The sequence below is a fragment of the Amia ocellicauda genome, chromosome 8 (genome assembly GCF_036373705.1).
Source record: "Amia ocellicauda isolate fAmiCal2 chromosome 8, fAmiCal2.hap1, whole genome shotgun sequence".
In the NCBI taxonomy this organism is placed as follows: domain Eukaryota; kingdom Metazoa; phylum Chordata; class Actinopteri; order Amiiformes; family Amiidae; genus Amia; species Amia ocellicauda.
This window is the reverse complement of record NC_089857.1, coordinates 39358790-39502968: the sequence shown is the minus strand read 5'-3', so window position 1 is coordinate 39502968 and position 144179 is coordinate 39358790. Positions and strand designations below refer to the sequence as shown.

General features: G+C 39.0%; 5 protein-coding genes and 1 long non-coding RNA gene across 6 annotated transcripts; 2 read left to right on the top strand and 4 right to left on the bottom strand.

Annotated features, from left to right (window-relative positions):
- Positions 1-7921: 7921 nt before the first annotated feature.
- Positions 7922-12374, bottom strand: isoc1 (isochorismatase domain containing 1). The gene is made up of 5 exons (XM_066711366.1): positions 12069-12374; positions 10895-11014; positions 10324-10527; positions 9507-9623; positions 7922-8984 (listed from the first exon to the last, which is right to left on the bottom strand). Exons 1-5 carry the CDS (start codon positions 12333-12335, stop codon positions 8838-8840), a joined length of 855 nt encoding a protein of 284 aa, XP_066567463.1. The 5' UTR covers positions 12336-12374; the 3' UTR covers positions 7922-8837.
- Positions 12375-16811: 4437 nt separating this feature from the next.
- LOC136755016 (long-chain fatty acid transport protein 6) lies at positions 16812-34844 on the bottom strand. The gene is made up of 10 exons (XM_066711365.1): positions 34190-34844; positions 33036-33245; positions 30411-30569; positions 28904-29028; positions 25112-25306; positions 20281-20371; positions 19752-19950; positions 19411-19508; positions 18510-18640; positions 16812-18232 (listed from the first exon to the last, which is right to left on the bottom strand). Exons 1-10 carry the CDS (start codon positions 34668-34670, stop codon positions 18056-18058), a joined length of 1866 nt encoding a protein of 621 aa, XP_066567462.1. The 5' UTR covers positions 34671-34844; the 3' UTR covers positions 16812-18055.
- Positions 34845-36890: 2046 nt separating this feature from the next.
- On the bottom strand, positions 36891-38874 carry LOC136755015 (uncharacterized). The gene is made up of 2 exons (XR_010817617.1): positions 38125-38874; positions 36891-37583 (listed from the first exon to the last, which is right to left on the bottom strand). It is a non-coding gene; the product is annotated as an uncharacterized LOC136755015 (long non-coding RNA).
- A 784-nt stretch (positions 38875-39658) lies between these two features.
- Positions 39659-49543, top strand: LOC136755014 (long-chain fatty acid transport protein 6). Its single transcript, XM_066711364.1, has 10 exons — positions 39659-40995; positions 41508-41717; positions 42520-42678; positions 43356-43480; positions 43705-43899; positions 44473-44563; positions 44694-44892; positions 47342-47439; positions 47946-48076; positions 48397-49543. The coding sequence occupies exons 1-10, from the start codon at positions 40518-40520 to the stop codon at positions 48571-48573; spliced, it is 1863 nt and encodes a 620-aa protein (XP_066567461.1). The 5' UTR covers positions 39659-40517; the 3' UTR covers positions 48574-49543.
- A 179-nt stretch (positions 49544-49722) lies between these two features.
- Positions 49723-55320, bottom strand: LOC136755290 (long-chain fatty acid transport protein 2-like). The gene is made up of 10 exons (XM_066711759.1): positions 54843-55320; positions 53106-53315; positions 52508-52663; positions 52102-52226; positions 51688-51783; positions 51387-51480; positions 50906-51101; positions 50546-50643; positions 50231-50358; positions 49723-49899 (listed from the first exon to the last, which is right to left on the bottom strand). Exons 1-10 carry the CDS (start codon positions 55318-55320, stop codon positions 49723-49725), a joined length of 1758 nt encoding a protein of 585 aa, XP_066567856.1.
- Positions 55321-73937: 18617 nt separating this feature from the next.
- fbn2 (fibrillin 2) lies at positions 73938-143805 on the top strand. Its single transcript, XM_066711363.1, has 65 exons — positions 73938-74501; positions 74847-74929; positions 77764-77862; positions 78146-78241; positions 79478-79573; positions 87434-87631; positions 90403-90528; positions 94783-94908; positions 99034-99186; positions 99798-99950; positions 100791-100928; positions 101367-101486; positions 101885-102010; positions 102685-102807; positions 103105-103227; positions 103597-103749; positions 104448-104501; positions 104671-104796; positions 109049-109174; positions 112093-112212; positions 112353-112490; positions 113511-113561; positions 113760-113885; positions 114209-114439; positions 115456-115581; positions 115874-116002; positions 117831-117956; positions 118499-118624; positions 119023-119145; positions 119266-119391; positions 120266-120391; positions 120712-120834; positions 121065-121187; positions 121326-121451; positions 122350-122472; positions 123302-123424; positions 123767-123928; positions 124123-124191; positions 124297-124422; positions 124832-124957; positions 126693-126845; positions 127074-127145; positions 127729-127854; positions 129250-129375; positions 130131-130256; positions 130839-130955; positions 131183-131311; positions 131458-131577; positions 132153-132278; positions 132493-132645; positions 132967-133032; positions 133167-133292; positions 133431-133550; positions 134295-134417; positions 134897-135028; positions 135416-135541; positions 136292-136498; positions 137221-137346; positions 137462-137584; positions 138229-138345; positions 138653-138781; positions 139749-139868; positions 140228-140459; positions 140858-141029; positions 141214-143805. Exons 1-65 carry the CDS (start codon positions 74329-74331, stop codon positions 141586-141588), a joined length of 8583 nt encoding a protein of 2860 aa, XP_066567460.1. The 5' UTR covers positions 73938-74328; the 3' UTR covers positions 141589-143805.
- Positions 143806-144179: the final 374 nt, after the last annotated feature.

Here is a 144179-nt window from a genome sequence, read left to right as displayed (position 1 = left end):
TTTAGCAATATAACAGATCTAGTATTAAAGCAGTGTCAAAATTGTTAAAAATCTAAATTAACAACACAATGTAAAGAACAGGAGTGTAATAACATTTTTTAAAGTATTGCTTGGTCATGGATTCTTCTCAGCCCTTGCAACCGCAAATACTGAAATGAAATATTTTAAAAGATACATGTCTGATTTATTAAGACAGTTACTAGGAATAATTCGCAACCACGGTCTGTTATTTTAATTATTCTGTCTTCTTTCAGGTCCAGAACTGAAATGATTATTTCTCGATTCAGTAATGATCCATTATCCCAGGTTATTAAGATTTAGGAGTTGAATGCTCTGCTGCTGTGTGAATGGCCTTTACCGCAGAGTCGATATATTTTATGCTGTCTTTGAACTTCTTCACAAGGCAGCTGAATCGGTTATAAAGAATTTGTGAGATGGCTCAACAGTCCATGAGCCGGGTTAAATATTTTTTCATATGATACAAAGATTATCTAAAAACTCCTCCACTAAGGACAAATAACATTTCAATTACTCTATCTTCATTAGTTCTGAATGGAGGGAAAGACAACATACACACAGAAGAAACTTTATTGGGCATTAAAGCATTGAAACAAGGGCACATTTATGAGCAACTACTGAAATATGTATTGAAAACACAGTCAGTACTGATAACATGATTGGCTACATACGGAAAGTTCACCTGCAGGAAGGGATGACAGAAAAGTAGTGAAATCTTCTCCAATGAGTTAATAATACGGTCACGGTACAGTGAATATGTGTCTTCCAACCATTTGTCCTTACCTTAATTAACAACCAAGTAGTTTGCTGATTGAGATAAATTCAAAGGATGTTGACAGTACATTAGTTAAAAGTGATTTTGGATCATGTTCTCTAACAGGGCATTACATTTTGGATGCACAGCACATGCAACAACCTCCTATGCAGATGAATGCATTAACGTGTTGTACTTTTGTAATGCTGTGTAAACTGTAAGTCACCCTGTAAGTGTGTCTGCCAAGAAAATAATTAATCAATTAATTGTCGTAGCCTATGTGAAATAGAGTATATAATATAACCTGTTTCTTTGGCATTATGTCAAAAAGCATGAGTATTTTGAGAAAGCATTAAGAAGCAGACTTGTCTTGCCTGCTGCCTTCTGGTTTTGAAGTCTCATCTGCTTTTGGAGCTCATGAGCTGCATAGCTGGGGCTGTGAGTGGGAATTGACTATGGAATACACAGCTGTACCTCAGATGAAAGAGAGGAAATCAGTCTTCCTGTATTCTTTATTTTGGAGGGATATGTTGCATAAAATATGAGCTCCACCTAGTTAATGATCCATATCTGCAGACTGTTCAGTGCCCTATTGCTGTTAAGCGTTATTTCTATAGGAAGAGGAATACCAAAAATGCCATTTTAAATGGTTGTAAATTCAGTGTTTTCTAAATCATGATTTCCACAAAGTAAAGTACAAGAGACGAGGTTTAAACTAAATAAGACACACTTTTACAAGGCTGAATGTATTTAACCAGAAGTATCATTAGGATTTGACTTTGGTGTGGTTTAGTTTGATATCGAGGTTAGCAGCTTTGGAAGGACTATTTTTGGTTTTCAACACTTCAGCCACCCTTTGGAAGAAAAATCAGTGCTGGAAACATATCCCTTGAAACTCTGAAAATAAAAACAGACCATTTCAAATTAAATGGAGCAAATAAAATAGAGATCCACACAATTTCAGAAGATCAGCAAAAAGTACTAATAAAATTAAAATGTTTTCACATTTGGGTGCCGAAAGGAACTTCTAGGAACTAGTCTATTGAGACAATAGCATTTTTAATCTTGTGTTCCTTGTATGCAGAGCAAATATCCTTTATTGCCTAATACATTGAAACATCCCATGGATCCCAGACAGAAACCTACAAAATGGGGCTTAAATATTATTCCAGATTATTTTTCTAAAGATTACTGTGGGTAAATTATCATGATTATGTTTTATTATAAGCTTATTATAGTTATGCCGACCATTACATCCTTCATTTGGAAACCCCCTGCAGCACACTTTTATGTTCCCAAATCTAAACCGTTTGGAATAAAATGAAAAAGTACTGTATATGCAACAGCATTAAGTTATATAATTGATGGGATAGAAGTAAAATTTTATTTAGTAGGAAACTGCACGTGTATGTTCTTTATATTTTGATACAAATAGTTTTTAAACAGTAGAGAATTCTATAAGAATCACTGTTGTGTGCATCAAGGGCATATCTGTCAAAGACCCCATGTTCTAGTGATTCATACCCTGGCAATCAGGGCTTTCATAGCGTGGAGGAAGTGCTCCTGTAACATTTTCATATATTCTTCAACTTCTCAGGAAGGATATTCGAACAAGCCCTCCAGCACCTCCAGGTTAAATGGATATTTTCAGTTCATTGTGATGGCTGATTTTATGTTCCTTGACCATTTGGTCACAGACGTGGATGTGTCATTATTGTACTGGAAGTCCATCTGCAAGCAAAATGTAGCTTCTTGACAGAGGACACAAAATTGTATGGTTAAATATCAGGTATGCTATTGATAAATATAGTTACAGTCATACTATTCTACATTTATTTGCATTCATTTGAATAGACCTCCATAAATATTCACCTACATTACACCTCATTAAGATTAAACATAAATATGGAGGCCACTGTAAATCAAGACTACCAAAAAAAGTCGACATTTCAATATCTACCTGATATTTAAATCATTTCATGTCTGATTCCAGACTTCTTCCTTGTTATTGTGCATACCCATACAAAAAGACGACGTGCCAAGTATTTTCCCTTAACTTTGTTAAGTCACAATTGACAGAACGTAGAAAAACTGGAATACCTTACATGATCAGAAAGTTTATATTTAAAAGAATGTCGACGGTTAGATTGGAAGAATTTCCAGACTCAACTGAGACAATTCAGCATATGGTTTATATAAACTGAATGTTTTTCACAATGGTTTTCTGAAGCTTTCAAATGACTCTGCATTTCGTATCATGTCTCAAGAAAGTGTTAGCTAGAATATACTGCTTGGATCTTCACAGAAGTATTCCCTGCAGACAGCACAGGTATTATCCATTTAATAAAATTAGTTGGTAAGTAATTTATTCACAATATATAATATACTGGACAGGTACTAAAAATTAGATATGTATGTAAAACTATGTTCTTTAAGTATGTACCTCCAAGAATGAATAAACAAGATGTGCACACATCTCACATTCACTGCTGCTTGGGTTGTGTTTTAAAAACCTGAAAAACAACACCTCTAAAGCTGGCAACACTCAAGGGAACATGACCTGTTGCATAAACAGAGGTTTCATTTTGTGTTTTTTCAATGCACAAACATATGGACAATTGTAAGCAAAAGCACTCCTTGAAAAAGTGGTCAAGGTGTTTGTCAAAGTGTCGCAATATTGTAACAAATTGCATGTGATCTGGATATTTTGATCTGAGCAAATAAACGGAGATAAAAAATTCTGCACTCTGCCAACTTCAGGGATGGCTCTCTGTGGTTTGTGTGGTTACGTTTGGCGGGCATGTTTACACGCAGTTTCCATTTCACCACCGCAGCCATCCTGTTACAGCGACTAACACTGCTGAGCACATGATTGATGTACTATTAAGAAAATCCTGGTACTCTCCTTCTTTATCCTTAATTTGCTGAACTGTGGTATTTTAAAGGCTACAATATTGCTGCCATCTGTTGCTTACAAGTAAAAATTGCAATTAGAGGAAAAGGAAATATTTAATGCATTATATTATTTTACTTCAGATATTGATACACATATTTTTGAAGAGTGTCTTTTAGAATTCTAACCGTTTTTCCTCTTTTCTGCCAGGCATGTTGTATAGTATTAATCACCAACAATGTGTTTGTGAACGTAATGCAGAAAATCAAATAAATATACTTAACATTTTAAATACCTGGGTAACAGAAAATGGAATATTGCAAAACACTCACAAGGAAACAAAAAACTTATACCATAAAAAACATATTTAATTTTGATATAACTACTATTGGAGTGTACTGAAGCCACACTAATTTATTTCATATGGCTTTCATATGTTCCTTTTCATGGCCACACAATATTGGCCTTGTGCTGCAGTGGGCTTCACACCATATGTTTCAAATGTTGCACAGGAATCCCAAGTACCGACCAAACTCGACTCTGCATAACCATTCCTCTCCCTCTGGAAATACTAAAATTGGCTTCTGTAAAGAATTATCTTTGATAATAAATAATGATTCATTGAAATTTCCTTCATTTCCACCTGCTATGTCTAATTTCTACACACTGCATGAGTTGAGGAGACAACATAAAACATCACTGCACCTGATTTCCTAAGTAGTCTGAAGTTAAGGTCTGATCTATTTACTGTGGAGTGAGCAGTTTGCACATAGTTTGCTCACTGGGGAAATACTGTACAGGACATTTAATTCATGGCATAAACCATAATAGAGTAATACTAGCCATTAAAGACAATTATCCTTTAACCGTGTGATGCTTAGGCAAAAAATAATAGTTATTATGCTCCTAATCACATGGGCTAATGAGAGTTTCCAAAGGTCTGAGCTATTCTTTGCACAGTTTTCATGTCCAATACTTTGGGGGAATTGAAACGAACATCTGAAATTCCTTAGGATTTCCTGCAGGCACAGCTCCATGGAGTAAAGTCTGCTCCTGTCTGAGGGCATCATCTTGACTTTCAAAAGAGACCACATAGGAAGAGAAGGTGCAATGCAGGATTGCTGACCCAGTTGAGATTAGGCTAAAGATGTCTGAGAAAGAAAGACCAATGCTTCACCAGAGACATCTCATGAATGCCATTTTTAAAACATATTAATGGTTGATCATGGTTCCTGACGTATGCTTACAGCTGTAAAACCCACAGGAGAACTGTGCACTACATGAAATATAGACTATGATATCTCAAAAACACTATATTCAAGTATTTTTTTATCCAAGTAAATTGTATTCACCCATTACATATGAATACAAATAAAGATTGATAACACTTTGTAGGACAAGATTAAAAACGTTTCTCTGCCATGGATTAAAATAGATGTTTATCTGCATCCACAGCACAAGTAATTGCAGCTCACCACAATTACTGGTACTTAATTTATATGCACAACTTGTACTTATTATTATGTGTGTAAAATTCCACAGATCATTAAATTAGATTTTTTTTTTTTTTTAATAAGTTCAGGCTATGTTCTGCAGAAAGACATGAAGAACTACAAGTTCAATTATCTGTGTGAGAAACGAAGCATAAGGTATATTTAAGTCTCATTTGGCACTAAATGTTTTCATAGACAAATCACTATTTCCTGATAAAATACCATAGATAATTTCCAGCCCGTAGCCCCTTAGCAAACTCTATTGATTTTATTATTGCTGTGGAGTTGTGTATATTTGTTTTGCTTTCCTTATTTATAAGTCATCGGTCAGGTCAAGGAAAATGCCGTAAACAAGAGAAACAAAAACATACATCCAATGCAAATCATTTTAATGCTCATGAGGCAGAAGCTGATCCCATTTTCTGTAGCATTTTAATCAAGCTGAAAGATCTCAGGTACATCTGGATGGAATACTAATCCATCGAGTGTTAATCGCACTTTAATGCTGGTATCCATATATTATACAGCTGGGTTGATCGTGTCATTTGGAGGGAAACGGAAATGTCCACTGTGAATGCTTGAGTCTGGACCTCTGGATCACTAATCTAAGAACTAGAGCAAATCAAAACTTTGATCAACATGTGTATAGCAAATCTGCACCCTATCACAGTTTAATCTATTGTCGGAAGCCACTTTCTAATAGTTATAAATCAAAATGTGATGGGGTATAAGTTTGTTATTTGCGATTCGCAGGTAGCTGGCCTACTACTCCACCATGACAAAATTGATCAAATATAACAATTCTGAGTCATGAAACCTTTCAGGAATTGACTGTTTTATCCTTTTCTCCCTCTGTACCACTAATATACATGTATATGTTGATGCCACTCAAACATACCCATCAAAGACAGTAAAAATATAGTACAGAAGTTGAACAAAAAGAAGAAGTCATGGTATTCTACTGCCCCCTTCAGGATCACACAAATAAGAGCAATCATGCAGTGGTGAATCAACTGTCTTTTGAGGAATAATTAGCTACAGCAAAGATACAAAGAAAAAAATTAGAAAACTGCTAAGAACTATGTTGTTGAAAAGATCAGTTATGGATGCCTTTGCAAATTAATTTTCCATTTTTGAAGTTTAAGCAATTGTCCGTTTGGAAGTGTGAGGCTCTCGGTAAGCCTTGGCTCTGAATAAGGAAAAATCGCAGCACAATCCCAGCTTCCAGCCCATCTGTACACATTATTTTCCAGCTCCGTCTGACAGCAATACCACTCAGTGATGCAATGCGGCTCAAGTCTGGACGGAGACGATTCCATCTCTTTCTGCAGCTAAAAGGCCGGACAGCTAAATCATTTTCACATTCAGATAATTCCTTTTGGACTGGCAGACCGGATTCAAATCAACTACAAGAAAGCACTGAAAGGTACTTTGTGAATTTGAACAAGGAATCGAAAAAGCTTATCCTTAAGGAATGATGACACTAATCTGAAATAAAATACACTTTCTTATACACGTAATTATTTAAATACGAAATTAGAATAATAGAAGAATGAAGTAGACTGAAGCATGACATTATTTTAGAAAAACGTTCTCAGAGGTCAAGCTTTGAGAGTTAGATTTTTTAATGCACTTTTTCAAGGTTTATTTCCAATAAAAGCTGCTTCCAACAGTTTCTACGTCACTGCCCAATCTCCCTGTGTATTAGAAGAGACAATGATGCTCAATCACAGTTAAGATACCAGTTTCAGGGAAATCAGGAGGTAGTGACGGTCATCAATTCTGAAACCAATTATCCTTGAGAGATTTTATGCCATTTAGAACACATGATATTAGGGCACAGCAAAAATATGTGTCTTATTAGACTGCATTTATTCCTAAGCAACAAGATGTCAATGCAATGTGTTTTTCCTTACTCTGAATTACATTGAGAAAGCTGATCCTGGATTCTCTAGAACCGAAACTAACGTGAACTACTGGTAGATATTGCCTTGTAGCGTACGTTGCTAAACATATATTATTTTAATTTCACAATACAAGGAAGAGGTTATTTGTTAGATTACAGAAGGGTCATAAATCACAGGAAATACACTGCACACGGCCAGACAACCATTGACAACAGTTTCCAAGAACAGTATTTGACTTGGCTTTTCCTACCCTCCTGAGATTACTTAGAATTCCATTATAGATGGGACTGAAATCTTTTCACCTCACACGTACACTGATACACAACAGGTTCCTGCATCTTTGGAAACTCATTTATAAAACTGCGATCAAGGTGCTTACCTGTTGCAGCAAAGGAAGAGTTACCTTACAGTAGGTTAGCAGTAGTAGGGTCTCTAGGTATGCAGTATTAGAGAAAGCAGCAATATGGGATAGTTCCACTTTGCTAATGTGTTTTCATTCAATATATTTATAATTATTATAAATGATGATATCTGGAACAAAAACATGAGCAACCTATTGTTTATACGAGGCAAAATCACTGTACAAAGTTTCTTATCCCTAATGCAAAACCTGTGGAAGAAGTATCAGAATATAACTAGAATTGAAAGTACCTGCATCAGAAGATACTTTGTCTGCATGTGACTTTTTGCATGATATATTATTGGATTAGTATTATTGTAAAGTAGTTTGTAGGTTAATATCAGTCCAGGTGCAATCATTGATAGCCAATCAGGAAGCTTATGTTCTACAAACCAGTTAAAAACAATTAAGCAATGAAACCTATAATTATTTTAGAAATAAAGATATACACATAGATTAACATTTCGAATGAAATATAGATTTATTTATTTTTACAATACATTAATATGTTGGAAAGTCTTTTGACAAATGAGCTTGGCATTTTCCCATACCAAAAATATATATTAAAAAACTATTATAACTGTCTGTAACGTGTACAGACATTTCCCTTTTTTTTTTTTGTAAAGGTTTTAAAGGTGTAGTTTTTAGGTACAATCTTGTATTTTCAATATTCCAGGATATGTCTTCGGTAATATTATTAATTGTGGACTGAATCATTTAATATTATTAAATGTTACCAAGAGAAATTAAGAATGGACTTATGTCATAGGAAAAGGTGGATGACTTCTTAAACCAACCCTTATTTGGTTAACATCCTACACACTATAGATTTGAAAACCACATGAACAGAAAGCAAAAATGTGGTTTCAGAACACACAAAAAGTACGTACATGGCTGGTTTCACATACTAGCCCTAGTCTAGGTCTACCCTACCTAAAATAAAACTGGGTAGGCCAGGACTAGTGCTTATTTGGGTCTGTGAAACCAGCCCATTAACATTTATTTTAGCCTGCTGATACAAAAAAGATTTACATTACAGTGTTTACAAAGTGCACTATATTACACCACAGAAAACGTACCTTCAAGAGCTGTTTTACAATCATTTTGGACTGTGAATATTTAGGCACCTCTTAAAATATTTCACGACACTTAAACTCAACAGTACTGGAGGCTGGATTGTAGCAACACTGATGTGATTTCACAAAACACACTGGCGTTACCAGAACTTTTCCTAAACACACGACACATTTCTACAGTATGTTTTGTATCTGCATTTGAAGCCTCTACTTGCCTATAGTTTTAGTGTTTTTCCCCCACACTTTGTAAACAACTTAACAGTAATACCAGTTTCTTTTCACCCGTCGATATGCAGTTAGACCTTCGAAAGCAGCCCAGACTCTGGAGCGCTGGCCTTGATGATATTTTGAATCTCTTTGAATTTTGGGTGGTCTTTATCAGAAACCAGCTGTAGCAGCACAGATTCACTGGTAGTCACTATAATACCAGTTCGAGACAGACGCTGGAATACAAAAATGTCAATAGTTACATATATACACATTTTTGTTTTATATTAAAACATAAAATCTTCTATTCAATTTGTATTTATGAGTCTTTCATTCCTGTCACCAACCATCACATCTGCACCATATTTCCATTCGCTTCAAGTTTTTGAAAAATCAAAATACTACATTTTGAAAGATTACATCAAAAGAAGAGAATGACATTTCAAATAGTTGTGTTCATATTTCAAGCAAAATAGCATGCATCAGCTAATTGGTAAAATGATTAATAGCTTAACATGATACTTTAAGAACCATTAACTTCTGAGACTAAAGAAATCCATTTGGCTTAATATTTACAAATGCTAATACATATTGCTAATTTACATTTTTATATTTTAAAGTAATCACGACTCATAACCCATCATATAAATTATTTCCAAATGAGATTTAAACAAGAAAATTATCGTTTCAGTTAGTGCACGCCTTCATTTCATCATTAACATTTCCACGGCTTCAATGGTGAGCTCCGGATCTCTTACCTCGAGGGCGAACATTCGGTCCATCATGCTCCTGGAGGAGGTCGAATCAGCCACGATATGAACTTCTAAACCTCTGCCAATCAAGTCCAGAGCAGTCTGCTGAATGCACACGTGGGTCTACAAAACAACACCGCAATCACCCTGCCATCCCTTAACATCCTATCGTGAACAACTGTCAGAATACAATAATAATCTAGATTTGTTTTTAAATGACAGGAATAAGGACGGAGGAGTCCTCACATTGATACCACCTGTAAGCACATGATGGCAGTGCCAGCTACCGTTTTACACTTTACCATTTTTATAATGTCCTGACTTTCAAAAGCCTTCATCTGCAGCATGTCAGTCTTCAACTGCTTTTAGAAAGATCTGTTAACATAAACACTGGACCTTTCTTTCATGTGGAAATTCTTATCCCCTATTTAATGGAATATTTTTTACAAAGAATAATATCAGTATGAAAAAACATCAAAAATCAGTCACAGTCCTGCTCACAGTAATGGGCAGGAAATAACCGAGTGGAGTAAAAACAGCTTGTGCCAGACTCAAATGCCAGTGACATTAACAGACCTGTTACAAAGTACAGAGCAGGAGCTTTGTGATGCCTTTATCTAACAATGGACTCGGCTCCCAAAAGGACCTGCACTATCTCACTGTGGAATGTCCCGGCACTGTCGAAGCGTCATCCGCAGTGTTACAGCAGTGGCAGTTAAGAAGTCCAAACAGGAAATGTTTTAATGGCTTTTACAGACCTTCAACTTGTTTTGCAAAAAAAAAAAGATCAAAAACCAAGTAAAAATACAAAATCTCAACATACTTCAACTCCAAACAGGACCACGCTGCGAAGTCCTGGGATTTCTGCAAGGGCTGCTTCCACTTCGGGTAGAACCATCGAAAACTTGGTTTTAGGAAACACCAGTTTCACCCCTGTGAGGTCCATCTCTGGCACTGTGCTTCCCAGGCCTTTGGGATATTGTTCCGAAACTATGACAGGAATCCCCAAGATGCGGGCACCTTGAAGCTAGAAAACAGACAGAAAAGAGTTCAGTCTTCATTACCCCACACACAAAAGATCACAACCTCATCAGCATCTTAAATCCATAACGGGTAAGTGTATGTATAAAAATCCATCTGCTTAGTGTCAGTCAGTCATGCCGTTATCTATAAAGTAGCAGTCCAATGTTTCTCCCACCATAAATATCCACACACTGTTTCTCAAACACATCTTCTCAAAAGATGCCCAGATCAACAGGTTACCATCAGACTTTTCTTATTTCCCTGAAAATGTCCTTTCAATGACAGAAACTGGATTCCCATGGATGCACTGACTGATTTGAGTACAATGTTTTATGTGTGAAAACTTCAGCCATAGGTTTTATCAGGCTTACCAGTCTTTGGCCAACACTTATTATATCCCCGAAGTACTTGATGGCAGGTCTGAACCTTTCTTGCATATCACAGCAAAAGAAAACCGTGCTTGCTGGAGTGAGGTTCCCCAGAGATGTGATCTAAACACAGAAAGGGAAAGGAGAGCAACATGTTGAACACTGACACAATGACACCATTCAATTAAAGAAAAAAGGAGAAAATGCAGTAAAATGTTGAGGTTTAGGAATCGATACATTTAAAAACAAGCATTTTCATATTTCCATGTTGCTTTACATATGGATATATAAATGGTATCATAACATAAACTCACACATCTTCCTAACTTGCAGACAGATGGTTCTCTAATGTTATGGGAAAAGTCAAGGGAATGTATTTAGACGTCTATAAAGATTATTAGAGTAATGTATTTACTGCTTGTCACAGAAACACAGATCACTTCATATATTTCGGGATGTACATATTATTATTAATAATGTCGGTCTGATAGGGAAATATGCTGTAATCTCTAAATTTCCATTGCTTTGTGAGGCTAAAACCTTGGGCAGAGCTCAGACAGTATTCCTGGTATAAACCCAATCATGGAGGAGATTAAGGGGTCTCAGTCTCACATCAAAGCAAAATAGAAAATAATAATAATAATAATAATAATAATAATAATAATAATAATAAAAACAGCGATCGTGGTATTAACAGACATGACGCAGTGGTGCTAACTGTTGAATGCTGTAGCAATGACAAAAGGCCAGGCTGTCCAGTTTGAGATGCCAGTGAAGTGAATATCACCCTGTCCTGCGATAAGAGCGTCTATTTCCTAGCACAGCCATCACTCACTGTCACTGTCGCACTTCAGACCCATCGGACATTGTTGTAGTAACAAGTGTAATAGCAGCTTGTCTGACGTCTGATCCACAGTTAACAGGCAACAAGACCTGTCTTCTGTGGTATGCTTTGTAATGACGCACACTACATTGCTAGCAGAGAGATGTACAGCACAGTGGGAAGCGTTGCTGTCGCAGGTGCCTCAGTGCAAACCAAAGCCCAGAGGGATGCAGGAAGTGCAGTGCATGGACTCAGTGCTCAGAGGTGCCGACGGGTCACAATGTTGCAACAGCTGCCATCAAAGCGATGCACACAACGCACTACAGGTGAACCCACACAAACGCTCAGACTCACCTCCATCTGCAGGGGCACCAGTCGCAGTTTGCATTTATCGGCGATTACAAAGCCCTTGGGCAGATCGATGTATTGCCCCCATTCGTCTGAAAATAACTGGATCACAAACTTCCGATGCACGTCGATCTGATCCCCGTAGATCGACAGAAACTTCTGGATCAGCACCTCGTAGCCCGATCCCAGCGGAACCGAGGAGGGCCGGGAGAAGACGGAGAAGGAGAGCAGGATCGGGACGTGGCTGGCGCTGCCCTGCTGCGCGTCCGCCATGATGCTCGGAGTGCCGACGGGGAGGCGGAGACACGGCGGGCTGCTCCTCCTGACCTCTGAACCCTGACCCCTGACCTGCTACAGTCACGCCTTTCAGAGAAACGGTGTCTGCTGCAACGTCACAGTCCTGCGCAGAGCCCCTCAGCTGCCGCAAAATCACACTATTGCTTCTGCATCTATATCGCCCTTTTTAAGTGACTAACGACACTTGTTTTTATAGCCAAATAAGTCCATCGTACATAACCTAATTATTTGAAGGAACATTTTCAAATATTATAAATAAGGGGGGATTTTTGGATGTGTATCAAAAATGGATTTCACATGCTCACTAGATTGCTTTGGACAGCAAGGATCTCTGCCTGGTGTTTAAAGTTTAGTATTTTAAAATAAGAAACTTTCCTTTCAGTGTATGTTAAATTGTTAGTGGTTTGCCATATTTAATAGAACATAATTATCTTTCACAGGCCCATGTTTTTTTAATTATTATTTTCTTTAAAGCTCGTGTTTTGTCTGTTTTTCACATTTGTCCCCTTGCACCATCTTCTATTTCAGTGTGAATTGCTTAATGAATATTGCAGATTGTCACTGAATGTTCTGCTTTCCATAATTTAATAGACATTTTCTTTAATTCAACCTTCACATTTTCTTGAAATCTGTATCTCAATGTTTTATGGAGGCAGTTTAAAAATTAAATCAAAATCATGTCCAAGTCTAAACTGAAAACACATTAATCTATCTTTTGCAGCTGTGACTTTACTTTATAGGAATGTTACCCTTCACATGAATGTATATTTTCTATAAATGATCAGTTATGTCCCAGATCTATACACTGCAAGCCTCCATCTTTTATTCAAATTATTTTATTTGTATTACCTTCTCCGTGGCTTGCATATGTAGAAGATAAAAGGCACAAATAACAGGAATATGCATAGCATGCAGAATTATGATATATGGTTAACGTCCATATTTCACGAAACCAGCTTTTTCCATTTGAGAATTATGCTGCATTCAGATACCCTTCAGCAGAGAAAAGCCCAGAGAACACAATCTCTGAAATAAAGCCCAGGGAGATTGTGATATTGTGCTGTAATTGTGCCGGTTTTGTGGGATTAAATACTTATTCCAGACTTAAATCAGATGTGGCCCATAAAATTAAAATTTATATCATCGCTACACACCACCTGCTGTTATATTTTTTCCCATAGGTACCTGGTTTCAATTAATTGTGTATGTGTGTGTGTGTCTAATAGAAGTTTACACAGATACAGATTAAAGATTTAAGATTATGATTACATTGATTATTTTCAGGTGTAGGATACTGTTGTTGAAAGAGGTACTGTAATTCTATTTTTTGAAAAATGTACTACTTATCATTATCAACTTATGGGTATATGAGCTGCTGTCCAGTACACAGAGACACACATACACAAATGCTACACACAAACACGAAATAGCAAATGCTGTAATTGGAGATTTTGCATGTTTCTATTAGAATAGAAAACCAAACATACCATCATTAGGGGATTATATATATATATATATATATATATATATATATATAAAGATGATGGGTGAATCTGAAGTACCATAAAAATCTTGTTTTTAATTTCAATAACAAAATATCACAATCATTTGTATTAATCTTTACCTGAACTATTATCCAGTATTCAAACATATTAATACATCCACAAATACTTCCACACCAAAGACTGATCCTCAAATTGGAAGCTGTAGGCATTCAGGGTAATGTAAGTCGATGGATTATGAACTGGTTGGTGTATAGGAAACAGAGGGTGTCGATTAGAGGAGTTGCTTCTAACTGGAGTGAGGTTGTTAGTGGAGTTCCACAGGGATCAGTATTAGGGCCTGTGCTTTTTCTAATCTATATTAATGATCTGGACTCTGGGATAGTTAGCAAACTTGTCAAACAGGCAAACACAATGCTAGGGTATATTGTCAAAAGTGTAGAATTGAGAACAAGGGCAGTAATGTTCAGACTGTACAATGGACTAGTTAGAGCTCATCTGGATACTGTGGACAGTTCTGGGCTCCTCACTTCAAGAAAGATATCGCTGCTCTAGAGGCAGTTCAGAGGAGAGCAACCAGACTTATTCCAGGTCTGAAGGGAATGTCCTACTGAGAGACTGAGGACCTGAACCTTTTCACCCTGGAACAGAGACTACGTGGGGACTTGATCCAAGTCTTTAAAATCATGAAAGACATCGACCACATCAAACCAGAGGAGCTTTTCCAGATCAGCAGGGACACACGCACCCGGGGACACAAATGGAAATTGGGCTTCAAGGCATTCAAGATGGAAAACAGCTACCCCTGGGGGTGACACCCTGTTTCCTGTACATCAACCAGTTCATTATCCATCTACTTACATTACCCTGAATGCCTACAGCTTCCAATTTGAGGATCAGTCTTTGGTGTGGAACCTTATCAAAAGCTTTTTGACAATCTAAGTGTATCATATCATATGCTTTCACAAGATCTACAGCCGCAGTTGCATGTTCAAATAATTCCAATAAATTAGTAAGACATGATCTGCCTCGTCTAAACCCATGTTGACTATCACCAAGGATATGGTTTTCATTAAGATGCTCCTCTATTTTCTGTCTAATCATTTTTTCCAACATTTTACAGGTGATGCAGGTGAGACTGATTGGTCTGTAATTTCCTGGCTCAGTTTTGTCCCCTTTCTTGTGGATTGGTTTGACATTTGCTGTCTTGCAGTCAGTTGGCACATCCCCTGTTCTAAGTGTCATTTGGAATATTTGAGTTAGCGGCCTGTAAATAATTCCCCTCATTTCTTCAAGCACTGTTGGAAATATCCCATCTGACCCGGGTGATTTGGTTGTTTTTAATTGTGCAGTCCCTTTAGTACCTCCTCCTCATTTATCCTGATCTCTAACACTACGTGCACAGTGCCCGCTCGCTGGGGGCGGGTCTTATGTTTAAACTAGCCAGTAGAAAGAGAAGGCACTTCAATATGCAGAGCACATCTGCCTCCCATTGGTTGTCGCCGAACTCCGTCACTGCGCGCTCGCTGCTAATTTGCATAACGTTGAACTTTGCTCGGCTCTGCGCTGTCGCGGCTCTCATTGGAAATGAATGGCAGCGAGTCGCTCTGTCGCGCTACGGGCAGTGAGACGCAGCTTTAGCCCGTGTGTCCACCAAAGCGTTTTTTCCTGAGGTCGGCGTCTTTTTTCAATTGTTTGCAATGGGAGCCGCGTTTTTAAAGCGCCGGCAGCGGGACGCGGCGCTGCGCGTTTTTTTCTGGTCGCCGAAAGTTGAAAAATGTTCAACTTCGGGTAAAACGCAGCGCTCGTCACTGTCACTTTTTACCCAGCCGTCCAATCACAGTGGAGGAGGGGCGGGACAAACGCGCTTCAGTCTTCCTCTGCCTTGTGCCACATTGTAGTCAGTATTTGTTAGCAACACCAACAGCCTCCGCCATTAGCGATTCAACACATGACTTCCGCAGACATTCCGTATCAAAGCACCGAAACCGCGCTGTGAAGCCTCGCAGGCGGCGTTTTCAGCTGCGGAAAACGCTTTGGTGGACACAGGCGCTATAGGGTTTGACTGGACTGGTTGTTAACCTGTGGCATGTCATCTGTTTTTTCTTCTGTAAAAACCTCTGTCAAATACTCTTTTAGAACATTTACCACATCTTGTTTGTTTTCCAAGACACTTACATTGTTTGCCCTTTATCTGTTTCACTTCCTCCTTTATTGACCTCTTGCTGTTGTATTGAAAAAAGTTTTAGCTCCAAGAGCTATCTTTCTTTCTATTTCCCTCTCTGCTTTCCTGATCCCTTTCTTAAGATCTCTTTGCAGTTCAACATATTCTTGGTATTTAGTCTCATCTCCATCCCTTTTGTATGCGCTATACAACATTTTCTTTCTCTTGATATTTTTTTGCATACCTCTATTAAACCATTTTGGCCAATGTTTTTTGGTCCTCAATTTGCTATGTTTTGTTACAAATTTCCCCTGAGCCTCAAGTAGTATATTCTTAAAATATAACCATCCATTTTCGACTGAATCTGTATCCAGTGTGCTCCAGTCTAACTCTTCTAAGTGCCGCCTCATACCTGCAAGGTTTGCTTTTCTAAAATTGTAGACCATTGTTTTAGACTTGGTTCTTGTATTTTGAAATTATGTCTCAAGGCTAACCATATTGTGATCACAGTTTGCCATTGATTCTCTAATTATCTAATAATAAATGTCCCTCTGACTCTATCTTGGTCATTTGAAAAGATCAAATCAATGCATGCACTCTCCCTGGTTGGTTCCCTGACAAATTGAGTTAGAAAGCAGTCATTTACCATCTCAACCATTTCTATTTCTGCTTCTGTAGTCCTGACTGAGCTTTCCCAGTCTATGGGCCAGATTAAATCAAAACTTTGACACACCCTCTAATAGAAAACTACAGAATTATACTTCGATGCACAGAAAATTAAATGGATGTAATTAAGAATATTTTTATTAACCTTGTGTAGTGATCATATTAGGAAACCTTAAAATACTTTTTACAGATACTCCAGAAATATTTAACTTGAAAACCAGCTTTAGTCAGAATACAACTACATTTATTTTGTAACTTTTAGTCCATTACCCGTAATTGTTAACAGTAACAATGTTCTGCCATGTGAAAACCTCAAGGAAACACATGATTGTACTCCCTCAGCTGGAGATGCACAGTTTAGCTAAAACACAGAGCATGAGGTGTAAAAATCAGCTTAACAATTTTGTACACTTTGTAATACTTTAAAAATTCATAAAAATCTGCAATGCAAAAAGATTTAGGAGCAGCATTGATACTTTTTAAATATTCAACATATGTAGCAGACCCACTGCTTAGCTTTCCAGGTAAGATCCATTGTCAATAACTATGAAGGTTAAAATTGTATGATTATAGTCATTATTATAGTTATTTATTTGTTGGTTTGCTTATTTATTCATTTTTTTTATTTTGTAGTAAGGGAAAAAACACAATCATTTTTGTGTAAAAACAATAGTACAGGGTAATAGATGCGATTACATCACAGAGCCTTCCCAAAATTAAAAATGTAATCATAATATGACATTTTGAGCTGTGTTCAATTTCAAATGTAATTAAATGAAACCTATACACTACAACTTTTACCTGAAATTACACATTTTGGCAATCTTTAATGGAACTCTACTGAGCTCTTTTTAATGTCTGATTGGTCTAAATTAAACAACAATTAACTTAGTTCAGAACTGAATGATGAAGTAGTTAGTAACTGAGGGCGCTTTTCTGTTTAGGTTTCATTACTTGCTTGAAATGTTCTGGGTTTATACTGTACTGGGGACTGAATCTGGAATTTCTGAAAACCAATACCAAGATTAATCTAATAACTTAAATTTAAAAATATGATCAGAATTGCTCAACCTATCTAGTCTCTAGCTGAAACTGCAAGTGGAAATGTAAACTCCTCCATTGTTTTGCCATCTTAAGATCACCGATGTTAGCATGACCTTTACTATGTCAAAGTTATGTATTATTAACCTGCACTGTCTCTGTAAATTGCTCACAACTAAGGAAATCATCAATTATTTAATGATTATTTGACCGGGAGCACTTTGCTTTGCCCACCAGGTATAACATTACATAGTGCATTAAATTGCCATTCCTACACTGTTGTGCCAGTAGAACAATAATTAGGAGCCTGAAAACACAGACTGCTACAGCTTCTGTTGCCCAGAGACAATGTCTTCATAGATGGCCTTCGTTAGAGGGATGTAACATTTCTCTGAATAATCTAAGAAATACAAGGGGTCTGTCACATGTGAAGGGTTGAATCCATCTCGCACTAATCGAAACTTTTGCTGCTTGTAGGTTCCAGTCATGTCCATTGATTCCTGCAAGAACAGTAAATCTACATCAGACAAATATCAGACTTCCAGAAAACAGTATTTTCTGTGCACGTATCATAAAAACATTACTTCTCTAAATGGAATATGTTCCCATTTTTTTTTCCTCTAAACTGGGGTTGTGATATTATGGATCATGCTGTATTTAAAGGTCTTAAACTGTGAAAAGCAAGCATACAGAACTATATATAGCTATATATACACACACTCACACACATACATATACACAATTAAGAAAGACTTTTTTTAAAAACACTTAAATGACCTGAATTCTAATGAACCGTGGCTGTGCGTAGCTCGGCAGGTGTTCGGCTACGTGCTCATACAGCTTCTTCCCATCGAATTCACAGCCAGGTTTGAGAATAACTGCTGCCATGCCTGTTTTGCCTTCATTAGCTGGAGAAGAACAACACATTGGACACGACTGATTTGAACTATTCCTCATTTCAACTGAAACTGCTCTCCTGGCAGTCACGGACTCCCTCAGCTGTGCTTGGGCTAACCTCTTTCCTCATTCCTCATCCTCCTTGATCTCTCTGCAGTGTTTGACACCGTTGATCACTCCATCCTCCTCTCCTGCCTTGCTGACCTTGGAATCTATGAGACTGCTGTCGTTTGGTTCTCCTCCTACCTCATCTTCCTGTATTTTCCCTATTCTGACCCTCTCAACCTCTCCAAATCTGATGATCTCTTCTTTCCCCCCCTCCTCCTCACCTTCTATTGATCTCTCCATCTCAATCCCCTTAGAATCTACGACACTCTCTCCCTCTTCTTCAGCTAAGAACCTAGGAGTCACCCTCGATCCTGCGCTCTCCTACACTCAGCACATCACCACCATTTGTGGTTTCCCCTCTGCCCCTTCCCTTAGCTCTTATCTATGACTTGAGTGCATCTTGTCTGCACCTGTTAGCCATTAGAACTAGGATGTAGAACTGTATATTTTACCTGTGCACTTATGTAATCTTGAAACTGTAATTGTATTATGTTTGATTTGTAACTTTGTACTGTTTTACTGCACTTAACCTGTAAGTCGCCCTGGATAAGAGCATCGGCCGATAAATAAATAGCAATAATAATAATCTATTTTGCTGTGCTCCATCTGCCTTTTCCTAACCCATGCCAAAGCACATTGAATTGACTGGTAGATTATCCATTCCCGTCCTTACCTGGAACTTCAACCCCATATACATTTGCCTCTTGCAAAAAGTCCATCAGTCCAATCATGTCAGTTACCTCCGTTGTGGCAACATTTTCCCCTTTCCACCTACAAACAATATTCAAAAAGCATGGAGTGATCAATTCATCTCTGTACATTACATATATGATACAGTCAATTCTAGCATGTTGAATTGTAAAAATATACTTCTAATCAGAAAACCTACCCTCTAAAAATTCAGAGACACAATTACATGAATCAAAATATATATTTTGTTTTTACCTCATAAGACGCATACTATCAGATTCACAGCTGAACAAACTTTTTTCGCAGATTTCTTTAAACTATTACCTGAACGTATCTCCAATTCTGTCCTTGAAATGAACAAAGTTGTCATGGTCTTCACACATTAAATCCCCAGTGTTAAAATAGGCATCTCCTTTCCTGAAGACGTCCCGTAGCAGTTTCTTCTCCGTGAGCATTTTGCTTCCGGCGTAGCCAAAAAACGGGTTCTTCGAATTTACCTGCGATAACATCAGTCCCGTCTCACCTGCAACCAAGCACAGAAATGGCCAGTCAGACAACCCGACCCCTGCCTGTCACCAAGACCCAGGGCCGTGACTAATGCAGGGTGTGTTTATGGATCTGCTGGGAACTGTGGGTGGCAGAGCTTTCTCAACGCTGTGCCTCAATTTGTACATTCTTTATACATTTCAGGTTTCATTTGATTCTTTGGTTAATTGATTTACTGATGAACTGGCTGAACATACATTGGCATGACTAACAGAAATTCAAACAGAATACATTATTCAATACAATTCTAATAATTATATCACATAATAACCCTTTACGCACCTTTTTAAAAAGTGTATTTTCTTACCTTTCTGCACCAGCTCACAAAAGCCTTGTTTGTTTCGCACAGGTTCGTCCTTCTCCAGATCATATTTCACCATTTGGTACTTAAAAAATAACTGAAATGGGCAAGAAACTGAGTCAGAATATGAAGTAGTGCTGTGAATATAATTTGATTATTTGGTAACACTTTACAATAATAGACACCAATTCTTAATTAATTGCTGTATGAATACCAGAAGAATAACACATAAATAGTTTAATCCGACCTCTGCTCTTAATCATGTATATAACAAGGTTAGGGTCAGGGTTAGGGATAGGGTTACAGAACTTCATAATTAATTTGAATTACATCATTTTGAGACACAAGAGAAAACTCAAATGACTCCCTTTTAGGCCACCAGAGGGCTTACCATCCCCACAGATTGCCTCAGTGTACTAGTTCATAGATATCATTTATTTGGCTATACGTGCAGACAGAGCTTCAAAAAATCTTTTAAAATGATGCACAAAACAAGCCTTTAGTTTTGACCCAGAGCTTTAAATTTACTTTATGCAATATTTGTATTTGTAATCTGTGTAGTATTTGGAGCGGATGTCTCTTATTTTGCTTAATATTAATTTAAACGGTGCATGTATTTAAGCTTGGAACACAGTGCCATTTTCAGTGTAGAAGATTAAAACTTTATATAATTTATACAAATATTATAGAGTGGCTGATTGTTTTAAATAAATAATCGTTACGTTGAGTGTGTCTACATTCTATGACAAATGCTGGTCAGAAACATTCACCCTCCCTAAAAGAAGGTTTTAAGATCTACTCTGTGTAGTATTTCCCCCTTCACTGCCACAGCCTAGATAGAGCCCTCAGAGAAGACATTTCTTACAACCAGGTAACAAATAAATACAAATCAGAACTTTTGAATTACCAACCCATTATTTTTATATTTATGTGTTTACATCACAGATAAGTACAATGAAAAACAAGGAAATGTGGGTCAATGTTTGTTTTACTGTGATTGAAGGGAGAAGTGTTAAAAAAAAATGTATTTTTCTTTCATTCTTAACAGATTGGAAAGTAGCAATGTTCCAACTTGAGTAACCAGTCAAAGTGCATTGAACTGTTTACCTAATTTATTTTTAAATTGCCACCGGGCTTAATCTCTTATGCAAGCCGAGATTGTTTATGGCACGTTTTCTGACTAAGAAAAGCTGGAGCAAATAAAGGCTTCCTTCACATACTTTGCATGGAGGTAGCCGAGACTCTTTTCCGAGTTCTCTTTGATCTTCTACTGACAAAAGAGTTAGAAATTGTAATCCACTCTGAAATGGAAGTTCAAACCCATTCATCTCCAGCTGAGCATCCAGACCAGGAAATATTATATATCACACTGACTTTTCACCCAGTTCCTATTCAGTTCTCATGTGCACACAGAAACTCAGTCTGTGCCACTTAATTGCTTTCATCTGTGCACACAACTCAGCCAATGAAATGTAGGAAAGGCCTCCCCATTAAGAAGTGCTACTTTTCCAAAACATACTGCACTAAAAACTGTTAGTCAGCGAACTCATTCCTCACAATGGTTTTGGAAGAACTAGAAATGCTTTGTAAGCGGGGTGTTCATAAAGAACACACTGACAAACACTGAACGCACCTCATCCTGTATAACTAAAATGTTGCCAATTGTGAATTTAATTTAATGTATTAAGTTCTACATTGAACGGTTTAGAGGCTAAATCCTTAAAGCCTAATCTGACTAATTCTGTTCTGGTTGGCTGCCTGGGGATAGACATATAGTGATATAATGTAATATGCTAGTAATGTTTTGTTAAACTGTATTTGTTAAACTAGCCATTTGCTCAAATTCTCCTCATCAGGTATTGTGCTGAAAGATAGATTTGGTGTCGGCAGTTCTAATCAGAATTTATTACGTGCACAGGAAAAAACTGCAGATCACAGCAACAGAAAGTATTAAACAAGTATAATGCTGTTTTTCCAAACTTTTCAAGGAAGTACACAGCTTATATATCCATTTTGGGACATACACTCAAGTTGCCTGACATTTTACAAACAGTGTCTGATTGGTCATCTAAATAAGTAGACCAGTGATTTAATTGGCATTCTAAAATAAGCCTACCCATCACATCTATATTATTACAATTATTACTCATGAATAATAATTATTATCCTCTAAATTGCCAGCTGCATTGGAAGATCATTTGCCGATAGCAAAGATAGGTTTGAAACTCAACTCAACAATAATTCAACAATAATATTGTTCTTATGTTTTGTACGTCGCCCTGGACAAGGGCGTCTGCTAATAAATAAATAATAATAATAATAATGAGGCAAGTAAGAAATGTAAGTTGCTGATAAACTAAAAAGGAGTAACTGAGAAGATAAAAAAAGCAAGTTCCCATAATTCATTTTAAAAGAATGCAGGCAAATGAATAGTTACTTGTTAGAAAACTCCAGGGTCACAGCACACAAAGCACAGAAGCACAAAATGATTTCTATTTTCCTCCACAGTATGTAATATAAGTATGCATATTTTTTTTAAACACAGGTACAAACTGGTGCTTGCCACGGTATTAAAGATAAAAATACAGAGACCATAATCAAGTAATAAAACTGCCCGTCTAAATGATCTGCTCGCTCTACTGCCAAACAAGAGCAGATTTATCATGCCAATACCTAATCATACTAGACTCTGTCTTGGGAACACCCAACCTGGAGTGTTATTATAAATATACAGTGAGGGAAAAAAGTATTTGATCCCCTGCTGATTTTGTAAGTTTGCCCACTGACAAAGAAACAACAATAAAATCCAGAAAAACGCATTTCAAAAAAGTTATAAATTGATTTGCATGTTAATGAGGGAAATAAGTATTTGATCCCCTATCAATCAGCAAGATTTCTGGCTTCCAGGTGTCTTTTATACAGGTAACGAGCTGAGATTAGGAGCACTCTCTTAAAGGGACTGCTCCTAATCTCAGCTCGTTACCTGTATAAAAGACACCTGTCCACAGAAGCAATCAATCAATCAGATTCCAAACTCTCCACCATGGCCAAGACCAAAGAGCTGTCCAAGGATGTCAGGGACAAGATTGTAGACCTACACAAGGCTGGAATGGGCTACAAGACCATCGCCGAGCAGCTTGGTGAGAAGGTGACAACAGTTGGTGCGATTATTCGCAAATGAAAGAAACACAAAATAACTGTGTCTCCCTCGGTCTGGGGCTCCATGCAAGATCTCACCTCGTGGAGTTTCAATGATCATGAGAACGGTGAGGAATCAACCCAGAACTACACGGGAGGATCTTGTTAATGATCTCAAGGCAGCTGGGACCATATTCACCAAGAAAACAATTGGTAACACACTACGCCGTGAAGGACTGAAATCCTGCAGCGCCCGCAAGGTCCCCCTGCTCAAGAAAGCACATGTACAGACCCGTCTGAAGTTTGCCAATGAACATCTGAATGATTCAGAGGAGAACTGGGTGAAAGTGTTGTGGTCAGATAAGACCAAAATCGAGCTCTTTGGCATCAACTCAACTCGCCATGTTTGGAGGAGGAGGAATGACCCCAAGAACACCATCCCCACCGTCAAACATGGAGGTGGAAACATTATGCTTTGGGGGTGTTTTTCTGCTAAGGGGACAGGACAACTGCACCGCATCAAAGGGACGATGGACGGGGCCATGTACCGTCAAATCTTGGGTGAGAACCTCCTTCCCTCAGCCAGGGCATTGAAAATGGGTCGTGGATGGGTATTCCAGCATGACAATGACCCAAAACACACAGCCAAGGCAACAAAGGAGTGGCTCAAGAAGAAGCACATTAAGGTCCTGGAGTGGCCTAGCCAGTCTCCAGACCTTAATCCCATAGAAAATCTGTGGAGGGAGCTGAAGGTTCGAGTTGCCAAACGTCAGCCTCGAAACCTTAATGACTTGGGAGAGGATCTGCAAAGAGGAGTGGGACAAAATCCCTCCTGAGATGAGTGCAAACCTGGTGGCCAACTACAGGAAACGTCTGACCTCTGTGATTGCCAACAAGGGTTTTGCCACCAAGTACTAAGTCGAAGGGGTAAAATACTTATTTCCCTCATTAACATGCAAATCAATTTTTTAACTTTTTTGAAATGTGTTTTTCTGGATTGTTTTGTTGTTATTCTGTCTCTCACTGTTAAAATACACCTACCATTAAAATTATAGACTGATCATTTCTTTGTCAGTGGGCAAACGTACAAAATCAGCAGGGGATCAAATACTTTTTTCCCTCACTGTATGCAATTTGAAAAAGTAACTGATTCAAAATGATACTTACAAAAATCAATACAAAAATCGTAAAAACAAAAAGCAAACACAAAAAACATTAATCTTTACACACTTTTTGAACATGAGATATGATTCAATCTGAAAACACTGCACTGGAAAATGATTATTTGGCCACAACGCAGCTCAACACAATCCACTGTTGACTATTCTTGTGCAGATTGCTGTTGTGAACTCAGGACTGAAGTCACTCCACATATTTCAATGTCAAGATGGAGCATCTTTAACATTGTAAATGAGGCATTATTGTGCCATTATTAGATAGTTAATCCATTAGTACATCCTATATTCTTTGACCGAATATGCTGGTCAATTTGGATTAGGGTCTTGCTAGAGAGAATGTTTTTTGTTTGCTCTTGCTTGTTGTTTTATGCACACTTTCTAAGTGCTAGTTTCCTGTTCTACGTCACCTTATGAAGAAATCAAATATGAAGTGGATTTAAATACATAATTCATGCCTAGAAACATGCTCCACTAATTTTCATATTGATTTGAGGAGACAGCTGTAGGAGAACAGGACTCACCTTGTAGAAGAAATTGGAACGACCGACGGCTCCTATTTGCCCAGTGTGGTTCATGAAGCAAACATTCCCTTCTGTGGACCCATAGAGCTCACACATTTTAATGTTCCCAAAGCGATCGAGGAACTCTTTCCAAATGTCCTGACGCATGCCGTTCCCCACCGCCATGTGAACCTTGTGGTCTTTTTCACCTTCTTTCTGTGGAAGCCAAAAATACATCAGTGGGGAAGATCTAGCAAAGATGATTTGTAACTTCCCATTTTCAAATGACAGCTTAGGTGCTTGCCCACCTTGTACAGGACTGTGAGTTTCAGCACACAGAGACAACACTAATGCAATAGGCTACTTCAGCATTCTGATTTACAAATTTAGCAGCTTTAGCATGATCATAGCTAACGCTTGCGAGAGAACAAAGTCATAGAAACTCTTTGATTTGTAGTCACAACCTTCTAAATGCATGAGAGAGAGAATGACAGAAAATGCTCTAGCAAAATGGTTTTCATCAACTATCCCCCATTCACTTAACTTCTATTACCCAGAGGAGCAATGCACCGCTGTAGTGAAACTGGGAAGTGCTGTGCAAGCTGTTTAATACATCGATGAACAACAAAATAAATCTAAATGTGCTTGGAATTCACATACGCTTTGAAAAATATACAAAAACATAGGATAAGATGCTTAAATGCCAGATTTTCACTGAGTTTTCAATAATTGTTATTATTATTAGTAGTAGTATTATAATATTCAGTCTTGTCTCTTGTATCTTAATAGGGAAGAGTTCAAGCCATTGCCCGATTGTTACTCTTTTGGATTATCCACTGCATTCCATGAACATAGGAGGATGTATGTTCCTCACATAAGCGTGGGTTCGTATAAGCGATCTGAACAAAGGCAGCTTTGAGCCGTTGCACTTGTTCAGCACAACCAAAGAACAGTATCCTTTATAAGGATGTTCTGTTCTGTTCTCGTAAAGGAAGATGGGCAATTTTCCCTCGAATCAAAAGCCTGTTTTGAAATAAACAATTTAGCTTACTGTTGGCTTGCACCATTGTGTTAATGAAACTCAGAATGCTAATTGTATTTTTTTCCACCTTATCATTTTCTCTGTGGGGGTATATCTTGTTCAACTTCACCTCGGAAAACATCACACTCACTAACAAAAGTATTGAGTCTCAAGGAAATTGCATAGCAGAGGTGGGTTTGCTATTTGCAACCCATGAGACATAAAATCACATTTACCTCTTTGTTTGCAAGCTGAATTATACTGAACAAAAATATAAATGCAACCTGCTACAATTTCAACGATTTTACATTATAGTTCATATAAGGAAATCAGTCAATTTAAATTAATGAATTGGGCCCTAATCTATGGATTTCAAGTGTTTTGAGGGACCGTGCTATTGGCATGCTGACTGCAGGAATGTCCACCAGTGCTGCAGTCAGGTCAAGACCCTGGTGAGGACGATGAGCCGCAGATGAGCTTCCCTGAGACGATTTCTGATAGTTTGTACACAAAATCTGTGGTTGTGGAAACCCACAGTTTCATCAGCTGTCTGGGTGGCTGGTCTCAGACAATCCCGCAGGTGAAGCCAGATGTGGAGTCCTGTGCTGGAGTGGCTGAGAGGCCAGTTGGACGTACTGCCAAATTCTCCAAAACGACGTTGGAGGCGGCATATGGTAGAGAAATGAACATTCAATTCTCTGACAACTCCTCTGGTGGACGTTCCTGCAGTCAGCATGCTAATTGCACACTCCCTCAAAACTTGAGACATCTTGTGGCATTGTGTTGTGTGACAAAACTGCACATTTAGAGTGGGCTTGTGCTGTTTAATCAGCTTCTTGATATGCCACACCTGTCAGGTCGATGGATTATCTTGGCAAAGGAGAAATGCTCACTAACAGGGATGTTCACTAACGGACAAAGGTTTTAGAACTCTTCCATTTTTCCAGTTTTTATTGAAATGTACGCAGTTTAAGGTCTCAATTTACAGTACTCTGAAATTAAAGCATAGGGAAAAAAGTGTTTAACAAAATGTAAGCCCTTAAGCTGACTAACCCCTCTGGTACCCTTAAGGGCACCAAATCCGTGCGCTTCTCTTTAATCCCATGTGTACTCTTCACTGTTGTGTTTGCCAAGTGTTTGATATCCCATGAAAGCAGAGACCCTCAGCTTTCTAACAATGTGAAAAATTAGTTTTTTATACCCCATTCCATGGGCGTCGCTAGACCCCTTTTTCTGGGGCAAGTGCCCCGGTATAAATCTGCTGTGCCCCAGTAAAATCTCAAGTTTGAGTTTTAACAATTTACTTTATTTGTCAGTGCATTCATTTAGATTGATAATCCGGGAAAAAATAAATGGATCTAAATGCAACGCAATAACCCAATCAATGCTTGTAAAAGCAACGCAGTTGAACCGAAAACACAAACTGATGCATGCGCGCAGAAATCCACGTCCACGCGCGCCTGTGTGCTGCTATAATAGCCACTGCAGCGCGCACACAGAAGTCCAGGTGTCGGCATGCAAGTCAGAATTGAGGTAGGTTTTGTTATTTGCGTATACAGTGTATGCCTTTTATGCCGTAAAACATGTTGAGAATGTTCATGTACAGTATGTTGAAGATACTTAAATAAAGATTTTCATAAAGATTAATATCTCTACATGTTTACCTTTCCCAGTACTTCTTGCAGTGTAGGCATAGTGGGTTAAGCAAAGGAAGTTTGTATAGTGCATTGTGTTGCACACTTCTTGCACATAGCAGGCTTTCAAGAAAAAAAAAGCAATTTGAGTAATAGTAATAGTAATAGTAATAGTAATAGTAGAGCTTTATGTCTAGCAACACCCCTGCCCCATCTGCATTTACACATCCCTGCCCACCCCACACCCTTACGCATTCTGAAATTGGGGGGGTGGGGGGATACTTGGTCTGAGTAGGAATACAAAACCTCAGAAAATATTGACAATTATGAGATATTCTGGTACCAGACAGTCTACTGATCAAAAATCCACGTTTTGGTAGAAGCAACACACACCTGTAGAGAGCTCAGAATGTCAAGATGGAAAACTCTGTTTACAGTGTACTAGTACACAACAATTTTACATAATTGGATCTGAACTTCTCTGTGTTTGATAGAACATCAAATAATATATACTGGATTAATCGTTAGGTTGTTCTGAACAAAACAAGCCTGTTTGCAACGAAACCTGATCAAAACTGGGTGATCTGTGACAGTCTAAATGAGACCCCCCCCCCCAGGAGCAGACACCGGGTGATGTGGAAAATGTAAATAGGATGTGTTTGAGAATTAAACGTGCTAGTAGCCAAGAGAATAAGCTTTCAAATGATGTGCGCATTGTAGGAATACAGAGTAACTTCTATGCACAGGAGCTCCGCATATCACTGCCAAATAATGCTTAAGAGGGTGTAGTAACAGTATCTCGGAAATGTACATTATTTTTCAGTTTTTGGTAACCTAAACTATTTTTTAACCTTTGTACCATTTCAGGTTATTCACTGGACTGCTTATATTTCAATAAAAAACTGGAAAAATGGGGCTGTTCTAAAACTTTTGACCAGTAGTGTAGATAAATAAGCTTTCTTTTTGCATATGAAAAATTTCTGCGATCTTTCATTTCAGCTCATGAAACATGGGACCAACACTTTACACATTGCGTTTTTTTGTTCAATAAATCTTATGACATTAAAATTAGTGTGTCAGAAGCATAGTCCTTGTCTGTTAGGTTACTCTCTAGCAACTGAATTGAACCCCCCCAAGAAAACCAAAAAGCTATTTTACTCTGGGCTGATTGCAGAGGTAGCGACAGAGCTCTCCGATGTACTGGAACACGGTTATGTTGTACTTTTTACAGTCACTCCAGAACTGCGTCGCTGAGAATTTCTTCTTCAAGATGCAAGTAGCACCTGTTTAAGAAAAAACAATACGGAGGTCTACATGAAACAATATAAATTCAGGTCAGAGTGCAGCGTATTTCACTTCACTTCCATTCTTTATCATATCCATAACTACAGAGAAATAAATCTGAAAGTCAGAGCCCACATTTAGACTGTGAATCCGGTCTGATCTGGCAATATAACAGGTTTTTGTTTATAAGTAATATGTTTTACAATGATAGTCATTGTGCTAAACAACCACACAAACAAAGCATGTATGTAATTGGTCAGCTGCTTCAAATTTTCACACTCAACAATTTGTCTCAGAATGAGAGGGTTACGGATAATGTGCGTGAATATATGACTATAACTATTAAAGAAATAAGCCTGCGTATGCTGAGCGGAAATCAGTTGAGTGACCCCGTATAATGAATTTGTAACAGTTCATTCAGTCTGACAAATTAGTTATTTTCTTCGAACAGTACATGGTTTACCTCTTACATAAACCTGCAGCTCGTCCATCCTTTGGTGTGTCACTTTGGTTAAAAACCACAGACTCCCTAAATCATAGTATATTTTGGTGTCGGAATGAAATATTGACTTGTCATCTCATCCTGGCTTTAATATGGACCCTCAGTTACAGGAGACAAGACCATTCCTCTGATGTGGAGGGACAGTGCACTCTACCCAGCCTAGGGGGATTGTTGTAATCATTTTGGCTCTGTACGCCACCACAATGGATTTGAAAGGAAACAATCAAGATGTGCTTGAAGTGTAGACTTTCATCTTTATTTTGAGGGTAGTTACATCCAAATTGGGTGACCGGTGTAGGAATTACACCCATTTTTATATGTGGTTCCCTCAATTTTAGGATCTCAAAAGTAATTGGACAAACTAAAATAATCATGAATTAAATTGTGAGTTTCCATACTTGGTTGCAAATCCTTTGCAGTCAATGACTGCCTGAAGTCTGGAACCCATAGACATCACCAGATGCTGGGTTTCTCTCCTGGTGATGTAGACAATTAAAGTCTACACTTAAAGCACATCTTTCAAATCCATTGTGGTGGCGTACAGTGACAAAATGATGACTATTGTGTCACTGTCCAAATATTTATGGACCTTACTGTATATCAGTCACATGACATTATCGTGCAAGGCCAGGGCTCCATCAGTTTACAGCTGTAACTGCGACCCCTCCTGCGGGGTCCAAGAACCACCTGCACAACAGCAGTGCTCTTACTTGCGATGGCCGCCTTCAAGCCCACTCCCAGCCGCTTGCTCTGCAAAGTACAGTTTTCACAGGGCACATGTAAACGGCATCGCTACCATGTTACTACCAATTTACATCACTAATCTGTGACACCTAATGCATTTGGTGTTCTATCAACTGCAAACTCATAGTGTCGTACCTAATTCGATGGTTCCACCGATTCCAATGAGAGAGGCCGCACTGTGATACAGGGGAAGGGGGATGTACACAATGTCATCATAAGTAGCTCCATAGGCCCAAAACCCTGCAGCTGCCTTGAGTGTCTGAAGTTGGGTAATAACAGCTGCCTTGGGGAGTCCTGGAAAAAAGACACAGAGGAAAAACTCTCAGCCATACTATGTTCAGCTTTTACTTCAGAAAAAGGAACACATGCTGATCTTTATTATTACTGTATTACAGTAACTACTTCAATACTACATGGAGATCATCTGATTTCTAAGGCTCAGCTGCAGTTCAGTGGAGGTTTAAATTTCTTCATAAAGAGCACCTGGTGAGGTACCTAACAACTATAATGTTTATCTTTGCAAATACTCTCACAATCCAGCCAGAATATTTTTTCTAACTTGGGCCAGTATTCATATCAAGGAAACATTCTTAACAGATGTAGTCATAGGGAGTTTCACGCTACACAAAAGTAGGGCTGTGCTACAACAATCTGAAGAGAGAGTAACTAAGCCCTTGTAGTTAATGTTAAACTAGACTCAGCATAGCCAAAAAAATAAACATTAAACATTTAAACAATTAATGCCAGTTTTTGTCCATCAAATGAAATTACAATTCTTGCCCTGAATCAGCTCTCATCAGAAACTGACATGACATGGAAAACTATATGCCCCTTAAGGTTTTAAGCAGATTCAAACTTCATACTATTTATGCTGGAATATAACGAGAGGTACTGAAACTGTAATACCCCTGTGCCCTGATTGGCCAGGCATTTTCTGTGTGAACCAAATGCTACACACTGTGTCACTCTCACTTGATATTCCTTCAAAAGAGATCGAGATCTAGCACACAATCAGCAAACAGTTCCACAACACAAGCCTTTTATTATGACCCCTAACACAAGGACAAGGTGGTGTTGTCAAATATACAATTCACAAGTGTTGGAGGCAAAGGATGTCACAGAGCTGGCGAGTTATTTTCTGACTGGTAAGCAGTCAAACACCATCAGACACATCAGTCTGTGCCATCAGACACAAAATCAGCTACAAAAACCCAAAGTTTGAATGTGCATATTCTTCCAATATTATTATTTTACTATGGTCTCTATAGTTCTCAAATCACGTCTACTTTTCATATGAGTGGATCTCACACCAAACCAACTCATGCAAACACCTATAAGTGCATGCAGTGTTTCCCCCAGAAATGTGCAATGGCAGGGTGGTCAGTCACTGAATTGTTGAAGTGGGGTGGGGCGGGTGTGCTAGCAGATCGTCACCGGTGGAGGGGGTTATCTGTTGCGAACAAGAGCGTGGGAGTGGTGAACGAGAGTGTGAGGCGTAGCATGTGCGCTTGTGTTTTTAAGTTGTTGTTAAATAATGGTATCATGGTAGAAACACTGGTATCTGGAATGTGTATGGTCTGTGTGATAAGATGCACGCCGTTTTCAGTTATCTCATTAAGAATCTGTCCCCAGTGTTTTAACAACTCATGCAAAAATCCCACCGTGCATAAATACTATAACTTACCAAAGGCTGTATCTTCTAAAAGATTCTGCACATATTTAAAAACAATGAAAGAAAACATCATGGGAACGTAAGAACAGCAATTTCATGATCAATTCATTAACAGATTCCTTTAGGAAACAAGTACTCATCCCTACTGATATGTATCAACTGTTAGCAGTCTCGAAGAAATTCGGAGAAAGGTCTCTCATGAAGTATAGCTCATACTGATAAAATCTGTCATCAAGTTAACAAAACAATAAAAGAAACCATTCTTTTCATAGGCATCTTCTTCTGTAATGTGCACTGAAATTTCTAGCCACATGCACGACACCTGGTGATGATTAAAGTATGGAGAGAGTTTTACGTGGTGACATAATTGAATGATACACGTGAACATCGGGATGATAAATCACAGCAGTTGTAATTCAATTGAAAAATGCTGACTAGTCAAGTAGCCATCTACTCAAAGTAGAGCTGCAGGTTCTAGGTGAAAAGATTGCAGCACATGATAAGGTAATTCTGCAGTACACGGAAGGGAGGCAATCTTTTAAAACTAGTTAAACCAGTCTGTGTGGAGGACACATCTCCACTTGCAACAAAATATTTGCCCTCAGGCATTTTTTGTGCAAATACAACAGTGGCAATGGCTCAAATGGGTGGTTGACATGGTAGAATCTGTGAGATCTCTGAACTTTGTGCAGCGCTAATCCATTTCCATGGTAAACTTTAAACTGTTTCAGAATTCCTGTCAAACACCGGTTTCTCTGCAAGTTTCTACACCGAATCGAACGTTACAGGGTGGGTATCGCAGCATGATGCAATGTCTCCAAACCTGAAGGGTCAAGGGTTTGTCTCCATTGTGAGAGTTGTGTTCAGCTGAATAACAAGCAACTGTCATTATCTTACTACTTTATACATAATTTGAATGGTTTTACTTCCATTACACACACACTACCCAATTATTAAGTTACAGTGCAGTCTCAACTTAATTTCCCAAGTTTAACTGTCTATGTTCAGTTTGATTTTTCTTCATTTATATTCAAATCTTACAAAAGTGTTGTTTTACTTTCTTAGGACATTAAGGACTAGTAACTCACCTGTGGTTCCTGAAGTAAAAATATACAATGTGGGGGCCTTCACAGAAGACACAGCACGCAGACACGCTGGTACCGGTTCTTCAGAGGCCTGGTCCAGTTTGTCCAGCAAAGTACATGTGCCAGGTTTAGTGGCCTGCCTGGCCATCACCCACACACTGATGTTGTCCTTCTGCAGACTGGGCAGGACATCCTCAAGTGTGTCTATCAAGTCTGTAAGATAACAGTTTACAAACCAGTCCATTGCCAATGTGAAAGGTCTTACAGAATTCAGTACAATTGTGTATTTAATGAGGGTGTATCCCCATACTCCCAATTCAATTCAGTTCTATAATGGAATAAACCCTCTCTATGGTCTTTGTTAAGACTTCAAATGAACCCATCAGGCTGATCTAGTAACATACTGGTATCTCTCAGGAATCCTGCTTTTTCCCGACATGGTCAATACAAAACTGAATACCTCTGCTGTCTGTCAAACGAAATTTGTGATTTTTTGTTTGTTTGAGTGAATGGAAACACTGAACACATGTAACAATATTAATCTCCAACTCCACTGGCAGGTTTTTGCTATTATAATACCCCTATCAATTTCTAATTTGACTTCAATTTGAGGGTTAACCGACTCCACGTTGAATAAAAATAAGAAACACGTCTAAGCTCGCATATAGGTACAATTATTTATTCTGTTTAAGATACTTAAGAAAAAAACTAGAAAACTAGGCGGGACTGCTGTCTTAGTTACTAGTAGTTAGTATCCACAGTGATCACTATTTCTGCTATTGTTTTTATTGTGGCTTTCTTAAAAGTATATTGAAAATAACAAATCACGTTATTTAATCGGCATTAATATGCCACACGCAAACCTAGTTTATGAATTTGCTAATCATTATTATGTAAAGCTACCCGTACAGAATCAATAAGACGAGGGTGGCGTCGGTGATCGACAGGTCTGCGCAGATCTGCACAATCCCACCGATCCCATTGGTGGAGCCGCGCAGACCCGCGCAGACCCGCGCAGAGCTGCCGACTTCTGCGCTACACCAACGCGACTGATGCATCTCACGGGCAAATGACAACATACGAAGATAAAAAGGGTGCATGTATCTTTGACTGTCATCCTGTCCATGCAATACACATATAAATACATAAATGTTTACCTGCGCCGATAATGAGCATTTTGGCCCCGCAGCTGCTGAAACAGTGCAGCAGAGACCTGGCTTTGATGTTGGTGTTGAGAAACGCCACCGCGCATCCCAGCTTGCAGAGCCCGAACCAGGTGCAGATGAAGTCGGGCTCGTTGCTCATTAAAAGGGCCACAATGTCGCCTCTCTGCACGGCTCCGTGCGTCCTGAAAACCTGCGCCACTTTGTTACTCCTTCTATCCACGTCTCGGTACGTGTGGACACTTCCCTCGAAGACGACAAACGGCTTGTCGGGCAGTCTCTCCGCCTGCTGCACAAACCTGTCCAGCACCGTGACCACTCGAGAAGTCATCTTGTACATCTCGATCTTGATCCCGTACCTGATCACCTTGGTTAAATAAAAAAAGTCCTTCCAAAAGTATGGGAAGTTGTGTTTCTGCAGGATATGCAAGGCGCATAAGCCAGCTAGCAACGCTATCGCCCATGCTAGGAGCATTGCTGCTGCTGCCCAGTAGGAAAACAACAAGAACAGCACGACTGGAAATATCCGTCAGCACAATAATAACATTTTCACCAGACTCTGCTGTTATTACACTCCTGCTACACCAACCGCGCACAAAACGAAAAGTCTGTATCTGCTGCAGCAGAGCCAAGTGCGTGTCATGTGACCAGTGTGTTGCACTACATGCCAGGCAGTGGGCGTGCCGGCGGACCATGCTTTGTTTGTACCCTCAGCCCAGAGAAAACACTGATGCCCGCTGTATGGTAACTAGAAATGACATGTTGTCGAGCAAGCCAAGCCTGCATTTACTTTCTTTCCTCCCAGTTGCTTTTTGGAGACTGGGAACTCTTCATTTCTCCTCCATGTGAACCTCCCCTCCCCCCATTTCCCCCAAATCCATACATTGACGCACATACACACATCGTACGAACGAGTTACAAACTTGCAACACATCAACGATATTGCAGATTGGATTTCACTTTTTAGTAGACGGAAACACTTTGACTTTATAGGACGGCTTGCATAGTGTAATCGGGTGTGCCTATATGTTTGTATAAGTTTTAAAAAGTAGTTTAAGTGGGTGGGGGTTGCTCTGGAATGTGTTCAGATGGGGAGGAGTGTAATGAGACTAATGTGATGGCTGTGACAGTACCAGCACTAGGGTTTATTCTCGTCTGAACGTCATATTCTGTATTTGAGGCTTGCATGTGTCGCACCTCGCTGTATGGCAGGCCATCTCAACATCCAGAGCTGTGCAAATGATTCAAAGGTGTCTCGAGTTTATTTCAAGGTATCTGAAATACATTTCTTCATATCTCTTAATGTGAATTTGGCTTGCCATATGGATGGATGTAGATAGCTTATGGATTATTTACAGCAGGCTACTAGGATCTGCGAGGAATATGATCAATTATGTTTATTTGATGTTGAGATTTTGTTTATCATTCATGCTGATTGTTACAGCCGGATTAGTATTCATCAACATACTTTGAAAAGCAATTTAAAACTGTAAGAAATAAGTGTGATACATGGAAGTAATACTGCAGCACCCCCTGTTCTTGTTGTATTTTAAAGATATTTAATTCTAGCACAAGGTATGATAGCATATATGATATGATATGATAAAACAAAACAATGCAAGGTCACCAAGCCGTATAGAGCAAAGAAAGATTACACACATGTTTGACATTTTAGCAACAGGACAGAGTTCTGTGCAGAACAAAAAGTCCCACAAGATAAAGTTCTCCACACACTGAACTTGAGGAAATGACCCACTTTCCTCTCCCTCTGTGCTTCTCTAACCTGTGTGGGACCTTTGGAACAAAATAAAAAGTAGTCAAAAGAACGAATACTGCTTTTTTACATTAACTTGAGTACAAGATAAATTGCATGTTTCAACCTCTCACCTGGAGTGGAAATAATATAGTAAAATGTTAACTAATGTTTCATTATGTGTCTGTTGTACTGTTGTTGTTCAGTAGCCCTTAAAGATAGCTCAACACATTAAGGAAAGAGTTTTTTATTAAAGAAAGGCTCTTTTATTCTAAAACAATAGAGAGATCTACAGTGAGTTTCCATCCATGCGTCTCGGACAAAACTGCCTTGAATCAAATGCATTTCTATGAACTATGGCATTTATTAACTCTGCATAGGATACAAGCATATGAGTAGTACAACGTCATATTTCATTCTTTCTGTCTGTTAAATGCTCTTCCTTTTTTAATTTGCATTCAGTTATTTTAATCTGACAATATGCTTAAACACTGTGCATGACCTATTCAAAAGTGAAAGTAATTCATTCCAGAAGAAGAGTAGATGAAATGAGGCTTGAAATTGTGTCAGGTTTGAAATACGTAACATTCATAACAAACTTGAAATAAATCTCAATTGATATTGTCTCACACACAGGTGGTTGTAATCTTACCATTTGACTTTTTCCCTTGTGGCAAGAATCTCATTGCGATAAAAGTTTTTGAGCACAAATTATTTTTGATCTCAGATTTTATATGTGATACTTTAACTTATTTAATGTTTACCTTATATTCACGGTTTAGTTACCTAAAAAAGCACATTTAAAATGTACCCCACAGAGTTATGCCATAGTATAATACACCCGTATTAGTATGAACTCTGTTTGCAGTAAGCAACAGCTACATATAGCACAAGATCAGTTCTAGCTACCATTCTGTCCAAAAAACAGCTGCTCACAATTAGTACATAGAATATATTTATTGTAATAACATTATTACCGACAGATATTCCTGCAGACATAGCGGTGTTTTTCAATTTTGAATAATTTAGATGATTTCAAAAAATGAATGACTAATTCCTGCAGTAAGTCAACATGACCAAGTTGAAATGGATGGCAAATCCTTTGGTATGTATACACTTCTATTTACACACCATGCCTCCGTATACAGTAAAGCGAGAGGTTGGGTTACTACCTTCTTGCTGGTTCTGTAGGCTTTAAATCTAATACATGCACAAGGGTGATCATGGCAAACCTGTGCTCCTGTTTTAATGTGACTCAGGTCAGTCTGAGATAAGTGCCTTCGCTAACCCTAAGCCCTTTGACTGACAAATCCTTTAATCTGTTTCAGTAATCAGGTGATCAAAATATACACCAACAGAGATCAGCTTAAACGGACCACTGTTATGAAATTCCTTACACATAATTTCAGCACTTAGATCACTTCTATAAAGTCCACCAGACCTAACCTAAAGTGGAACGAATACAAACTTTGAGTATTGTCATTTGATTCTTTTTTTACAGTTCTGTTCCACAGTTGTAAGTTGCTTCTCTTGGATTTCTCTGCATTCTTCAGATGAGTTCTCATGCTTCTTATTAGATACACTCTGCTTAGACAGTGTGCACTGCCTGGTACTGCAGCACGGCCAATAGTCTTTCTGTTAAAGAACAAAACACTGCTTGGTTGAAAAGCTGACACATTTTACATTCTCTTTCTTTTCTTGTACTCGTGTATATACAGTACTGTGCAAAAGTTTTAGGCAAGTGTGAAAAAATGTTAATAGATTATATTTATCAATTAACTAAATGCAAAGTGAGTGAACAGAAGAAAAATCTACATCAAATCCATATTTGGTGTGACCACCCTTTGCCTTCAAAACAGCATCAATTCTTCTAGGTACACTTGCACAAAGTCAGGGATTTTGTAGGAATATAGTCAGGTGTCTGATTAAACAATTATACCAAAGAGGTGCTAATGATCATCAATTCAATATGTAGGTTGAAACACAATCATTAACTGAAACAGAAACAGCTGTGTAGGAGGCAAGACTGAGCACAGCAACAAGACACAAGGTAGTTATACTGTAGTTATAGGTAGTTATAGGTTTCCAGATGTGCTGTCCAAGCTCTTTTGAAGAAGCACAAAGAAACGGGCAATGTTGAGGACCGTAGACACAGTGGTCGGCCAAGGAAACTTACCTCAGCAGATGAAAGACACATCATGCTTACTTCCCTTCGCAATCGGAAGATGTCCAGCAGTGCCATCAGCTCAGAATTGGCAGAAAACAGTGGGACCCTGGTACACCCATCTACTGTCCAGAGAAGTCTGGTCAGAAGTGGCCTTCATGGAAGACTTGTGGCCAAAAAGCCATACCTCTGATCTGGCAACAAGGCCAAGCGACTCAACTATGCACGGAAACACAGGAACTGGGGTGCAGAAAACTGGCAGCAGGTGCTCTGGACTGATGAGTCATACTTTGAAATATTTGGCTGTAGCAGAAGGCAGTTTGTTGCTGAAGGGCTGGAGAGCGGTACACAAATGAGTGTCTGCAGGCAACAGTGAAGCATGGTGGAGGTTCCTTGCAAGTTTGGGGCTGCATTTGTGCAAATGGAGTTGGGGATTTTGTCAGAATGAATGGTCTCCTCAATGCTGAGAAGTACAGGCAGATACTTATCCATCATCCAATACCATCAGGGAGGCATCTGATTGGCCCCGAATTTATTCTGCAGCATGACAACGACCCCAAACATACAGCGAAAGTCATTAAGAACTATCTTCAGCGTAAAGAAGAACAAGGAGTCCTGGAAGTGATGGTATGGCCCCCACAGAGCCCTGATCTCAACATCATCGAGTCTGTCTGGGATTACATGATGAGAGAGAAGCAACTGAGGCTGCCTAAATCCAAAGAAGAACTGTGGTTAGTGATGCTGTTTTGAAGGCAAAGGGTGGTTACACCAAATATTGATTTGATGTAGATTTTTCTTCTGTTCACTCACTTTGCATTTAGTTAATTGATAAATGTAATCTGTTAACATGTCTATTTTTGAAAGCATTCTTACTTTACAGCATTTTTTCACACCTGCCTAAAACTTTTGCACAATACTGTGTATACACACACACACACACACACACACATTAAAGTATTTAAAGAAATAGCTCTTCTTGGGAGATACGAAAAGATGTGGATACAAATAAACAAGAGGAAATTACAATTAGCTCTTGCAATGGCAAATTCCAAAGTTGGGTTCTACATGTTCCTTCCTAGGTATTGTTACACAGCTTAATCAGCAGGTCACAACAGGGTGAAATGGTAGCTTTCTGTTTAGAAAGAGAACTGCTAAGCTTTGTTTATTCACTGGGAACCTCTCGGGAAACTGAAATCCCAGCTGGATTGGACTGAAATCAGAAACCCGATCTTTCTTCTATGAATGAATCTTTCCGAACCTGAGGATGCCATATGTGCTGAGCAGTCAATGAAAACCATTGTAACATGGTACCCATGTAAATCCATGTATTTTCCAGTATACAAAGCGCTCAGTGGTGTGTATGATAATTGAACATTGTCTGAAAAGCACAAATAAAGAAATGTGTATATATATAATTTCCTATATCACAACATATTCAAAAATATATATATTATATATTATATTATTACACACAAATATTTTCAGTAAATCTTCTGTTATTTAGTCAAATTGAACCGTTTTTTGATTTCTTTTTCAGACAGCACCTCCTGAAGTCGATGGCTGTGGCCGCAGGCCCATATTCAGAGGCTAACTTTAACTTTTTGATTGACAAGAGGTCCCTCTGTTGGTCTGTTGTGTAACTTCAACACCACACAATACAGGGTTAATCAAATGAAGTGGCTTTTCTTTTTGTGTGACTGCTCTAGATTGTTCTGTCAGAGAATATGGTTTATGGTGGAATGCATTTGGTGTTTTCATTTTTTATGGAAGGTACTTAAGATGTTATGATGTTTTAATTTACTAGGACAAGGATGGCGACTGTAACTGTAGTAATATGCATATTCAAATATGTATTTCTTTTGACTTTTTGAGCAGCATATTAAAATCAACTAAACATGTGCTTTATCACTAGATTTAACGCTACATTTCTGAGAGATCAAAGGGCGTTTTGTTTCCAATGAACGGCATGCTTAGACTCATTGTAGCTATTCAATCAAATTCCAGCGTCTGGATGCGACGGGAACGAGAAAAACAAGTCTCGTTTCAAGCATCTCTGGGAGGAACTGCCCGTTTTTCTAGCTTGTACATTTGGGAAAGCAGCAGAAGATAACACACATTAAACAGATTTCCTCTAGAGTCGCAAACCTCACATGCTTTTGTGGTGGTTTCAGCTTTTTGACTGCTGGATAATTTTAGCTTCCGCAGTCCTGTCTTCTGTGCGGTTTCACATTCCTCCTCCACTGCACGCATTTGTGCGGCTCTTGGGTAATTTGGGGGTCTGACTCGGCGCATGCGCACGTCGGATCGGAGCCTTTTAAGTGTAATTGTAAAAGTTATTGCATCCTGGACCAAACTCCGTGCTCCTGGCTGGACGTCCCGCACCCTCCCGCACCCTCCATACAGCGATGCTCATCCCGGTGCTGACCGCAGCCGCAGCGGGGCTCCTGGCCCTTTGTATCCTCCAGAAGATGTTTTACACTTACCTTTGGGACGATGTGATTTATGTATTGAATTTACAGAGGATCAAACGCTTGGTGAAGTCGAGGATGACCGAGGGGGTGGTCACTCTCCTGGATTGCTTTGTTCGCCAAGCCAGGAAAACCCCCAGCAAGCCATTCATTATCTTCGAGGAGGATGTCTACACCTACCAGGACGTGGACAGAAGAAGCAACAAGGTGGCCCAGGTGCTCAGGGTGCAGGGCGGCGTGCACAGGGGCCAGACCGTGGCCGTGCTGATGAGCAATGGACCGGATTTCATCTGGGTCTGGTTTGGACTCTGCAAACTGGGCTGTGAGGTCGCCTTTCTCAACTTCAACATCAAATCCAAGTCCTTTCTGCACTGCTTGGAGAGCTGTGGAGCGAAAACCCTAATTTTAGGAGCAGGTATTGCACTACATAATAGCATTCATAATTTTTCTATAATTGTTAATAATAATAATAATAATAATAATAATAATAATAATTTAATTGTTGTTGAGATTGGTGGGATGTGTAAATGTAAAACCATTGTTCACCACCCAGGCACTGTTTTATTGATGCCCCAGACCAGTGTGTTCTTTGACACTGGCCAAGGTTACATTCATACTGAAGATGCTTTGTGAAGAAAAGTTAAAGGAAATGGGGTTAGGTAGGTATGTCAAGGCTATTCAGTCCCTGTGTTGTTGCTGCATGCTATGCACCATGGGCAGGGACAGTTTGAGGTACATCAGTCTGATAACATGGATAATAGTGCTTTCTCCAGTGCATGACTGGAATACAGTGTAATAGCAACATGACATGCAAAAATGCATGGTGGTACATGGAGATGGTCACTTTGAAACTCACGTTCATCTGGAAACAAGAATTGGATTGATCTTATAAAGGAAAAACCTACAACACTTTTTTTTTCTTTGCAGATCTAATCAACTTGTTAAATGATGTGCTGAGCAGTTTGCAAGAAAACAACATAAATGTGTGGATAATGGATAGAGTCACATCCCACCAAGGAATTCATACTTTGGCAGACAAGATAGAAGAGGTTTCAGATGAGCCATTGCCAGATGATGTTACATCTCCAACAGATATCTTGTCCAATTTTATGTATATCTTCACATCAGGAACCACAGGTGTGTTTTTTTAAATTCCTTATCAAAACATTTTTCAGATCTCTTTCAGGGTTGATCACTACTACGTCCCAAGATAGTTTTCCAGGTTTTGAAAACATGTTATTCATAATTTCTGACCTCTTTGTATATATAACTTCAAAATATATTTTAGATTTTAAATATATACATATGTGTACTGTTCTTATATACCTCTTTCCTTTCATAAGGGTGTGGATATGAAGAAAAATGTTACTGTATAACCACACCCAATGTTTTTACCTCTAGGGCTTTTCCTGACCTTTCCACTTTTCCACATTTTCACAGAAACAAAGAAACCGCACAAAACTGCTAAATCAGCTGAATAAGTTTTAAAACAACATTCAATAGTACAATGTAATATATAGTCTACCTCTGAGGCCAATCCATACAATGACAATGTTATGCTATACCAACAGCTCTTGCATTAATCTTAAAATGGCTTTAACTTCCCTGCTAAGAGGAAATGCTCTGAAAATAATTCCCCTTACAGGAGAAACTAGCATCTAATCTTAGCTCGAAAGAAACCGAGATTCTGTTACTATCCAGTGAATTATTCTAGCATTGGTATAATTTATATACACTTTTACCCAGTTGGAAATGAAGAAAACATGTAATTAAACAGTCAAGCTAAAACATGTTTTAAATTATAATCCAATGATCATTTTTCCTAATTGTGAGTTTGTCTTCACAGTTATGTAATGAAATGGGTGAATTCTATATTTTTGGTGTGTGATCTGTGTGCACACTATTTTATTAATTTGTAGTCTTACCTCTTTGCCTTCAGGTCTTCCGAAAGCTGCTCGTATAAGCCATATCAAAGCAGTCATGTGCTCCTTTTTCCTGCGGCTATGTGGAGCCACAGCGAATGACAACATCTATGTCACTCTTCCTCTGTACCACATGTCAGCTTCCCTTTTAGGAATTGGAGGATGCATTGAACTCGGTATGAGAGCTTTTTGTTTTTTTCTTTTTTTTCTTTCTTTCCCAGATGCTCCATACTTTTGTATTGGGAGTTTTTAGTTTCCATAGTAAAACGCTTTGTTGTCCATCAAAACAAACCATCTAAATATATTTTAGAGAGACCTAATCAAATAGCAGTGGGTATAGATTAATTTGTTTATTGGGCTCCATTTAAGTTCATTACTTTACTTTCTAGGAGAGTGTCACAATAAATAATCAATTACTTAAAAATTGTTGGTTTTCTTTCACTCAAACATGGTATATTTTCTATATGTTAAAGATTAACGTGTAACTGGAATAGACCTGTTAGCTGTGGAGCTGTACTTAAGTGGTGCATAGGAGTATTGATAACCAGTAATTGAGAAATCAATAACTCACATAAACAAATCACCTTGTGTTTGAAATATCTTGGAACCTTTCATAGGCTGAAGAAATTAATGTGTGTATACAATGGTTTTAAGGACTACCTAATCATGATTAATAATAATTAGATAGTGAAGATATACAATAAACTAAAACGTTTGGATGACAACTGACTGAAAGTCTCATGCACAGCTGTGATACCAAAATGGCAAGACTCTGTTGAATGCACTTGTTTACTACTAAACTATAACAAATACTGGAGAGATTTTTTTTTTATTATTCTTCCTCTTACCCAAGGAGCTACTTGTGTCTTAAAGAAGAAATTTTCCGCGAGCCACTTTTGGAATGATTGCCGGAAATATAATATCACGGTCTTCCAATATATTGGAGAACTCTGCCGTTATCTGGTCAACCAACCTAAGGTAGGATCTAAAAGAAAATGGAAATGAATTGACAATCATTTGACAATCTAAATGATCATGTTATTCTTAGATGTGTGTTTGTTTTCTCATCTCAAGTAGCAGAACTATAATCAAGACCCACATTCAGAGACAAAGACTGGATATGTTGAGTCTGAGCCCAAGATCAAGACATTAATGTGCAATATTGAGATCAGTGTAATTTCATACGCACTTTTTCTTCACAGGTGGCTGGGGAAACGCAGCACAAAGTGCGCATCGCTGCAGGGAGTGGACTACGATCTGACGTTTGGAAAGAGTTCACAAAGCGCTTTGGCAAAATTAAAATCATTGAGTCGTATGGCTTAACAGAAGCAAGCATTGGCTTCGTTAACTACACTGATAAAATCGGACCCATTGGGCGTGCAAGCTTTTTTAATAAGGTGGGATTACGTTAGTTGTTTGTATAATGCTGTAAATAGTATTTTTGTTATGTCTTACTTAATACTTAATATAAGCTGTTTGTGTGTATTTCTAGGTCACTTTTAGTATGAACTTTGTATGAGGTTTGTATCTGAGGTTTGCTTTCTTTTTTGCAAGTGATACATTTCAAAAACTGGAGAAACAAGATGTTGTGATTTGATTTTATATCCATTTAGTGAACAAGTGAATGCAAAATAATCCACAACAAGAATAGGAAACTGCAGTCTGAAGCTTTGGGCCTGCTGAAAACTCCCATAAACAATTTCAAACATGAAACCTTTGAATTTCCAGCTATTCCTGAATTATTCAGTGAAAATTAAAACTGTAACCTTGTTTTTTCAGAAGGGGTGTCAAGTTTAAATCACATTTCAAAATCATTATTAACCCCTAACCCACCCAGTATAATACTCAATACACTGCCAGTCAAGTCTTTAAGACTGGGTGCATGTCCCTCTCTAGACAAGATATATAGCCAGAGAGACAGGAGCCTTTTATTATTGTTTCTTAAAAATGATTTTGATTGTATTTTCCAGCTTGTCATGGCCTTTGAGCTACTAAAGTATGACCTTCAAAAGAATGAGCCAGTTCGTTCTGAGGAGGGACTTTGTTTAAAAGTCAGTAAAGGTAAGAAGTCTGATATAGCCAACCCAGCTATATTAAAATATAAATAATGTATTGGTAATACAGATATGCTGACATTTATTTGCATTTACATTGAAGGTTTTGCCGTGTTGATCTGCTCGTCATTTTGCAGGTGAGACGGGTCTTCTCGTCGCCCCAGTGTCGGGCATCAACCCCTTTCTGGGCTACGCAGGAAATAAGGAGCTTTCGGAGAAGAAGCTGTTGCGAGACGTCTTCAAGAAAGGAGACGTGTACTTCAACACTGGGGACCTCATGCTACAGGACCAGGAGGATTTTGTCTACTTCCGGGACAGAATAGGAGATACGTTCAGGTCTGAAATTATTAATTTAATCACAATTTGGTGGTAGGTGTGTCTGCCTGAGGTAATTCCCCAGTTCCTCTTATGTCCCATCAAGAAGCTACTATTGTTTCTAAGTGAGGTGAAAAACGTGCTGACAGTCCTTGAGAATTAAAAGCATTGTGCAGCTGAGAGCTAGAGCAGTAATGTGGGAACCCAGACAAGGCAAGTCACTTGATTATAAACATCTGAGGAATTCCTCGTATTTCCGTAAGGACTGTCCTCACAGGCACGTCCTCCAGGTTTACTTCTCATTATGGCTGCATCGTCTCAACCCGTTTGATATTTTTGGCTGTTGATTGAAATAAAGTAGTCTTGCACTTGATTCGAGCCCAAGTTAAAAACTGACACTACCAACAAGATTCATCATGCACTCTTCGGGTATGCATTCTTTAGTAATACAGTCATATCCAGGCAAAATAGTGCAATCCCCTCCATACAGCAGGACTAATCCTTTGCGTCTCATCTTTAATCCAGAAGAAAATAACATCAGTGCCAAGCCAAATGATATGAGCCGTGTAAGATAAAGTAAAGCTGCATTTAACATTTAATAGCTAAAAACAATATAATGCAGAGAAGAAAAAAAGAAAACTTTCTGTATATAGGAACCCATTTTCCTACAGAGGCCCGGAAGGGACATGAGAGAAAAATGTAATATCTTGTGTGAACAATTTAGTTAATTCGTGGGAACAATTTAACGTTTCTACGTGTATGCACTATGCTGACATAAAATTAAGAACTACAAAATTTTGATCTTGCATGTTTTCACGAGACAAATTGTGCGTAAGAGATACTAAATCGGTCCCACAAGATATTGTTTTTTCTCTCCTGTCTCTTTCCGGGTTCCTGCTATGAATAAAGTCTTGAGTACAATATAAGAGAGAACTATTATTTGGAAGGGACAGAACTGTAATATGCCAGTGTACATTTACCCCCCAATCTTTGAGCAGATGATCCAGGCGATGTATTTATCACTGCTTTCATAATACCCAGTTTGGTTACATGTACGTAAGCAGAATCCCACATGTGCTTGACATTACCCCGAAAGGAAAACGAACAGCCCCAGTATCCAGAGGAACAGCAGATTTTCGTCGAACAATGTGCAGTTCTCTAATAGTGCGACGGACAATGGCACCAGTCTGTGACTCGTAACCAGAACTGAAGTGTTGCTGCATGAATGGCAACCATGTGAGCTCATCGCCTCATCGCCCAAAGGGGACTTGACTGAAAACATTGTTCCCTCCCTCTTCTACGGTTCCCACTGATTGCAGCGGAAGTTAGAAATGAGGCGATTCCAAGCCGGCGTTGCTAAACAGAGCCGGCCAAGTGAAAGCTGCTTCCATTCATAAAAGCACCCCATGCCTCGGCTTTCCCTTTTGGATGGGACAGAGATGCCTGTCAGCTGTAATCAGCGGGAGCTCGGTTAGAATAGATGCGTGAAACAGTGAGCCGCTTCAGGAAGGACAATGCATAGAATAGCAGTGCGGGCTGTGTAGGAAGGTGCTGGCGTATCTACAAGACTGAACGGCAAGAGCCATATGTCAAGGTCTGGTTCCCGGTCAAAAGCTGGTTGTCACAGGCTTGTCTTGGGGGGGGGGGGGTGTTTGGGATATTCGTGGGAGTCTCTGTGTTTTCCCATGTTGGTAGGTCAAGTGTGGGATTGATGGGGATAGTGTGTAAACCTCCTGACAGCCCCCAGTTGTTGCATTCCCATAGTTGGGCAAGGCCTGAGGCGGCATGTATTACAATTTAAGAGTCACACAGCAGTTTTATCCACTTCTATAGTTTCTCCACAAGGAAATCTAAAACATCTGTGTGTGTCTGTCTCTGTCTCTGTGTCTGTCTGTCTGTCTGTGAACATATACTTTGTCTCTGAGCAGCAGTTCCAGTCTTAGCATAACACAGAATCATATACACTCCACCAGCTGTTTTAGAGGTGAATTTACAGAGGGGAATGATATTAGTATTATTAAGATTACCAGTTAGTGCATCTTAAATTCCATTGATCTGTATTTTCTTCTCTGATTTCCAAGTAGTATGATGTAGATAGGACTGTCTGCGTTGTACAGATACTTACCATGGCCACTACATTCACAGGCTGTCATTGCCATCTAGTGTCCAGAATGTGTCTTGACAGTCTGAGAAAGAGGTTCTCTCAATCTCTCCTGTCTTGAGGATGCACCGAAGTTCTTTATGTTTTTTTTTTTACAGTAACGATTACATTTCAAGAGTGGCCAGCTGTGCTCCTTATATAGAGAGTGTAAGAATCTGTAAAGGTAAGGTACAGGATACAGAACATAGACTTGTTCTCACAGGAAAGGAGATATGAAGTCTAAATTTGAAGAGTGGTATGAAATAGTCTCCGAAAGATACTTAGGTCGTAAAAAACAACATCTAAACATCAATGGGCTCTCATTTCCAGGTGGAAAGGAGAAAATGTCGCAACTACAGAAGTGGCCGAGATTCTAGGCGGTGTGGATTTCCTGCAAGAAGCCAATGTGTACGGAGTGTCTGCGCCGGGTAAATTAGTTATTTTGGTTTTATGCATTTTTCAGAATAAACAAACGTTCTACTGTATATGTCAGAAATGTTAAAAAGCGATATGTGATTAGGCAAGAGTCAGTAAGAAACAGAAAACAGCATTTGTAATTTTGACTGTCATTGGAGTATAATTTATATATGTGTATCTGTACCAAACTGTGCAGTATTTGTTTTGCAAAACAGAAAATGGATAATGGATTTGTCGTATATTGGCAGTAAAAAAAAATCCCTTCCTTTCATTTAATTTAATGTAACTGGCTGCAGAACCACAGGAAGAACAGTTGGATCTGTGGAGTAATCGACAATATGTAAAACCAGTAACGTACACCAATAAATCTGTGGTGAAGATTACTATTTGCTTTAGAATTGATAGAGGTACGGTTCTGGATTGTGGGAATCCTGTCCGGAAAGTGTTTATTATTGGCTGCAGTCTTCCTCCCTCCAAGAAAGGTTTCCATTCATCCTTCCTGCTTTTCATGTTTTAGGGCATGAAGGAAAGGCAGGTATGGCCGCGGTTGTTCTCAAATCAGGGCACGAACTCGACGGACAGACACTCTACAGACATTTGGTGAAGCACTTACCGGCATATTCCTGGCCCTGGTTTTTAAGAGTACAGGTAAGGCCTATAAATCAAATTGAGATCTCGGAGTAAACTGCAATGACGGCTGTAAAATTATAGAATAATTTCATCTTTTTAATGTTTGACAGTTTTAATTAAATTTAATTAATTTAATTAAAATTCCAAATAAATATTTCAGTTTTCCACAAAAGTCAATGAGTGATACTCAATAAAGAAATAAATCCCACCTTGACTATGTTATTCTGAAACAACATTGGTTCCTAAGTAATCGGCCCGATCCACCAATTATTTTTTTACGGTTTTCCAAATAGTTCTCATCTGAAATCTGAGGGGTTATTCTTTTGTTTCCTATTCAGACATCTCTAGATATGACAGAAACATTTAAGCAACAGAAATGGAAGCTGGTTGGCGACGGCTTCGACCCCTCGGTTATCAAGGAGCCGCTGTACTTCTTGGATGCGTCTGAAAAAACCTATGTTCCCCTCACTCGTATGGTGTATGACAACATTTTATCTGGACAAATCAGGCTGTAAAAATGAACTTCATGCAGTTAAAACTGAATTGTTCATGGTCATTTTGTTTAATTGTCAAACACAGGGTTATGAAAAAGCATGTATATTTTTGGAGAACCTCAACTTTCTTTTTATTGGAGTATTGCAAGCAATAACAATAGTAATTTATTACAGAAATGTGTTAATGATCTTCACAATCTCTACTTCCATTAAGCCAATGGAAAAACTAAAAAAACCTTTGTAGGATGCATCTTTGCAGAATTTAAAATGAAACACATCAGTGTGTGTGATCCATGAGTCCCATGCATTTTACTATAAAGAGCCCTGTGTTTATGTAATCTTACCATATTAAATTAATAGTGTGTAATGTATATTATGCATTTAGATATTTTCCAGGATTTTAGGTTAGATCAATTTAATATGCACCACAATGCAAAAATACAGATGAACTGGGGTGGTGTACAATACAATAACATGTTTTTGCTTTTAGATTTAGAGCCATTTTATTAAGTGTGTTCATGGGCATAGCAACACTTTAGTTGTTTTGTACGGCTTCTGCTTTCATCAGCTGTAAACTCGACTGACAAGTTTCTCCTTTAAGTACTTTTGTAAATCTTGTATAAACTGTAAGTCGCTCTGATTAAGGGTGTCTCCCAATAAATAAATAAGTACAGGGAGTGTTATTGAAGGCTGAGGATGGGGCCTCACAGTATTCACACCAGACACCTTTGTTCTACGGCTAGCTTCCAGAATAAGCAGTTTTCTCTCAGATTTGTTTTTTTACTGTAATCAATTGTCAGCCTCTGTATATATGCGACAGATATGTTTAGTTTGCATATCAATTGTATATAAATTCCATCTGCAATCTTTTCTTTCTTTTTATAAAAAACCTCTATGTATTGTATCTTTCAAAGAACATTGAATGGATACATTTTCAACAAAGACATTATTTGATAACACAATAAAAAATTACATTGGATATCATTTAGAATTGAAAAAGTATACCGTTATTTAATTTTTTCCAGTAAAAACTTTAATTCTGTTGTGTTCACAAAAAAATCCATAATGTCAGTACTACTATGTTCTTCAATACAATACAGTAGATATTCTTGCACCTGTGTGTGTATTCATTCACAATATATTACACAAACATTACTCTTAGAAAACATCTCACAACTTCAACTTTCCAGAAATGATCTCTTCATATATCCCTTTAGTCATGGGTTCGTAAGATTTACTGTAGTTATCCAACACATAAAGCGGGTCAGAAACAGTATCTGGATTGAAACCTTCATTTCGGAGGTGAACTTTCTTGTGCTTGAAAGTTTCAGTAATGTCCATGGTCTCCTAAATTTAAAATAGAAAACCACTATAATTTTTCCAAAGCTCTGTTCTAGACAAAAAAAAAAAAAAAAAATGTAAATTACATTCCATTTAAGATCCTTTAGCAACTATACTCAAGTCTGCTCATTTCACTATGCTAAAGGTCAGCCAGAAACAAAAATGTGCATCTTAAGTTGTTAATGAAGACAAGGAAAATATTGGAAATGTAATAGAAAATCAGTGCAGAACAGCTTTTTAGAACTAGACCTCATAAGTTAGGATTTTTTTCATAATTGTAATTTCTGCATGGGTGGGAAATCAGTATGCATTATCCATTACAAAACAGAAGCCATACCTGTATCCTCAGAAAGAATGGCCTGGCATAAGCAGGCAGATCTACAACGGTGTCATATACTTTCTTGCCATCAAATGCTTGCTGCTGTTTTAGGACTAAAGCAGCCATTCCGATCCTGCCTTCGAACCCTGAAAAAAAAAAACAGACGTCGAGAAGATGAGACCTTGCCAGAGAATTACAATACAATACAAACATCTGGAAAGCGCACTAGCAAAACAAAGATTCATCATTAAATACATATATTGATTGACTAAGGTCCACACTTGATAGGCAGCTTTTTATTTGTTTGAATTTTGTGGGCACAATGGTGCTTACCTGGTACAGCTACTCCAAAAACATTAGCTTCCTGTATAAAATCCACTTGCCCCAATATTTCTGTTACTTCTGTCGTGGAAACATTTTCACCTTTCCATCTTTAAACAGATAAAAAGAAAAAACAACAAAACTTAGACCATATGCTGAGATGTATTATACTACCTATTTTTAATTGTACATGTCGACCTATTGAATTATGTCTTTATATTTGGTAATCGATTTGTTTTATGAGCACGGGCCTGAGATTAAGCGGATCATTAATAGCTTTTAATATGTTCAATAACATTTCCTGGTGTTTGACAGTGTCTTGGCGTACAGATGTACACTGTCCAGGGGTTTCAAGCACATCTGATGAAGTACCTGAAGGCGTCTCCAACCCTGTCACAGAAGTAAACAAAATTCTCCTTGTTCACTCTCAGTAGGTCTCCTGAGTTGAAGTACACATCTCCTTCCTCCAGACAATTCCTCATCAGCTTCTTTTCAGTTTGTTCTAGGTCCCCAGCATAGCCCAAAAATGGATTTAACTTTGTAACCTGAATCACCAGGAGGCCAGCTTCTCCCGTTTTATTTTAAATTGAGAACACAGGTGACAGATGTTACTCTGCACGAGCACATACAACCCCTTCAGTCACTGTGTGTGCACCACTCCTACCAGGCATACATGCTAACAATGTGTGAAGAGTTTTCAAAGGTCTTGCTGTATAGGTTTGTACTTATTTACACACACACACACACACACACTGTAAAGGAAAACTAGCACATTATAACTTGGTAATGAATGTTTGAAAAGCATGATGCAATGTACTGTATGTTTATTATTATTGCAGTGCATGTCAGTTACCTACCTTTTTTAATTTAATGCATCTGCCGTTCTCATCTCGAACTACTTCATCTTTAACCACGTCATATTTGAAAAATTCAAATGGGCACACCAGCTGAGGAACAAAACAAGAAAGTTAAGATTAAAGTTATGTTTGACATGTATAATTGTTTCTATGCAAGTCCCTAGGCGCACATCTCGCTTTGATTTCAGTTGCATGCGTTTTACTTTTAGTCAAGTCAGCATGTTTCCTGTAGTTTGCTGCTCCTGGTTCATCACCATCAGATATCTAAACAAATATCTTAAATATCAAAACACTAACTTTATTGAAGAAACTTGCACGTCCAATAGCACCGATTGTATGGGTGTAGTTCACAAATCCACCATTGGCTTCCGTTGCCCTGTAAATTTCTGTTATCTCTTATGCCAAACCTTGTGGAAAACTCCACAATAAAAGTGTTAAATGGCGAGAAATACTTTTGAAAATGTTCATTACAAATATTTACTTAGTGATTTTAAATAAATAACTAAAATTAATAATGATGAACTGGAATTGGTACACATGGAAAAATAACATTTTGCTTAAGAAATCTAAAAAAAAAGTGCTTGGTGTCATTTCTTATAAAACGTATCTTCATTAGTCAACGCAGTGATGGCTTCACAATCCTAGGCAGAACCTTTACTTTAGGGTACTAAAATCATTATATCCATAGTTGGTTAACGCCACATACCATACCTTGGGAGGACTGCACAGGTAACGACACACTTCTCCAATATACGTGATCATGGAAACATCATATTTCCTACAGTCATCCCAGAACTGGCTCACGGAGAACTTCTTCCTCACCACACATGCTGCTCCTACAACAGGACCATGCGGTGCGAGAAACTTTATTTTTCAGCTGCTTAGGATTTCAAAAATCAAGACTTAAACATTTGGAGTATGAAATCATAATCAAGGTCTTCAGTGGCTGTTGTGTACTGCACACGCACACATGCACATGCACACATGCACACGCACACACTCTGCAGTAATGCTCCCCCCCTGAATAATAGTATAATTTAAAAACAACACTATTTACCTTTTCCCCCCAAAGGATTTATTCATGTCTACAGACTAAAAGCACCCAGCATCGACATACCCATCACAATGCATCCTCCAACACCGATAAGGCCGGTCAAGTGGAACCGCGGAAGAGGAACATACACTACTTCATCTTTAGTTGCCCCAACCTGGAATAAGAGGTGCATGATGATCAAGGCTCTTCTGTGACATATAATCGCTGCCTTTGGTAAGCCTGAAAGTAACCACATTTTGAAGATTTATTTATATATTCTGGTTTGTTACTAATTGGCATTAAACTGGACCAACTGGCTGCTGCAACAATAACAAGACATTAGTGCATCAGGAGCGCTACAAGACATTTAGGAGGCATGCATATGTTCTGCAAATTCTGAATGCATAACTGCGTGTTCATTAGGTATATTATACTTTTGAGGAGCTGAAAAGAGCATTTGACTATGCGTGTTATTGGTTTACAAGAACTACTATACCAACCAACAACCAAACACTGACATCAACAAACTATTTACTGTAGGCCAGAGGATGGAGACGCATGTTGTCCTTGGTTTAAAGGGAATACAAATGTTTTCCCCAGAAAAATTAAAGTATTAAAATAAATCCAGCCACAGCTGTGTGCTGGATCACAATCAAACAGTGAGATGTCACCGCATCCCTACCTGTAGTCCCAGATGTGAAAAGGTAGAGCGTTGAATCCATTATACTTGAAACTGTTGAGAGATGAGCTGGTACAGGAGCATCTGAAGCTCCATCTAACTTATCAAGCAAGGTATGAACATCTGAAATATTGCAATCCTTCTGCAAAGTCCAGGTCCTAATGCCATTTTCCTTTAAGAATGGAAGAATCTCCTTAAGGGTTTCAGACATGTCTGTTGAAATGGAAAGCATTTTAATTAATTAAATTTAGAACAATTTGCAGATTATATTTTTCACTTTGACATTATGAACATTTTCTGTGATGATCAGTGGCAAAAACTCCTGATTAAATCCATTCTGATTTCATGAATTAAATGAAATGTAGAACAATTCCAAGGGGGGTGAATACTTTTGAGAGCCACTGTACACAGTTATGCAAGGAAGCATGTTTTAAAAATGACCTTGTTTATCTTTTATCCTATTGTAGAGGTGTTTTTTGTTTGTTTAAGTATTATTGCTACAAAAAAAGTGGACTTTTGGTGGTTGAGAAGTTGATTGTAGGGTTCCAGAATATATGTGATGCGTTTGTTAGCATTATTACAGTTTCATAAAATAATTCCAAATAATAACAAAACTGTGTGAGATTTTCACTGACTGTACAATAATAGGCTAATACTTTCAAAAGTTATCATCCAGATGTTCTTAAAGAAAAACACTTAAAAACAGCTTCATCAACATCATTTTCAGAACCGCACTACTTTTGGAGTTGTAAAACGGCCCAAACATAAACAAATACGGGGCTCAAACACTACTTTCCCAGCATTCATTGCTTTGCATCCCTCACTCTTCCCCAAACACTGCCTTTGCAACAAACTCCCAGCCAGACCATCATTCTCTCAGCCAATGTGAGTACAAACCAAATCTCCCTCCACTTGCTCCCGATAGCGGCACGCATTCAGTTCAAAACTTTAACCCTCACCTACCGCTGTCTCGACCACACTGCACCAAGCTACCTTCAGTCACTTGTCTCTCCATACATCCCCTCCAGATCACTGCGCTCCTGAAGGCTAACTCTGCTTCCTCTCCACTCTCCTTCCTCCGGAGGCCGCTCCTTCTCATCCCTGGCCCCTAAGTGATGGAACGACCTGCCCACCGAAGTCAAAACAGCAGAGTCCTTGACCTCATTCCGGCGCTTACTCAAGACGCATCTCTTCCGACAGCACTTGTAATATTAGTCCTCTATCCCTGCTAGATAGCACTTCAGCTTATTATGCTCCTCGCGTTCTTGATTGTTTTCCTCCTTGCACCCTTTCACGTAGCCCTTGTCTGTAACCCTACATCTTGACAGCACTTAGCTTTCACCGTCCAGGATGTAGGAAGTCTCTTACTGTACTTGTGTAAATTGTAATTGGAATTTGTAAAATATATTATTTTGAATTGCTATGTTTTAGCCAAGTTGAATTTGTAGTGATTGATGCCTTGTACTTCTCTGTATTTTTGCACTTTTTTTGCACTTATGCACTTAAGTCACCCTGGATAAGGGCATCTGCCAAGACATAAAAATAATAATAAGCACACAACAATCCAACCATCAAAGTTGGCCAAAGCTCCTGAAGTTCTAGGAGGGAACAATTCACAGAATGAGGTAAACATGAGAACGATTAACAAAATACCTCAGCTGGGATGCTCACAGAATCTAGCATGTTCTGTACATCTATTATAAATTTGCACTTATATATAAGGAACATTAGATTATGTACCTGCTCCAGCTACAAGAGCTTTGGCATTGCAGATCTTGAGGCAATGCTTCAGGGACTTGGCTCTGATATTCACATTGAGCATCGACACAGTGATACCCAGCTTGCTCAACCCCAGCCAAAGACAGATGTAATCAGGTCCATTGTTCATCAGCAAGGCCACCACGTCACCTTTCTTCAGACCTCCCTCCTTAAGGAATACATTGGCCACTTTACTGCTTCTTTTATCCACATCTTGATAAGCGTAAACACGATCCTCATATATGATAAAAGCCCTGCTAGGGAATTTCTGGGCTTGCTCCTTGAAGATACAAAGCACAGAATTAGTCCCTTTACATACGAGAGCTCCCATCCTGCGTTGGAAAGATTTGGTTCTCATCCAAAAACTTGCATCTTTCCAGAAATAGGGATAAAAAATCCAGAGCACAGTGTACAGGACTGCCAATGCAGTGGCCGCTCCAGTAAGACAGACTTGGAACATTCTTTCAGCTTAATGATCCACAGTTGTTCCTAAATAGAAAGGAAAACAAAAGATCAATTCTCCACTAGATTTATGAGGTATGAAGGTTAACTGCAAAGACATGTTTACATGGTGTGTAATTGCAGGAATTGCATTTAAAAGTTGGGGTCAATTCCAAATGGAATTTGAATTGAAAATGCTAGAATTGAATAGGAGTTTACCAACACATTCAGAATGGACCACAACCCTGGTGTAGTATAACTACAGAAGCTAATAGTAACTACATGCAAGGCAATAAAGTAGTGCAGACATGATTTGTCGTCATTAATGCACTCAATTATAAGAAAACAGATTTATCAAAGCAGGTTTACATTACCCTAGGATCCATGACCCTAGGCCTTGTAGAGGTTTCAGAAATTATCAGCATGCACCAGTGAAGAAGTAACAAGTTTATTGTTACAGGTTACAGGTTAACCGAGAGCTCTCCTCTCACATGAAGTGGAGAAAAGAACTAAAGATGCCTTATTATATCTTCAGATAGACAACAGGTTGCAGTCTTATCAGAAGTGACTACACCTTGTTAAAATCCTATTTTACAAAAGGAATTACCACATGCAAATACCTGTGCTCTAAAACACACAAACGTCATACTGTTTGATATAATAGCTGCATACAACTCCAAGGAAATACTCCTCTTTGGGGGATACTTTAAATTAGTAGTACAAGTACAAACTAATGATTGCCAGACAAAACATGCAACCATTAACAATATAAAGAATATATAGAAAATAATAAATGTCTGGATCCTCGGTTAGTTTTGTGCTAACCAAATGAAGAAAGTTTGAATGTGAAGACGGTACATAGAGAAAATTGAAAGTCAGAATTAAGAATAAGAAACCCAGGTGCATATAATATTGACTTTTCTTTATTCTTGAAAATATATGGCACAAGATCTTTTCCAGGTTTTTTAAAACTATCAGAATTAAATGCCAAGTCTTAAATTGGGACTTTTACAAGGATACTAACTGTTCAGTATAGCTTTCCATACTGAAATCTATAAAGCAATGTAAGTAAAGACAAAAAGTTATATTCTTGAATGTATGCAATTGCACAGATAAAGCAGTTACATTGGAGTGTAAAAGCAGAAATAGAGATTTGACAGCTTCAATACCATTAACACTGGTGCCACACTACCTTTATACCCAGGGGGTGCATCTTTTGGAAAATAAACCTTGGTATATGGCTGACTTAAACCAAAACTTTGACCCTCCCCTCTCAAGCTGGTGAAAAGATCACCGACACACAATTTATTTTAAGGAAAACAAATGCACATTAAAAACATTAATAATATATTTCCCATGACATCTGTAGTTACTATTTTACAAGTTATATAATGTCTCCTTTCCCTTTGCTGTTGTAGTGCAGTGTGATGCAGACAAGTGTGTTGTAGAGGGAAACCGTGTTGCAGCACAACAGACCACACACTACCATGGTAAATAATAGTGAAATATAATAAAGTGTACTGTATCATGGTCAAAAACATTGGTAAAGTGTAGTGTCCTCCCTTTAGCACATATCAAGGACTTAACTACGGTGGCCCTGAAGTGCAAAACACAAGAAAAATATTTTGGGAGCACCCTTATTTTTTATTTGGAAACAAGGACAGAGAATAAATTAAGTCACATTTCTCAACGCAGGTCATGTTCTGTCCAGGTCGGCTCGACCTCCACTAGCATGACCTGAGACATGGTGCCCGCAGTGCAGTGAGCGGGCAGCGCAGGCCAGGCTTTACGGTCTAGCTCATATTTAGGATGGCCTGACTCAATTGGATATGATAAGGGAGTATTTCAGAAAAGGCACACCTGTGATGCTATGATGTAATGTTGGATGGTCTAAAGGCACATCATGGAGGATGAAGAACCGCTCTTTAATGAAGTGGAGAAGTCGCCGAGAAGTAAAGCACATATAATCGTGATTATATTATAATGAAGGACGTCCAGATAGAATACAGGACGGGGTTTCAGCACAGACACCGGTTGCCTGTGAGGAGACGTGATGTAATGAAGCTGTGAAGCTGTATCTGACAGGAGTACGTCCAGCACACCTGTCAGCAGAGGACATGGTTCTGCAGATCAGCCATCATTGGGCCACATTGTTTTGTCACGTAGATGGAAACGACTAATTAAAACCTTATGGGTAAGTGGATGCATGGACGAAGTTTCGAGAAAGATTTTAGGATTAAACCGTTGACCCACACAATCCAAAGCACACTGACCCCTTTTCAAGTCACGTTTAAATATAGAATCCTGGTTTTAGAACACAACGGTAAAGTTACAGCCAATGCATGCATCCTTTTTGTTGTATTATATATATATATATATATATATATATATATATATATATATATATATTGACTTCCAAACAGAAATGCCATCGATTACTTCGTTTAGGACAGAGTTTTAAAGTAAAAGCATACCTGAGCTGTATATTTCAAATTTGTATGTTTATTTTTGGTTGACCATTTACCATGTTGTTCTTGATCTTTTGATACAGTTATGCACACAATGTAATGTAACTTAATTAATCCACGTGTCCTACTACTCCAGTATCGTTACACTGTGGTTAGAAAGCGACCCTAAAGCTAGAGCTGCATCGGCGCATTTCGCACTGGGCTGCTGCACAGCGGGGTGGGGTGATGACGGCGGCAGCCCCGGCCAGAGAGGAGCCTTTCATTCATCAACCGTTTCCGCTCCTCCTGCCCCAGCCTGCCTTCTCATGACTGATGTCATTTCCGTTGTGAGAATTTATTTTTTTGTGCTCTCAAATTATTTTTCTTGCATTTTGCACTTCAGGGCACCGTACTTAACTGTATTATGTCTGCACTTGTTAGCTCATTGTTCAGGTATGTATGCTTATTGTATTTATTACAGATTGTATTTCTGCAGTTTGTCTTGTTTTTAAATGTTTCTCATGTCAACCCTAGATAAGGGTTTGTTAATAATAATAATAATAATAATAATAATAATAATGGTACACATACGAGACTAAAAAAAAAAAAAAAAGACAGTTGACCAAAAAATGGGATCAGAAAGTGTTTTTTTAATGTATTTCTTACAGTTGTCAGTGTATTAAATAGACCAAGTGTGAGAAGAACAGGATGCAACACCAAGTGAAGTCTGGAAATGGAGTCCCACCCAGTCTAACTCCATCTCCTACAGTCTGAAACAGTTTCCTTCATGATATTCCTAGATAAAATGAGTGCCTTCGTCAATTATTCTTAACAATAATGATAATAGTAGTACTAATGAATAAACAATGCCTTTACAGATATGATCATGTAGCTAGTAGGATACGGTCTTTCAATAAAATGCAGTAAAGGGTCGAGCACCACTCAAATTTTAGAAACAGAACACCAGATCACCTGTCATGAAACAGGGAATGCTGTAATAGACCACAAATGACATTGCCCTTATTGTCTGGCCTCTTTGATTCCTGTTGTCATATAATGTATGCGTAGGAAAAAACTAAATAAAACAAGAAATAAGGACTTGAGCATAAAACAAAGGATTCTAGGATAACTATTCAATCTCTCCTTTATTTTGTTTTTGATCCACATGCAGCCCCGCTCTGTGCGTGTCTCTCTGCTTGCCTGCCTGAGTTTGCGTTAATAATGAACACAGCTGGTATTTATCATCACCAAGGGATATCTGATTTGGCTTCCCCATTGACCATGCTACTTGTGACTGTTGAACTCTTTTTGTGACAGTCAACATTGATAGAATAAACCTCTGGAAACATTTGCAATTGCTAAACCTTAACCTACACAACACAAAGAGTTTCACATATATATATATATATATATATATATATATATATATACACATACACACACACACACACACAAGTTTTCAGAACGGTGACATGCAAAACCTGCTGTTTAAGTGATGTACGAATATAGAAATATATTACATAATATCCAAAGTTCAAAACCAGTGGAACCTGCCTGGTAGAGGATGCACAAGCATCTGGTCCCCATGCACAATGAGGAAGATGGAAGCAAAGAAAAATCCAATTGCCCCAGTTAGAGAATTACAGAAGTTGGTTGCATCTTGGGGTCACCAACAATACAATTTGATGCCACCCCTATGCCAATAGACTATTTAGAAAGGGTTTCCAGAAAAAGCCTTTATTCAGCAACCAAAAAATTGTGCATGGTGATTTTTTTTGTATTATTTATATTTTGAGAAATGTTTAAAGAAGTCATTTATAAAAGTACAATATTAATATTTCCTTGGATTCTTCAATGTGGATGATTGGACCTCTGATATAAATCTTACTGTATTTGGCCTTTTAACTTTCTGAATACCTATACTGGTTAATCTTGCAGCATTCTTTGATAGAATACGGAGACTCATCGTTTCAATAAACTCTGTTTTGAAGCATATTGTATCAATTTTGCTTCTAATGTGTGCAGCGTGGTATGCAGTTTTTCAAATTAGTGCTAATATAAAACTGCTGAGCTGATAAAATCTTCCAAGGATCTGAATGTTTAAAATACTGAATCTTAAATAGTGCGGTTTTACAAATATAAAGTATACATTCAGATCCAAGATACCCATTCAGAAAGTTATTTTATGATTTAATCAAATGCTCTACTGGGTACAGTTGATCAGGACTAAAAATAGATTATAGATTTTATACAATCATGCTGTATTTATTCTATGCAATTTTGTATACTATACAGTCAGTCCTAGGCAGAAGCCCTTCAAAGCAAAACAGTCTAAAACCCTATGAAGCAGATAGTAAAGGAATAGAATAACTAAGGTACAAAGAGGACAAGGCAATTATCAAAGTCAGGCAGTAGGTCTTGTGATCAGGCAAACATACCAGGGAAGGCAACTACATCACAGAGGACTGTAAACATAAATCAGGCACACTCCCCAAGACTGCTCACTAATGCAAGCTAGCAAGACTTCACAAACAGCAAGCAAAACAAAGGGGTATATATACAGAGAACAGGTGAAGCAAGGAAATGAGAGACAGGTGTGTTAATGAGCCAAAGACACAGAGGACAGGTGTGCTAATTGATTGGTGAACAAGGATCAATAATCCAATAATAGTGAAAACTGTCAACAAAGGGCCAGGAGAAAAAGACGATGGGAGACAAGGGAAGTTTGTGCAGGAAACCTGACATACACAGTTACAATGTTGTGTATTGAATGGTTTCTTTATATGTTCCCCAATTTTATTTTTGTTAGTTTGTCAACAAGCTATGGACATTTATTTAGTTATTTTCACTGACTCTCGCACTGATAGATTTGCTCTGTAAAGTACTGCCACTAGTGCTACATCAGTCGTACATGTAGACCACGGACACACCAGCAAAAAGATTGTTACATGTATTTTGCAGTACCAAGTCTGTGATGTTTTCTTGGACAGTGAAATATCTGTCTTTTCTCTTTACTATTGTAAAGTAACAGTGTGCTTATACATATTTCATGGAAGTTAACTCTTTTCTAGATGCTGGTAGCAGTGTCCGGGTGCTTTCCCATGTAGCTGATTTTACCCAGAAATAATGAAGTGGTGTCCCGAGTGATTTATTTATTTATCTGTTGGATACTGGGCCTGTGAATACAGGTTACTGGCACAATACACATTCCCTTGTGTCTTGAAAGGAGAGAAAGCATTACATAAAAAGGGTTTGAATTCCTGGGGAGAATGTCTTCCAGCTGGTCTTGGGTTTGCAGAAGTGTGGAGGCATTGTATATTATGCCCAAATTAGAAGGATTTTGTATTATTAAACTGTCATGTACAATAATGTTGAACATTTCTTTAGTTCTAACCTTTTATGATCATGTAATGTGTGTATGGGGAAATAATGCATCATGTAAGTACACAAATACAATTTAAAGTGATAACTTTTCCGGTACAGTAATGCATCATTATTTCCTTGCCGCCTTCTTAAGTTTGAACCCGAGTTACATGTTGCATAAAGGTTTCTCTGTGGGAGGTAAATATAAACGTTATGTACTCTGTCTGGAAGGCAGTAGTTTTCCCCCTATAGGACAGCCTGCTGTTTAAATGCAATGAAAGGATAGTCTACGGTGATCAACACATACAAGCACCAGCACCAACAGGTTTCTCTTGTAATAATATACTTCTGAAAATAATTCACAGGTGCAGAAAGATGCTTTTATTATGTTTGTAGTGAAGTGCTCTAAACTTTCTGACTATAGTAAAAAACACACACAAGCATATATAAAGTTATATACATTACAAAATAAGCACTTTTACTCACCTTCAAAACTATTTCTTGAGCCTGAGGACATTCCTACAGAGCGTTAACACTAGAAGCGCCGACATTTTGAACTACCTTCTAGCGCCATAGCCGGTCATTGTAACCGATAGCTCAAAAAACAGCTGCGATATGAAAACCAAAGGCAAACCATCGTATAAAACTCAGAAGTTTTATTCATGAACTTCAAATCCAACATTTGCATAGCACAAATGTATTTAAATTGAAATATGATCATAAAACATTCATATTATTGCCATAAATAACAATGGACTTTTTTTTTAAACACACACACTGCAGTCAAAACATGAATAACCATATAGCCTACAATAAGCAAAAAGCTCAAAAAACGGCATACAATGAAATGCTATGAAAATGAGAAGTGTAAATGTAAATATTGGAATAATGCTCAAAAGCAATATTATATAGTTCAAAAATAACCATTGCATTTATCAAAACATAAATTGTACACTAAACATTTTCAACACTGTGTAAACTGTTCAACATACACTGCTTGTATTCACTGTAGCTTTGCATTTCAATAAACTATTTACTAGAGATTTAGCCTGCATACCTGACAGCTCGTACAGTCCAGGTTTCTGCACTTTCCCTGCATGAGCTCGTACCTCACACTGCATTGTGACAGCCCTCTGCAGGTGAATACTTTGTTATGTTACAGCCTTATTCCAAAATGGATTAAATTCATGATTTTCCTCAAAATTCTACAAACAATACCCCATAAATGACAACGTGAAAGAAGTTTGTTTGAAATCTTTGCAAATGTATTAAAAATTTAAAACAAAAAAAGCACATGTACATAAGTATTCACAGCCTTTGCCATGACACTCAAAATTGAGCTCAGGTGCATCCTGTTTCCACTGATCATCCTTGAGATGTTTCTACAACTTGACTGGAGTCCACCTGTGGTAAATTCAGTTGATTGGACATGATTTGGAAAGGCACACACCTGTCTATATAAGGTCCCACAGTTAATGCAGCAATGTACAGAGACATCCTTGATGAAAACCTGCACCAGAGTGCGCTGGACTGCAGACTGGGGCGAAGGGTCATCTTCCAATAGGACAATGACCCTAGGCACACAGCCAAGATAACAAAGGAGTGGCTACAGGACAACTCTGTGAATGTCCTTGAGTGGCCCAGCCAGAGGCCAGACTTTAACCCAATTGAACATCTCTGGAGAGATCTGAAATGGCTGTGCACCGACGCTCCCCATCCAACCTGATGGAGCTTGAGAGGTCCTGCAAAGAAGAATGGGAGAAACTGACCAAAAATAGGTGTGCCAAGCTTGTAGCATCATACTCAAAAAGACTTGAGGCTGTAATTGATGCCAAAGGTGCTTCAACAAAGTATTGAGCAAAGGCTGTGAATACTTGTGTACATGTGGTTTTCTGTTTTTTATTTTTTATTGCAAATATTTCAAACAAACTTCTTTCACGTTATCATTTATGGGGTATTGTTTGTAGAATTTTGAGGAAAATCATGAATTTAATCCATTTTGGAATAAGGCTGTAACATAACAAAATGTGAAGGATTATTAGGAACACCATACTAATACTGTGTTTGACCCCCTTTCGCCTTCAGAACTGCCTTAATTCTACGTGGCATTGATTCAACAAGGTGCTGAAAGCATTCTTTAGAAATGTTGGCCCATATTGATAGGATAGCATCTTGCAGTTGATGGAGATTTGTGGGATGCACATCCAGGGCACGAAGCTCCCGTTCCACCACATCCCAAAGATGCTCTATTGGGTTGAGATCTGGTGACTGTGGGGGCCAGTTTAGTACAGTGAATTCATTGTCATGTTCAAGAAAACAATTTGAAATGATTCGACCTTTGTGACATGGTGCATTATCCTGCTGGAAGTAGCCATCAGAGGATGGGTACATGGTGGTCATGGACATGGTCAGGGATGGACATGGTCAGAAACAATGCTCAGGTAGGCCGTGGCATTTAAACGATGCCCAATTGGCACTAAGGGGCCTAAAGTGTGCCAAGAAAACATCCCCCACACCATTACACCACCACCACCAGCCTGCACAGTGGTAACAAGGCATGATGGATCCATGTTCTCATTCTGTTTACGCCAAATTCTGACTCTACCATCTGAATGTCTCAACAGAAATCGAGACTCATCAGACCAGGCAACATTTTTCCAGTCTTCAACTGTCCAATTTTGGTGAGCTTGTGCAAATTGTAGCCTCTTTTTCCTATTTGTAGTGGAGATGAGTGGTACCCGGTGGGGTCTTCTGCTGTTGTAGCCCATCCGCCTCAAGGTTGTACGTGTTGTGGCTTCACAAATGCTTTGCTGCATACCTTGGTTGTAATGAGTGGTTATTTCAGTCAAAGTTGCTCTTCTATCAGCTTGAATCAGTCGGCCCATTCTCCTCTGACCTCTAGCATCAACAAGGCATTTTCGCCCACAGGACTGCCGCATACTGGATGTTTTTCCCTTTTCACACCATTCTTTGTAAACCCTAGAAATGGTTGTGCGTGAAATCCCAGTAACTGAGCAGATTGTGAAATACTCAGACCGGCCCGTCTGGCACCAACAACCATGCCATGCTCAAAATTGCTTAAATCACCTTTCTTTCCCATTCAGACATTCAGTTTGGAGTTCAGGAGATTGTCTTGACCAGGACCACACCCCTAAATGCATTGAAGCAACTGCCATGTGATTGGTTGGTTAGATAATTGCATTAATGAGAAATTGAACAGGTGTTCCTAATAATCCTTTAGGTGAGTGTGTATATATATATATATATATATATATATATATATATCTCAGAGATGTCGATTTCGAGATCAGAGTCAAGCCCAAATTTTGCCTCAAGCCTGATAATTTTTTCCAGAGCTGTATATATATTAAGCATGAATATATAACTGCTTCATCCAATACAAGGTTACAGTGAGGTGGTGCCTAACATGGCAAAAACAGGGCCCAAGGAGAGCACCAACACACACCACCTGTCTTTGGGATGAGGGAGGTAACCTGAGCCCCCAGTGAAAACCCACACGGCCACAGCGCCCACGGCTAAAACTGATCCTGGGTCTGAGGAGCTGTGAGGCAGCAGCACTGAGCACTGAGCCACTGTCCCTAAACATTGCATTCCCAAATCATTTCACAGCATTAACTAATAGCTTCATTCACAGACACATGTTCACGTCAGTGTAAGTGTATATTGCTAAAAAAACACTAAAATACACAATATTACACAAGAGGACACTTTTATGAATTCCTTTATGCTGAACTCCTCTAAAGATAACCTGTAGTACTCCAATGATGACTTGTGTTATGGGAAATGAACAACCACAACCAGGGTTATTCAGTGTTATTTTCTAACAAATGATAAACAGAAAATAAACAAAAAACAAATACTTTAAAATTCGTAACTTTTAACTTTTTTCAACAGCAATATGTTAATGCATAACTGGAAGAATTTGCGGGGCAAATTGTAAACCGCCAGCCTCTCAGCATGATAAAAGTTGTTATTTATCATGTCCTTATTTTCAGTTACTGGACCTTACTGCTTAAACATTAGCTCTGGGATTGTTGGAGGAACCACAAGACAAGATAATTTCTTCTGGTAGTAAACAAGACCCATCTGGAAAGTGCTGCTCTGAGACCTTTGAACACAACCTTCTTTTTTCTTTTTAGACTCAGACTAGTTAATGTGGGGACTGCTTTGTAACTTTGATTTGGCTTTGTTTAGTTATGAATCCATGCTTAGAACCAGCAGAATCCTTTTTTTAATTAAGTCATCATACCAAAATTTAACATTTCGGGATTCTACGGGTCCCATATGTAATCAGAAAGTGGGAAGGCAGATAACCATCTATCTAGTGTTCTGTTTAACAGCGGAGAGGGACTTTTAGTGCTGCCCAAAGTACAACAGAATGAATGGCTTTCATGAAATTATTACTGACATAAAAAGTAACTGTACTTAAGTAGTTAATGGGCTGGTTAACCTCTTAAACTGACTAGTCTTTGGCAACTCAATGTTATTTTAGGTAGAGTAGTCCAAGGTTAATTCTAATCAGGCTCTTTGCAATCAGCAGTAAATGTTCCAATGGCTATTTTAGAGATACATTTCTTGTTTTCTCTCTATATTTCTATATGCTATGCTGTATGGTTCATGGAAAGTGTTAGCATGTGAAATAAGGCAAGCCGAGCCAAATGGAGGAGATACAACGGAGGCATTTCTGCGTTCGAATGGGATTGTTTCTAGGGGTGCGTCTTCTGCAACACATGCCAATACTTCCTAATGCAGAGTATTCATGGTGTCACTATTGTTATTGTTCCAATAAAGCAGCTGCCCAAATTACCAAATTAAACATTTGCATGTGAAACTCAATTTAAGTGAACTGGATTAAGACCCCTGTTGATGGGGAAGCAAATTCGATAAAATACAGAATAAAGAATAACACACAAAAAGAGAAATCAGAAAATATCATGACAACAAAGTGTAGGGTGATAGTTTAGCTCCATGGCTTTGCATGATTTTTACACATATTTCTCCTGGAATCTAAAGGATTCTTCCAACAGGGGGCTCCAGAACACTTTCTGATGCACGTCATATTTCTTGTCAGCTGCTCCAATTACATGTTCAACTTTGTCTGTGAAATGGAGACCTATATATACAGCACACATAACAGAAAAATATTTAAATGCAGGATTTAATGGTAAACTGATTTAAAAGTCTTCACAGTTAAAGTTTCACAAACAGTAAAATAGATGTTCTAAACCTGGATTAATATGTATAAATGTCATTGTGTTGCGAGCTGAATACAAAATACTCTATTAATAATTATTCCATGAATTAGTTAATGATCCTTTCTGCCCTGTCATTTCTCATTTATTTTGCTTGTTAGCAGTCCTTTTCATCAACTGCTTGTTTTTGTTGAAACACATTGTACCTCAAGGTCATATCTGATTTATGCTTCCTACTTCTTTATTATGCCTCTTAGTAACTTGCTTGTCTAATTGAAGCCTGCTGCTGTATATATTGTTGAAAGTTTTACCAGCCCTAAGAAAGAGACAGGAATTTTCTCGTGTAGAGCCAAATTCTCAGCAGAGTCTTTACTGCCAATTCGAAGATAAATTGATCCATCATAGAATAAAAAAGAAGACTGTATTTAATAAGGTACTGGCACAGTCAGCTGTTTATCAGGATGTACTGTACATGTACTGTTCCCTTAATAAAACTATTTTTATTCAAAGTGTGTTATAGTATTACAGTTACAGTATAACCCATGTATTACAGCAAGTCACATCCAATATAGGTAGTCAGCAATGTGTATCATATACAAATATTACATATTTTTTACAGTGATTTTAGAGACATGATTTGGAATTAAACCCAAATACCTGTAGTCTGTTTTTCTCTGCACGATTTCCCGCCCTAGATGATGATTTCAAAGCTTGCTCTTTTCAGCCCTTATACCTGTGATTAATACCCATAACTAATTTAGAAGTCAACTTTTCACAAGAAAATACAGGAAAAGATAATGGATTTCTAGTGAGAATATTCCAGAAAAATGAACCAAAAATGATATACTTTCAAAGTTATAATAGAATTAAAGAAAACTAAACTTAAAAAATATACAATGGAAAATAATAACAACAAACAAGCATTTTGCCTTTCCAGACATTAATAATAACCCCATAAAAAAGTCTAGATTGCTCACCCAACCATCAAAGAGCAGGTGCGATGGGTATGGACTGAATTTCATTTTCTTCCATCTCAGCACCATCCAGAGAATTCCTGCAAATAGATGCCAAAAGCAAAAGTACTCATTAGCAAATACTTTATCTGTATTTTTTAACCAATGTGAATCACTCTATTTCTTTAAGATACCTGACATATCAAACCTAATATGGCAAAGATTTAGTGCATGCAGCTTATCTACCAAACCCCTGGTTCTTACAAGATAAGGCTTGTTTTCTAAGCTGAGATCAACAACTCCTGTCGGTAACATCTGATTTTTTTTACAGTAATGGGCACATCTGCTGATGTTGTACAGCAATAGTCACTTTACCCCAAAGTGCTCTTAAATTAACTGAGGCTGGACGACTATAAAGCAAGGAATGAATGTACTTCCCTCACTAACCAGCCCTTCACATCCGTGTTTGCTCTGACCTCTGTCCAGAGAGGTCTGGTCACTAATGGGCTGAGCCACTGGGGTCATTCACAAACAGGTTGATGAAGCCCTTAGATCAAATAACCAATACCAAACAGAAGGTGAAAGGAATGGTGTCCTCTTGTTTGTTGCCATGTCTTGTGCTGTTATGTTCATGGTTCGAGAGCATCCATGCTGGCTTGCTGGCAGCTGTGATGGTATCAGTCAAATTTGGTACTGGGCAAGTGTAACGTGCCCATCAGACCTCTGAGCACCTGATCTGCAGGACCAAAGCATGCAACAAACACAGCATTTAATGCAAGGCACGGCACCAAGACTGGAGGGTATGACTTCACTGTAACAGACTGATTTTTACACACTATGTACGCATTATATATAGAGAGAGAGATAGAGAGAGAGAGGGGGGAGAGTGAGGGAGAGAATGTATTACTTACAATTGTATTAATTATAAAAATACAATTTGAACTAAGAAGTGCTTAATGTTTTGGAAGTGTCATGTACTGTACTACAGTATAATGAACATCTACTAAGCTGAGATATACAGCCTGCCGGTTGCAGTTTACTAAGTTAGAGGTACATTTTGCATTAAGGGGGCTTCAGGTAAAGATAACATCTTAATAGCAATAACAACGGTGTGCTCCTGCACTTAACCCAGGTATCTGTCTCACAGCCCGACTTAAGGAGGATCGCTTCTTCCATCTGCCTCAGAGCAAGGTCCCGACATCTGTTTTCACTTACACTGTGATCACCGAGTTGGGTATTCTTAAATGATCTTCCTACGTGTCTGCTTTTGTCTATTGTCTTGCAGCTCATTGCACACGAGCACTGGCTAGTGAAAGAAACACACAAAACAGGTTGTTTGAGAGTGCAAATGTATGAGTGGTCAACAGATAACAGTCAAGAGACATGGGAACAGCAACACATATCATTTTACTCAAGACGTATTTACACCATCAATTTAAAACAATGTTATTTAGTGATTAATTTAGTTTCGCAGGATTTATGGCACCTTATGCATTTTATGTATTTTACATTGGCATTTCATATATATGTCTGTGTGTGTGTGAGAGAGAGGGAGAGAGAGAGGTGTACTATATGAAAATAATTCCAATTTCAGGAGTAGACAACCCTGTTTCAGGTTACTCACATCCATCCAGTAAAGTATAAATACCCCGTCTCTAACACACACCTAGCAGTCGTTGTTTCACATCCCTCCTCCTCCCCAGACACCGCCTCTGCAGCAGCTCCTTGGCTCATTCCTCATACGGAAGGGGGGGTTCAACGGCTGGACCCGGCTGCCAGACTGACGTTCTCAGTCTAGCGACTAAAGCCAAACATCTAACAACTCACACCGGTTCACAATCTGGGTTTGGGCAGTAGAAACACAACCCTTTAATGGAAGTCTGGGCTTGGGGGCTTCTCTAACCCTAACACTCAGCCATGAGATTTGTGTTGGTCTGGGGTGAGGGCTAGAGAAACTAGTAAGAATATCTAGGCATAGTCATACATTGTCAGGTGCTAACCCCCTCCCTGATGCCTCCATTTCTGTTACTTACAAAGTGTTAAAAGAGACAGAAAGAGCAGAAGAATAAAATATTGCACACAAGGAATTTAAGAATGGTTCACATCTATCCTTGGTATTGTTTCTAAAAACATATTTTCAGCCCGATTGGCTGAGCAATTGCAGTTGCCTTACATCCTGCTTCATTTCCCATCTGGCTGAAACGTATGGCTGAGAAGCGCTACTGGGCGGTGTGCAGGATTATATCCAGGGTGGGGTTCGGAGGCTCTCGGCCCGGCGTGTTTGTGTACCCTGTTGCTAATTATTGCCTGAAAGGAAAAGATCTCTGGGACAAGAGGAAAAGTGTTAATTAGGAAATAAGTGGATATCTTCTCAACACGAAGCATCAAAGAGCAGCCCCTGCCAATAATTACAGTTTGGATTTCAGGACACACACACACACACACAGATACACACACACACACACCCCTATCCCATCTGCTAACACTATAAAGAGATGTCTTGCCATAGCAGATGTCTGCAGCCTTGTGCAAACTTTGAACCAAAGGAAAGTATTCTTGAACTATGTCTGGTTAGCTCGGATTGCCAGTTGGCATCCGCTCTAATAGAAAATCAAAACCTGCTTTCACCAATGGGCTGCTCGTTGTTAAAAAATAAAATAAAATACAACATAGAATGACTTTATGTTGATGTTGGCGAAAGATTCAATCCATCAAAACTGATTTAGAAAGTTTCCTTTGTTTCCACCATCCCAAGGCACTATTCAATTATGAAATACAGTAATACGTGCAATTACAATTACAAATCTTAACAAAACAAAACATTAAATAAGTATTTAGCTGATTATCATATGTCAGTCAGGAATCGGGATTCATATGACATAGCAGGAACATTCACCTATGACGCTACAGTACAGCTAGTTTAGGGCCGTGTTCAAATTATCCTTGAGTTATTTTTTGCATACATTATCTCTAATACATATTGACTGCGTGGCATTCATTAATAAAACTTAATTTCTGTATTTCCTACGATTTTAAGACAAAGCAGCATGCTCCTATTGAATCCATTATAGCTAATGGCAGCTTGATTATTCTGAGCCAGCTGGAACTGCCAAACCACTGTGTAATTACTTATAACTGCACGTCCTAACTATGCCAGTTACAGTTTCTGGGCCCAATGTTAATTGCTGGAATGGTGTGTTTTCTGTCATAAGCAGACAGCAGTAAATCTGGGGAGGGGGTTGCAGTGCTTTAGTGTAATAAAATACATATTAAATATTTAAACTAAATTTGAGTTTACACAGGTAGTTAAGTTAAGTAATTATTAATTATTATTTTAGTTCCTCGCCAAAACCAAATGAACAGCAAATATCAAAAACATGAACATCAGTAAATATTAAATTTCATATGAAAATAAAGTCTTAAAGTGAAGTGATCATGTTTTTGGCTGCTTTTTGTTTGTTCTGTCACTTGCATTATATAAAGTGTTACTGTTACATCAATTTAAAAAATATATTTAAAAATGCATTTACTATCTTAATGTTTTTGCCACAATATTGAAATTCAGACCTATAAACAGTTTGGTACTGTATTTCTTCATACTTACTTCATAAAACAGGCTCTTAACCCCAGAGTTATTATTTACATACAAGTCCATGTTTCAAATACTTAATAAGCAGTAGAACAATTAGGAACACAAAATTTTATATAAGAAAAAAATACCAATATTTCACACAGAGCAGTTACAATGAGGAACAACTGCAGCAGCTCCAGGATAATTACTTATTTTGGTACAATTAAGATTTCACAAGCAGAAACAAGCAACAGGGTTGTTGATAAATACTCATTATAATGCACTGTATTGTTTAAGTAGACTATGTGTGATAATATATTTATTTAAATGGAACAAAGAGCATTGTGTTGCAGACTGGAGCAGTTTCTGTTGAAGCTAGAAAAGAGGAATGTGTTTAGCTGTTGATTGATTTGTAGTATCACAGGGAACCATTAATGCATTTATTATATGTCAACACAATACTTCATAGTCTACAAGAATCTTAAGAAATGTAACCTGCCTTCCATGCTTTTCATGTGATTTCATTTAAATGCGTATTGTAATAATAATAATAATAATAATAATAATAATAATAATAATAATTATATGATAGATCTGTTTTGCAGCAGCTGACAAGCAGTTTGAATCAGGCAGTTTCATGCACACAACTTCCTTTCTTCGTAAAATGAGTGAAGGTTGCGAGCAAGTCTTCCAGATCCCATGATAGAACTACAAAAAGTTAAGCAGTCTTTTCTTTTGTTGTTGGCATTAGACGACTTGCATATTTATCCACAATCAAGCCTCATGAGCAAGTCCAAAATCAAGAAACACTGCCTATGCAGCCAAGAGCGCTTTGCAGATGCTCAGCACGAAATGAAGAAAATACTAAAATGTGTGCCCCCGCCCCTCATTCTTCACCCAAATCAGTACAATCTACTAGTCCTTTTCCTAAATGAAAAAATATATAACAATAACAAAACATTTAAATACATAATCACATGACATGGAACAACCAGCATGATTCAGTTTAGACTATTATTATTTGTTTGTTTTTGCTCACACAGAATAAATACTCTGTCTTCAGTAGGACAATGGGAGCATGCAGCCAGCGTTTCTTCTTGTCTGTACATTTTCAGGAATGTATAATGCACATCTGTAATGAATTAGCAGAGCTTCTTTACCCATAATTACTTTGTCTGCGTGGTTTGTTGAAATTAGCCTGCTTTCGGTGGGTGCTGGCGAGTTGTAATTAACAGCTCAAACTTCCACTTGTTTTTTACGGACATTGATGTGGCAGTAAAAGTCAATCCAAGCACCTTCAATTTGTGCACGGTCTTAAAAGGCTGTGAGTTCTATAATAAATTAGAGTTTAGTAGTTTTACTTTCAGTGACAGGCTTGTTTGTTTGATTCTGTGCATGTCTGTCTTCCCTTCCAACAGTCCCGTTTAGGAGTAGAAGAATAGGTAAGACTGAACAACACATTTGTGACATAAGAATGGATATAAGCAGGGTAAAATGTTGTACATCGCAAATCTACTTAAAAAATGAATAGATAATGCAAGCAAGTTTGCAGAGATGAATTGTCCTACAGACAGATTGCTCCGACAACTACCTTTCCATATTATACATGTACATGCGATATGAAACGTTTCTTGCTGTGCTTGGTGTGTTGCAATGCTCTGAAAACAGCAATGATCCCCAAATCATTAATATGTCTATAAATTACTTTCCGTATTGTAACCGAGAGGATCAGGTTCCCAAGAGAATTTATTTAAGCAAAGTATCCCTAAGGCTCTTTACTGATTTGGCCTCTATCCAGGCCAGGGAGCTGAATCATTAGTGCTGGACTTTCCAGGTTTCCAGGTGTGTTTTTTTGGGGGGGAGGGGGTTGGGGGGTTATTCATCATCTCAGCACATCCAGTGTCACTTTAGCTGCTGGTGAAACTTTGTGATGACTGCAATTTCTGTCCATGAGTTTTTTTTTTCAGTGTAGTAAGTTAAAAATAAAATGGAATTTACCACAATATGTCCACAAAATGTATATTGATGCAGTGTGTATAGTTATTCTTCAAGCTTACAAAAAGTTTTCACTTGATTTTACACTAAATTGTAGAAGTCAATACAATAATGTTGTGTTGTAAAATTGTTCAAAACATTTTTATTTTAAGAAAGTCGTTTTTTTTTTTATCATTCTGCTCCACAATAGAGCTCCCCTTTCTTGCCCTGCCTGAGTCTGGTGCTGGGCAAGAGGTAATACAGGAGCCAGAAAACAATGACTTGGCAAAGCAAGCGTGTCTTACTGTGGATCGTATAAATCCATAAGTGACAGACTGGAGGTATGCCAGTTTAAGGGCAGAAAATTATACATTATTCTATTGTCCTCTGGAGATGGCTGTAGTTGAAGTATGATTATACAGCCTTTACAATAATAATAATAATAATAATAATAATAATAATAATAATAATAATAATATTGTAACAATTGAATTAGGTCTGGAAAACTGGAAAAGATATGCACAAACATGTTTGGTGTAGGGTAAAACAAATACAAAAAGTTTTTCTTCTATCTTATTAATATATCCTGTATGACAACACTGCATACTTTAGGTTGCCTTACATACTTTTGCTGTCTTCTTATTCCAGTACTGTTGGATTTAACTACACTGCTAATAAAAGTATGATTTAATGTATCTTTGAACACTGCAGAGGTTTTATTACAATTATTATTATGGCTATATGTTTAATGAGAATGTATATTTGTCTGTTCTACACATTCTGCAAGATATATTCAACAGTTTGGTTAAGACATGGCTGTACATTGTGTGATTCAATTCAATATCTCTGAGGTTTTTACACACGGGGCTGCTGAGAAATGTACTTTTATTCTGAACTGGAAGACAAAACCAATCTATGTGCAGCAAATGTAACATTAAACTTTTAGACATCTTATTATTATATTATTTTATTATTTTCGTGGTCGTCCCGCCCACTACATGTGACTCATAACTTTTGACAATAATCGGACAGAAATCATGTCAGCCCACCGCCCCCTTTCTGTGAAAACACCCAGTGGTGTGAGAGATGATTTGCAGCAGCCACAAAACCTCAGAGAGCATTTCTTCTCATCCCAGGCACCGCTCGGCTCTGCTCGGCTCCGCTCGGTTCCGCTCGGTTCCGCTCGGCTCGGTTCGGCTCGGTTGAGGTGTTCCATCTCACTTTGAAATCTGCCTGATCTGTTTTCCTTTTTTCGTTCCCTCTTTTTTTGCACCTCCAGATGACACCAAATCCGGCATGTAACTCTTGAAAACTAAGGATCTGCCTGGATACTTTATTACCTCAATTTTTTTCTTCCCTTCTCATATATATATATATTTCCTCCCACAACTTTCCCAGCGGTGGATGGTTTCTTTTCGCTGCACATAAACAAACTCTCACAGAAACTTTCCAAGGATTAAAAAACACTGTTCCCACGCAAATCTGCCAGCTTGAAGGTGTCCCGGGATGGGGACTGCGTGGTTTTTTCGGTGCTTTATTGGATCTATAGCTTTATTGGGAATCTCGGTAGGAAAAGTATCCGGACAGATCCTCGGAAAAAGCAAATTGAAGCCCAATGAGGAGAAGGACGCCGCATCGCTGAGAGTCCGGAGGAGAGGACAGCAGGATGTCCTCAGAGGGTAACGAAAAACATGTGTTATTTAATACTGCTGTCAACTGAATAATGATGTTATTATTTAATGGTGATTATACGATGATTATTGCGTTTTTTTAATTAAACCATATACACCAACACACACAACCGTTTCCTTAAGAGATGTGGTTTGGGGATATGTAGTGGCATGTTTGGTGTATAGATTTGTAGGATGTAACTTGGAAAAAGTAACATGTTATCTTTTGCATAGGAAAAACGAAAAGATCACATAATAATGAATATAATGATGTCATTAACACGTGTAATGATGCCATTTATTTGACGTCACCCTTCCATTATCCTGATGTAATAATCCCATACTGTGCCACAGGCCGAATGTGTGCGGATCTCGATTCCATTCCTACTGCTGTCCAGGATGGAAGACACTACCTGGAGGAAACCAGTGTATTGTTCGTAAGTAGGACATTATTCATATTATTTTAGCAGGCGCCCTTGTCCAGGACGACTTACAATTGTTACAACATATCACAATATTTTTTTACAAACAAGTACCCAATACAGCTGGGTTTTTACTGGAGTCATCTAGGTAAACTATCTTGCTCAAGGGTACAAATGCAGTGCCCCCACCTACCTACCTACCTACCCACCAGGGATTGAAGCCACGATTACTGTTCTCCACAAAAACAACATTTTGCATGTTTTGAGCGAGAAATCAGTAACACTTTTCCACAAACTGGACACAAGTTTGCATTGAAGGAGATGTATACAGTTTATAAATAGGAGCAGATTGGATTAATACATGTGTTTATTAAAACTTGTGCTAGACACAATAGAGTAGCTTAACCCTTCATTAAAGAATCTGTGATATTAAGGAGTAGAGAATCACATATTATTACATGTAGACTTGAGTATTTTGTTTCACCACCAATAACGTTTTGTCTCTGGATATAAATTAAATTGACATTTTTTGACACAGTATTTGTATTTTATTTTACTATTCATTACAGAAGTTTGAGGGCTCATGGAAACCATCCCTCAATCACTAGAGGGCAGTGCGAATGTTTTGATTGGAAAGAGAGCAGTGCTTAAACAAGAGGTCAATTGCAAATAATCAAAAGGTAGCGTGCTTCTTGCTGGGGCTAGTTAGGTCTTTTGAACTCTACTGAAATATTACAGATGCTTGCACCAGCTGCAATGAATCATGCAAATAATCAAAAAGGTGCATAAAAGTCATCCATTGTAATCAACTCAAAGGCCCCAGCAAAATTAAAGACTTTGAATTACCTGTCAATTGTATCTTTCTGGTACTTTATGGCCTTTTAATTGCCAGAAAAGTATCCTGTTAGTTACAACAACTTCTGTGAGAAAACTGTATCCAACATTCAGAGGTGTCTTATTAAAGTTCTCAAATTCATTAGTTTCATTATAATGTTTAGCCATGTTTTATCTCATTTGAACAATCTTGTTAAAAAGTAAATTAAAACATTAACCCTACTCCCTGTGGATGAATTTACCAAAATAATTCATTATGGTTCCTGGTGTACACAAAATAACTGAATTCCAATCAGTGCAAGAATAGTTTATGGAAACAGTGGGGAGTGGTCAAATCCCCATTGTGCAATGCTCACATATTTTTTTAAATGGCGAGGAATTAGTATAAGTATACACTCTTGATATCCTTTTTATATAAAGCACACAAACCCAGCACACGTTTGGTTTGGAAACACTATTACTGTCCTGCTATTTAAATAAAACTGGCGATCAAATGATCACAAATAGTTTTTTACAATTGCAACCTCTACTGAATTAGCTTGAGATAATCCCGAGAATCATACCATACTAGCCAGTCTGACATGTACTATTAACTCAAGTTAGTTGGGACTGGCCCAGCAGGACTATCCCTAACTGACCTGTCCCCTTGTCCTGCAATATCTCACTAATTTCTTGCCTGAGCTACAACAGAGAAATCTTTACAGCATTGACAGGCTTGCAACAGTGTTGCAGGTGGTCTGAGAGCTTCGGAGTTGAATTACATCATTTTAATCAGGCTATAATTAAGCTTAGAATATTGTCAAGCAAAATCGGACAGGTCTTAAATTGTCCCTGAGTTCCAGTTCTCAGATGTGAATGGGATGTACTGTATGTCTTGGACAATGTCTTCATCCTACATTGGGTACCGAGGGTGTTAGGGATATTTCAAAGTGGGGGTTATGAGAACTGAACAATAATTTCTTAGAGATCGTCTATATGGCACTTTTTCCCCTGTGTTCTAAAAAATAGGATTCGTTTTTTTGTTTTTTAACTGACAATTTTATACTTTCTCTAATTGTTGGGTATTTCTTCCAGCTGGCCATTCTAAACAGAATAAGTACTCCACTTTTGGAAAGCAGGGAGAATATACACTACATTTAAAGCAATTTGTTACCAAAGAAACATTTTCAGTATTTGTTTTTAAGTCTTATGGTCGGTGATTTGCCTTTTCAGTGATGATATTAGAAAGATGGGTGTTGCTTTAGCAGGAATAGTTAATCAGAAATTACAAAATTACAAAAGTGCATAGGAAAATACACAGTTAGTACAAAATACAAGTCCTACATCCTAGATTATAATAGTTAATAAGTGCAGACAAGATGAGAAGTCATTGTTAGAGTCAGAGGTAAGGGGAAGGGGGTAGAGTAAATCAAAATAAACAACACGAGTACAAGCAATATAAAAGCAAGCAGTGTGATGAAAACGTTATGTAAGTGTAATATTACAACAGAGCTGAGCCACACAGGAGAATATTCTACTAAATGATTGATTTAAACAACACAACAATAACTAAAAATATTCTTAACATACTGTATTAAGTGCTCTGACATCCTAGTAACACATGCAGAATTAAAATGAAGTATTCATATCAGTACACAGGGTTTTAATGTGACACTCAATAATGAAAGAAAAACCGTTAGTGGAAATGACAATCTGTGATATGAAAACCAGATTGTGATAAGACTTGTCTCTTAGCTGTCCTACATCCTAATACAGTGAAGTTTAGTTATGGAGTTTGTATAGTTCTGCAAATGCTTACCATATGTAATTCGATTTACTTCACTGTTCCCCAGTCTGGTGCAAGGCAAGTCTGAACCTCATTTTACTTCCACTACTTGTTCCGAAACATTTCCTGTCATCCATAAAGCTAAAGATCAAAGTTTGATACGGCTGTTTGATGCAATTGACAAACGAGAATTTAATTGTGAAGGATGGATTTTGGGTTGTATCTCATCCTTTTCTAATTTCATTTACAGCCATTTGTCGTAACAGCTGTGGCGATGGATTCTGTTCACGTCCAAATATGTGTACTTGTTCTAGTGGACAGATAGCACCAGCCTGTGGGGATAAATCCAGTAAGTATGCACCCATGTAACCTAAAATAATTATTTCTCTGAGAATTTTATTTGATGAATTAGTGCACAAACCCTCAAATGTAGACTCTGATTTAGAAAAACATAGTTGTTAGTGTTTGATTGTTATTATTATTGTTTTTTTTATTATTTCTGTTTGATCTATAAACAAAGCTATTGCGAACATATTGTACTGTAAAAACATGAATTATAGTAATAATACAAGGCAGATGTCAAGAATATGATGTATTGTATAATATATGTAACTGTATCATCTGACTTGCAGTTCAACAGTGCAACATCAGATGCATGAATGGAGGGTCATGTGCAGAAGACCACTGCCAATGCCAGAAGGGCTACACTGGGACTTACTGTGGACAGGGTACGTATGGTTAACAAATACAGCTTGATTGTTTAACACTACAGTTTTACGGCACCCTAATTTAGGTATTAATAGGAAAAAAGTACTACTGAACCATTAATTCTGAAATTAAGTGCAGCTCGAAAGCAATATGTTAATGTTTCTACGAACACTTCAGGGCATACACTTGAGGCTGCGTTTTGAATTTGTCTGAGATCTTTCAGGCGTTGAACTGAGTGGCAGTGCTAATTGAAAGCGTGGTTTTGAATGTCTGCCCTATTCCTTATAACAGAGTAGCCAAGCTGTTTAACATATTCAGAATGGTGAAAGGTGCATTTACCTTTTGCATGTGAAACGGGAGTTTGGGGGGATATGGTTTGTCTGACAATTTCATTAATTTAAATGGTGTTAAATCCGAAAGTAAGTTAGTAATAAAGGTTAAAATGCTCTGCCTTAGTTGTTTTACAGTAGCTTCACAAGATTTAGGAAATTGTCCAAACCCTACACTCCACGTTCCACTCCACTACGACACATAAAATACTCCTACATTCCCACTGTGGTTAGGTCTTTGCTGTTGGAGAAACATTAACCTTAAAGCCTGGCTTTGACCTGTTGTCATGTTCCCGCCAACGTGTAAACAAGACCAAATTCAAAATGAGATTGCAGCTTTCTCAGTGGGATGGCCTGCATACAGTGCTGTGTATTCCACTGGCTGCTGGCTCAGGCTAGTGTTAAGCAAGTGCTACACTCAAACAAATATGTCCTAAAAAAAAGACTTGTGATTTGCACTTCAAAGTAGAACTTTTTTGGCATGTAGAAAAAAGCTGGAGACAGCAGATGGAACTTCAGTATTGAAGGTATTCCAGTTATAGAGTTAAAACAACACAAACCATATTGAAAACAGTGAAGGAAATGCACTGCAATTACTTAAACAGTTAGACCTTCCTGCGACTTGGCAGGGGTTAAGGGCTCATATGAAACGCTGTGTCTTCCAAACTTTAATTTATTTAATGAGAATTACAGACTCCTATCTGATTGTAATGAGAGTTGGAGTCTTCCTAATTCCACTGAGTGCCAACATAAATATCTGGCATCTGTCGTGGAGGATATTCTATAGATAATTATAAACCAGTGAAACTGATACACTTTATAACAAACATTTGTCAAACGGTATGGAAACAGATCTTTAGATATGACGATTGTTTCGGATGAACTTGTCAGTGTCTAAACTGTGTATAATCTGGGATTGGGTTCTAGCTGTCTGCGAGAATGGTTGCCAAAACGGAGGGCGCTGTGTCGGACCCAACCGGTGCGCTTGTGTGTACGGATTTACAGGCCCGCAGTGCGAAAGAGGTAAGATAAAACGATGGAAACAATTACTCATTCTCCGCCTAAGGAGTTCTGCTTAAACTCCAGTGTTGCCTGTCACTTTTCAAACACTGCCATTTTTCAATTTCTATCTAAATAAGGGAAGTGACTAAAGGAGAGAAGGGCAGCTTTTCACAAAGGCTGCAGTGAATGTAACCTTTCACATCTCTCTGTTTGCCCACAGATCAATCTTAGGGGGTTTTAAATAAGCTTTTACTGTATCTGGTTCTGTGTCAGGTCAACTGTGGAACAAATTCACTCTCCAGAAGGTAATCTGTAACCAGCAAGAATAGAACTGCAGGAACTGAATAAATGATCAAACGCTGTCTTTGATTACTGTGTGCGTCAAAGCCTAATTGTGCCTGTGGTTAACTGTCTATCCCACCACCGCATCGGAGGTGTATATCATGGAAAAGCCATGACAGTGAGACAGTTGCAAGGGAAAAACTCTGGCAGTAGGAATGTGGCAGAGGAATGTGTAGAGGAATGTGGTGTATCCGTAACAAGGGACTGTTGTATAGTAGCTTTTTGATTGTTGTGTGTAATTGATGCAGTAGAGTGTAGCTTATGTTTACTGTATGTGTATCGTTTGCCATGGGATTTTATATAAAACAAAAAACAAATAATAATAAAATAAATAAAAAATATTAGTGGCAACGACAAGTTCTTTCTATGTTTGTGTGGAAAAGGGGCAGTGTGTCATGTCCTCACACCTACTTGTAAGAGAAACTGTCAAATACTGCTCGCATATCTAGTGAGTGTAATCCGGAAAATAAATACATTTACGCATACGTGCAGTACGGAGGAAAATACGTATTACTGAAAAATCTTTTCCAAATCTTAAATTAGTTGGGGATTCTTGAGCTTACTGTAGCAACTGTAGTTATTTTTGTTATGTTAATTGGATCAGATATTTTATGATGATCATGGGTTGAAGCTTTCTGTAGCGGCAACATTTCATTATTAAACATAACTTCATAGAATAATGTCTGAGGGATAGATGTTGAATATTGCAGTTTATATTCAAATGTCAAATATGAGTTATTCATGCTGGTGTTTTATTTATGTACAATATAATTTGTCTCTGTAAAATGAATCTGAAGGTTTAAGTGTAGGAACAGATGTCACGGAAGTTAGACACTGGGTATAAATGTAATGTCGAGGGAGATTTGGGTCAAGCACAGACTGGCATGAGAATCTGAGCTTTTCAAGGTTGTGCATAAACTAATAAGCTATTGTAGGACAGGCAGAGCTGAATAAGCCACTTCAAATTACTGTCTCTGGACACTTTTATTTGTGGGGAATATATTATTAACGTGGAAAGTATTTCCGTTGTGAGGAATCACAAAACAGAAACACAGAAAGAGAAGGCAAGCAAAAGATCAAACCCTTACTTCAGACTCTTTATCATAGTAGGAGAATAGGGCATAAATAGAGATAAAGTGTATCTGGATTCAACAGTAGTAAAAATCTGATGGGTCATTCTGAAGATGCTGAGTCACCGATGCATTCATGAAGCTGGGTAGGGGTCCAGAGATGGTTCAACTGCTGGAAATGGGATAAACAAGAAAGGCCAAATGCTTTACATTTCCTCTGACTGCTGATTTGAGAAATGCAAGGAGGTATTCATCATTTCCTGTGGTCTGAATTGTCCTATAGCAAATGTGTTACTAACAAGTATCCTTATAATAAATGGGAAAGCATGCATGCTAATCAAAACAATACCTTACAATGGATGCCCTTCTCAATGAGTAGTGACAATTAAGAGTTTAAACTTTATTTATGACTTTCCTCTGTCTAATGTTTTAAAGGGAGATAAGTGTATGAACAATTTTGCAGATAAGTTTTAGTTTAATCTTAAAATATGTTTTGCATGATTGACAAGATCAGATTTTTTGGGGGGCAAAATAAAAATCTTTGTTTTAACAGGTGACACAAAGGAAAGATTAAAACAATAACTCAGTTTGATAAATGAGGATTGTCAGAATGACTGTTAAGTTGGTTTTCAAAATGCGATTAATTGTCGATATTAATTTTGTACAAATATAAGTCTATTGGTTATTTTCCCTAATGTAAAACATATGTGGTTTTCCTTGTGTAAGAGCAATTGGCCTTGCAGACACTGTGCTATGGTAAAAAATAACGCGTCTGCATGGCTGGTTATCTGAGCTCCTACCAGACTAATTTCCGGTCTGGAGACGGCCGACTGTGCTGACGCTAATGACTGGCAAGGTTACCGTATTCAAATGCAGACTTACTGCTGGGTTAACAAGGAAGCAGGACTTGCTTAGGAATTAAGATAATGCTTAATTCCTGCTCCTTCATATGCTCAATGTCAAGCAAACATGTACAAAAGCAAAACAAAAACTTAATGGTTCAAATTAAATTTAATGTGTGTTCCAGTTGGTTTACCTTCAGCTCCAATTAGAGTTCATTACTCAACCAGATTTATGGGGGGAAAAAATCCTTTCTTTCCGAATGGGGTGATAAAATGTTTTCAGTAGGTTGTAATTAATGCTTTTTGTGCAGGGGAATCCAGTTTTACTTTTTACAGATGTGCTTAACAGAGAATGCATGTAAATACATTGTTTAAGTCTCTGTTTCTGTCAATCACTTTTAGGCTATATTTCAGAGCCGTCGGTCAGGCCACGAGTCAGGTTTTGGAGTCTCTTTCTTTCACCATGTGATGTTGTTAATTAGTATCTCAACATTTGTACCATTACATGCAATCTGTTCATTGTCATTATGGAATAGCTTCCCTGCACTTCAGATACAGATTGGTAATGCCAAACCATCTGTAGCCCACATGACATGCATAGTCCTTCAGAAGCAGGTTGCATAAAGGACTTTTCTGTCCAGGCATCATCTGTGATACATTTCTCAGTGACATCTTATCTTCCAACAGGTATTAAACATTCTCATTTTAGAAAAGGTCTCCCAAAAAGAATGTTCTCTCTGTGACCAAACACCCATTTAAAGAGAAAAGCTTAATCTGAAGATAACATGATGACCTTTTGGATTTACTCAGTTATGTAGTGCATATCTCCTCTGTGACCACTCAGCTCTGAATTCTGCAGGGCAGTGAATGAGGCACAGAGAACATGGCTGGCTTAAATGAAACTTATGCAAACAATCTGCCAACAAAATCACCTCTGAGGTAGAGCTCTTGTGTCTAAGGGGAACCTGTAGGGAGATAAGTTGTAAATCCAATTATGTAGAGCAAGCGCAGTTTAGCAGAGGCTTTGAATTGAACTCTTATCGGATCCAAGCATCCAAGGACTTGTTTTCTGCGTCAGTCTAACATGTGCATTGTGACATCAGCAATCAAGAGATTTTCCCCAGAACAGGATACTTGATTGTAACCAGTCTGGGCACATAGAAAATGCCTTGCCATTACGTATTAGCCCATTTCCATTTTCATATTGTTAAATCGTGCTACAAATACTTTTTTTTTTTTTTAATTACATGAAAACTTTGGTCGGACATATTTTCTAGAAGCATCTATAACAGTTTCTTTTTTTTGTAAAAATAAAATATATATTCATTGGTGTTTTGAGATGTTGGTGGGGGTGGGGGGGCAGGAAGGAAAGGAGGGGAGAAAAAAGAAAGCATATTAAACTTTCCCGTCAGTGTTCAACTAAGAATTAGTCACATCTTTCGCTTCATAAATTGATACCATGTGTCAGGAAAACTTTTACATTCTCAGACACTGTGTATCCTTGAAAATACATTCATGAATCACCTGGTGGACTGGGTTCATATTTTCTTTAGTTGAATAAGCACAGGTGGGCAACAGGTGCTCTTCTTTGCTTCATTTTTTTATGTGTAGATTTTATTTTAACAAACTTAACAAGGGTAACTTTTAAAAGTTTAGAATAGAATCTGCAGGACGAGTGACCTCAAACTGTTTAAAAAATCATTCATGTCATTCTAAGACGGTGAAGTTACTTTGATAGGAATTACAAATTAAACCATTCTCACCCACCATGTTATCTATCTTGTAAGACACAGAGTAGAGTAGCAGCTACCATTATCTTCTAACACATTGTGCGGAGGTCAACTGCAGCAACATTGTTGTAGACTCAATGTCTGTCTGGACAGTAATCCTTAGACTTCTTTTGCAGATAATTATTCATTTTTCCTGTTTATTGTACTAGAACTGTAAGGAGCTTTGCTGTCATTTCTGTGTTTTGGTTTTGCTGTTTGAAAAAACTAATCTTGGCCCTCATATACAATTCAGAACAATTGACCATATGTGTAATGTTAGGCTAATTGATTGACGACGGGTAGTTTGTCAATTTCACAATCAACTAGGAAATTCCTGTCTAATTAATTAGCAAGAAATAATGCCTGGCACATATTGTTTGAATTAAACCAATCAGATACTACTGGAGGCCGTTAAAACAATATATTACTGAAATGGAAAAGATCCTGCTATTGCTATCCAGCTCATCTTTTCACTCTATCTTGGAAAATTATGTGATTTAAATATTAGACATTCTAGAAGTTGCTTCGCTGCTTTTTTCAAAGTATTTTCAGATTTTCCTATGAACTGATGTTCTAACAGATCACTGCACTGATTTCACTGCACTGGTTTTCAATTAATCTTAATAGAAAACATTAATCTTTGTATTTTTATGCTTACCACACTACAAATAAAGTACAGAAAATTAAAATTAAAATTAAAGATTACATTTGCCAGTTCACTTAAAGCAAGGACAGGCTGGGGGAGGGGGTGGGTGTGGGGGCAGGTCAGAATGTTAAAGCCAAAATTTGAATTTTGGTGGGAATCCATCTGAAGGTTTCAACGGGCACACTTCCTACAACAGCTTCACTGCGGCTTGATTCTGTGGATTTCGCTCCTTGATTTTGGTTTAGGGTGACCGCAAATTAGGTCACCAACACCTCCCTCCAGCAGAGGCAGAGACAGATTTTTATTGTGATACTGCCCATTCAGAACAACTGACAGCCTACAAGCTAAACGATTGGGCAACTGGCTTTAGCAACAGTGTCTGATTAACTGGAATGCAGATTTTTGGAATTAGAGTTTCCTTCTTGGTTACTTTGAATTGAAAGCAGGCATGGTAGAACAAATAGGACTGAGTGAAATGGACATATTCCCATCAGCTGGGAAATTCCAAACTTATTCATTAGCAGGGTATAATGTTCTCTATATGTGGTTCCAGTTAAACTTTATACACAGTGTGTGGAGGACCATTAACATCACTTCAGCGTTATAGCAGACGGAAGGTCCTGGAAGGTGAAGGACTGAACTGTTGTTTTTGCTAATTTACTGTTTGTCTTAGGAAATGATATAGTGAATTATGAAATGCCAGAAATGAGGGTGATTACTGTGCTGTTTGTTCTTCTCTGAGCATATTGTACAATAACACCGAAAACCTGCCACATGTTTACAGCTAGTTTAATAGGCTGTGTCTGAGTACATTAAAATGGTCAAACTGCATGCACGTTTTAAAACATAATGCCAACAAAATCCACTTTACCTGGATCCAGGCCTTTGGGAATGGAAAATGGAGGATTTTTCAAGTTTTCTTTTGTGAGAACATAAGAACATAAGAAAGTTTACAAACGAGAGGAGGCCATTTGACCCATCCTGCTTGTTTGGTGTCCATTAATAACTAACAGATCCAAGGATCCTATCCAGTCTGTTTTTAAATGTTCCCAATTGTCACTGTATGTCCTCCTTCACTAGGGTCATACACTGTTACGCAACCTCTTTTTCTTGACTTTCCAGAAAAATCTTTACAAATGTTATTCTTCGGATATTCCAAACTTAATTTAATTTAAGTTACATTGTTAGTCTACAATCTGCTCAGTTCGTGTGTTACTTCTCAGGCCAAACATCAGAGTGATGGCATATCTTCAGCTATTTTACTATGCCCGGCAGTCAAAACATTGGGTTATACACTGTAGCTTTTATTTAAAATCAAACTGGCTGTGGTAGGATTTGGGAGATGTTTTACTGGTTACATCCTTAAGTAGATTTAGCAGTCATGTGTTTATACTTGGGGTCCTTTGCCTCTATTAAATATATTATTTTGGAGACATAAACGGGAGTACGGTTCACAAATTCAAGTCACATACGAAGCTTATTTTTGTGTTGAAATAATCTTCAACACTTATCTGCACCAACATAGTGTACTGGGTTGAATAAACTTTGACTCCATCAACATTTCACACCTGAACATATCATTCAAAATGGTAAAGACACTTACACCAAAAACATGTTGACAGCAAATGTTAAAATATCTGTGGAAATTATACTGTACATGGGTTGAATTACATTTTTTTGTTTATCCTTTTTTATTGATTATGTATATTGACATGTTGTATATTGACTATTGTATACTGTTTTGGTGGGAAACAGATATTGGTATGCCTTCTATGATCTAATTGTCAATTGTGATGACAATTAAGACACCACTCCAAGTTCAGAAATCAATGTTAAGTTGTCACTTATTTTTTTCCAGAGCTGTATATATATCATGCATTATGATTCATTAAAATAATTTGAAATCTGAAAGGAGTCGAAATGAAAGCTCTGTTTTACTTTAATCTCCGTGGCCCTATGAATTCACCAGCTAAGACCACTGGCTGAAACACAACTCCAGCATCAAAGTAGTGGGGAATTTTCCTCGTTCCCATTTCTTTGCTCTGCAAACCCAAGCCCTTGTGCTCTGTAACATGGCAACTCTGTTCGGTTCCCCACCTTCCTCACAGCTGTGCCATGCGGCCTTTGATAGAGTCTCTCTCTTGCCAAATGAGCAACAAAGATGTCATTGACAGTGTTTTCTTTGAAAGCCAGTGTAATGGTCTCTCCTCAGAATGTGTGACACTTGCACAGGAGGGAAAGCAATTGAGGTAAACCTTATTTACTCCATATCACTAGGTCTGAAAGGAAAGTAGCCAAACCAAATAAAGTTTAATTCAGTATTTCTTAGTAGACCTTTCCACACTTTTTTGTTCTTTGTTCATGTTTGAAGTATTGAGCTGGAAGACAATCTTAATTTACTTTTACTAGTTTAAATATGTCCACAATACATGAGATTTCAAATATATGAATATAACTTATTTCTGTAGGTAACGTTAATGAAGGTGAAGTAGTAGGTTAATACACAAAGCAACATTATGACCTGTTGGAAAAAAACATAAGAAAATGGTCTCCTTTGTTTGGTTAGTACTCCTGGAAAATCCACCTAAGTGTAACTGGGCCCAGTTGGATTTTTTCATCTAAAAGAGGATTAAATCACAATGCCACTTCATTTCTAGTATTTTTCTAAGGGGAGGATCCGTCCTTTTCACTTGACTGGTTCACTGAATCCTTCCATTTATAGAAACAAAGTGAAAACCAGCAAAATTTTGGATTAGTTCAACACACCACATTTAAATTGGTAACTAATTAAAAACAAATATATTAAAAATAAGTGACTGTCAATGGATTTCAATTTGCTGCAAGATTCCCCTGAATCATGTGAACTGCTTTAAATCCACCCCTGGTTTTATGAAGTTAAGAAGTTTGGTGGATGGTGGTGCAATAAATATGAATATATGTAATGTGCAATATTTAGTATTATAGATGAAATACAAATATTTCAATGTTGACTGCTTTGTACTGTCTTAATTTTGGGTTGTCTTTCATAATTAGAAAGATAAGTCACGTTATGTTGTTATAGATAAATGCCTTTGAAGACTCCAATCAAAAAGCTTCATAGAAGATTTTTCTTTTACAATTACTTCAACTGGCAGTTGTATTGAAGCCTTGTTACTGTGTCATATTTTTACTGAAATACTGTGTTACTAATGCAAACGGTCCTTCTCTCACAGACTACCGGACTGGCCCTTGCTTTACTCAGGTGAGCAACCAGATGTGCCAGGGCCAGGTCAGTGGCATTGTCTGCACCAAGACCTTATGCTGCGCCACCATCGGCAGGGCCTGGGGCCACCCGTGTGAGATGTGCCCCGCCCAGCCGCAGCCCTGCCGGCGCGGATTCATACCCAACATTCGGACGGGAGCCTGCCAAGGTCTGTGGTTTCCCTCAGAGTAATCGTCTCTCACTTTGCTGCTCGTTTTGCTTGGTGTTTCAAGTCTTGAATTTCATTTTGATGTCAGAATTAACAGCAGATTATAGATGTTGCTGTAAACCTCTCCCTTAAAATGACTTTAACCCATGTCAAACCCAGTCTGGAGAGCACTTATTGGACCGACATATTAAGCTATAACCAACATTATTCATGTGGAGCAGATTCTCTTGGTACATGGCACATTATTTAAGTGAAATTAAGAACTTGGCTTCACAGAGTTAATCAATTTCAAAAAAGTAACTCCAAAACATTTCTTAATCAGTAGCGTTTTCCATCTAGACTCCACATTCAACCCCCTCCCCCTATTGAAAATTCAAAATCCTACTCAAAAGTCACTAGTGGCTCATAAACCAGTCATTTAACATGGGCTATAATAGTGTGGTAGTTGCCAAAGCTATTCAGACTTGGGGGAATGAGCTCAGCCTGGGCATTTTACATGGACAGTCTCCCCCGGGCGCCTGCTCACTTAAGTTTAATGTGGCATGTTATTCAGAATCAACCCCACCTGGCAGTTTCTCCCAAACTACAGGAAACACAGGTACCATTTCTGTTTTGCACTCGAGTGCCCAGCCAAAAACTGAAGCTTTCTGTGGCTGGAAACCAGGAGTATGTTTCACCTGATAGATTATACCTTGTGCTGGCTCAGTGTAGGATACTGCTAGGGGCAAGCAGCAATTTATAACAACTGGATAGTTTGACACAAATGATCAGATAGATTCATGAAGAACAAAAACAGACAAAGCTATTCCAAAGCTATTCTCACTTTAGATGTAGTTTTACTAGAACACACACTTGTTGCATGTTTTTTCATATTGGTACACTCTTTAGAGAGGCATCGGAAAATTGTGCTATTAGACTTTTTCCTTAATATTGATATTTGTTCCTAAAAATAAATTATTTGTCAGTTAGATAAAGTGTTGACAAATGCCAGCGATCTAACTGAGGGGTCATGAATTATTACCCGCCCTTAGCTGGGCATCGATGCTATGTTGAGCGTTCACTCCGCTCTTCGTTTGATGTTACAGTCAGCTGAGAATCCACCGAGCCTATCTGGACCCCTACAAACATTTTGGCTGTGCTTTCAAAGGTGCAGATCTGAAATGTCTACATACTGTTACAATTTATGTAGAAATCGTCTGCAAGCAAAGAACCTTTCTTCATATGCCAAATGTTATCACCGATACTTAAATTGAACCATATGGAAAACTTTTGTTTAATTTCTGGCACATAGGGGAGGTTTAATATGCAGATAAATTGTATTTTATCATGACCTTAAAATTTAGTATGGTTATTTCTTAAATTGAGCTGTTGAGAGATTGACTGAGAGATTAAGGGGGTAAAGAACTGTACAGAGTTCATGGTATAATTCTGTGCTTAACATTTTTCTTCTTTTGTTTAAAACTACTATAAAAATAAAATAAAAAAATGTCCTGGTTACACAGAATATCAGAAACAGCATTTCCTATAGTTAGGAGATTAGTGTTAGTGGTGAAAGACAGTTGAAAATTGAAAACTGAAGTTTGTGAAAGTATGCAAGAACTTTTTTCTAGGGAGCTTTAAGGGATCATATTTAAAGTAAACTAACACGTTCAAAAATAAATTAGTAATTATGCTCCACAACAATAACAAAAACCTATGATACTTAACGAAAAGCACCAACAATAAAAGACATTGAGATCTTTCAAATTAAAATGGTTATAAGGTAAATGATTTTTACTCATTTAGGTCATACTTTTTCTGTTGGAGGATTGGTCATCAACCTCTATTAAAAGCAAAATTTATTATTTTCCGGAATATATCAATTTCCGCCAGTCGCTTCGGTTATTTCCAGTGACTTCATCTCTCTGGCTCACACGGCGATGAAGTGTGTGCTTGTTGCAGTCGCACAGAGCAGGTCTGTGTAAAATCAAACTGATATGCAGCTCAGCCGCGTTGCACTGAGGATCTGTTCACCTACATTCACCTCAATTAAATTCTGTACAAGCACTGGAAACTAGTTCAATAACGTACTTGAAATATAGCTGTGTGTCTTCCAAAAAGCAGTTGGAGCCCCCCCTCCCCCGCCTCCTACACCCCTTAGCCATGTTTTCAAGACAAAGAACCTTTAAGAGGTTTTTGATTGAAGTGGATATTGCACTTCAATGAATAGATCACTGTTCCTGTTTTTATTGATTTATTGTTCTCAATGCACATCTAGATGCCACAAAAACACTAACTTTTATACCAGTAACAGTGACACTTTGAGAAAAGGAATCAAAATAACACTCCCAACACCAACGATAAGGATGTGGAGCTACTGGGAACAGATTAATTTAGAAGGAAGGAATATCTTTATTATCCTTGGCCACTCCAGCCATTTGGTGAAACTCTAGGTCAAGCTATGCTTTTGAGTTCAATGTCAAGGAACTTTAATGAGCATATTATCAGATTTCATTGCTTCAAGACTGGGGTTTTACAATTTGTTAAAAAATGCACCATCAAATCTGCCATGATTTGAAGATCTTTAAAACGTATGGCTCACATTTTCAAACGTGCACTGTTCATTACACTGAATCAATGCCCTTTTTAAAATGCCCCAGAGATAAGTGTTCTTTTTCCTTATTCAGACAGAGGGGCTGAGGGGCGATGTGGGTAATTTGTTCAGCCTGATTAACCCAAGGCAATTGTATTCATACTATTGAATGTATCCCCCGCTTTTACTTTTACCACAGATGTTGATGAATGCCAGGCTATTCCAGGTCTCTGCCAAGGTGGAAACTGCATCAATACAGTTGGCTCCTATGAGTGCAAGTGCCCTGCAGGCCTCAAGAAGAATGAGGGAACACAAAAGTGTGAAGGTATGCATTTTTTTTAAAACAGTTTATTCTGTTGTTTGCTTTTGTATACATGCCAGCCACTTTCCTATTTAATCCACATAATGCAAAACATTTAATAGGAATTGTCAGAAATATGTTAGCGTGTGGTTGTATAAATAGGATGATTGAAGCCATTCAATTTTTCCAGTAAGATCCTGCACGTAAAGTCAAGGAAACTCGAGTAACCCCATGGTTTTCCTCAGATGACTGCACTGTCAGAATGCAACAGGTTTGTCACGTGTTCTTGGGCTTGTCACCGCAGTCTCTTTGCTGACTCAACGCTGATGACAGTTTGCCTGAAGACTAAAAAGCTCTGATTAAAGGGCAGTGCAAAACAGGGTCTTGTACAAGTGCATCACATACCCAGCTGTGCCGTTTAATCCGTAACATTTTCGTCTGGGTGAAAATGAGCCATTGAGGTAATTGGGTTTATAAAGCAAGTACAGCACAAGAATTTGAAAATGTGCAGCACACTTTTCAGGTGCTGTCTTTGTTATGGCAGGAAATATATGGCCTGGGGGGGGCATGCTGTGAGTGAAACTGGAATAGAGTTGATGGAATGGAAGACATTTTTATTACTCTGTAATTTTAAACACCCCCTTATAATTTACAAAGGCCCCCTGCCTCCGAGGTGTCTGAGGAATTACTGAAGCCAACTGTTGGTGGAGTTTTGATTCTTGTGGCAGAGAATAGTTGTTCGTGAGCCCATTGTGTACTTGAGTAATTATTTTGAATCCTTAATTACTTGGATTAAACCTGCCCCTATCTGTGCTATAATGTGTTTGCAGTGTTTTGACTTCAGTGTATGATTGTGGGATGAGCTGAAGATTTAAGTGAAGTACTGTGAGAAAATAGTGCCTTCTCAACCAGTGATATCATTGAAATTCATTATTTTGGGAGTAACTTCGATTGACCTCTCACCTCCGCCCAAATAAAGTGTAAATACCCCGTCCGGTTCACACACGCCCAGTTCACACACGCACCGCCTCCCCTGTCATCGCCTCTGCAGCAGCTCCTTGGCTTATGCCCCAAAAATTAGGTGGGGTTTGACAGTCGGGACCTGGCGCCAGACCGTCATTCCCTCAGTCAAGCTAGTGAAGCCAAACCACTTTACATTAAACACACCAAATCGCAAATCATAGGAAATATATGCTGCCCAGTATCAAAATAAATCATACAAAAAATTATAATATAGGCATTTGGACATTCAGTTGTTGTGTTTGATCGATCAAAGTACAGTAACTGTCCCAACCATCAAACCCCACCTAATTTTTGGGGCATAAGCCAAGGAGCTGCTGCAGAGGCGTGACAGGGGAGGTGGTGGTATGTGAAATAACCAACACTGAGCCTGTGTGAACCGGACGGGGTATTTACACTCTATTTGGACGGAGGTGAGAGAGGTCAATTGAAGTTGTCTACTCCCAAAATAATGAATTTCAATTATATCACTGGTTAAGAAGCAGTATTTTCTCATAGTACTTCACTGAAAACTTCAGCTCATCCCACAATCATACATATAAGTTTCAAACTGTACTTTGATTGATCAAACACAACAACTGAATGTCCAAATGCATATATTATGATTTTTTGTATGATTTATTTTGACTGGGCAGCATATATTTCGTACCAAAATTAAGTAAGGTGTGATCTGTACAGAACATCAAGACAAGACTGTGCGATTGATCTGTTGTCACAGGAAAAAGAATTGTAAATATATCAGAATATATTCTTGGTATAATACTGTTGCCGTTAAGAATATAAAAAGTATAATATGTGATCCATGTAGATATGGTATAATGGATTTTTCAGCTGTTGCTTCTTTCCTTTGTCTGTCCTAGACATTACCTTCCACAGCACAGCTCGCCTTACAAGCTAATGAAAATTTAGAGCCCAACCCTCTGCTGTGATGCAGTTGGATCAATGTTTATATGTTTTTCAATGAATGTATACACATGACAAAGCAGATGCATATATAAAATATATATATATATATTTTAAACTTAATGAATAGTGAGAGGCAAATAAAACCTAAAGGTAAGTCTTTTACAGAAGACCTATAATTAAAGTTTGTATTCCTTTAGCTGCTGGGGACTGCTTTGATCAGTTTAAAATCTGAACCTGCTTCCACAGTCAGAGGCCTCTCATGAGGTGTTGTAATCTCTCACTCAATGTGCATTTTTACCAGACAATACTTTCATAATGTGAAACTGTATATCGGTGTCCTCAGCTTTTAGACAAATCTCCATTCTAAGGAAAGTACTCTATATTATGGTTAAATATAGTTGACGCCGCTGAATATTTACGTGGAAGTGAATGGTACTCACATGGTTTTATGGCTATGGCTACTTTTTCCAGCTGAAAGGAAGTGATCCTTTCATCAACACATACTTACGAAATTCAACTGGTGGATTTTCCATTTTTAACAATCACACACACACACACACACACACACACACATATATATAGTGTGTATACATCTATATCTATATCATCTTTTAAGACCAGGGGTGAGAGTGAACTGAATTTTACAAATTGTCCCTCTTGTTGATGCTGATTTACAATGCCCACAAGAAATGCAGTGAAAAGGTTCCTGATGAAAGCCCCTACTGTACCTTTTTGAAATAAATTCTGTGGGACTTCATAAACTGCTCTCTGCATTTATTAGTCTACAGCTAGATTTCAGTTTTTGTTTTTTCACTGCCAATCACAAGTTGTCAAATTGAGTTTTAGATATGTGAACCTGAAGGCCTAAAGTATACTTTCAGAAGCTGTAACAAAATATGGCATTTGATGATAATGTGTTTATTTTCGTGGCAATACTATGAGTTAGGATCTGCATATGTGTGATCTCAATTTGTTTTAAGTTCACCGGGCAGCTTTTGCTGTTTGCTCTGCACTGTCATTATTTAATTAATGGCTGACACTTTTGGCTGTTTTTATAAAAAGGTTTATTAAGTACTTCTCCCTAGAGATATAACCTAGAAAAGGAGAATTATTGCTATCGAGGCAGGGTTTATTTTTGTTTTTTGGCCTCGGTAGATTGTGGTTCCTCCATAAGTAATTTTACTTTACATTTTTATAAAGGTCTGCTTGCCTGAAGTTTCTCCTCAAGGTATCTGAACAGTCCTTGCTCAGACTGTTTTATCTCTCTTATTTTGGCTTTATTAGATGTTTGGGTAACAACAATGGGGTATTTTGTGAAGATAGAAGCTGTCCCTTGAATAACCTTTCAACCGTCTGTAAACTGAGCTAAAACAATACATTCCTGTTTTTAATAGTCTAACTGGGGGAAATCTGAAACAAATCCAGGATAACGACACGCTACTCATTGTCATAAAATGAAATGTAAACTTTACAACAGAAACATGTGAACTGCCTTCACATCATTTTGAACACAAATTAAATTGGAAACGAATGGATTCTCTGAATAGATATTTTTTGCTAGTCCTCACTTTTTAAACAAAATGTGTTTAATGTTTATGTTCATTTGCATAATATGGAAAGCACTCTTCTGAATTGAGCGGGTGGCTGGCACATTACATTGAATGTCAATAGATGTAAAGCACTTTATAAAGACAGAAAGATCACATCAGTGGGACTGGAAACCTATTGACCCAATTGATTGTGGTTGCCCTTGTCCTCATCTATATAATACGGGGAAACAATACAAAAGCTGAGTAGGGGGTGTGTTTGAAAACTACCAAGCCAAGTTGTTGACGACTTTGTGGTATAATTAAAAAACAATAACATTTAGGTGGGATTGTGGAATTTATTAGCTAGTGGCAAATTGAAAAATAAATGGTTCAAAAAGACTACTCTTATTTATAACCCTACCAGTGTTCTTATGTAGTTCTTGTGATGAATGCAAAACTCAAGTGTCGAGATCTTGACCTATTGTTATTTCAGTTGTCCCGCGATGCATTTTCATGAGCATAAGAACATCAGAACAAAGGAAAGTCTACAAACGAGAGGAGGCCATTCGACCCATCGTGCTCGTTAGGTGTCCATTAATAACAAAGTGATCTAAGGATCTTATACAGTCTATTTTTGAATGTTCCCAAATTTTCAGCTTCAACCACATCACTGGGTATTTTGTTCCAGATTGTGACGCCTCTCTGTGTGAAGAAGTGTCTTCTGTTTTCCGTCTTGAATGCCTCGAAGCCCAATTTCCATTTATGTCCCCTGGTCCGTAGTGTTGCATCAATGCTATCCTTTTTTGTTAACATATTTTTACAGACATAGACGAGTGCAGCACGGTGCAGGGTGTGTGTGACGGGGGTCAGTGCCACAACACAGTCGGCAGCTATTCCTGTATCTGTCCACCCGGCTACATGCAGTCCTCCGATGGCACACGCTGCTTTGGTAAGTGGTTGCATACTATTCTGAGGAGTAATGCTGTCCCCTCTTAGTAGGCAAACAGCGACCATCCAAACCTAACAAAGTCAGTCACTGAAGCTCTACATTTATTTGCCTAGAATATAAGTAGGGGACCGGTTCCAAAATATGTGCTTTGGGAATAAACAAATCATACAGAATGATTTTGCAGGGTGCCGTCCTCTTGTCTCGACTGAAGAGAAGAGTTCCCTTGACTGTAACATTTTGGTCTGCATTTATTTTCCACTGAAAACTGAAATGCAACATTTTATATCCACAGTCTTGCAAAGAGCTGTTGATTAGAGTTTTGTTTGAAGCAGTCAAAAATCGGTGCTGCCTGGCCAAACACATCCTCCCCAGCAATCCACGAGCAATTCAGTATCAGAGCACCCTGCCTATGCACATTTCTGTCGGAAACTGCTAGTGCAAACAATAGACATATCCACATAGGGGATGTATAGTGAACTGGCTGAATGTGATATTTGGTCCTGATGCTTTACCATATGTGGGAAATGGGAATATAAAATGTCACTAATCATTGTGGCTTTCAGCCCACAAATACGTCCTGTGGCAACTAATGGACATTTGGATGGATGTGTGATATGGCTATTTGACAACTAATTCAGGTGATTTTATTTGTAGGACAATCTTTGCTTTGTCACCAACCAATATGAAATCAATGTCTAAAAGGCATCATTAAAGTACAGACTCAGTCACCACATAACAAAACTCAAATGTTCAGTTTAGGAGCATAAGCATCAGCTAGAAGTTACTGATCATTAAGTTTCCATTGTTTATCGTTTCATTTTTAAAGTTAAACAATGGAAACTATATAGGTACATCAACAAAACAGAAGAGTAATTTATTGGTCAGAATGTTTAAAGAGTTATACATCTCCTGAAAACAGACCAAAGCAAAGCATCTTGTTTTTTATTTTTTTAGTTCAGTGTTAAATAACTTTAGATTTGTTCTTGCATGACTTCATGCCAAAATATTTGTAAACTTTGCTGAAGGGAAGCCAGCACTGGTAGATCCAGTCAAAGAGGTTATGCAAACAGTGGCTGTATTTCATTACCTTTACAAGGCAAGTGTGTGACATCAGTTTACTTGATACCTTTGACTGCACGTTTTCTTCTTCATCAGAGAGATATTTATTAAGTCATGAAGGCATTGGTCAGATTTCTGCAAATTTCCCTCTATTTCACTCCATTTGAGAAGAAGAATAATACAGTTGCAAATGAAATAATTGATTGATGTATTTGTATGCACAACTGTTTAACTCTCATGTGTTTAAATTGTTGTAAAATGCACCTGTAAGGATGTTAATAAATGTGTTTTATTAGGGGGCCAGTGCTGAGAGGTTTGTCCTGTAGTGTATAATGGTTGTCATGGCAAAAACCTTCACAAGGAAGAGACACAACACATACTAGACTGTGAACAGCTGTATAAATAAGCGGAAGCATGCACATAAATCTCTAAATATGAAACTACTTCATTACAATTCATTACAGGCAGTGCCTTCCAGAGAGTGACTTACATGATATTTTCTTTCCTAATGATGCAGCCAGAATAACACAGTACCTGTATGGACTGGAGCTCTTGTTGTCAAGACCTTCAGTGGCTCTGAAGGGTTTGATTTATAGCATCACATTAGGTGTAGGTACCACACATCCCATTAATTATAGTAATGTAGCAGTACTGTAACAACCTAGCCCTGCATTGTGTAGCTCCCCCACCCTCCTCCTCTCCTCACTTCATTAAAAAACAGCCTCGACGCACTATTAGCTACCTGACAAAATGTGTTTTATTCTCCGCTCTTTATAGCACTTATGAGCCTCCGGGAGAATTGTATTGCAGATCTCATTATCCTGTGCAAAACGCTTGGCCACCAGGGAGCATGTTTTGACAAGTACAAAATGCAGGCAATTTGAAGGGTTTGATTTTCCGCTCATGTGACCTGTGATGTGGTAGCAGTGTGGGCTCAGAGCAAAAGCTTGCCTCTGTATGAAAGTAACAATAACAGCTGCCCTACCTGAGCTGTGCCTTTCATTGGCATTAACATTACAGAAACTGGATGTAGGGAATCTATGCAAAACATTTACATTGAGTCTTTGTATGCATTGGAAACTGACTTCCTGTTAAGTTTACACCTAATAACATAATAATAATATTTTAGAATTTAATTTTCTGTAAACATACTTATGTTCTATCACACCAAATCATTCCCAATCTTCTATTGAATGTTTAAAATTATTCAAATCGGTACCTCCACAAATAGTCTAAATGTAGTCTATACTACTATTTAGACTTATTTTCCTTAAAGAAAAATAAAAGCCTCTATTATAATAACAATGACAACAAATTGATAGTATTTTGAGAAGACTGTGACACGGTCATGGGAGACTGCTGTTGTTTATGTCTGAGTGAGTAAAAGCCAGAGGCTAGTGGTTTTATTTTGCAGTCAGTGCACATGAATCAGTTGCAGATTCATAAAATTGGCAACCTTTTTTCGATTTTAGTCACAGAAATCCCCTTTATATCTCAGAGCTTGAGAACTGAGTGTAATAATAATATCTTGCCAACACTTCAAAGACTCAGAGCTCCTTTCTCTGCCAGCCACACACACATCTGGCCCCATTCCTGTTAACAGTCAGCAGTTGTTAGCACATCAGCCACATCATAACAATCTCCAACATTCAACATAGTTATCATGGTATTAAATAATGAAATTCCACTGAATTATTCCAGAATACAGCATTTATGGAGGAGGGGAGGAGTAAGGACTTCACAATCGAATGGGATTGTCATCTTTGGTGTTGCTTTTATTAAAATTACCCATTTACGTTCTCAAATGGCTTACTTAGTGGGTTTCTATTAAGTCGAAGAAAGACATTCTTGACATGAACCAACAAGCAGGTCTGATTGTAAACAGTTATACACTCTCAAAAGACTTGTGCGAAGTGACAAATGGAAATACAAATATAAATATGAGTTACTAAGGTGAGAATGCTGCCCTGTTGCTTTCATCCCAGAGGTGACAATTGTGGTGTTTTCCAAAGATGATCAGAGATGTTTTCTGCTCAGTAGTCCAAGCATCTAAAATATTTCTCAAAAGCTGGAGGGGAAATTAAAGAGCAGAACCTTGCAAAAGCATCCAGCACAATTCTAGATTTAAAAAAGCACAATTGTTACAAATGGATCTTTAAAAGATTGGAAGTTGTTAAGTGCTGGACTAATAACTCCTTTAACTCACAATTGCAAGACCTTATCAGATATGTCACATTATCCTGATCTAGTAAGTATTTTAAGTATTTATTCAATCTTATTCTATTGCTTTGAATTGAATGTCAGTAAAATGCTTAATCTCATGCACTCAGACACACATATGCAAATAAACACCATTTTGAATTTTAAAAGACAAGATGCCTGGATTGCTCCAGTTTCCAAGGCTCTTTGACCTACATACTGTAGGAAACCCAGTTGTTTTAAATTAATAGATTTTCACACCACGCTGAGTAAGCAGGAGTCCAGCCTGCAAAGATTGCATAAAGTGTGTGTTTTGTTTTTCCCTTCAGTGATACTTGAGACGTGAAGGAGTCTCCTTGCTGGGCGAAAGCTTTTAAAGGAGCCTTGTTTCGCAGCATGTGCGGCAGAGAGCTTAACCAGTCTTCTTAGCTGCGATAGTATGTTGTGACTTAAGTTGCGTGACCTTTGGCTTCCCATTCCTCTGGCAGATTTCTGTAAGATTTCACAGGTCCCCTACAGCAGGGCCCCCTGGGATAATGATGTTAAAGCAGATGCCAAGATTTTCAAAATGTCAAGGGTTTACCACTTTAGGATCACAGGCTGCAATGCTCCTATTCTACCAGATAGCAGAATGTATGGGGAGTCAAATGGCTAACCTGGATCCCAAGACTGTGAATAGAACAGATTCTATCAATCTGAATAGTGTTAAAATATCAAGGACATTGATAAAGCACAGTTTTTACTTTTTGTTGTTGAGTAAGGGTGCCCACCCAGGTAACCCCACTGGAGAGTGCAATAAGAGCCAGTAAATTAATAAAAGTGCAGAGATCTCCCTCAGGCCAGTGCTGACCATGTCCTCTCCCCCAGACCGCCGGGCGGGGACCTGCTTCTCCGGCCTGGTGAACGGCCGCTGTGCCCAGGAGCTGACGGGACGCCTCAGCAAGATGCAGTGTTGCTGCGATTCGGGCCGGTGCTGGGCACTGGGCTCTGTGCCAGAGATGTGCCCGGTCAGGGGCTCGGGTGAGGAAATGAACGTCTCACACAGGCCATAGAAATGAGAGCTGGCAGCACCAATGAAAGCAGGAATCACTTACAATAAATCTGGATTAAGCAACTATAATTGGACATAAAAGTAATTGCTTCTTTTAACTGTAAGTGGCAGTTAATAACTCTCCGTACCCACTCTGATGCCAGCCGTGTTGTGGTTTAGACAAGGTGTTTGTCAGTTTAAAGGCAACAATGAAGGGGGAGACAACTATAACTCCTTCATTCCTTCTAGTTGAAGCTACATTCAACCAGTGTTAAACACAATTAAGATAAGTGGTTTATCATTTCAGAAAATGTTAGTAGATTCAAGCTGTTAAAGTGGCTAGTCACATTTTTTCCCACTTTTAGGTAAACAAATATTTAAATCCTAACCCTACAACATCATCACCAATCTCTTGAAACATTTATGTCGCATTACTTCCTACACTAATGTAAAAACTGAACAGAATTTTATATCACACTTTTTACTTACAGCATGTATGTCACGATGCTTATGTGAAGTTGACATCCTTTGAGAATGGTTTTCTATGAAGGGATGTGTTTTCTTTTATAAACAAGAAACCTCACCTCTCCCTTCACTCTAGAGGAATACCACAGGCTGTGCATCGATGGCATACCCGTGAGGGTGGATCCAGGAATCGTGGGACAAAGAGTGGATCAATTGTGGCCCAATGAGTTCGATCCTACGCTCAATGGGAAACATGTGACCTTCAGCAACGGAAACGGACACAAGCTCGGTGAGATGAATTCATTTGTTGTGCAAAGTACTAAGACTAAGTTCTTTTACTAGCATGTAACAGAGTCTTAAATCTTCAAACACCTGTAAGGATAAAGACACTGCGGCTACCTCACACAAAGCATTTTCCTGCAATTGACTTCCTGATATAACTGAAAATGTTGCTTTTATTTAAGTAACGTGTAGTTTACCTCACCTCATTTTAGAATTAAATAGAAGTAAAATATAAATTCATTTTTTGAAACAAAGGTTTTTCCATCAGCTTTTTTCTGTTCTCTTTCAGGTGGCATTTTTATTTTTTCAGTTGTGGTATAATTTTAAATCCCATGGCGATAAAACAATCCCCTGCTTTTCCAACTGATTACAACATAACCAGTTTAAAATCATAATATATTGTTTTACAATATATTATGACACAGCACTTGATAAGGTGGATGGTCAGTCTGAGTCTACAGTAGGCCGGTGGTCCCCCTGTGGTCACTTCTGTTTTTTTTTGATACCTCAACTTCAAGAATCAGTAAAGGAGAGATGGGGAAAACATCAACCCGACATTTAGAGGAAGTCAGTGGCTTGCACTTAAAAGTGGGAAAAATTCTAAAATAATTTCCAACTTTCAGTAGTTTTTTGGTGTTTAAAACGAATTATTGTTTTTAGGAATGTATTGTTTAAGATTTTAAAACGTAATTGTGAGTTTAATAAAGAAGGGGAGAATAGTAAAGATGAGTGTGATTTAGACGCAATGTGAGGTGAGAGAGCAGAACAACCTGCAACATGCCGTTTCAAATTTAAAGCACCCAGCACCTGAATACTCATATCTTCAACTTGTTGATTTATTTCACAGCAACCCTGAACCAAACAGTGGACATCTGCCAACAGTTAGCCAATCTGTGCCTCAACGGCCGCTGTATCCCAGTCCCGTCCAGTTATCGCTGCGAGTGCAACATGGGGTTCAAACAGGATGTGCGTGGAGAATGTGTCGGTAAGAACCGTGAGGGGATTCAAATCAAGGACACTCTGCTGGAGCCTCTTGTTTCCAAACATCATCTATGACATCTTCATGTCTTTGAAAGAACGATACAAGTAATAGAAGAATTAGAAGTCAAATAAAAAATATATATATATCCTCTCGTGCACTACGTGGTTCTGATCGATACCTCGGCTTGTCTTTACTTGTGGTAGTGTCAACATCAGTTATTAATGCAGCATTGTGTTTCTGATATAAATGCTAAATTACATTTATACTACACAATTTTGTTTTATTTTTACGCAAAGAGAAATGTATACACACTTTCTTCCTACGTATGTGCCCACTTTTGTCGTGATTATATCCTCATTTAGAAACTACAGCATCAAAAATGAACCGTAGACAAACTGTCACCTTTGCTAATTGGCACTGTTTCTCCTTTTTTGCACACAGACATTGACGAATGTTTGTCTAACCCCTGCACCAACGGGGACTGTGTGAACACACCTGGTTCCTACTACTGCAAATGCCACTCGGGTTTCCATAGGACCCCTGCCAAGCAGGCCTGCATCGGTGAGACTTTTTTGATGTATGACAGCATTGCCACCAGAATGTATTTTGAAGTCACAATGATATGGTTTATTGTCAGGATATTGGTAGTGGTTGTCATGTACAGAGTATGGAAGTTATGGTTCGTATTTGGTAATGTTATGTATGTGGGCTGGTCGTGTCAAGTTGTGATATATGGAGATGTATGTCAGAAGAATATATAACAGGTTTAGAACTGAAGAACATGTGTTTGCCCTCTGCACAAAGTAACATTAAAAACCTCAAACATCAAACGGACAACTTTAGATTTGCGTGAGAAGCTCCCAACAAATGCATAAATGTCAAGGCAAATATCATTACGAAAGGTACCCTGTCCAAAAAAAAATAACTCCCCATCCCTGTAATTAATTTTTTTCTTTAAGATATTGATGAGTGTCTTCACAATGGAGTCCTGTGTAAGAACGGACGCTGTGTGAACACGGACGGCAGCTTCCAGTGTATCTGCAATGCCGGGTTTGAACTCACTCCCGATGGAAACAACTGTGTTGGTAATGAAATGTCTCTTTGTCCTGAAGTAGGTTATATTCGGCTGAGGTAACCTAGCGTTTCCTGGAAACTCTAAATATTCCTGTTTGTAGAGTATTCTTACATTACTAATGGACGCCCGTGCCGTGGCGGGAAGCACATTTGTGCAGCTGCTCTGATACAGAGAAGAAAGGAAAGGATAGGATTTTATGGAACTTTTTCTTGGGGTATTTAATTAGAATATATTTATATATATGTACAGAAAAAGTCAGAAAATTCTCTGCTTTCAATATGTATTTGCCTGTGTACGTTTTATATATTAAAATGATAATATAATAAAGGTTTAAAAAAGACTAAATACTTTAAAAGTTTGACTGCAAAACGAAACAACTATTCTTTATTTTTCACTTCCCTTGTTTTAACCATTTATTTACGGATTTACTTGCATTCCTGAACAGATAACTGATTTCTATGTAGTGTGATCACACCTACAATCAAATACACCACTTTCTGGGTGATTAAAGCTTGTGGTTTGACATAGGAATTGCACGGCCTTTCATGGTTTGTACCTTCCTTATTTAAACACAGATGTGTTCGGGTAAGTAGCTGTTCGAGCACAGCTGCTGGTTCAGGTCCTAGGTTTAAGCCTAAAACAGCTTTTTGTTGTGTGAAAAACCCACTATGCCTTCTGTCACAGACCACGATGAATGCGCCACCACCAACATGTGCCTGAATGGGATGTGCATCAACGAAGATGGCAGTTTCAAGTGCATCTGCAAACCGGGCTTTATGCTGGCGTCGAGCGCGCGTTACTGCACTGGTGGGTGCTGGCTCCAGGTTGCTCATTTTGACTTCTGAATACATGCAAATATGTTTTTTCTCTTCTCCAAAGGAAATGCAGCTACAACTATGTTTTGCTTATGCTTGTTCCTTTGTGTGAATCTTATGTAATATAAAATAAAAATGCAAAGTAAAAAGTTACCAACCCTGGTTTGGCTCTAAGTTTCTGCATTTCAAGATAATGACGTTAAACTATCTTTGTAATTTTTAAATGAAATCAAAATAAACAAAATACATTTCAGAGATTTATTCTCCCCTCCCCCTCCTTTTGCCTCAGATATTGACGAATGTCAGACCCCGGGGATGTGCATGAACGGACGTTGCATCAACACCGAAGGCTCCTTCAGATGCGATTGTCTGGCAGGCCTAGCGGTTGGAGTCGACGGCAGGTTTTGCGTGGGTAAGAGACTCTTGATATCGGATGAGGCTGGGGGCTAATTCCTTGACACAAATCCTGGGTAATACTCAAAGCTGAAGTTAATTTGTTTTGAAATGTGAGTCATGCAGTCAGTCACCGGCTCAGTTTAGGAGTTGGCCTGAAAAGAATATGATTCAGATATGTTACTGGAATTCCAGTTGCTCAAGAAGTACAAATAAAACTAATTATATAATTCCCTTAGTGACTGGTGTTTTCTTCCTGTACAAATCTTGAAGAAAGTTAATTCATATTTATATTTATCCCTAAAATGTGATTAATTGACAATGGGCGTAATTAAGAAATGTGTTGTTTTTGTGCACTGAATGTCACTGTTTCTTTGTCATGTTTTAGACACTCACATGCGCAGCACTTGTTACGGCTCGATCAAGAAAGGTGTGTGTGTCCGGCCATTCCCGGGTGCCGTCACCAAGTCCGAGTGCTGCTGTGCCAATTCGGATTACAACTTTGGAGAGCCGTGCCAACCCTGCCCAGCAAGGAACTCAGGTGCTAGTTTCTGTTTTGCTATTTGAGTTCATTATTAACTTCATTATTAATGGACTGGTTTCCTTTTAATCGCTGGAGCAGATCAAAGGAAAGGTGATCGTATAACAAGCTCCTGAAGAGGACCAAGCTTTTTTTAGGAGATTGCCTTTTCTCATTTCCTCTCGTTTCACTGCCTTTTTCCCATTGACGTGTAATAGATCCTGCTTACAATTCTGAGTTTCCATTAGGGACAGGAAATAAGAGGGATTCCAGGCAACCCCAGGAAAAATACATATGAAGTCGGCCTCAAAGGAAGAGTCATAGTCATTGTGGGCCCCCAATGTGCCATTTTTGCTTCAGACATTGATAACAAATCTGAAGGACTTATTTTTCCAGTTGCCGTTATCACTGTAATGTCATGCTCATCTTAAAGTGTGATCGAGCTTGTTCAGATCCAGATGAAATATGAGTTGGAAATGAAATGAAATCCTGTATACTCGCGGCAAAGTGGCAAAGTTTCACATTCAGATTGAATCAGTACTGCTATTAACTTCGCTGCATCTAGAATGTGATATTCCAGAAATGTTCTCAAACATTCACATGCAACCACAGAGATTTGAGAGACTTTCGCAATTGATTTATTTCTCAGAGATGTTGCAAATACAATATTCCGAATTGTGTTACTTTGGAAGATTTAACTTTGAATTATTCTCTTGCAGCTGCATTCCAGGCTCTCTGTGGCAGCGGAATTGGCTTTTCAGTGGACGGAAGAGGTACATATTTACAGTGCATTAAAATAGTCTGATGTAAAAGACTGATAAAACTGTTGGATGGTTTACTGTTATTATTGTCACAGTCCAGCTCACAGTCTGACAAATTTTGTAATAGACAAACATTGCATTGTTTAAAATGGTTTCTCCTTTTCTGATTTGTGTCTGGTAGATATCAATGAATGTGCCCTTGACCCAGATATCTGCTCCAATGGAGTGTGTGAAAATCTTCGAGGCAGCTTTCGATGCATTTGTAACATTGGCTATGAGTCGGATCACACTGGAAGGAGCTGTGTGGGTAAGTAAAATGGCATGTTGACTATAGGACAAATTAAAGCCACACAATAATTACATCTGCATATCATTCACAATTAGATGAAGAAGTTACGAGAAGTTACAGTTGGAGTCAAGTCTCCTTTTTCTTTTTTAATCTTAAGTCTGTTTCAAATAAGAGTCTTTAATCAGGAACTATTCCAGTTTCCAGCTCCTTTTGAAAAGAGATTTGTGAACTGCTCCTCAAATGTGTTATTGGCGGCACAATGCTGAACACTGTTAGAAGACAAGGGCACAACCATAGCATGTGATTAAAGTCATGTAGAAGATAATGGATAGCCAGTGAAGTACAAGACTTTAGTTATCAACCACGAGTGGCTCATAAAAAACAATTCCAAGACAGAATTCAATTTAAATCACAAAATGTCTGTCTGTACACCATGCCCTAATGTAATAACGTTAATAGTGTCAAAGAAACCATGAGATTAAGCTCTATAGTAAGCAGTTTTGTTTCTTTATATATTTATATTATAGCCAATTATGGGTTATGTTAGTTTAATTTCTCCCCCTGTAGCTTATTTGTGTATTGTGTTAAACCCCAAAGAATCCGCAGAGTACCTGAGTAAATGCATGTGAAGTTATTCGTCTGTGATTTAAGAAAAATGTGTAGGCAGCCCAAGTAAACAGTTTTTTACCTTGAGAGAATTCTCAGATATTACTTTTCACTATGAATCAATCCCTTCCTAATTGTTTAAACATTTGTGTTCGTTATAAATATTTGTGAAAAGGAAAGGTCAGTTTATGTAGGATGAATATGGATTTCAGTTTATGTACTGTTTTAATTAAACTCAAGGCATTTTTGCCAGATGAGGTCAGATATACACATTCGAGCGTTTCATTACGTTTGCTTGACTTCAGGAATTTTACAGCTGGATATGTGTCAGAGAAAGAAAATGTAAAAGCCTTCCCTCTGACAATTGTCAAATGTTATTTCTTCAAATATAGCCCAGACTTTTCTCATTCCTAATGGACTTTGTAGGCAGTGGCTCTACCAGCTGCAGTCTACTTAGTGTGAAATGTGTTACAAAAATTAAATAATTTTCTTCATTTTAGATCTACTTTACAATTGAGACATACACTGAGTGGCCACTTTATTAGGTACACCCCCTCTTTCTGTAAAATAGACTGGACAGTCAGTGACAGCATCTCGTGTTCAGACTAGGTTATTTAAAGCAGTTAGGCAGGTACGTAGGTATTCTGTGTGTGTGCAATTCAGAGGCAGAATGGGGAAGACAAAACATTTAAGCGACTTTGATCTGGGCATGGCAGTAGTACCAAAAGAGGCATATCAGAGAACACAACTCATTTTCCCTCGTCATGGATGGGGTATGGCAGCCAACGACCTAACCTAGTCCACTCGTGTCAGTGAAGAACAAGAATATGTGGTTGCAGTGGGCTAAGCAACACAAACATTGGACAGTGGAGGGGTGGAAATACATCACCTGCTCTGATGAATCCCAGTTCATGCAGTATCACACAGATAGGAGGAACAGGGTGTGGGGAGATAGGATATTAACCTCTTTTGACTGGGGCTATTTGTGAAAACAATACAAGTGGTTGGCTGTGGCTTCACTGACTGCTGGGGTCATTAACATGATCAAGGAACTACTTTTGAGTGATCACTGCATTCAGTCAAGACTCCAGACTTACAGGGTAATGTAAGTAGATGGATTATGAACTGGTTGATGTCTAGGAAACAGAGGGTGTCGATTAGAGGAGTTGCTTCTAACTGGAGTGAGGTTGTTAGTGGAGTTCCACAGGGATCAGTATTAGGGCCTTTGCTTTTTCTAATCTATATTAATGATCTGGACTCTGGGATAGTTAGCAAACTTGTCAAATTTGCAGATGATACTAAAATAGGTGGCTCAGCAGATACAATCTAGGCAGCACAGGTTATTCAGAGGGACTTAGATAATATTCAGTTGTGGACCGACACCTGGCAGATGAAATTCAATGTGGACAAGTGCAAGGTAATACATGCAGGTAACAAAAATGTCCACTATAATTACACTATGGGAGGAATAGAACTAGATGAAGTAACACATGAGAAAGATCTAGGAGTCTATGTGGACTCCTCACTTTCTCCATCTAAACAATGTGGGGAAGCAATGAAAAAGGCAAACAGGATGTTAGGGTATATTGTCAAAAGTGTAGAATTGAGAACAAGGGCAGTGATGTTCAGACTGTACAATGCACTAGTTAGAGCTCATCTGGATACTGTGTGCAGTTCTGGGCTCCACACTTCAAGAAAGATATCGCTGCTCTAGAGGCAGTTCAGAGGAGAGCAACCAGACTTATTCCAGGTCTGAAGGGAATGTCCTACTGAGAGACTGAGGAAACTGAACCTGTTCACCCTGGAACAGAGGAGACTACGTGGGGACTTCATCAAGTCTTCAAAATCATGAAAGGCAGGGACACACAGACCCGGAGACACAAATGGAAATTTGGCTATAAGACATTCAAGACAGAAAACAGGAGACACTTCTTTACACAGAGAGTTGTCACAATCTGGAACAAACTCCCCAGCGATGTGCTTGAAGCTGAAAATTTGGGAACATTTAAAAATAGACTGTATAGGATCCTTGGATCACTTAGTTATTAATGGACACCAAACGAGCATGATGGGGCGAATGGCCTCCTCTTGTTTGTAAACTTTCTTATGTTCAGACAGTGAAATGCAAGAAGGCCAATCGAACACCTGCTCTTGGAGTTCAGGTATGAATTGGTCTAAGAGATGAGGACAATGGACCAGGAGTGTCTATACAAATTGGTGATTAGGTCATAGCTAGGTTCTATAAGACAATAACGTACCACCCAAAAAGGGATGTACCTAGGAGGAAAAATTGTAATTAGATAAAATCCAATGGTATAAACAGTACTTAGCTTCAAGCACAATTTTTGTCACATATTCATCTTGAAGACTTTCCTCTCCTCTCTGTCACATCACTGTGCTCACATGTTCTCGCAGTAGGTTCAGGTAAACAAGCTTATTTGAACTACTGTAAATGCTGGTGTTTCCTTTACTGTCGAATGCAATTGTTCAACATGCAATATCTGTATCCTAGAACCAATACATGTTAGGTAAAGTTGTGTTGATCAGTGATTAATTTAAAACATAACACACTAACACAAAGACAATCACTTTTTCCCTACAATGTATCCTATGACTGTATTCTTCATATATTAGTACAATCTTAAAAAGGTATATTTTTAGTTCAATTTCAAATGCATTTTAATTAACTACAACAAATATACACAGTAACTCTAGCCATTTGCCTTTCAAACCTTTGACAATAGTGATAAGTTCACCATGCATCACTAAATACAGCATTGAAAGTAATATTTATTCCAACATTTGCAGCATTTTAGAAAGTGCATGTAAACAAACTCATTGTATTAACACAACTCATTGCTTATTATGTTTTAATCTGATGTGTTGGCCCTAATTGGCAAAGAAAGTAAGAAAGAAAGAAAAAGAAAGAGCGCAATATTGGTTAAAAATACATATTTGATGTAGACATAAGTCTGTCTGCCAAGATTTTGTAGACTTACAGCAAGCAGTGGAAGAGCTCAGTAGACAGAGCGTTTTTGTTCTTGAAATGACACCATCAGCTATTATACAGCAACGGCCTTGGCAAAAATGGGAAGAATACTGTATTCAACCTTTTGTTGTGGTGTGGGTAAATAAATAATTACACTAACATTGTTTTTCTTGGCAAGTGTGTAAACAAGTGTGCCAAGCTCCCCCCCACCCCTTCCCCTTATCAGACTAATCACAACTTGCATATTTTTGTCCCAATAAGACAACTCTAAATTGGTCACTATATTTTCATTAACATTTTCAGGAAAGGATGTGCATATCCATGTATATCAGGGCGTTTAAACACTAGCAGTCACAAATGCATATATATGTTTCAAAAATGCAAAACCTGACAATTTGTTCAGGCTTTGAAACCCGCCATGGATTTACCTTCAACTAGTGTTTTGTTTAGTGCTTTTAAGTCTGATGCTCTTAAAATTAGTCTTTGGACCTTATGCGACTCAAATCATTCAGAGTCCCTTCCTTCTCTCTTTTTCTAGAAGTTATGTAAGCAGTCAAGATTTGACGTGGTGCTATAATGTGCAGCATCAGCGTTTATTTCCCAAGCTGGCCTCCATTACATTTTTCTACACTGCATAGACTCTAATATGCTGTCTGTTTTGTGTCTTAATTACAGATATTGATGAGTGCTGGGTTAACAGGCTGCTTTGTGACAACGGACTCTGCAGGAATATGCCGGGAAGTTACACCTGTACCTGCCCCAAAGGCTTTGTCTTCAAAGGGGACTCCGAGACGTGTGAAGGTGAGACAGACTCTGGTCAGATCAGACCTGACACCTTGCTTTAAAAAAAAAAAAAAATCTATTCTGAAATCACACTTTTTAAAAGGATTAAAAGTAGGTCAGGACACTTGAAAAAGGAATGCATGTTGTTTCTTTTTCCATAGCTTAGGGCTTGAAAACTTTTCTGAATGAACCATAGTTTCATGTCACAGGTTTTCATGACACCTTTAGACTTCTCAAGCCCAAATTAGTCCTTATTGCACTTCCAGTGATGTCAGAGGATACAATTTAAAACAGATGTCCTTTGAAGTCTGGTTCCAGTAAAATACACTTATCCTGTCTGTAAGTCCCCCTACATTCCACAACATGTGTAAAAATATTTGCTTTATTTTCCCACCAATGATAATTTAAACAAAGCATCAGACAACAAACATTTTAAAATCTGTCCTGTCCTTTATATTGTAGAATGAGTGCATCACACAAAAGTCATAATCATCTTCACATACAGTAATCTGTCTTTACATGAGAACTGAATAACAGTGTCCTTATACTTTTCATACTGGATTTATTTGTTGGAAAGGTACCCCTGAAGGTACTTTAGAAATCTTTTTGGTTAAATAATGTTATTTTGTCTACGGATGCTTTCTTGGACTATATCATATTTCCTTAGTAGTGTTTAAAATGATTACGATCGAGAAATTTCACTTTCAAATCCAGCTTTGTTCACCAGCCCTGATCAGAACATCCCAAGAGAATTGATCATTTTGAAACTAGTGGTATTTCCTGCTTTAGAGTGTCTCGTTTTATATGGACTGCACTTCAGTGGCCAAAAACTGGCTTTTTATGACCACTCTCCGTATAAATATGAAATCTAGGTCATCTACTTTTCAGACAAATGGCTTCAGCTGAAGGAACGATTCTCCATATCCTGCCAACTCTCATGCAGCAGCAATTGTCTGTCAAACCGGGAAATCAACAAAATGGCCAATTCAAAGATATAGGTGTTCTTAAAGTGAATCCATTTAGTTCTGTTTTTGAATGAATGTGTATTGTGTGTTTTTTATAGGTTCATATTTGGTTAATCATTTTGAAAGGCATTAGACTAAATGCATTACGTATGTTGTAGGCTGATTTACTTCACATGCCGTGAATCTGGTTTATTGATATATAACTTCATAAAACGTTGCCACGCTAGATCAAATGCCATACTGTTGTATAATTCAATCCACAAGTTCTTCATAGTACGTCTGAACCTCTGAAGATCATATATTCTGAATAGGTTAACTGCATTCCCTGTCATACCCTACATCCTTATTACTGCACTTGACAATCTGGTATTTTATCAGTTCTGCTTGTCCTATTCCCCCCTTGTCTGTCTCGGCTCGGCCTCAGTAATCTAAACAAAACTACTGTTTAATGTATAATTCTCCTCACTAATTACATAGAATTCCATATGTTTAATCCCTCAATTATACTGCAGTAAATGTCTGAGTTCAAAGCCTGACCTATCCCTATGCCATCTTAAGCTAACCCCCTCATTCATCAAAACCCAGCGTCTCCTCCAGTGCCCTCTTAACCAACACGACAAGCCCTGACTAGACTGGCTTCAGGCTTCCTTCTGGATTGCCTCAGTCATTCTGTGAGGTGGAATTAGTTAATTGATCTAATTGCTTGTTAAATAGTTCTGTCCTCAGGTATCATTCATAGGGGTCATGGTTTCTTTTCTGGTGTACTTTATAGAAACCAGTTTCTGGAATTCATAATACTATAAAAGGTTTTCAAAAATGACATTATTAAATGTATTCTGGGAACTATATATTTGATCTTGGCACATTTGGCTGAGGAGGAAAAGGGATAACAGTCATAGAAATTGACGATTTTGCCTTCTGAGGAGTGTGGTAAATGTAAATCGCTAAAACGTCTGCTGTTCAAAACCATGACATGGCCATTTTAAAAAGTATATATTTTTATGTTCTCAGAAGTGTAATGAAACTAACAGAGAGCTCACAACAGGATGTTTGTTTTTGAACTGCGGAACTACTGCCAGGGGGTAGAATACACTGAGGTTTTATGCAGACATCTGTTTGATGTTAGTGTCTGATAGCTGCACTTGCCAGGGCGCTGACTAGAGCAGTGACACAGCAGCGAGGTAGAGACATTTCTCAGTCCCTGAAGTCTCTTTCAAGAGTGAAACTTTTTGCACTAACATATTTCTTGTAAATTGTATTAGTCATTCTGCCAACTTGAAACAATGGATTCTTGATAAATAGGCACCGTGTGGGGCAGACTGGAAATGTTATTGCAGCATGGCTACACTATGCGAAGAACTCAGTTTAAATTTGAGTTTGGCTTGGCTTGACCCAAAATCTCAATATTGTGGAAATTACCATATACAAATCGATATACTCTGACCTTTCTAGCTAGCATTTCTAACCCTCCTTTTAAAAGTCATGTTTTGTCCTCAGAAACACACACATGCCTGTCATATGAGAATCTCCAGACAGTAGAATTGACCAACTTTCCCGCAATGCTTCACCACTGTGGTCCAAAACTTCACTGGAGTCGGCATCCAGCCCTGTCAACCTATCAGATACTGCTCTGATTGTTTTCCCTGTCTTGTGCTTGTGGTTGTGTCTTGTCCGCACTGTTACCATATTGAGGCTTATTCCCTCCTGACGATGAATGAACTCAAATCTAATTTTCTTGTCCTGGCTTGAAAAGCAAATGGTGCAGATTATAACAGGAACGAACCATTAACATGATTAATGATTGGCAAAGGGCAAATAAAACCAAAATCTCTTGTGATTTCTTCATTTTTCTTGTATGTAAATTCAGGAAACTATAAATAATTATTTAAAAACTCAGATAAAGCCGTAATTCATCGTAATGGCTTCCAGTTGTGGCTGTAACAAAAGACTTTATTTTTTCCTTGGTTTCAGATATCAATGAATGTGAAACCAACCCCTGTGCTAATGGAGTCTGTAGGAACAATGCCGGGTCTTTTGCCTGTGAATGCTCTCCTGGCAGCAAACTGGATTCCACTGGACTGATCTGCATTGGTAAGAATATAGTTTGTATATGGCCATGTGCAATAAAACAATTGTGCCTTACAAGTCCGTGCCAATATGGCTCTTAATGACTAATAACTTTACAAATGTTTGATTATGTGTCCTGTCATTCTTTGCTTTCTCTACAACAGACAGTCTGAAAGGAACTTGCTGGCTCAATATCGAGGCGGGGCGCTGTGAAGTGAACATCAATGGAGCGACCCTTAAGTCCGAGTGTTGTGCCACACTTGGCGCGGCGTGGGGCAGCCCCTGTGAACGCTGTGAGATAGGTACTCACCCTGATACTGTGTGTCTCCTGTTGGCATGTCAATGACAGATGGCCCTTCTAAAGCACATTCTAATAAGATATGAGGTTTATAATATTTGCATCCAAGATACATTATAGATTCCTATAATTTGTCGGAAATTGAAGTTCAGGTAATCTTCCTCTGCAAATGGAGAATATATTGGTATACTTATTTATTGCCTACATCTTATCAAATTGATAGAATCCCCAAATTGTGCCAAAAACAAAGCGGCAGAGTGATTTGCTCTTCTGATCTTTGTTCAAGCGCAGCGTGACACGACTGTTTGGAAAATCACCCGGACATTTCTAAGAGGAAAAACATGAACAATTGTTTAAACAAGAACATTGTTGGTGCCATTAGATGACTGTGGTTCATTGAACAATATGTGACCCGTCTCCTTAGCTTTTTGTTGTCTCTCCATGGGATGCATTTGCAGAGTCATTTGCTAAATATTTGATGTGTTGCTATGTGTCTGACATTGACTTGGATCTTATTAAGTGTGTGAAGAGAATGAAAGTTTGGAAAGTTGTGGATAATGAAATGAAATCCATCCTTTTGACTGCAGTCCTAAATTAGCCATAATACGTCCATTGCTGTTTTATGTGGCCTGACACTCTGCCCAATATTATAAACCGCTGACCGCTGTCCCTTGATACATCTACGGTCTTGTCGTCTTATGATCAGAACCGCCTCATGGCACGGCACGGCACTCTCATACTATTTTGTTTCTAATTTTGTGGTCCTATAAATTCTTGCGTAATGACTAATCCAGTAGTGGCTGATAATAATCCAAACCACAGGATTTTGTAACCTCAGATGACAGTCCCAGAACGCTCTATAGTTTTATTAAACATCACCGGAGTCCTTATATATTTGTGTGTGTGTGTATAATATATAATATATGTGTATAATATATATTGTGATCTGTTTGACTAGCATTTTCCTGTCTTTGATTCCTTCTGTAAACATACATTATATAAATGTATAATTTTGTTTTCACAGATACCGCTTGCTCAAGAGGATTTGCAAGATCTAAGGGTATTGACTGTGAAGGTAATCTAATGATTTCATATGCCTTCATATGACACTTTAAGTTTTTTTTTTCTGTGATGATTTTCAGTGTCTGTGCAGATAACATTTAATAACTTTATATTATAATCAATATATTAGGATCATTAGTCCATGGATGAATGAGTTGTGCCTGACTGACTGAAGTGATGCTCAAGGATTGTTTTTTTTTCCTTGGCACAGATGTCAATGAATGCCAGGTCTTCCCTGGGGTTTGCCCCAATGGTCGGTGTATAAACACGAAAGGCTCCTTCAAATGTGAATGTCCTGAAGGACTCACTCTGGATGGAACAGGTCGTTTGTGTGTGGGTAAGTATCATTATAATTATATTAATAATAACAAAACTATTCATGTATTCACTTCAGTAATTTACACCTTTTATAGTCCTCCATCATCTGCATATTTTTAAGTTTTTGTTTTGTTTGTCACATCTAGTGCATCCGTACACAAGATGTGTACGGATGCACTATATGCAGCAAACTAAAAAAAATGTAAAAATCTGTATATCTGAGATCGTATAGATCATTAATATTTATCACATGTAAAATCACCAGCATCATCATTTCACAGTCCCCCGGATGTGATTATCTCAGAGCATTGGTGTGTGGTTTATACCTGTGCGGTTTTTCAGATGTCCGGGCTGAGCACTGCTACCTAACGTGGGATGAGGATGCGGCGTGCGCTCAGCCTGTGCCAGGGCGGTTCCGCATGGATGCCTGCTGCTGCTCCGTCGGCGCGGCCTGGGGCTCCGAGTGCGAGCAGTGCCCCCAGCCGGGCAGCCGGGAGTACGAGGGTCTCTGTCCCCGGGGCCCTGGCTTCGCCAACAGAGGGGACATCGTCACTGGCAGGCCCTTCTATAAAGGTGAGGACCATGTGCTGGGGACCAGTGGTGACTGCCTCCATTAATGTCTGTAAACAGATAAAGAAAGTGTCTTCTTATGATACCATACAAAGATAAGACGAAAGATAGTCAGCATCTGGTACCAGAGCTTGAAATGCAATGGCAACTCCAACCCCGTCCCCTGAGTGCAATGATTGTCTAAAACAAATTACGGTTTAAGTCCTGTTTTATTTGAAAATGGGAACAGAAAAAGTTGTAGATTAAATTATTGAATGTTTTTCTTTTCATTTTATTAACACAAATAGCGTAATTCTATTGGCTAAAATGTGCAGCGCACATGCACACTGAGGTAAAATAGATCCTTGCAAACCTCTAGGTACTTGCAAGAATATCCATGTTAACATGTTAATGAAGACTAAACTAAACATTTCAAGGTCAGTTTGCTGTGATCGCTGTGGCCATTTTCCCTTCATTTGTAATGTTTTTTTAAAACACCTTTAATGGCTGTCAGAGGTATAGTTTGCTTGGATTTGCCCATTACCCCTGAACCCAAATTCACATATGGTTCTGTTTTAGTGTCAAAATGTAAGATGGAAGTGTTTTTCATATATTTAGTTTAAGAACAGCAAACAATGCAATTAAATACCTCATTAACATTTCAGTGATGCCTTAATTTACCAAAGAAACATTTAATTATTTTAAGTACATGTATTCATTAATATCATGGACTGAGTTAAGAACATTTTTATTTTTTTAGAAAATTGCTTTAGTATTCAGTATTTTGGTGATTCAGTATTTCCAGATTCATCAAGTTAAGTTTAGTGCAAGCAATATATAATATTTCAGTGTTGCGAGAACTTTTATTGTTGTCCTGTTATTGTATGTGCACTGAACAAATTCTAAAGATCTAGAAAATGACTCTTCAAATTCACCTCTCAAATAGCTTGTTTTGACATGACTGCTTTTTTCCATGTACTTCCATACTTCCATAAGTATTTTAAAGCTCATTTTATACGTATCTTCTCTTTTTCTGGCAGATGTCAATGAATGTAAAGTGTTTTCCAGTATCTGCACTTACGGCAAGTGTCGAAACACGATTGGCAGCTTCAGGTGTAAGTGTGACAACGGGTTTGCCCTGGATATGGAGGAGAGAAATTGCACAGGTGAGGTGTAAGCGCAGAGCCCTAATTCAGTTTCATTACATATGTGCAGTATTCACTGACAGTATTCATCCTCAGCAACAGAATTTGTTAACGCTGTCCATAGAATAATAATTTTAATATGAACACTTGAATACAAATCTATAGGAGTTAAGTTATCTGAGTAGTGGTGGTGGATGCAATTCTGTTGTCCATTAAGTACTGTGATCAACAGACTATTGCTTCACACTGCCAAAGGATTTATTGAATTTCCTGTAATGTATCTAAAGTTGCAATGCCATTTCTGCCTGTCTAGACATCGACGAATGCCGGATCTCCCCTGACCTGTGTGGAAGTGGTACCTGTGTCAACACGCCGGGCAGTTTCGACTGCGAATGTTTTGAAGGCTATGAGAGTGGGTTTATGATGATGAAAAACTGTATGGGTAAGTACCTGCTTGACTAGGTCTCAAACAGTAATTATTGGGCAATGGCCCTTGTTAACTGTTCTGCCAGAGACCCAGACCATTTTATAGATTAAAACAAAACAAATGTATGTATGTTAACAAATTTGTTGGTACCTGTACAGCTCATTGAAATAATGCTTCATTCCTCCTGCAAAGCGATGAAATTAAAAGCTATTGCATCATGTATACTTGCATGCCTTTGGTATGTCATAGAATAAAGCAAAGAAGCTGTGAAAAGAGATACATTATTGCTCATTCTACAAAGATATTCTAAAATGGCCTGGACACATTTGTTGGTACCCCTTAGAAAAGATAATAAATAATTGGATTATAGTGATATGCCAAACTAATTAAACTAAACTAAACAAACTAATCAAACTAAACATGTCTCCAATCTTGCAGTCAGTCATTCAGCCTATTTAAATGGAGGAAAGTAGTTACTGTGTCGTTTGGTATCATTGTGTGCACCACACTGAACATGGACCAGAAAAAGCAAAGGAGAGAGTTGTCTGAGGAAATCAGCAAGACAATAATAGACAAGCATGGTCAAGGTAAAGGCTACAAGACCATTTCCAAGACCATTTACCATTTGTTCCTGTGACAACAGTTGCAAATATTATTAAATTCAAGGTCTATGGAACTGTAGCCAACCTCCCTGGGCGGCCGCAAGATGAAAATCGACCCCAGATTGAACAGAAGGATAGTGCGAATGGCAGAAAAAGAACCAAGGATAACTGCCAAAGAAATACAAGCTGAATTCCAAGGTGAAGGTACATCAGTTTCTGATCACACCGTCCATTGCTTTTTGAGTGAAACTGGCCTCCATGGAAGAAGACCCAGGAGGACTCCACTTTTGAAAGAAAAACATAAAAAAGCCAGACTGGAATTTGCTAAAATGCATATTGACAAGCCACAATCCTTCTTGGAGAATGTCCTTTGGACAGATGAGTCAAAACTGGAGCTTTTTGTCAAGTCATATCAGTTCTATGTTTGCAGATGAAAAAATGCAGCTTTCAAAGAAAAGAACACAATACCTACAGTGAAACATGGTGGAGGCTCGGTTGTGTTTTGGGGCTGCTTTGCTGCACCTGGCACAGGGTACCTTGAATCTGTGCAGGGCACAATGAAATCTCAAGACTATCAAGGCATTCTGGAACCTGTGTCAGTGTCAGAAAGCTTTGTCTCAGTCGCAGGTCATGGGTCCTCCAACAGGATAATGACCCAAAACACACAGCTAAAAGCACCCAAGAATGGAGAACAAAACATTGGACTGTTCTGAAGTGGCCTTCTATGTGTCCTGATCTGAATCCTATTAAACATCTATGGAAAGAGATGAAACCTGCAGTCTGGAGAAGGCACCCATCAAACCTGAGACAGCTGGAGCAGTTTGCTCAGGAAGAGTGGGCCAGACTACCTGTTAACAGGTGCAGAAGTCTCATCAAGAGCTACAGAAAACATTTGATTGCAGTGATTGCCTCTAAAGGTTGTGCAACAAAATATTGGGTTGAGGGTATTATTTACAATATTATGTTGAATAACAAAATCAAAAGCAAAGTCAGATTTCTAGTAAATATGGAATAAACAATGGTGGATGCCAATTACTTCTGTCAGTTTCAAGTTATTTCAGAGGAAATTGTGCATGCTTATTTTTTTGTGGAGGGATACCAACAAATTTGAGCGCGTCTGTACTTCAATCAGGTGACCATACTGCATTATGCATTTTTTTGTTGTTGCTATTCTCTCATCAATCTGTTTCCAACATTTTGTGTAAGAAGATACAGAAAGCCATGACTCTCTTTGTTGGCAGATATTGACGAATGCGAGCGCAACCCGATGCTGTGTCGGGGAGGTTCCTGTGAAAACACTGAAGGCAGCTACAAATGCATCTGCCCACATGGTCACCAGCTCTCGCCCGACGGGGATGCCTGTGTCGGTGAGCGTCCTTCATTCATTGAGATCCTCCAAGCCACATAATGAATGTATTTATTTTGTACAGGTGCACTAGGATATGTATCTCGCACAACCCAGCAAAGATAGCTCTTGACCAAGGGGCAGACAGACATCTAGAATAAGTGTCATAAAAGTTTCTTCATGCAGGGGACTGAAAGTATCTCTTAATCCACAGGGAAGGCACTGCACTGGTAGTAGAAACTCTCTCAGTGAGAACTCCCTGCAGAAGCCATCCAATTTGAGAGTGAGAAGGTAGATTCTCTCCATACCTTTCTAGTGCTTAGCGGGCAAAAAGGTGTTTAGCTGCTGTGCTGCTTATAACGGTCTTAAGAGACAGTGTTATGGAAATACAATGGCTTTAGCCTAAGGAGAGCTGGCAGGCCAACCTAATGGCTCATTCTGTTTGATGTGTTTTTATTTTATTTTTGGAGAAGACGACCTTTAGCTTATGCAGTTAGCTAGTCGAACCCTCGCTATTACTGGTGTGTAATAGGACAAGTTGTGAGTAATCTCTACACTTCCTAGATATCAATGAGTGTGAACTCAGCGACAACCTCTGCAAGAATGGGAAGTGTGTGAACATAATTGGGAACTACCAGTGCTCCTGCAACTCCGGCTACCAGGCCACTCCGGACCGGCAGGGCTGCGTTGGTAAGATGTTTTTTAAGTATTTGTATATGTATATATTATTTACCTCTCATGAAGGAATGTTTCTAAAATCTTTCTGGTAAATGATCTGTAAACACAGCAAGAATGTTTAGACTCAGATGTTTGTTTCTCTCTGTCTCTCTCAAGCTAAATTAATGAAAGTGTCATCATGTGTCTATGTTGAAGCAACCAGACAATAGATAGAAACAGCTGCCTTTGTAAAAAATAACTAAATAAATAAATTGGTCAGCTTGAAAGTGCTTATTTTGAATGAATATGATTCTCTGATGGCATTTGAAGGTACAGAGACAAGAGGAAACTCTTTTGTAATCGCTATAATACATAGGAGGCTGTGCCTTGTGTGACACATAAACACACTGAGCTTGCCCTGTGATTTTTAGATATTGATGAGTGTACGATCGAAAATGGCGGATGCGACACCCATTGCACCAACTCCGAGGGCAGCTACGAGTGCAGCTGCAGCGACGGCTACGCTTTGATGCCCGACCAGAGGAGCTGCACAGGTAAAGAGGCGACGATTAATCCTGCCGCAGCCATTCAGTTGTGATTGGGGGGGGGGGTGCTTTTGCGCTGAAGGAAGAAGCACTGCTCAACATCTGTTCTTCCCTTCATTTCTACTGCAGATGTCGATGAATGTGAAGATAACCCTGATATATGTGATGGCGGACAGTGCACTAACATCCCCGGAGAGTATCGCTGCCTGTGCTACGATGGATTTATGACTTCCATGGATATGAAGGCCTGTGTTGGTATGTAACCCTGTAGTGAAGGCGGTAAATAGTCCCTTTTCTCGCACCATGTCCAATTAAAATGTTTGTGAATGTTTCGTTCTCTGAGTCATATTGGCATACACCAAAGTCCATTCCATAACAGATTTCCACTGTTGAATAGATAAACTGGTAAAAATTTGGATTTCCTGCTAATGGTGAAAGAGTTGGTTAAAGATATAGTAAGGTTAACCAGGAGTATTTCAGAACTTTACTTACAAAGTTTAATAACTTTGAGATCAGAGGTCGGACTTATTATGAGAGTATAAAAGCACCTCATCAGACTCAAGGAATTATTTTTTAACAACAGCTTTCACCAAGTGAGGGGGATTTAGTGATGCTGTGGATGTGAGGAGCCAGATCTCAACCAGGCTCCCAGAGGTGTTCTGTCAGCAAATTGGTTCAGTACATCTCCGGGCGCTCATGATAGCATAGACATATGGACCTGCCTCAAGGAGACTACAATGGAGATTGTATTTCATTTCAAATGATACCTGACAAAAGATAGAAAGTGACTAAAGATGGAGGTGGAGTTCAAGATTTGCTCATTAGATCCTGTTGTGGTCAGAAACTCAAGATAATGGTTCACTTCATTAAAACCCAGAACAAAATTAACTCTGAGGGCTATTTAATGTTAAACACAGAAGCAGAAGTTCATAATATTTAAAGCAGATGCTCCATTACAGAGATGTAATACTAAAGATTGTAGTTTTGTTTTTTTAAAGGCTAGCAACCACTAAATATATATATACATAAATGATATAAATCAGTATTTGAGATATGCCAGATATTTGCAGCCTTAAATGGGGAATAAGGGCACATGTTTAGAAACTGTCTCCACTGTTTTTCATGGCAGATGTGAATGAGTGTGATCTGAATCCAAACATCTGCATGTTTGGAGAATGTGAGAACACCAAGGGATCTTTTATCTGTCACTGTCAGATGGGCTACTCGGTCAAGAAGGGAACCACAGGCTGCACTGGTAAGTTTTCTCTGAATTCTGGGCACTATATGAAACTCTTTGGAGTGAGTCTTTCAGCTCCTGCATTACAGAGGAGGCTTGTGAGAACCTGCAGAACATCTGAGCGCACAGCGGGGCTGTCGACTCAGCACTGACCATAAATAAACGGGATAAGTGTGCCAAAATACATTTTCACAGAAGAAGCATCTGTCAGATTGTTTTGTGGGAGGTGAATTCTCAAAACATAGTGTAACACAAGGCGAGGAATTTCTGTCAGTCTGTGAATGTTATTTCTGTTTTCATAAGTGAGCTTTTGTTTTCTTTGTATTTCTCCCGTTCAGACGTTGATGAGTGTGAGATTGGGGCGCACAACTGTGACCTGCATGCCTCCTGTGTCAACATCCCCGGGAGCTTCCGCTGCTCCTGCCAAGAGGGATGGGTAGGGAATGGCATCAAATGCGTGGGTAAGCTCACCTGCTTTCAATCCTAACATGGTCAAACTAACCAACAACACAAAAGTAGTCTTACATGGGGTCAACTTGCTTTTTCTAAATTAGCAAGAGAACATGACAGACACCAGCAATGTGTTAAGCACCACAGCTAGGTGTGTAAAAGAAGGAGGTCTGTTAAAGAAAGGGTTTAATGTTTAACACTAACTTTAGGTAAATATTTGTCCTGTTTTCTCTACAAATAGATCTTGATGAATGTACCAATGGGACGCACCAGTGCAGCCCGAGTGCCAAGTGCCTGAACACCCCTGGGTCGTATCGCTGTTCGTGCTCCGACGGTTTCACCGGGGACGGCTACACATGCTCAGGTACGGACAACAATACGGTTTCAATAACATCTCGCAACAGGTCATCGCCTCACACCTCATCGCCGCGTACAGGCGGTGTGTAGCCGCCTGTAGACATTTGGTCACGTGCCTTCTCTTATGGTTTGTGTTTCTTCCCAGATGTGGACGAGTGTGCCGAGAACGTGAACCTCTGCGAGAACGGGCAGTGTCTGAACACTCCGGGGGCGTACCGGTGCGAGTGCGAGATGGGCTTCACGCCAGCCCCCGACAGCAGGTCTTGCCAAGGTAGGTCATCGGCAGCGCAGCCCCCAGCCCGGGAGCTTTCACTGACTGCGTTTCACAAAACCACAAAATAACACACGCTGTGGGGCCTGCTCCTTCAAGCACGAGACCCGGCGCATGACCCAGAGATAAAAGTAAACTGCTTCAACTGAGCCTTGCAAAGATCAGCCTGTTCAGTCTTAATAAGGTTACCTTGTCTAAGTGCCAGGAGTTACGGTGCTAAAATGTGGCACAACAACCCCTGATTGCTTGCCAATAAAAAACAGACCCTTCCTTTTGAACCCCTGTGCATTACACTACTTTATTTATTATTAAATAGTTGTGTCCTAAACAGATTTATCAGAGAATTACAATATTTTAATGAGCTGTACTGTTGATGCAAGGTTTCTGTGTTTCACTGCTGTTATTTTAAACTCTACTATCACAAAGATCACTGCAATAATATCATACTCCTTAATGCTTTTAGAATAGATGACCGCAACTGATGATATCTGTATATTTGAGTGCTTTCATGTAATGAATTTAACGGCGTAATCCTTACTGGATCTGTCTGAACTCCAGATTTAAATGACGAAAATCAAATTGAGGAAATAACTAAAGATATCCACAGGGAGCAACATCTGCATCAGTACCTCTGTTCAAGAAGAAATGTGTACTGTAGAGCTGTAATAGTTTCCACCCTCAAGAACGACAACGGAAGGATGAAGATTTACAGAACTCTTTGTGAATTCAATAGCATTTGTTTTCCTTCTTCCAGTCTAGTTAATTAGGTTTACTTCTCTGTTTCGCCCAGTTTAGCATTGACAGTGTGTCTTTGTATTTTTTTCATAGAGCCTTTTCTTCATAATGTTATATGCCTGATAAATCCCCAGTAGTATTGCTTTTCTATCTCTTGTTGCAGATATTGATGAATGCACCTTCCAGAATATATGCGTGTTTGGTACATGTAAGAATTTGCCCGGCATGTTCAGATGCATCTGTGACGATGGGTACGAGCTGGACAGGACAGGTGGCAACTGCACAGGTAAGCAGCCTATTTTAGCACATGTGGCAGATCATTTAACTTTGTATTTTTAATGATTACTCAATGCTCATTTCCATCACTTGTTTTTATATGATGTTACAATCAATTTAGCTTGTAAACGAATCTTTCTCAGTCTTATTTTGTCTGTGTATGTCTTTGGATTCCAGTGTGTTTTGGATTCCAGGTGACTAGTCATTAATGTATGCCGTCACTTGTGTGAGTGTTGTGTGAAATAAAAGAGGTGATGTGAAAAGAGCTGGCTGATGTAGCAGGCGTGTGTTTGTGTGTGCCTCCCCCTCGTTGTTAAGTTACATTTGTGATTGCAGCAAGCACTGTTTTCTCACCGCATTATTCTGCATCACTACCGTCTGTCTGGAACTTATTATACAGTGTGTAAAACCCAAACCTCCTGCTAAGGAAATGGCTCTGGGGTTTTTAAGTAAAGGACAAAAAACCTGATTCGGATTTTATATGCTCTTCTTAGCAGCAAGGGTTATAATTTGGCAGTTTTACCACCTGAGGTTCTCTGAAAAAAGTTCAAAAATAAAGTTAATGTAAAATGAGCATAGTCATCAACAAAGTAAGACAGGATGAAATGTAGGCTGGAATCCTTTGGTTTAGTGTTAAAGGGGCAGGAATTCACCATACTGAAAACACAGAAAGTTAGAGTATGCAAAAGCAAGATATGCCAGTAAATATGATAACAGTATAATGCCAATCCCCCAACCAGACGTACAACAAATTATACATTTAAATAATAAATTGTGTCAGTTTTCAATGTCATCGGATGTCTCTTATTCTAACCTGCCGGGTCGCTGTTGTTGTGCAGACGTCGATGAATGCCTGGACCCTGTTAACTGTGTGAACGGGCTGTGTGAGAACACCGCGGGCTCCTACCAGTGTAACTGCCCACCTGACTTTGAACTCAATCCGTCTGGGATTGGTTGTGTTGGTAAGTCCTGATGTGTGTCTTGTCGTTTTGCTTTACTATAGATTAATATAGCCTAGGCTTTATTCAGAAGTACCTTTAACACACCTGTAAGGCAGTCAACATAAATTCTGATGCATAAACATTTGCTAAGGGAGCAAAATAAAAGTATGACACAATGGCACCCACTTGAAAAAAATAATAAAAAAGTTGTGTAAATTGGATGTTTTACTCACCTAGTCACTTAATGTTTCTTAAAGTTAATCTCTACTGTATTTTGCCGACATGTTTGGTTGACGTCACATGACCAACACTGCTTTGTGAGACATACGATGGTGGTAATGTTTTTTCCTCTTTGTTGTCCAGACACCCGTGTTGGCAACTGCTACCTGGAGTTTGGTCTTCGTGGCGACGGGGGTCTGGCCTGCAGTGTGGAGGTGGGCGTGGTGGTCAGCCGTTCATCTTGCTGCTGCTCCCTGGGGAAAGCCTGGGGAAACCCCTGTGAGCACTGCCCAGGTGTCAACACCTGTAAGTATCAGCAGAAAAGTGTTAGAATGAGATGGGACATGGGTTCAAGGGTTAAAACACGTATTTTATGACCAGTAGTTGCAGAAATGCTTTCCCCCCTAAAGTAGATTTTGGAGTCAATATTAATTGTTGTGTGAGAGAGCAATACATTTTTACTTTCCCCACCAAATAAGAGCCATTTTATCTTGTTGCAGCTGAATATAACACACTGTGCCCTGGAGGAGAAGGATTTAGGCCCAACCCTATCACAATAATATTAGAAGGTAAGTGCTTGTGAACTTTGCAGTATGAGTTGAGGATATTAATCTTCAGTTAGCTCTCAGGTGGGCCTGTTTGAAGCTGACGCCCGCTGTGCTCTCACCCTACAGATATTGACGAGTGCCAGGAGCTGCCAGGGCTCTGCCAGGGAGGAAACTGTGTCAATACGTTTGGCAGTTTTCAGTGTGACTGCCCGGCGGGGTACTATCTCAATGATGAAAGCCGCATCTGTGAAGGTACGTGGGCGAATTTAGTATATACATAAACTTTAATGATATTTTGAACTTTATATCCATTTACTTTTCACATTTTCATTGTTGTAATTTGTTTTTGATGTTAATGTTTTTACCATAATCAGTATTTCTGGAAGAGAAACATTTAAAATAACATTTAAAGAAACATTTAAAATAGTACCTCTTATTAATTTATTTATTTGTTCATTCATTCATTTATATTTTTTTATACAAACTTAAAATGAATAAGTGCACTTATCCAGTTACTTAGATTGTTTCCATTTTTATTTTGCTTCTTAATTGCTGAGATGTTTGTTTCTCTGTAGTATGAAATATAATAACAACCACCCCAAAAAATCATTTAAAACATTAGTTTGGTGTGTAATTGTGTCTGTTTGTGTCTCTGTTGTAGATATTGATGAGTGTGTCACCGTTCCGGGTATCTGTGGACCTGGCACGTGTTACAACACGCTGGGCAATTACACATGTGTGTGCCCTCAAGAGTACATGCAGACGAACGGCGGAAACAACTGCATGGGTAAGTCACGGTGAACAGGGCCTTGAAGTTTTATGTAGGAGAAACAACGGTGACACCTACAGTGAGGGAAAAAAGTATTTGATCCCCTGCTGATTTTGTCCGTTTGCCCACTGACAAAGAAATGATCAGTCTATAATTTTAATGGTAGGTGTATTTTAACAGTGAGAGACAGAATAACAACAAAAAAATCCAGAAAAACGCATTTCAAAAAAGTTATACATTGATTTGCATGTTAATGAGGGAAATAAGTATTTGATCCCCTATCAATCAGCAAGATTTCTGGCTCCCAGGTGTCTTTTATACAGGTAACGAGCTGAGATTAGGGGCACTCTCTTAAAGGGAGTGCTCCTAATCTCAGCTCGTTACCTGTATAAGAGACACCTGTCGACAGAAGGAATCAAACAATCAGATTCCAAACTCTCCACCATGGCCAAGACCAAAGAGCTGTCCAAGGATGTCAGGGACAAGATTGTAGACCTACACAAGGCTGGAATGGGCTACAAGACCATCGCCAAGCAGCTTGGTGAGAAGGTGACAACAGTTGGTGCGATTATTCGCAAATGGAAGAAACACAAAATAACTGTCAGTCTCCCTCGGTCTGGGGCTCCATGCAAGATCTCACCTCGTGGAGTTTCAATGATCATGAGAACGGTGAGGAATCAGCCCAGAACTACACGGGAGGATCTTGTTAATGATCTCAAGGCAGCTGGGACCATAGTCACCAAGAAAACAATTGGTTACACACTATGCCGTGAAGCACTGAAATCCTGCAGCGCCCGCAAGGTCCCCCTGCTCAAGAAAGCACATGTACAGGCCCGTCTGAAGTTTGCCAATGAACATCTGAATGATTCAGAGGAGAACTGGGTGAAAGTGTTGTGGTCAGATGAGACCAAAATCAAGCTCTTTGGCATTAACTCAACTCGCCGTGTTTGGAGGAGGAGGAATGACCCCAAGAACGCCATCCCCACCGTCAAACATGGAGGTGGAAACATTATGCTTTGTGGGTGTTTTTCTGCTAAGGGGACAGGACAACTGCACCGCATCAAAGGGACGATGGAAGGGGCCATGTACCGTCAAATCTTGGGTGAGAACCTCCTTCCCTCAGCCAGGGCATTGAAAATGGGTCGTGGATGGTATTCCAGCATGACAATGACCCAAAACACACAGCCAAGGCAACAAAGGAGTGGCTCAAGAAGAAGCACATTAAGGTCCTGGAGTGGCCTAGCCAGCCTCCAGACCTTAATCCCATAGAAAATCTGTGGAGGGAGCTGAAGGTTCGAGTTGCCAAACGTCAGCCTCAAAACCTTAATGACTTGGAGAGGATCTGCAAAGAGGAGTGGGACAAAATCCCTCCTGAGATGTGTGCAAACCTGGTGGCCAACTACAAGAAACGTCTGACCTCTGTGATTGTCAACAAGGGTTTTGCCACCAAGTACTAAGTCGAAGGGGTCAAATACTTATTTCCCTCATTAACATGCAAATCAATGTATAACTTTTTTTAAATGCGTTTTTCTTGATTTTTTTGATGTTATTGTGTCTCTCACTGTTAAAATTCACCTACCATTAAAATTATAGACTGATCATTTCTTTGTCAGTGGGCAAACATACAAAATCAGCAGGGGATCAAGTACTTTTTTCCCCCACTATATGAGAGTGTACCAACAAAGTGTACTTCTGAAACAGCTCCTGCTATAACTCTCAGAGACCGATATCAGCATCTCATTGATTTTCCCAGACATGAGGAAGAGTCTGTGCTACAGAAACTATAACGGTACTGCTTGTGAGAACGAGCTGGTTTTCAACCTCACCAAGAGACTCTGCTGCTGTGCCTACAACGTGGGGAAAGCCTGGAACAAACCCTGTGAGGCCTGCCCAACTCCTGGAACACGTGAGTATAGACCTATTTGTAGACATACGTGTATTTTTGCAACGCTGGTCTGCAGCACAGCTAGCTCTGGGTGACGCCAGGGACTGCATCTGTACAGCTGCGTGTGGCAATGAGATGAAGAATTTTTGTTGTAACACATCCGCTGTTGATGTAGTTAAAGACAATAATATGCGGGAGTGTCAAGGAATGTTCTGCAGCTGATTCTGCTTGTGACTTTTGCCTAAACAGCTGGTTACCGCACACTATGTGGGAATGTCATCATTGGATTCACTTTTGACATTGAAACTGGAAAAGCCGTGGGTGAGTTTCAAGATATCTTTCCTTTGTAATCTGTTATTCTGTGCCCACAGTAAATTTATATCCTCCAATTTTCTTCCGTAATATACCTCAGAGTGGTCTGTCTCAACTCATTTCCGGCATTGCTTTGCATGTCATCTGAGTTGAATATACCATCAGGAAGCCTCATCAGACTTTTACACGTACTGCCTGGAGAGGAGGCAACCATTAGGCCTTGGACCCCAAGATCATTATTTTCTTCCAGTGGTTCAATCTCATTTCACTTCGCTTGAATCTGTCCAGTGTCTGTTTGCTGCAGTCCTCAATCTCTGTGCTACTTACAACAATTTCCATTGTTTTTATACCTTTCCCTAACCCTGAAAAGCACTCTGTGATGATCTAGGCATGGAGAGATTTCCACCACATAGAAATGTGAATCAAAATTGATTAGAATCTAAATTGGATATGTACAAGAAAACAATTTGATTAATGTAGGCAAGAATCAATAAAATAACCTTTACAATTCTCAAGAGAGCCTCTCATAATGCTGCCTGGAAAAAAAAAACTGTAGGAGGTTAAAGCTGTGTCCATCTTCGTATTCGTGCAGATATTGATGAGTGCCGTGAGATTCCTGGGATTTGTGCCAACGGGGTTTGCATCAACCAGATCGGGAGCTTCCGTTGCGAGTGTCCCACTGGATTCAGCTACAATGACCTACTGTTAGTCTGTGAAGGTATGTAGCATAAATACAGCTGTTTTCTGCATTGTCATCTCAGTGGTTCTCTTACACGGTCAGAATATGGCCCATTTATACTTGCCTATATTCCATACTTATTAGTACAAGTGATATAAACAACATCTACATTAAGGGTAGGTTTTAATTAGTTTTATGACAATAGTACTCTTAATGTCATACATGGTGTGTTTGTCTTACTTTAAATGATATCTGTTCAGGTAGGGTTGAGTCTGGACTGGGAAACATTGTAGTCAGCCCATGGCAGCTCTCTCACAGAGCATACAAAAGGGGATCTGTCTTTTCCGGCCATGAAAAAGTACTTTCAAGCACAAAGGATGATCACTGTAGCTGGTGTCTGGATCTTTGTCTTATCCGGCCAAGAACGGTTCTGAATTTGAAGTGCTTGGGACGAACTACCCATTTTTAAGGGAAGGACAAGAACTTCAAACAGTGCTTTTTGGTCACTTTGCAGGGGTTCAGGAAGCCCATTAGACATGAGACAGGGTGGGTGTTATGTTTCAGTCTACACAGCTTGCTTAGCTTTTCCATTCTTCAATAAGGTTTTTTGTGTTTTTTTATCTTTTCAAAATATTAGCACACTGTCGGTCTGTTATTTGTGTGATACGCACAGCTTGTCTGTGGCTCTTCATCTCATGTCAGTTTCTATTATAGTGCATTTCTATCATAGCAATCGAATCCCTCTCTCTGGTCTCGTAGTTGTCTGTCTGTGGTAACCTGTGCACTTTAAAAGTTGGATAATTTCCTTTCATGTCAGCCCAGTGCTCACATTGGAGTTCCTGAATTTGCCCTGATGAGAAGACCTTGTGAATATAAACCCTGTCTAATTGTGTATCATGGTTTCACTTTCGCTGTGGGCTAGCACGAAGCAGCCCAGTGCGGGGCTTTTGTGGAGAAGGCTTTGGCAGCAGCTGCTGAAGGGAAAATTTGACCAGTAACATAATTGTTAAAATAGAAAAAGCAGAGCGCAATCATGTCGGAGATTAAAAGTATATTGGAAAAGCAATGTGTTTATACTCTCAAGAACAAAGGGATCTTTGTCTAGTGTGAGTCTGTTTCTTTTTGCACAATTGAAACCTGGCATTTCTGGCTGCACTTAGGGACCAAGACTTTCTTAAAGATTACTTTTATTGTTTTAGTCACCTTGATATATTGTTATCTTGAGTTACAGTAATTTTGTATAGTAATGTAATCATTCAGTGACAGAATATATGTATGTAGACCCATATATGGCGTGTGTGAGCTGTATCCATATATATATATCATATAAATATAAGTCGTATTGGCCCTGATTTATCATTTCTGACCACAGCAGCTTGCAATGGTTACAAAAAGCAAACTGTAATACATTATACATGTTGATTTCTTTTTCAGATATTGATGAATGCAGTAATGGAGAAAATCTTTGCCAACGTAATGCAGACTGCATCAACAGCCCAGGCAGCTACCGATGCGAATGTTCATATGGTTTCAAACTCTCTCCCAATGGGGCCTGCATTGGTAAGGGAGATTTGTATTCAGGGGCACTGTATGAAAAAAGACTGCGGACATCTTTGGTGGTGAAAAAATGTGCGGACACTGGACACACTGCTAAAAAACAACACTATACATAACCATCAGCAAAGATGTATTAAACGGATAATAAAATATAATACGTGCATGTGTTCTCTTGGAGTTTTTACGTTAGTTACGCACATGAAACCCATATCCCGTTTAGGATCGTATGGCGAATTACCATTGGCTTCAGTAATGGACATAAAAAACGATTAACTACTCTACATGAGAAAGTTATACGACACTAATCGAAAGCACGTTTTTGAAGTTTGTATTCAGAATATTTCTAGTTTAAGTTCTTTAAAAAACACAAAAACTAAATTAATACAATTCTAGAGGCAAATTATTCAGGGGAGAAATTGCGACCCCAGGATTTTCTTTTCGTTGAATGAAAGATCATCCCATCTGTGTGCTGATGTGCAGCCCTGCTTTGGCAGCTGCAGGGCGATCTTAAACTCACCTTCCTGCCAGTTTTACAATTCAGCCAATGAGTGTCTACGGCCTTATGGTCGAACACTGTGGGCTCTGGGAGGAAAAACTGAGGCAAATGTAAAATTTAGAAACCTTTCCAGTTAGAAATGCCAAGTATATTATTTGGCAGCATATCTGTTCTTAAAATAGTCTTTATAAATGTGCATGTCGCATAACAGTATACACCCAGAGACCCTGACCTTTTTTTTTCTACTCTCACCCCCTTTAAGATCGTAATGAGTGTCTAGAAATACCCAATGTCTGCAGCCATGGGGAATGTGTGGACCTGCAAGGAGGGTACCAGTGCATCTGCCACAATGGCTTCAAAGCCACCCCCGACCGGAAGATGTGCATGGGTGAGTTGTTTTGTCTTTTCAATGACGTGTACTCTGATGTCGATAAGAAGAAGCAGAGTAGAGAAGAAGGCCATGAACAAGGTTGATAATAAGAGCATGTCATCTGTCGACTATTATAGAGTAGAAACAGTGCTTGTTTAATATTCTTAGGTTGTTATATTACCAAAGACTATCACTAGTCTAGTGTAAAAGACATGGGCGGTAAGACAGTTGGGTATATAATGTACCTGTCTCCCAGCGCGGTTATTTTACAGAAGAACAAACAAATGTTTACAAATAAGCCCATTGGAGTCCATCCGACCCTGGTTACGCGTCATTTGACGTTCATAAAGCAAAATCATCATTTGCATTTATCTCGGAGGAAAACCTTCTCCCAGCATGCAACTTGAACAAGCGAATCTTCAGTTGCCTTTGAGCAAAATGTCTCAAGTTAAAACGGGGCACTCGACTCAAGTTAAACCCAAGCAAATGTGCAGTACAGGAAGTCTGCACAGTGTGGGAGCGCCCTCTGCTGTGCGCCCGGTGTCGGTGCTTAAGCCAGCTGAATTGAATCAACATTGTGTGTTTCTGCTTTGTTGTCAGATGTGGATGAGTGTGAACGGCAGCCGTGTGGGAATGGGACTTGTAAGAACACCGTGGGCTCCTACAACTGCCTGTGCTACCCAGGGTTTGAAATCACACACAACAACGACTGCATCGGTGAGTGCCCAGGAGAAGCGATAATACTTTTGTGTGGCAAAATTCATATTGGTTTGACAAGACTGCCATGTAATGCAATGGAAAGAATGCTCCCACAGGCAAACTCATTGATTTAGATACAGGATTATAACAGTGTTTACACATGTGTTTGAGTTTAATATTTCAATTAAACCACCAGATACAGTTATTGAAACAGTTCTCATTTCTCTACTTCTGTTTCCTCCTAGATGTCGATGAGTGCCGAACCTCCTATGGACAGCTCTGTCGAAATGGCCAGTGCATCAACAGCGTTGGCTCTTTCCAATGCCTTTGTGAAGATGGCTATGAACTGACAGCCGACGGAAAGAACTGTGTTGGTGAGAATGCTTGTTTGACATTAATTAGACCTGCTCTGTGCAGCATCCATGAATTGAGAAGTGATTTGAAAGGACACTATTTTATGAATTGCTGACAGGCCTGATACCAATGACTCCTCTCACCATGTATTTGTGTTCGAATGCAGATATCAATGAGTGTTTGTCTTTCCCCGGGACCTGCTCCCCTGGAACGTGTCAGAACCTCGACGGCACGTTCCGCTGCATCTGTCCGTCGGGCTACATCGTGCACAACGAGAACTGCATTGGTAAGACCAGCGCGCCCTGTGCTCACTTCCACAGCAGGCCTCGGTGCTGTCAGTTCATGTTGGATTAACTTGACATTTGTTTAAACCGAGCCCAGACCTCCCCTGCAAAGTGAAAAGTCAGATCAGCCTCCTATCTTGTGTCCCGAGTATGAACTGAGTGTCTGTGAATTTGGTATGCCGCTTTGCGTTGGTGTGCAGCGCTGTAAGGAAAATAAATTGGGGGGTCGAAATATGTACCTTTATTCCAAAAAAGGCTATGCTTCGAGTCCATCGCTGTGGACTCGAGCAGCAGTGTTTACATCTGCAATAACCCCTACTGATTCCCCTCGCTCCTCTTGGCAGTGATGAAGAGTAGAGCCACTTTCCCTGTTACTGATTCATGTTAATGTCTGCCAAGTCGCAGACTGATTCTAAACAGGTGACATTGCTTAAATTCACTCAGCATTGAAATAACATTAGGTTTTCTTTTGTTTTGTCTTCTGTTTTTTGCTTAGTTTTAACTACAGTTCAATATGATGAAAATGTGTGGTATCTGTTCATCTGTTAACTGAGCTTCTTCCTCTGATTTACAATAGATATCAATGAGTGTGAAGAAGACCCCAATATCTGCTTGTTTGGTTCCTGCTTCAACAATCCAGGGAGTTTTGAGTGTGTCTGCCGTCCTGGATTCGTCCTGTCTGAAAATGGACGCCGGTGTTTTGGTATGCCGTTACCCTTGAAAAGCATTGAAAAGTTGTACTATATAATATGACATTAAGTTTTCCTTATTTTGATTGCAAAACCATTCACAACGCCTCTGCAAGTAGTTAAACAGAAGAACTGTGTGAGCAGCAACATCTGTGCTCCAAAACCCTTTTTTAAAATTTAACGAATGAACTTATATTCACATATCCACACTGTTGTTGCTTTTCATAGACACGAGAGAGAGCTTCTGCTTCACGAAGTTTGAAGATGGAAAGTGCTCAGCCCCGCAGGCTTTCAACACAACCAATGCCAAATGTTGCTGCAGTAAGATGCCAAAAGAAGGCTGGGGGGACCCTTGTGAGCTCTGCCCAAAGGAGCATGAAGGTATGGCTAGCTTTCATGTATTTACTCCCTATTCAAACATTTATGCACTGGAAAGAAAAACTGAGAGAAACCGCCTCATCTTTCAGCCGGCCAACATTCAAACGTAGTAGCTGTCAAGGTGCATCAATTGCATTAATTTGAAACGGCTCCATCTCTGAGAATTCATCTCTAGAGATCACCTCACAAAAAGGCAGAGGGAAATACTCAGACACAATTCTCCTACATCTTAACTAAAGTACTGAGTTGACAGAATTACTTGATTTTATTTCATGATCATTATTTGTGTCAGTAAAGAATAATGTTGTTTCTGTTCCGTTGCAGTTGCATTCCAGAAGCTCTGTCCTTATGGTCACGGTATCATCCCAGGAATTGGAGACACACGTGTAGGTATGTCGAATTTACTTTTTTAGTTAATTGTTTATTTAATTTTAATTTATGTCTCACAGCTTTAGTATGCATTTGAACCCATACACGTTGAAAAAGCAATATTATGCAACATACTAACAGACGTTTTTCTTTAGATCTCAACGAGTGTGTAGAGAACCCAGGGATCTGCTACAATGGCCACTGCATTAACACGGATGGGTCTTTCCGTTGCGAGTGTCCAATGGGATACACTCTGAACTACACTGGAGTTCACTGTGTGGGTAAGTGTCTGGCGAGATTCAATCTCATGGAAGTCTGACAAGTTCTCATAGGGGAAGCAGCTCACTTGTCCAAAAAACTATTAAAAGTAAATGATTCTGTAACAGCAACGTTTTCTGAAATCTTCTCCTTCTTTGCAGACATGGACGAATGTTCCGTCGGCAATCCCTGCGGAAACGGGACGTGCACCAATGTGATCGGGGGCTTTGAGTGTAACTGTGAGGAAGGGTTTGAACCCGGCCCCATGATGACGTGTGAGGGTGAGTGGCTATCTCTTTGCAATGCATGTAATTGGAAAAGTCATCCTTTGTGAAGATACACCTAGTCTTGTTGATTATTCTGTTACTGCAGTGGGTGCATCACTCCTGGAGAGCAGCTTCCACTGGGGATTTTAAGGGTTTTTATTCATCACCAGTACCTTCAGAACTGACACAAACAGGTTCAGCAAGCAAAGCGCATGAAAGCATGTTATAAGGCTCAGGTAAGACTGCATCTCCAAGGACCAGAGATGGGCGGCTCAGTGGTAGAGTTAATAAACCGAATTTTGGGTTCATTTGCACAAAGCAGGACTGTCGTACCAAATAATGTTCTCAGAGTGGCCTTTATGCACCAGTTTTAACAAGTCATCTCAGCACATCGCTGCTGAACTGATTTTGTGATCGGTGCATGTGTTTTAGGTGTTTTTCTGCATTCAAGCCTTGGTTTGAGAAATACCATGCTTGGGGTTTGTTGTTGTTGAGATACTTAAATACTCTAATCAGTCCTTCCTTGATGTGTTCAGTAAATCCTTGACCTGTCTAGCCAGCTCTTGATCAGTTTCCAATTAATGATCTGCAGACGACAGGTGGGAATAACACTTTGTCATACACTATCATAATAACCATGGTTCACTTTGCTTGGGTCCAATTCCAGACAACAGGTCATTGACTCTGTTTACTTCAATGAGAGGAGTGTGGAAACGTAGCACTTCCTACAAGGTGACGTTTCTTTTTCTTTGCCTACAGATATAAATGAATGTGCCCAGAACCCTCTGCTATGTGCGTTCAGATGCATCAACACATATGGCAGCTATGAGTGCACCTGCCCAGCTGGTTACACTCTCAGAGGGGATAAAAAGATGTGTAAAGGTAAGATACAGTATGGGACTAGGACCTCTAAGCAAAGACTTCATAATTGTCACATTGAAGAAAGCGTTTCTGGGCACAGTTATTATGAATACGACATGGAAAATACAAATTAAAAAAGAAAACTTCTGTCCGGGCTGTTCTGTATATCTATATCTGCATGGACTACTCTCCTTATAGAAAAAACACTCATTGTCCTGAAATAGCATTGCAAAATCAAACATTGAGCTGTTATGGTCTCCAGGCGCCCCAGCTGTACTTTTCCTGCTAGTTACTGATGCTCTTCCTTCTTCTTTTGGGAAACCAATCACATGCAAGTGTTGCATACTAAGTGACAGGAAAATGGCGGTGATATAGAGGCTACTTTAAGCCCCCGTCCCATTACAGTTCCTATATTCATGACTTTCAGTTGTCATTAATTGTTGGACATCTTGTTCTGACACATATGGCCTCTTCCAAATGCACTGTGTATCGTGTCACAGATCTTGATGAGTGTTCGGAAGGGCTCCATGACTGCGAATCCCGGGGCATGAGCTGCAAGAACCTGATTGGGACCTTCATGTGTATCTGTCCGGTGGGGATGACACGCAGACCTGATGGAGAAGGCTGCCAGGGTGAGTGGTCCATTCCCATTTTTTGCCAAACCAGGAGCCTATCTTTTGAAGAGGACTTTGATAGCAGTGCAACTTTAACTAAGTGCTGTGGCATTACAGTCTGTGAGGAATGAGTTTATGTCACATGTCCCAAGATCTTGTTCCACAGGGGGTGTGACGGTATCCCTGCAATTCATTCCCTTCATTTCTTCGCAGCTGTTTTTCATTTGACAGATTTAAGGAGTTGGGGAAGGTCTGAGCCAGATTTTCAAGTAGATTTTGGGATGGGGAGTGGTAATAAATTATGGCGGAACATTTGTTTATCCTTTAGTGAAAGTGTACAATTAGAGCTCAAACCTCCGCAGGACTCCGCCTTTTTTTTTATGTCATCCTTTTTTTCTTTCTTAGATGAAAATGAGTGCCGCACCAAACCCGGGCTGTGTGAGAACGGACGCTGTGTGAACATCATTGGCAGCTACATGTGTGAATGCAACGAGGGATTCCAGTCCAGTCCAACCCGCACACAGTGCATCGGTAGGTAGACGATGGTTTCATACTGAAAGCGACAAACCACACTGCTTCCCTAGCAATTACATTTAAACGCAGCAGCGTTCTCTCACTCCCAGACCCTTAAAGACGGGAATGACATTCTCGCTTACTGGGAAATTGCTCGACAATGATGACATTTCCTTTACTTCCTACAAGCTTAGTATCTTGTTACAATTTCCGCACAACTGAGTTGAATGTAATAAGACAGGTATGGCAGTGGACAGGGGTCAGCATGGGCACCCTGACTGGTCTGTGGCTACGCAGCCCCATACACAACAAACTGCGATGCACTGTGTGTTCTGACACCTTTCTATCAGAACCAGCATTCGCTTTTTCAGCAATTTGAGCTACAGTAGCTTGTCTGTTCGGGATAGGACCACACGGCCAGCCTTTGCTCCCCACGTGCATCAGTGAGCCTTGGCTGCCCATGACCCTGTCGCCGGTTCACCACTTTTCCTTCCTTGGACCACTTTTGATAGGTCCTGACCACTGCAGACCGGGAACACCCCACAAGAGCTGCAGTTTTGGAGATGCTCTGACCCACCCACTGACAGGTGCCATGATAACAGATTATCAGTGTTATTCACTTCACCTGTCAGTGGTCATAATGTTATGGCTGATTGGTGTAGTTTTCAATTATACCAATTTGTTCTGGCAAGAAAGGGATGGTTAATTTCAACCTAAACTAATCTGAGTCAGTTTTGGGTAATGTGTGTTTCTGTTTTACTTCCACAGACTATCGGGAGGGTTTCTGCTTCACTGAGGTCCTGCAGACTATGTGCCAGATGTCTTCTAGCAGTCGTAACCCTTCCACCAAGTCGGAGTGTTGCTGTGATGGCGGGCGAGGCTGGGGCAACCAGTGTGAACTATGCCCCTTGCCTGGAACCACACAGTACAAGAAGCTCTGTCCCCATGGCCCCGGTTACACCACAGATGGCTCAGGTGAGAAGACGGTTTAGGGCACTGTTGGCAGGATTCACACTACCATTTCATACCCATTGAAAAAAAAAACATTCTGATCCAAAATGCACCGATATGCAGCTCAATGAAAGTCTTGCATAAATGAATTAATGCAAACAAGACAAGCAAGATGGACTACACAGTCTCTCCCACATTAATGAATCTTATTTTCTTGTGAACGTCTAACGGGAACGCTGCCTGTTGCAAGCAAGCACACACTGAATTTATTTTCCTTTGTGACTGTCGTTTGGCTCCTTGGCAGTCCTGGATGTGCATCATTGGAAGCCAATTTGGATTATCCATCTTAGCTGTTTCTAAGCCATCACACTCTTATTTTAAATTCAATTAGAGGAAGCATTTCTCCTTTCCATTTCTTTTCATTCGCTTCCCAAATGGCCCCTTCAGAGGTTATGTAGCAGTTATGTCTCCTTTACGTACTTATTTTTTATTCTGTCTTCCCTGAATTTTACTAGCTGGAGCAAATTGTTTTAAAGCAGCAAAATGTGAACTTCCTGTGCTGCTGTAATTTGATCTGTCCCCCAGTCTGAAAGCCACTCAGCCTTTGAAGCTACAGATAGTGTATATCGTATAAAAAGTTTAAAGATTGTGTGAATTGCTATTCCTTCACATACTTCACTTTTCGATTTTTGCAATGTATTGTATTACAATGTATTGTATTGTTTGGTACGGTCTTAAATCAACAGATATAGATGAGTGCAGAGTCATGCCCAACCTATGCAAAAATGGACAATGCATCAATACCATGGGGTCATTCAGGTGCCACTGCAAACTGGGCTTTACTGCAGACATCACAGGGACAGCATGTGTGGGTAAGAGATAATTCTTCCTGGTTGTCCACAGAATATCTTGTCTTCTTCTGAGCTAGCCTCTTTTGATTTTGTCTGTACATTTTTTAACAAAATGAATCCTTTTGATGCTTGTCAGATATGGATGAGTGTGCCCAGTCTCCCAAACCATGTAACTTCATCTGTAAAAACAGCGAAGGGAGTTACCTGTGCTCCTGTCCTCGTGGGTACATCCTCCAAGAAGACGGAAGGACTTGTAAAGGTAGATTAAATGTGGCAGTTAAACTCCTAAATGTATTTAAAATCCAAAGCTTAAAATTGTTTTGGCGACGTTTGTTTTATTATTATTTTTGTCCCATGCTACAGAGATCAATACACACTCACAAATATTTCAGTATTGTAAATACATTCAGTTCCTTAAGTTTCCTAAGATTGTTACATTTCTTTGATCCAATGAAAATGAAGTAAGTTGATTATTAACTTCTCCTAAATATAAAAATGTAACTCAAATTTACAGTGAAGTGAAATCGAAAAGCAAAGGAATAAAGAGAATTTTTTTCTTTTTCATTAATCCAGTGAATCTGGATGAGTTCACTTCATAAAGGGACCGACAAAACAGTATAGAGTTACATCAAAATCTATGTATGTAGCAGACTTTATAGAGGGAAAGGAGTTCATAGGAAGGATACAGTTCTGATCTAAGATTTTAGTCAAGAGAAGGGAAATGAGGCAACAGACCAAAGGCAACAAAGAACATCAGTAAGACAGATATCTTGTAGCTGAAGAGTGTAGACAAAGGATCAATATATAAAGCGAAACACCAGAGGAAATATAAATACGGTTTTAGTTCTTCTGGATTGTTTTTAAAGGAACTGAATGTTGAATTGCTGCTCTGCTGGTTTTCAGATCTTGATGAGTGTCAGACCAAGCAGCACAACTGCCAGTTTCTGTGTGTCAACACCATCGGAGGCTTCACATGCAAGTGTCCGCCTGGATTCACACAACACCACACCGCTTGTATCGGTGAGTTCCTGGCTTGAAGATTTATACAGCTTGTGTGCACACAGGCGTTCAATCCTATCATCGTATGTTAAAATGCAATTGTTTGGCGTGGGGATTCAATAAAAATGACTTAACAGCAGCCAACAGTTTTATGAATTAGTGTGTAATATCTTGAGCTTTCAAAAAGCTGAAGGTCAAAGTATAAATGAAAATATTATATTTTTGGCAATTTTGCCCTTTTTGGCAAACTTATGATTCACAGTGTTGCTGATGTTAGTGTCTTATTAGAAGCTGTCCAGCGGAAAATAACATTTTTGTTTCCAATCAGATAACAATGAGTGTGCGTCGCAGCCGTCGCTGTGCGGAGCCAAGGGGATCTGCCAGAACTCGCCCGGGAGCTTTGTCTGCGAATGTCAGCGCGGGTTCAATCTGGACTCAACCGGACTCAGCTGTGACGGTACAGCAAGACTGACACACTATTCCTTAAACCAGACTGTTACACTGTGTAGTGCAGCTCTTGTTGCTTGTATTTTAGATGAAGTTTGTATTTCCATCCAAATGTTCACCCCATGTATTGTATTTCTAAATACAAGGTTTCCTTTTGCATTGAAGTTAATAACATTCTTAAAATTTTATTTTTATAGCAGATTTTAATTTTAATTATTTCCTTCTACAAAATGTTTGTAAGATTTTAATATTGATAATGATTCTTCAGGCTTTTGGACAAACAAAATTCTGATTTTATGAATGGTCTTTTTGCTGGGTTAAAATAAGCGCATTAGGAGTTTCCTGACATTATTTGAAAATTGAAATGATGATAACCTAGACCAACCGAGCTCTCGATTACATAATTAAGCCTTATATTGCATTGTTAATTCAATTAAGGATTAAACTATGTAATTAAGAGCTCAGTTGAAACGAAAACCAGCAGGGCAGGGGGGTCTCCAGGACTGGTTTGGGAACCACTGACCTAGACTTTAAACTTTGCAAGCGATCCATGAATTCTGGGGTTCTTCCCTTTCACGTTTCTTATGATCTATATCTAATTTTTTTTTTTATTCCAGTGCAATACTTTCATAAAGAATATAAAAGAAAACTTTCACAGAGACAAAACACAAAAAAGCTTTGGTTTGAAGCAAGTGCACTCAAGGGCATTTAGGGATATTATAGTTCTTTCTTTCCTGAAATGTGATATTAATTAGAAACAGCTGCAAAGAAAAGAGAATCCAGCTCATTTCATGGCGCGAGGGAAACCCAGACGGGTCGATTCTCTGTGCGTCTCACGCTCGCCTCGCAGCGGCAGGACGACAAGGTGGAACAGCTGGCTCCGGGTCAGACTCAGAGAGACGCGAATGAACAGCTGACTGCCGATTAACAGACCTGCTGTTTGATGTGCCTTCATTTTTCTTTTCTCCATGGCACAGATGTGGACGAGTGTGAGAGCAACCACAGGTGCCAGCACGGCTGCCAGAACATGCTGGGCGGGTACAGGTGCAGCTGCCCTCAGGGCTATATCCAGCACTACCAGTGGAACCAGTGTGTGGGTGAGTGTCGCTGTGGTTCTGCCACTGCTCCTGCTTCTGTGTCGACACTGGGGTATACGTTGGTCCCCTCCCCTTATAATCCTGATATACTTTGACTTTCAGAGGGTGACTCGATTTCCTGGGAGAAAAGTGCCTGAGAGATAAATCCTTTGACGATCACAATTCAATACTGTTATTCTGCAGTGGTTTATTTCTGTTACACTACTGTCACAAATTGATTTCGGTGAGAAACTAAACTCACTCACTCCCAGCACCGCATTGGTGCCACCTGACTGGAGCCGTCTTTAATGAACACAGATCGTATCGACGGACGGTGGCGGTTCTTCTCTGTTTCAACGTGTGTGACTTTCGCCCGACAGATGAGAACGAATGTGCCGACCCGAACAGCTGCGGTGCTGCCTCCTGCTACAACACCCTGGGGAGCTTCAAGTGCGCCTGTCCCTCGGGCTATTCCTTCGACCAGTTCTCCAGCGGCTGTGAGGACGTGAACGAGTGCTCGTCCTTCAAGAACCCCTGCAACTACGGCTGCTCCAATACTGAGGGGGGCTATCTGTGTGGCTGCCCCACTGGGTACTACAGAGCGGGCCAAGGGTAAGGCAACACTGTCAGACTGCTAGAAGAGTGTATATAAGTGCATATCTTAGGAATGCACAAGGATATCGATGCCTCTAATAGTGTTGGATAGCAGGAGTTGCTCATACGAGACTAGACATCAAGGATCACTTTTAAGAGACTGTCCGTTCTGTTTCTTTGTAAGGATTGCTGCATCACTTTACAGTTTTAGCTTTGGACAATTACACATTTATAACAAGCGTCACTAGATAAACTTTGAGGTTTACTGCCAGCAATCATTTTCATGTGACCTCTGTATATTCATGTGGTCCTGTTATATATTAGATGATACCAAGATTTATGTTCTAAGGTTACAGGTTATGTCTTGGTGCTGCTGCTGGTGGATTCTCCTCTCTGACGCTTTATTTCTGTGTTAGTCACTGTGTGTCCGGCATGGGCTTTGGTAAAGGCCAGTACATACCCGTCGGTGGAGAGGAGGACGGGGAGAACGCGCTCTCTCCAGAGGCCTGCTATGATTGCAAGATCAATGGGATCTCTAAGAAGAACAGCAGGAGGAGGAGACACACCAATGAGACTGAGCCCGCAGAGGTGAGTGTGAGAATTGCTTCTGACTGCCCTTGGAGAGTCCATGCCCTGTCTTGAACCATCCCCTCCCTATCTATAATAAGTATCAGATCTGAGGTTTGATTGACGAGGTCATCATGGTGTCATCACTGTAACTGGGACATGCTTGAGAAGAGCAGTCAGTCACACTGCCTGTTTCACATTGTAGGAGCAGCCAGTGAGCTTGGCCAGCCTGGACATCGACAGCCCTGTGGTTCTGAGTCTCAACATCTCGGAGCTGAACCCCAAAGAGCACATCCTGGAGCTCATCCCGGCCATCCAGCCTCTCACCAATCACGTGCGCTATGTCATTTCCTCCGGCAACGAGGACGGGCTGTTCCGCATCCACCAGCGGGAGGGCCTCAGTTACCTGCACACGGCCAAGAGGAAGGCCCTACCTGGGACCTACGACTTAGAGATCAGCAGTGTCCCTCTGTACAGACAGCAGGAGCTGCAGAAACTGGAGGACTCTAAAGACACGGACTACCTGTCGGGAGAGCTGGGCGAGAGCCTGAGGATGAGGCTGCAGATCAAGCTGCAGTGAGACCCGGGTGGATCACGGCAATGTTTCCATCCAGAGAGTCGATCTGTGACTCGTTCAGATTGGTCTTTATTTATCGTCATGAACAGACTGTATCAGGAGAAAAGAAACGTTTTAAATCATTGACTTTAAACAGACGGAGACCTCTCCCATTCCCTATCGAGGACTGCGTGACCAAACTCCATGACCAGGACGTGTTCATCACGTCACCCAGCCGACATTGTACTGATACCCAAGATAACTGTTTGTTAATGGATTGAATTTAGAGTAAGCAATATGATCTAATGATGTTCATCTTCACATTTAACAGTATCCTAGTACTGTGTTGGGACAAAAACATGAGCCATTTCTCAGTGTAACAGTCTAACATTTGAGGTGTTTTGCTATATATGTTTTTATTATTTTGTGTTTATAGATGTGTATTTATTTACATTATATATATGGTCAGACAATGTCTGGTATATGGAACTGTAAATGTATCCTGTTTGCAGCTTTCAGGTCTTGGACAATTAACAATTAAGGTTCGTCTCTATATATTGCTACACCTGTTTTCATTTTATGAAATAAAAAAGGAATATATACAAATATATATATATATAAAATATATGCTACCAGAGCTGCCAACTCTCTCCCACTGACCGTATTTGGATTGATTCTCACGCTTGCACGTATTGGATCACATGCAATTTGTATCAGTGCTTGAGGTAATGCCACAGCTATAACCCCCCCCCACACAACCTTCTGATCAAAGCAGAATCCCCCCTCCCCGCCTCTTGTAATTATCACTAGTCTCATCACTCACATCGGTTGTGAAATGTTGGCAGCCTGTAAATACCAACATTAAGCTAAAAACCACTTCATGCCTGAATTTTCAGAGGCTTATTCAGATAATTATTTTTAAATGATCAGTAGTGCATTATCAGACTCCACATATTTGATATAATACTAAGCCTGACAACCAAGCCATATTCTTTCTGTGAATATTGTGACAAACTTTCATAAAGTTTGTAAACCAGATTGTTAAAGTCAAATCAAAGGCCACGATAGACAATCAATTCAACATTCAACGTGTCCTTTTACAGGTATACATAACAGAAAATGGCTTTTCTTGCAGACTTTACAAAAATCCCAAACAAGGGTTTTATATTGTCTGCTGAAGTGATAATACTGTCAGATTGGTGAAACATTGTAAATTTCATTAAAGTGTCATTTTACAATGGCGATGTTTTTAAAATAATCATTTTTTTATATTTATTCATGTGAAAAACAGAAAAACTATCCTCAGGTTTTTTTAAGCCTGTATATATTTGTTTCCCTTCTATGTTTTCAATTAAGCTTTTGTAATCCTTTTGAGAGAATTGTGATTTACCCACCAAAGTAATAAATAGCTAAAATGGCTACAATTGCATTCTTACACATTGAAGTGGTTCAAATCATGTTTCTGTGAAGCCTTTTGCAGGAACATACCAAAATTGATCATATTTATCATATGCTAAAAATGTTCATTATAGCAAAATACCTTGACTGTTAGTATTGTCAAATCAACACAGGTCTATCAGTACTGTAATTAACAACCACAACACCTCATTCTTAGCTAGGTGCTTTTAACATGTAACTCCAGTGTGGGCAGCTCAAAGAACACATAACTGTCCGATGTGTTTTCTCTCTGAAACATTTCCATGGGGTGCTCGTCAAGAACGAATGGTACTGCTCAGATTCAAAGGGTTAATGTTATATTCACATTAAAATTGCGATGGGTAGTTCTTGGATTTTTGAGGAAAGATTCATTACATTCCTGGTACATAAGTATTACTGTAGTTTATATACCATATTTTTCATTTTACTATTATTCTATACAAAAGGTATGTGTGTACAATGAATGCCTCTTAGTTATTAGAATATTTTACAGGAAAGTTTGTATGTTGTGTAAGTCTTTACTACCCTCACTAAAGGGTATTTTACTGGTGCTTTTAAGCCTTGGTACTGTGAGACAGACAATCTTTCTGAAATACCCTCCATACATACTGACAGTGTTTGTACAAAGATTTTGTTACCAGTGTCCTGTACAGCAATACCAAAAAAAAGCTTTGTTTTTTTAACAGATACAATGATTTTTTACAAAACCTATTTTTAACATCCTGTTATAACAATTTATAAGGACTTTGTAGATTTGTGTATCAGTATCATCACTACAATAAAGCTTATTTTGGGTTAAACAGATTGTATCTGTGGATTAATCCTATTTTATGTGCAATAAAATACATTTGTAAACTTACATTCCATAACTGTTCCATTTCCTTATTATAGGGGTTCGTCATTATTGTGAAAATATTGACAGTCTGAAATATTTGCAGTTATAGCTTTCAGTCAAAGTAGGTACAAGGTTTACCATGTTTCTTTTGTTCAGTCAAACAGAGGTTTGTCCATAGATTGTCTTAAGCGATTAAAACATGAGTCTGTGACACATAGAATGGCTCTGAAAGTGACGTATACCCTCCTGATAGTAGAAGATCTTCCCATTATAGATTATCGATCATTGAAGTAGACCATCTTTTATTAATATCTCTGCAATGCGTTGGCTTTGAAAGCTCATT

Excerpts from the sequence above, each read along its gene's own strand:
- LOC136755014 (XM_066711364.1), top strand. The coding sequence starts at position 40,518 with ATGCTCATCCCGGTGCTGACCGCAGCCGCAGCGGGGCTCCTGGCCCTT. Across the intron at positions 40,996-41,507 it reads AACCCTAATTTTAGGAGCAG|ATCTAATCAACTTGTTAAAT; the intron begins GTATTGCACTAC and ends TTTTCTTTGCAG. Across the intron at positions 44,893-47,341 it reads AGAATAGGAGATACGTTCAG|GTGGAAAGGAGAAAATGTCG; the intron begins GTCTGAAATTAT and ends TCTCATTTCCAG.
- isoc1 (XM_066711366.1), bottom strand. The coding sequence starts at position 12,335 with ATGGCGGACGCGCAGCAGGGCAGCGCCAGCCACGTCCCGATCCTGCTC. Across the intron at positions 10,528-10,894 it reads TAAGTGTTGGCCAAAGACTG|CTTCAAGGTGCCCGCATCTT; the intron begins GTAAGCCTGATA and ends TCTGTTTTCTAG. Across the intron at positions 8,985-9,506 it reads ACCGAATGTTCGCCCTCGAG|CGTCTGTCTCGAACTGGTAT; the intron begins GTAAGAGATCCG and ends TTTGTATTCCAG.
- LOC136755016 (XM_066711365.1), bottom strand. The coding sequence starts at position 34,670 with ATGCTCCTAGCATGGGCGATAGCGTTGCTAGCTGGCTTATGCGCCTTG. Across the intron at positions 19,951-20,280 it reads TTGTGAGCTGGTGCAGAAAG|GTGAGACGGGACTGATGTTA; the intron begins GTAAGAAAATAC and ends GCTTGGTTGCAG. Across the intron at positions 18,641-19,410 it reads ATATGGGGTTGAAGTTCCAG|CTAATGAAGGCAAAACAGGC; the intron begins GTAAGGACGGGA and ends GTTCTTCTCCAG.
- LOC136755290 (XM_066711759.1), bottom strand. The coding sequence starts at position 55,320 with ATGTTCCAAGTCTGTCTTACTGGAGCGGCCACTGCATTGGCAGTCCTG. Across the intron at positions 51,784-52,101 it reads ACCTGTGCAGTCCTCCCAAG|ATAACAGAAATTTACAGGGC; the intron begins GTATGGTATGTG and ends TTGGCATAAGAG. Across the intron at positions 51,102-51,386 it reads CATTAAATTAAAAAAGGTAG|AAGCTGGCCTCCTGGTGATT; the intron begins GTAACTGACATG and ends ATAAAACGGGAG.
- fbn2 (XM_066711363.1), top strand. The coding sequence starts at position 74,329 with ATGGGGACTGCGTGGTTTTTTCGGTGCTTTATTGGATCTATAGCTTTA. Across the intron at positions 134,418-134,896 it reads GGATAAAAAGATGTGTAAAG|ATCTTGATGAGTGTTCGGAA; the intron begins GTAAGATACAGT and ends ATCGTGTCACAG. Across the intron at positions 135,542-136,291 it reads AACCCGCACACAGTGCATCG|ACTATCGGGAGGGTTTCTGC; the intron begins GTAGGTAGACGA and ends TTACTTCCACAG.